Source organism: Pagrus major, chromosome 18 (genome assembly GCF_040436345.1).
Source record: "Pagrus major chromosome 18, Pma_NU_1.0".
Classification (NCBI taxonomy): Eukaryota; Metazoa; Chordata; class Actinopteri; order Spariformes; family Sparidae; genus Pagrus; species Pagrus major.
The window spans coordinates 8,481,690-8,625,868 of NC_133232.1; the positions used below are offsets into that span (position 1 = coordinate 8,481,690).

The following is a 144,179-nucleotide window of genomic DNA, read 5'->3' on the forward strand; positions in this document are numbered from 1 at the left end:
TCACTGGAAACTGTATAAGAGTAGATATCTGTGTGGATGAGAGAGAATCACCCGCAGCACTAATGCAGCACTTCTGCAGGACACATGCATAAAACACGACTTATACCACAGCTGTCGAGGTATTCATATCTGCCAGCTGCACCATCCATTTGCATGCATTCATGTCTGTACACATTAGTAAATTTCTCCACCTAGAGCCATACATAATACTGTTACAAAACACAACATGACGCCTGAGTAGGATAATGAAAACTGATCGCCACTGGAGTCACAACAGGGGGCAGGACATGAGCTAAATTCATCATGGCCCATCCCTCCCTCCCTCACACGCTGTAGTAATATAATAATAGCATGGATACATAAGCTAAGTGTGTCGTCACTGGTGTGTGACGTAATTCCCCATGACGTCAGGGCATGCTGGGAGCTCAAAGGATTGCCGTATATGGTTGGGATGATCAGCGGAGCTTGCAAAGCTCGGCTCTGACGCAGGGATAACCCGTGACTGCAGACAGAGAGAGAGAGCGAGTGTAGCAGCTGCAGTGCAACCGGTGAGCCTACAGGAAGAGAGCTTTAGCCTCATTCTAGCAGCGATCGGGGGCAGTCGTGACTGCAGAGCTGCCAGCCTGCAAGCCACAGCCGAGAGAGCGATGCAGGACTATTTATAGGACGACTGTGCATGGGTCGGCTGCAGTTTCTAAGCAGAAAAGTCACTTGACTCGGCTTTCTTGCCCCAGCAATGCATTCGTCAGCATTTTATGACGCAGACTTGTATGTTTTGTATTTAGATCACACATCCCGTCAGCAGGGTCACCTACATTTCAGGTAGTGATGCAAGTGTCAGACGTGCAGCACTCAAACAGACATAATAAGAGCTGCAACATGGGTTACAGAGGTATATCATTTCAAAGAATACCATGGTATAGTCTTGGTATACCACTTTTATCATGTATATCTGCTTTTCTACAGTATTGAATTCTACCAGATAACTGATTTAAAGAAATATAAAGGACACAATGTTTTGTAAATATAAAAAATAGAGAGATAAAAACAAAATATAAAAGAGCAACATTCAAACCTTTTGAATAGATATTACCCAAATGCTTGTCTGTCCAAGTGGTTTTTTTTTGGGTTTTTTTTTAAAAAGCCTCATAAATTGAGAAACACGTGTCAGATCAGTTGAGTCAATCGGGGATTTGTTGCATAGCGTGGGGTCAAAAACCCATGATATTATGATAGTATTAATGATAATAGTAATAATACCAGAGATCTATCTCATGATGGGACCACACTACCTGCGACAGCCATCAACATGTTCACACTCTGACCCATGACCATTAAGTAGTTATTACTACATTATTACAAAAGTACTCAGTACTAATGGGTCAGACCACTCCCATCTTCTAAATCAGCCTTCATGGTGACCTCAACTACACACCAGTGAAGTTTCGTGATTGTATCCTACAGACTGAAGATGAAAACATTACCAGTCAATGCTGTAGCAGCAGTAAATATACTGTTAATGCTGGTAACACCTTTTATCATACTAGGAAAATCTCCCGCCTTTGCAAGTTTGACCTTTTTTGAAGCTGTATTTAACAAATGTGTGACATTTCCAACACATTCTCCACATACCTAAACCAATGTAGAAGTCGATTACCAGTGACTCCCAAAACAACATGACCAGCTCACCAGCGACAGGCGTACTTGACCTTCATTGTAATTCTGCAGTTTGATTATGTTTAGACAATTAAACTAGTTGGTTAGGTTTAGGCACAACAACTACTTGGTTATAACCTTGCAGGGCAGCTGGATACGCAGGATCACAAGATCATGTGACGCATCAGGTTGACTTGGTTAAGATTAGGAAAACATTGTGGTTTGGGTTAAAATGTTATGTACGTACAGCGTGTTGGTAACAACGTTAACAACGCCTCAAAATAACTCACCGTTCACTTTTGGTTTCACACAGGACACGAACAGCGATCTGCTGGATGAAAGCCCTGTGCTTGTTTCACCTGACTGTCCACCTTGTCCTCCTTTTGTGTGTCTCTTGATACTACTTTACCTGACTTCCTCCTTTGCTGCTGTAATAATTACTATGGCCACTAGAGGGTTGCCTCCTAGCAAGAAACAAATGTGGGTTGAAACAAGGGGTCAGGCATGTCTTCTTACTAAATCACTAACGAGATTAATTGTTATCAAAATCAAAATGAATAAAATTGAAGATCAACAACTATTCATCCAGTTGTTGACGTACAATTTTATGATTTTGACAGTTAACTAAACGCAGAGTAGATTTTTTTTCTGTTTTCAAAGACATGAGGACACCTCGATGTGACCTTTTTCATCACATCTTTTCTCACCTTTCTTCAATACATGCAGAAAAACCATACTGAATCATTTCAGTCGCAGCAGGTGTGATGTATGTGGCTGCTTGGATCAACATGTCTCAGGAGGACAGTTAAGAGGCTTATCCGGCAACTCGCGCAATATGCAGGATCTGTGCAGAAACCAACCGTATCACAAACCGCAACACAATGAATCTGCCTGCATCTGTTCGCTGATATCACAGCAAATACTGCTGGACTGGGAAGCAGTTGTTCTCCATCTCAGGGCCAAAATCCCCTGAGGTGTCAGGGGATGTTTTGGGGTTAATATGATTTATAGCCAGATGTTGTTGTTTTTTTTTTTCCTGAATTACAATTATGATATACAGTATAACCAAAATTAAACCAAGTTGGTGTTTAATATCTTTTCTCTAGGGCTAAAAGATGAATATTAAATAAAATAAAGTATGGCTGTGGTCTTTGGTTGTATGCTATTATTTTGTGTCACAGCAGGTCAGCATCCATTGAGTGTAACAGTTATCAGTGTGTCCCACAAGGTGACCCTTGACCTGATACTAGTCTCTGCAGTGTGTCACGTCTGCTGTCTGGGCTCGGGAGGCAACACTCACTGTGGCTGATAACAAAACCTCATTTCTCATTTATTGCAAGGCACTTTAAAGCATACTTAATTGGTTTTCAGAATGATTCTGAGTTAATCTTACTGATTAAACAGGAAAAAATTGGAGTTCAGTTAAATTTGATGAAACCTGGAGTGTGCAGAATGAAAAACAGGAAAATGTACCAATTTACAACAAATATGAAAATTATACAGCAATTAGGTTGTTTTTATGCACATTTTACTTTGATTGGACTTGTAAATGTTATTCTCCTTCTGTAATCAAGGTTAATCAGTTTGAGACACAGCATTCTCTTAAAGGCACGGTTCACCCAAAAATGAAAATTCAGTCATCATCTCCTCACCCCCATTCTGATGGAAAGTCAGGTGAAGTTTCGTAGTCCACAAAACATTTCTGGAGCTTCACAGCAAAACAGCGTTGCAGGATTCTCCGAAAAACAACTGAAGCAACTGGGGACTTATATTAAAATGTGAACAAACAACTGTCTTCATACAGTTTATATTCCAAGTCTCCAGAAGTCTTCAAAGTAGCTGCTAAGCTAAAGGTGTTGGCACTCACCCCATCTGAAGTTGTTGCTCAATCACCTGTCAAGGGTGTAAATAGCGTCTTTTCAAATCTGTTAGATTTCTGGGATGTCCACCATTTTGGTCGGCTTTTTGGCTGCTTTTAATTTTCAATGGTAAAAATCTACAAAATCTTGTCAAAAGATCCGTGCAATGGGAGCATAAAAGTCGCAGGTTCTGGTGGCAGAGACAGGCAAATTAAAAAGTGTTGGTTGACTTAACACAGAACACAAGATTGATAAAAAATGTCTGCTGAGCTTAGTTAAAAAATAAAAAAAGAAAAAAAAACTATTAAGTCATTTTTTTTTACTTTTTTATTTTTTTTAAGTTTCAAAAACTAAACTATCAGTTTCTGAGATATTAGGAAGGAATGGCTTTAACAAATGAGTAAACAAATGTACTTGAAGCATATTTCCCCAAATACAGGCTCATACGTGAATTTTTGATAATGATCACATCGAATGTAAAACAAAAAATCATTCCCACAAGTCAACATGGGTGACTGAACAGAAGTCATGACGTTAATGGCTGACAGTAGCGTGCCGTCCTGTTGTCAGAGTCATGCTGGGGCTCAGGGGGATGACACTGTGTGTCTAATAACTCTGCACTGCACTGCAGAGCAGCTCTGTTTGCTGCAGTCACGACTGCCCCACAGAAACAACCAAACAGAGGACAGCGGGGCAGGAAACGGCTGACAGGATGATTTCTAACCGTCTGCCTTCTCCTCTGGCTTTGGGCTGCGCGATTAATTACCAAAGTTAAACAAAAAAAATGGTTAATGCTTTACAAACAGCTGTATTAATTGTAATCCTACATTAATAATTAATACCCATACTAAAATAAGAGGTTTATAATGTCAGTATTTATTTAAAGGAGAAGCTAGAGCATCATCATCTGCATCTTCTCAAACAACTAAATTATCTTTACACGAATGTCTACTTGGAATACACGAAGCTTAAATCAGAAGTGGGTGGCGCTTAAACAGGAAGCGGGCATGAATAATTGAAAGTTGTTTTTTTTTAATTCAGAAATTGATATGAGTTGATCAGAAATCACTATATTTATTATGTGTCAGAACACAGCTTCAGAACTGAGCATCAAGTCAATGTTTTTGATCACGAGAGTAATTACAGAACTATTTATTACTTAACTATTTACAGAACAAGTTTAGGATGCATAAACTTCAGTCGGCTACCGAATGAGGATTTTCCTCCATCGTGTTTGCAGATATTGACACATTTATTCTCATACTCGTAAAAAAGTACATTATCTTGTATTGGATACGTGCGAAACCTTGATATATACTCAGTTGGTAGTTGATTAGAGACACCTACCTTAAACTAATGTAGTGTTATCTAGCAGCCTTGCATAAATCCTACCTTCATGAAGGTTACGATTTTCTGTTTATGTTGAAATTGTTTTAGAGAACCTTTTGATTTGTGTTGCGATAGAAGTGAATTATGTTATACTAGCAGGTGGTTTCTAATATTTAGTCTACAGGAATGAAGTCTGCAGGATTATTGTTGGTTTATTCATAACGAGTGAGAGCTGTGTCTGCATTTTCCTAAGTACTTGAAGTGTGTTGATCGTGAGCAGTGAGCTCCACTGAGGCTGTTCCAAAATCTGTTTGTTATATTCATGAACAATCTGTGCCATCTTAGCCAAGAAGCATCTATGCTGAGGTGATCTTGAGGTTTTATCTCAGCCTTTTTTTCTGAAGTTTCAACATTTTTGCAGCTTATCAGGTTTGTTGAAGATATAATATGTAGCATTTCTGCATTAAAATCAATTAGAACTTTGATATATATATTTTTGTCGAGTTTTGTACTGTACATTATCCTAAATGTTTCCAGCTATGTTCTAACCAAGAAGAATTCTGTAATTCTGTTCAAGGTAAGGGTGCATTTCACTTGGTCACCTCTCTCCCTAAATAAAGAGTCAGAGAGTGAGGGAGGAAGTCAGCAAACGCGACTAAACACAACATTAAAATATTGCTTCGCCATAACATTGACGAACACTCTGCCTGATAGGGTAAATAGATTGTTATCAGCAATGTTGGTTTGACAATGAAAACAACAACTCCCATGATCCCACGCTACTTACGTGTTTTGTTTTGTTGCGATTGAGTGGCAGAAATTGCATATTGTGCGTTTAATTGCAAACATTGTCTCATTATGTTAACAGAAAAGGTCATTCAGTCAGCAATATGATTCCCTCAAAACATTTTTGCAGTTGTAAATAAGTTGTACATAAACATAATTTTCTAGGAGACAGGGCTGTAATCTGAGGCATCATCTCTGTATCAAATCTACTTACCATCCATGAAATTGTTTGCTCTAATTTGTATCCTTGCTCCTTGCTTTCTGTCCTCTCAAGGGCTATAAATATAGATTTCCCTGTTCTTCCTTCCTCCTCGTCTCTTTGGGGCTTTGTGAAAGATCAATGTTCCTGTGTGTTTTTGCTGGTTTGGTAGTGACAGGAGACCAGAGACCATCAGTACAGCAGTGCTGGTATAAAGTGATGCCCTGTGCACAGACATCATCAGTGCAGTCACTGACATGTGAATCACAGTTTAGCCAGGCGGAAAATTGCGAACGGCCTGTTAATAGGATGCTCTTTAACCAGGGAAGAATGGAGAACGGGGAGTGTCCATGCCGCTTTATGAATCTCTCCAAAGAATGATTTAGACTCAGCTGTATACAAACACATGTAAACACTCAGGCAGGCACAAGGCGTGACGATCTTCAAACTGTAAGGAGTGCTCTGAGAAACTGACATTTGTTTTTGTGTGTTTGTGTGTGATCCCAGTGAGAGATGATTCATTGCAGCAGCAAGTGCAAACAACATATCACAGAGAAACCCTATGATTTACAACCATAACCATGTACACATAATTATAGAGCGAATGCAAGTGTTTTAAAAGCAGTGCTGACCTATCGCAGACAAAAGAACATATTGTGGGTGGACACAATAAAAAAAAAACACCTGTAGACTGTCACATCGTCTCTACAGTAGCTCTTCAGTCCATAAAAGATGCATCTGTAATATTATGATGATAACTTGGCCAATCATAAGAGATTTCTCACCTTAAGACAGAAGTAGATATGAGTGAAATGTTAGTGCTGCTATCTCCTCAAAACCACTTCATTAATGCTAAGACTGGGCCACAAAATATCACAATATTATTGACTGAATATTGCAATATCGATATTGCAACAATATTGTAGGGATGATTATTGGTGAATTATCGTTAGTAATGTGGATATGATGACTAAATGGGTAAAAGCATGTAAAACATTACAATAGAAAAAACAACAAAGACAACACTTAAGTCATATCATGATATAATAATGTCCAAAATCTGAGACAATATACTGTATAGTCTCATATCATGATAACAATATTGTATCAATATTGCCCAGGCCTACTTAAAAATAACTTGTGTAGGGCCGAAACAAAAGTTTACTGTCCAGGGTACAAGTACACTGAGGATGTGTCACCCAACTGGGCAGGTTTCATCACTGACAGCTCTTTGCAGAGATCGGGCTCACTTTCTGTTTGAGGTACTAAAATTAAGTTTTGAGGACATCATCGTTCCACAGATGTTTGATGTTGTATAAAGAGACGACTGGATTAAACAACTTTTCATCAAAAGCAAAAATAACATTTCAGTCAGTAAACCTAAAATTGAAATTTCTAGTACAGCAGCAGAACAATGTTCTTTTGGCAGCGAGGCTCTCACATCATCACTCCCCACTGATATGTTTAAACTGGGATATTGGGGAGTGACGAGCAAACACATTAAACCCCTGAGCCTAGCCAGAGGCTGCAGGTGAATGCCTAGGTGGGCAGCGGCATTGGCAGGCCAGAGAAAGAGACCATCAAATTGTGAAGGTGTGTTTGGTAGATGACTGTGGAGAGTGAGGCATGTCACATGTGTATATGTGTTGACTATACAGTATATTGTCTCAGATTTTGGGCATTGTTATATCATGATATGACTTAAGGCTGCGTTACGCTAATGTAATTTTCTTAACACACACACTTTCCACACACTTTCTGGTTTGCACTAATTGGACAATTTTTAATACCCATATTTATTATTTATTGTTTGTAAATAAAAATACCAAACTGCTTATACTTACACTGTTCATATTATCATACTATGTCATATTGTAAATACCAAGTTCATATTGTAAATACTATGTACTGTATATACGAGTTAATTCTATTTCTTGTCTCTTATCTCTTATTATATTGTTTATTGTTTATTTTTTTACTTTTTATTATTGTTTAAGTGTGATACTGTCCTTTGGCTGCTGTGACTAAGGAATTTCCCCATTTGCGGGACAAATAAAGGATTTCTGATTCTGATTATGATTATGATTAACTTACCAGATTGTTCTACTTGCTTTTACCCATTTAGTATACACATAAAATGGGCCATAGACAGAACATGGAAAGGTTTTTGAAAGGTGCACTGTTGTTTCTGGTCTTTTCACAGGATTTGTTTATAATAAGAAAAATATAAAATCAGGCCACTCCTCTCCTTTTATACTAACCAAACTAAATGTGTTCGACCCATCTTCATTCAGATAATTCTGGTGCAAAAGCAGTTTTAAAATAAAAACACATTTCCTGCAAGCTTTCTTTGGATGTTTTAAAGCCCAGTCAACAGTGAGCTCTTTAAATTCCAATGCTTCATTTCTTTCTTGTTCAAAAAACCACAACATGCACCAAAAGACTGCTGTTCATTAGGATTTTATTTTTTGGAGGCAAATCAATGAATATATGTACTTTATACAGTATATGAGGAGCACATCTCTACAGTTTCATAATGTAAACAATCTCTGAAGAGAAATGTATTCAGTTTAAAAGGAAGCCATAGTCTTCTGTTTTAAACTATTTACATGAATTAAAATATAATTTATAACATCAGATACTTCCGCTTCTATGAAACTAGATTTTAACAATTCAAAAATACTGAAATGCCTTTGTCTCCACATTCTCAAGACATATGAAATCACACAAAACGGAGAAATAACACCATTTAAAGACATCCAAACTAAGTGGCGTATAAATAAAAAAAAGAAGAAACGCAAAATAAAACCAACATATGTAAAAATATAAAATCTCACTAGCAGTATTTACCTTTTTTGTTTTTACCAAAAACTAAGTTAAAAAAGAAACAAGAAAATCATTTATGTGAATTTGATAGTCATTAGATGTAAATAGACAATAAAATCAATAATAATGAAAAACAACAAAAACAATGTATGCCCTTATGTCAAAAGATTTTCCTCCACCAAAAAAACAAAACAAAACACCCACTCACATTTAGCAGATTTTGACAGTTTGCAGTCCCTACTAAGTGCCTATTTGACATCACTGTTGCCATCAAGTTTGACAGATTACCCATTATTTTCTGTGTATTGTACAACTGTTGATGTTGAAATGTGACACAATCATTTTATGCAGAAGTGGAATCTGAAGCCAGAGTCAGGCTTGTATTGCAAGCACTTCTGTCCTGGTAGGGGCTAAATTTGATGGTGTACTTAGCTGACAGATACATTGTTTTCCAAACTAAAGAAATGGTAAGTGACATAAAAACAAAAGTGTTTTCAGTGGGCCATGGCATTGGAAACATGACATCTATAAAACTGAATCCGACACGGCCGTTGAAAAATATTTTTCGCGAGCCGTCACGAGCCACGCTTTTTATTGTTGAAGTTTTATTTTTTGGTCAACTTGCCTATCAAGTTTTATGGTTTTCTTGCCATTTTCCATTTTTTTAAATGAAGAGTGGAAAGAAAGGTATTGCATTCTGATGAGGGTATTTCCCTTTGGAAGTTTTTTTTTTTTTACTTTTTTTTTTATTATTTGGATTCGTTGTCCATCGACCTAGGACCTAGACCAAAGCGGACAGCGGTATTATTATGTTGAAATGTGTCAACGTGTTCTCAAAACACTGAGGAGAATGGTCAACATCAAAGTTTTCTATAAGAAAGTATATAATTATCTAGATATCTACACAAACACACAAATATATATTCATATATATGTATATACCTTTTTATAATATGGCTATTGAAAAAAGTTTTAATTACGTCAGTAATTATTTAATAATAAACCACATTGGATTGGAAAGGAGTTGAGACAGTAATAATAAAAGCTAGTGGTAGCTTCATTTCCCCACCCCCAATTGATTTTTAAGGCTTGCCATGATGAAAAATGGGGTCGTTTTGATGTCATTCACCTCTACAGCAATGGAGGTACCCTCACAGGCACAGTGGCAGCCATTGTAGAAATCCCATTACATGCTGCGGTCGCAAGATTTTCTCAAACTAGTGGAAGTTTCAGTCTGTCCTCATCAGAAAAACTGCCATATAGGTCAAATGTGAAAGCAACATATTACAACCTATATTACGTTTCTCGTTAGGTGGCGACCTCTAGTGGCCGTAGTAATTATTATGGTAGCAAAAGAAGGAAGTCAGGTGACGGAGTATAAAGAGCGACAGTCTGCATAGGGTGGTGGTTTGGGTGGATCATTGGGCTACACAAGCACAGGACTTTCATTCAGAAGACAGTACATGTCCAAAAGTCAACGATGAGTTATTTTATCTTTGTAACACCCAGCCAAGATAACTGTCTTCCGTCACCAGCAAAGGGAGCAGTTAGATGAAGTCACAATGTTCAGATGGTACAGGGATCAGTGATCGATGACGATGGACGATGCCCTGTTATCTATCTTGGTTTAGTACTGCATTATCTTACAAACATAAAAACTCTCATGCCACTCAGCGAGTTGGACCATTATCTGATTCTGTTACTTTGAATGTAATTTATTTAATCCAAATGCTTCCTATTTGGGATGAAACAAGGGTGCAGCAGTGAAACTGGGACTTCTACAGTGCCTACCTCATCCGTATCAACTAGTCTGAAACTTTAAATGGGTCAAACCAGCAACAACTGTATTTTTTTCTAATCTTTTCCTCCCTCCCACGTTTCATTACCAGAGTCATATATGATTAGTTATTAGCTGTTACTGTTATATATGTAAGTGTTCAGTGCAACTCAGATTTGAACAAACCTGTGCACCATCAAAATGTGGTAATAACATAGTTACGACAGCTTCCTTTCAATGAGAAGAAAATATTGTGAAGGTATTTCACTACTTGGGACGTTATTTGTGCAAGAGTATATTAGTACAATTTGTTTCGTATATGTGTTATGTGTTTACGACACAACTGACCACATTTTTCCTGTAGTTTGTTTTTATGATTTTTTTGTGTTTAACAGCAGTCTACATACAGTACAGTATAGCCTATTGAATCCGCAGCTCAAAGATTGCCCATGTTGCCGTTCCACAACCAACCACACACTGTACATTATTACCTCGGTTTTTCGGAAAGGCTGTGTTAAAGATAAGATTATTATGTATTGCATTTCAAATTGCTTTTTAAGAAAACAGGAAAAAAAACATTAAAAAATATTTAGTCATTTCATAAACAGCAAAGAAATAGAACCTTCTAGTGTGATAGTCTAAAGGGATACTTGGATCTTTTTTGTCTTTCTCTTACAACAGTGTTGGACTTTAGCGTGAAGTCATTTCAACTTAATTTTTTCCCTTAATTTCCTCCCTGTACTGAACAAACATGAACTCATTGGAGCAAAAATCGACCTGACCATCTCCTGTCTGATTAGCAATCATCTGTGACCCGCCACCTTTTAAAAAAACACACAATACATTTTATGTTTACAACGAGGCATAGTGCTATGTACACATTTTATATTCATATATTATAATATATTTTCTTTTTTAATATGTAAACCAGCACATTCTCTCACTTTTTAGTAGTATACATACTAAGCACAAATACTCATTCAGTTGTTTGCGATTAGGTTTGTTGAAATTTCTACTTTTTTTTTTTTCCTTTTTAAAAGTTGACACCTTGTTTCTCAATCAGTATGTATAGCACTAAATTGTTTTTGTTAGATTTGGACATCAGTGAGCCTGGAGAAGATGCATTGCTCCAGGCCACTTCACTCGCTGTTATTTTTTTAACACTGAATAAGGCGCCTTTGTACTTAGTGTGCGTTCCTAATAAAGTCAAAGGAGAATCGAGTGATGTAAACATTCAATTTTTTGTGTGTGTTACCAAGGAGTTGATTAGATAGAGAAACGACAAGGAAGAGGTTGAGGAAAGAGGGATTATCTGCTAAAAAGCAGGGTTTGGGTAAGACCTGGAGACTAGGCCTCGAACCCACCGAGAGACAGAAAGCGATAGAGTTAAAGTTAGCAAGAGAGTCGGGCTGCATTTTATTGAAACTCCTGGGAAAGGAGGGGAGGAACAGGTAAATCGGTAGGAATGGTGAGTCCCTGGAGGAAACAAGAAAATGAGGGCAGGGGGGAAGGGATTGGGAATCTTCCCCTCCAAGCGCCCTCAAGGACCAACCAGCCACCAAGCCACCGTTCAACCCCTCCCGTCCCCTCCTAACCGACCTGCAAGCGTCAGCAGTGTCCGACTCAAACACGAGACAAAGACAAAACACTCAGTTACACAAGGACACAAGATCGAGACTCCAAGAAACGGACACGCTTAAAACCGTTAGGAGGCAAGCGAAGGAAAGGGTTAGAGAGAGCGAGAGTGACAGAGAGAGAGAGAGAGAGAGAGAGAGAGAGAGAGATTATTCCCCCAATGAGGGGCTTAGTGGTAGAAGGAGTCATAGTATAAAAAAAAAAATCAAACACAAACCCCAAAACTACCCATAACCACCCATCAGCTGGGGAAACCCTCACACAGAGAACATTTCTGACAACAAAACAAAAACATATAGGGATGGATGTGAGGTAGAGATGCTCAGCTGATACAGTACCTCCCAAACAAGAAATAAGATTCTCGTCCGAAACTTATCATTACTTTCAAGCCCACCCCTCGCTCCTTCCCTGGCTGTGTTGCAGGTGGCGGTGTGGTGCCACCAGATTGGCAGGCTTGGAGGCTCTCTCCCTTTTTCACGGCGGGTGCTACTGGCTGCGTCAGGGAATGTAAATTAGGCACCACCCGGACTGCACTTCAAGCCAGAATCAGTCACATGCAGTCAGCCGGGTGACTAAGCAAGTCTACCTTTTTTAAAAAAAGCACCAAAAAGCTCCACAATCTTTGGGCAAGCAGAAATGGGGAAAACACAATAGATTCAGATACATTCAGATTCTTGAATACATTCCATTTGAACCGGCAGATTCATCTTCTAGAAATGGCAATACTTCCATGGGTGGACTACGGGGAGCAAATTGGCCTTTTTTGTACTTTGAAACCCAACGTCAAGCTAACCCAACACCAATCACTCATCGCACAATGAAATAAAGATTCATGGGCAATCCAAATAGCTGAATATTCCACTTACAGGACTTTCGCACTGTAACAACTGATGGACTTTATGTGAAAGAAGATCGGACTGGACAAGGTGCGGATCTGATGAATTCATACTGAGCTCAATACTGAAAGTGCCAATGGCTACCAACTTTATTTCCCCATTTTCTTCCTGCTTGCTGCAGTCCAAATGTAAACAGTAACTGTTGCATTGGCTGTGGCATTCGGGGGTGTCGTTAGGCTGCAGCCTTTATTGGACACATGTTCAGTGGGACCCTATGAGAGATGCATCAAGACCCTGCACGATGTGGAGAAAATTCACCCGGGATAAACATGTAGCCCAAACATTTTTGTTTGTATACATGGACAATCCATTGTCTGAATGGAAAGGTTAAAGCTACATTTATTTTTTTCAATAGATATAACAATAAGTAAGTGTTCAATAACAGTGGTCCTCTATATTTTGGAATATATTTCAAGGATGCTTTGAACCATACAGTCAATATTTTTTGAAATTAAGTGACACTTGAAACTTCTTGTGACCAATAGGGATTTTGAAAAAGTGGATCTCAACTGGGATCCTATTTAAGCTTATTCTGAAGCCAGTGCACAACATGTACGTACACAAAATTGAAGTGCTTTTCCAATAAATGCTTTAATTTGGAAGCTATTTTGAGGTGAAATTTCTCCTTGGACCAAGTCAGTGTCTTGACGTATTAACGCCTATCAAACAGAGCCTGCAGCAGCCAGTAGCAGAAGCCAGAATAGTCAGCATGGCAGAGTTAGAGATTAGAGTCAAAAGGGGGAAAGTGGAGGACAGCGGAGACATTTACCTCCTTACAGTGCATAGATCAAATCAAGGAAGCACTACAATTACAAAAAAGAAAAAAACATGATTTTTTTCTTCTTCATTTTAGATTTGTAAACTTTATCAGTCATCAAATGATTACGTTAAATGTTTTTTATATACTCTTTGTCCATAACGCACACACAATAGATTTTTAAAATTTATAACATCCACAATTTTTCGCTAAAACAAAGCAGGTTTTTTTTTTTTTTTCTGGTTATACAACCGCACAACTTCATGGCAAACATAGCTTGCAGGTTCACCACCTGTAACCGGAAAGAGGGAGGTTTTTTTCTTTTTTTCTTACAAAACAAACAGAACAAAGAACACGCACACGCAGAAACACACACCACGACGACCAACGCAACGCAGGAATAGCAAGGATTTGCTACAGAGGTCTCTCATGCCCGCTCTCCCAAGGCGGGGCGATGATGTCACCAACACAGACAGCTTTGTTATTGTTGTTCAGCAGACAGCTGTATCATTAATCGTTTGTAGTTGTTGTACCATTGCTGTTAAAAGTCCTACTTCCTCCATTGTCCGTTCACTCCTTTAAACTCCCAGTGGCGTCCTCGTTTTTAAGCAGTATCCTCCGGTGAAAGAAACTTAAAAAACAAGGTCCTTATCGTTACTTTATTCCAATGGTAAAAATGTAAACATTTTGCGAGGTTGCCTTGTGTGGAGGTACTGAGAGGCCTGTCTGAGGGCAGAGCCGTGTAGTCGGAGGCTTGTTGCTGCAGTTTACTAAGGCTGGCCAGTCAGGGGCACTGTGCTGTCAGCGGTGCAGGGACTTCTGGGCCTCCTTCAGCAGTGTGTCAAAGTCCAGTGCATCGTACTTGCTCTTGACGGGGCCCGGACCTGCCTCATCTACAGGACAGAACACAAAAAAATACAAGTCAAATTGCAGATCTTTGTAGAGAATATTCCCTCTTAGTTTCTCTGGAGTACAATTTACTCAAGGGTCCAATTTGTAAGAAAGTTTTACGAGTCTCATTGCCAACTCGTCAAATACTGATGCTTTGGGATAGTAGGTCGGGTCGGCCGCCATCCCAATGCAGGCAGATCATACAAGTTTATTATTTTGGCCTTTTCTAACTCTGTCAGTGTGTGTATGTTCATTACCAAGATCTATGTAGCGTTTCCTTGTCAGCCTCCTCAGGCCCGCAGGTCCATTCTGGAAAACAGTCTCCCGTTCTCTCCAGTGTCTTTGAACCCCAGGCTGGCGGATCTTTATCACGCCACAGCGCTCCCTACAGACACACAGGTAGAGACACACACAGATGCATTAAAATATTGACAGTTTAGCTTTGAGGCAATGATGAAGGTACATACTGGCACCATGAGATATGGAGAAATTCATAGTATTATAATTATATTATACTTATATTTTAAACCTCTATCAATTTAAAAGAACAAATGTCTAAAATAAGTGAAAAGACAAATGTTAGGGTTTGTTTACAACAAACAGAGGACAGAGAGCACCTTTATTAACTTTTTAAAGTCATATTTAATTAACCCATTCCAACTATTTAGGAGCAGTGGCCAACAACAGTGCAAAGCCCAGGGACCAACTCCTGTTCTGAGGTCAGTCCCTTGGTCAAGGACAATAGTCTGAGTATTCCTTGTGTCTATTATTTTTGATTTTTTTTGTTATGGTGTACAGAACCCAACGCACCTGGGGACTGCTGTTAGTGCTAGACAGTAAGCACTCAGTGGTTATCTATATTTCAGTATTGGGTTTAAAAGGTGTAATTTGTAAGAAATGGCCAGAATTCCAAGGTAGCTCCAAAACTATAGGGGGCATAATCACAAATTGCTGCTCAGTATACTCCACGTTGGGACAGAATCTCAAAGGCTCAAACTGCTGCAATAGTTATTACAATAGTACAACTAGGCCTGACTTTGTATTTCAGGTGAGAGATAGTAGATTTAAGGATTCTGTTTTAGAAAGTTTATCATTTTCAGTTCTGTAGAAGACCTTTAAAAAGATGAACTCGATGAACATACTTTACCAAGCCCAGGAACCTTACAAGCACTAACGTCTCAATTTAGTATGAATTAATGACATTATTGGCATTATTCTTCCATTATTGGCATTATTCTTCCATCTGAATATAAAGTCATGCACACAAACTGCAACTCATAGTGAAAAAACTCCCCAAAAAACAGGTTAACTGTATCTTCAAAAAAGTTCCCATCCAGTATCTCCTCTCTTCAGATCAAAGGAATCCGGATCAGGACACTTACTCGTTGCAGATGATGACTTTGCAGTCCTCTGCTTTGCCGAAAACCTGGAAGCGTTTCCTCAGCATGTTCTGGGTCACGCTGGTTGGCAGGTTGTGGATGTAAAACACCTGGCAGTTGTCCTGGCAACAGGGAAACCATGGCAACAGTCAGGACAAAGGACAATATGGAATACAGATAGATGTGGGAACTGAAGCAGGAAGGCTGAGTGTCGGGCCGCAATACTGTCTTCATTTACATGTAGCATATTATTCTGATCTTGCAGCTGCAGTATGCATCTGACGAAACATCATATCCTTGTTTTTCATCTACGATTACATGTACAATTAGATTATCTTTGGGGGGGGGGGGGTTGTTAGGGCATGGACCATTTGCCTTAGAGGTATATTTAAAAGTCGGGACTGCCAGTGAACTCAGGGTATCGGGGTGGAGTTTGCACCCCATGACAGTATGCAGAAGAACTATAGGACGTGAACGTTCTTTGTACCTCATCAGACTTGGCTTTGTTCCTCTGCTTGTCGTCGGGACAGATCTCCGAGTTCTCACTAAGAGAGGACGAGGAAGAAAAGGGGAAAGAGAGAGAGAGAGAGAGAGGATGGTAAGTGAGATAAGGACGGACACAAGGTGAAACTAAAATGTCAGACATGAGGAAACAGGTGAAACTGCGGCAAAAAAAGAAGACTTTCTCCCTCTGACTGCAGTACGGCAAGGCTCTGTTCATTTCTTACATTACCTTCACTTTTCTCTGTCACTGTCCTCTGTGTACAGAAGTAATATGACCACTGACCTTCTTCTGTGTGAGACAGTCAAGTAACTGTAACTTACAGGGATAGAAATGAGTACTGACCTTATACTAACAGTGCAGTCTGTGATTAAAATGTTTACATGAGTTGTTTATAGAACGATTACAGTCTTATGGATTATGGTGAAGTGATTTATATGCATGCATCTGCCTCTACTCTTAAGCCCTTGGATGTTGTCTATCACTCTGCTCTTAGGTTTATGACCAGTGATATTTATAACACTCATCATTGCATCCTGTATAAATAGAACTCGGGCGGTCTTTTCTGTTTGAGAGATGTGATAGGTATTTATTTGTGTTTGTCTACAAGGCCCTTATTGGGAAGTTGCCATCTTATATCACATCTTCGCTGTGTGTCCTCTGGACCATACCAGACTCAGTCCGATGACCAGATTTCACAACATGTTCTTGAGTTTGTACTGAGCCGTACTGTTTCTATAGAGGAATCTCACACTATAATATCCCTTCATTCAAATTTTGCAAGAACACTGTGCTTCTGGCCATTCTTTTTTACAGCTACACAAGAGTAGATTCAGACTGTAGAGTCTGTGTTGCGAAGCAGTTGGTTTGCCGTATGTGGTACAATATGCTCAGATAACTATACTTAAGAGTCACCCTTGGATACAATAAATGTCCTTTGAAGAATGAAGAATTGTTCTTTCTTTCCCTTTCTCTCTGAGTTTCATACTGTGTTCTACTCTGTGTTCTCTCTGCCACATTCTCTCTGTCCGCTGTCTCTATCTGAACCCTGCATTTCACTGTTAATCTAATCTCCTCGACCCACATCTTCTCACACTCATTGTCTCTCTGTCTCACCTGGAGTCTGTCTTGCTGGCGGGGGAGTCGGGACACAGGTGGAGGATAGGCGAGGGTGAGCGAGATGCAGACGAGCGATCCGCCTCTTCCTCTGAGACTGGGGGCGTGGCGGCTGCCGACTGGCAGTCCGACAGCGGCGATGATATCACCGCTGTCAGTGTCTGCTTCTCAAGCGGTTCTGCGACTTCTGACACCAGCAGCCGTTCTCCGCCGTCCTTGCCTTTTCCATCCAATACCTGATCTTCGGCTGTTTTTGGTGTTAGTGTGCCAACTCCGTCGCTCCCTCCTTGCGCCTGCAAGATGGCACCGAGCATGGCAGCGCTACGCTTGCGACTCTCCCCGAGGCTGAGCGCACAGTAGTCGTGGTCGCCAAAGCTGCAGTGGGTGTCACTCTCACCAGCCTGGCCCATGCGCCGCAGTTGGGCATACAGCTCCGTCTGCTCTGGAAGCTTCCGCTGGTGGTGGCCACGGCTCAGCCAGGATGAGCCCTTTGTGGCAACATTGGTGTTTGAAGCAAGGTGAACAGACTCGCTGCCACCTCCTCCACCATCGCCACTGCTGCCACCACCTGTGACTTCACTGCCCTTTCCTCCCTCTGCCGGTTTGAAGAGCTCATCCTCCACTGGTTTGTGGGGTGGGGTGGTGGGAGGGGTGAGACCTGAGGGGGGAGGGAAGAGATACTCGCATGAGCAGGATACACACTGCGCCAGCCAAGGAACAGTCCAACAAATAACCAAAACCTGAAAGTTTTACAGCAGATGTAATGTGTTAATATTGAGAGCCAAGCTAGCTGTTTCTCCCCTTCCTCAGTCTTTATGCTAAGCTAAGCTAATCAGCAAAAATACAAAATGGCCAGCTGTTGAATTCATACTCCAAACAAATAGCGGGCAACATATCACCAAAGTAACCACTAACTGTAGCTGCCATTAGCCAGTTAGCTGAATCAGCCATAAGCTGGCAGTCCTATTAGCTGACTCTGACTAGGAGCTTAGAGCGCCAGGTAAGTGTTGGACCACAGGAGCTTTGGACCACCAGTCAGAGACATTTTGAGGCTTACAGCGGGGAGAACCAGCAGGGAATGATGGCATGTAGCGTCACCAGAATGGGCTGAAACGGAGCCAAGAGAATGGCCAACAGAACTGGGGTTACGACAGGGTTAGCCCTGGGATGACAGGTCCCAAACCCAGCAAGAAAAGCACTGTAGTGTTGTTGGATTGAGGACAGACTGGAGGCTACTATGACTCACTATCACCTCATAAGGTCCAAGGTGGTATTACGAGATGGGACAGGCTTGAGCTATCTGGTTAGCATGCTACCTTCAGTAGTATCTCTGCAACACAATATATACAGTAGATATCTTTGACATGAAGTCCAAACTGCTATTGTTTGACAATCTGTTAATAAGAGTTATTTTTGAACTTTTTAAATTAACTTACATAATGCTCCTTTGAGACACTTTCAGCGTCTCCAGCTCAAATAGGAATCTCTAACAATGTTGATGCACAACTTCCTGTTACTTCCAATCCCAAACAAAATGAGATTTGGTCCCACTATCTCTGTCCCTTAAGATTGTATCTTTTAGAGCTGTAACCTGCTGACATCGATGTACAGTGTATCCCAACAAACAACTGAGTGAACGTGAGCTGTGTTTACCTGCTGTTCCACACAGATCCACACTGAGCGTTTGCTCAAAAGGCTTGGTGCTGTACTGGGACTCTCTGGTGGTGAAGAGACAACAGAAATCAAAGGGGGGAGAGAGAGAGAAATTTAAGATTGTTGTGTCATGTTGGAATCTGTTGTATTTTTCACATCCAAGTCCACATGAATCCAATAACAGCCTTAAAAGGCTCTCAGTAAAACCCTAAAGTAAAAACAGCACAGTTTCAGCTGATGTCTGCTGAATTTGAATTATGCTTCTCCCTGTAAATGCTACTGGCATTTCTCGGCGCTCCTCATTTCTTATCACAACAACCATATGTACTCCGCTGTCCTCTCCCCTATTCTTCTTCTGCTTTCTATTTCTGGCTGTCTATTTCTCTTTCTCCAGTTGCCATGAAAGGCAGGAACAGTGCCGAGTGGATTGGCTTCAGGCGGGGATATTACTTACCCTCCACAGAGAACAGGAGAGTAAAATAAAAAAAAGAAACAAATTTTTTTGTCTTTTTGGTGAGCGCTTCAGAAGACAGATTCATTTAGAGGATGGACTGATGCCAGGGGTTTGTACAGGAAAATCATTCGGCTTTCTGACTGGTTGTAACTGGAGAAGTTCCAGGGTTTGAGGCTGAATGGGTGGGGAGGTTAATTTGGAAAAGTAAGAGCAGTGAGGGCACTCTGTCTGGCACAGATTAAAATCTGAGCAAGCCAGCCAAGGGTCCCGATTCATTAGGGATGCTGGAATAAAACTGCTGAATTTGGGCTCGGTTTATCTTGTTACAAGTTCAGAATATTATGCAGTCTTATAAGATTATACATGACATGACTGCAAACCCTGCTTGCTGATATGCATTAAAAATGGATCCAGGCTCTCCTTTTGAAGCATGACGACAGTTTGGTAATTTTGTTCATGTTCTTACTCCCTTGGAACTCTTTAGGTGAGACATCTAGGATCTCGTGTGGTCTAGATATTGCTGTCAAAGTTATAGTGTATTCACTGTAACAATGTATTTTGGTGTTGTGTTGTATTTGTCATTCAGTAACTGCTCTGCTACAGTTAGCAACAAATCTCCAAGCCAAACACTTCATTGTTGAAGTGAAACTGTATTAATAATGGACTAGTGCCAGATTGTGAAGTATTAGATTATAGTATTGAGATAATAAAGTAAAATACCCAAATAGGATCAAATCAATTAGTGCAGAATTTTACAAATTACAGCAAAGGTGATTAACGCAGTAAGTTGCATGTTTACAGGTATTAGATTAGTATAGCTGAAACAATCCTCAGCTCATTCAAGAATTCTGTCTCTCGCTCAGTACTCATAAATAAATGATTCCCATTTTGTTAAATGCTTTATCAACGTGGAACAATAACTACCATTGAATTTGGAATTTACATCAGACTCTAATTTGAAAAAAAACGCCCAGCCATGCTATACTCTGTCAGGCATTGTAAATACAAGTCTTGGGACAATACAGTAATTTTGTATATTCTGCATCAGAAAACCAAATTAAACAATACTGATGCTGCGTTTTTGTCTCAGTCTTCAATTGAAATTATTTGAAATTTCACTATGTAGCATTAAACACAACTGAAAGAGCAGTAGGAGAACGAGACAAAAAGGCATTCATTAATTGATGCTTTTGCAACATTAAGTACTCTGCTACTGCAGGCTAGATACTGCATGAAAAATGAAGGAGTAGTTTTATAAAGCTATGACTGTATGATGAAACACAGCAGGTACTTTGTATAGAGATACTCACCCGGTGGACTTGGGGTTGAGAGGCAGACAGAGGCAGGCTCGCTTTTCTGCAATCAGAAAAAAAGGCAACCATTACATTACAGCTCAGAATATCTGTGTCTGTGATTTTTCCCTTCGTAAGAATGAGTATGAAAGTGTGTTTGTGTCCTGGGCTATATTCACACTGCAACAGAGTGTCTCAACTGGTATTTCTCACCTTTTCTGTGACTCAGATCTTAATAATCAGTGTGATCAGCAGTCACATTTCCTAGGACATTCTTTCAGCTGTGGTCTGAATCTCATGGATTACGTTTTTAATCTAATGGTGAGACATAAGAGTTTCAATATGTGGGACTTATATTACAATGCTCACATCTCCAAGGACAGTCAGTCAATCCTACGACGGTGTTGGCACAGAGGATGACAAGACAAAAATGGATAGAAAGCCAAACAATGGATCCAACTTTCATAGTTTATATGAGATTGTGTGTTCCCTAAGTTTGTTGAAGACTTAGGTGCATGTATTTGGCAAGCGGTTTGGGGTTCCTCCCTAAAGAGCAATTTCACATAATTTTGGACCCTTTCTGTGCAGCAGAAGTTGGAAAAGCTTGAAGATAACAACACCCAAGGACCTGAAAGACTTCAACTTGCTATGGAAGTCCACTGGACACCATATGTGAACATAATATCTGGTAAAAGTCATTTAGTTATTAGGTAGTACCCCAAATGGCTTGGGTGCAGCACCTAAGCCTTTTAAAAAACCCTATGAGATATGGATCACAATTAGTCAGATATTAGCAGCTATAAATGGAGAATAAAAACCTGTGCTATGACTGTAGCCTGCTACTTTTCTATCCATCTCACCATTGTGGCAGCAGGGTTTGGTCGGCTCTGTTGCACCGCGGCTCCCGTCACCCAACATTAGATGCTCCGGCTGTGTCTCAGTTGTGGTTCCCCCTCCTGCTTGGGTTGGCAGGAGTTTGACCCCTGCTCGTTCCTCCTTCTCCTCCTTGTCCTTCCATTCTCCTTCCCTTGCCCGTCCAGGCCGCAGCCTTTTGGCGAAGCGGCTGGGGAAGGAGGCAAGACGTCGAGAGCGCCGTACTGAAAAGGAGCCGCCATCCTCTGCTGTCTCCTCCAGGCTTTGAGACACCTCAGAGGACAAGGAGTTTCTCCTCTCAGGGGAGGAAGTGTCTTTACGAAGCTCCAGTTTAGGGGTGGTGGAGCTGGGGGAGTGGGCTGGGGCTGATTTAGCCAGGGCAGAAGGAGCAGATACTCCTCCTTTGTTGGGGCTGTGGGTGTGGGAGTAGGGAGGGCTGTGCAGTCTGTAAGGCTTGCTCACATCGAAAGAGCTGCTCTGCTGCAGGAGCTCACGGAGAAGGGAGTTGGCCTTCATCTCCCTTCGCCTTGCAAAGGGAAGCCTCCTCGGGGCACTGTTGCCTGCCCCTGTCAAGCCTCCACTAGTCCCAGGAGTAGCCACCAAGACAACTCTGCTATGAGAGTTTGTGGCAGTCAGGCGGGGGGCTTCAGGTCTGGCCCGAGACCTCTGGAGGTCACGGTCCTTACGCTCCCAGCCCTGCTGCTTGCGTGTGGGCAGGCAGTAGGTGTGCATGTATGTGATCAGCTCCACCACTGAGTGGAGTTCTTTCTCTGAGCTGAACTGAGGCTTGACTGGCTCAGTGGGAACAGCAGCCACAACTGTCACACCCTCCACCTCGCTGCTGGAAGACTCCTCCTCTTCTTCCTCGCCTTCCTCCTCTTCATCCTCCGACTCACTGTCCTCGTCTTCTTCCTCTTCGTCCTCCTCTGTGTCTGGAGCCGGGGCATCCTCCGAGTCCTGGGCGGTGGTGAGGTGGCGGTGGAGCTCGGTGCACAGGCGGCCTGCTGGACGCACTGCTCGGGGCTTCCGCTCCAGAGGGAGGTCACTCTGAGGGTGGAGACACACAAACACCACCAGTGAGAAACTTAATCCTCAAACTGTTTGTAGATTGCAGTCTAAATGTTTTTGCTCCAGTCTTACAATTGCGGTCACTTACAACACAAATGAGTCTTATTAGAAAAATGTTCCACGGCATCAGTCTTTCTCCTTCCTGGTTTGGCAGTCTAAACAACCTCTAATGCTGGTATTGACAATAAGGAAAAACTGAAACCATAGTTCAGCTAAAGTGAACCAAATGAACAGATTAAAGGATAAATAAAAAGGTTTGAATTTGTGAAGGGAGGGCAAATGGAGATGATCTAGACATGTAATCCTGATCTCATTTAATTTGTCTGTGAACTAGAGTACAGACTACAAGACCTTAATGTTACAATATTCCAAGGTATGACCTTTCTGGTCAGTTCCTCTGCCAGTCATTTTGATCAGTACCCAAACATTAGACCACGCTTAAGATAATCCCCGCCAGGTCCCCATCAAATAAATGCTCAGGAATAGCTCAAGGCACCGACCTGGCCACCAAATTCCCCAGATCCCAACCTGATCGAGCATCAATGGGACATGCCGGAAAAGGTCTGCAACCCTTAAGGGATCTGCCGCCAATGTCCTGGTGCCAGATACCCCCAGAAGTCCTGCGTTCATGCTTTGATGGGTCAGAGCCAAGTCTGACCACTGTTGGGCCTCCATGGCTCGGACTTCTTCCAGCACATCCACCCACTGATGCGCAATCTGATTAGGATGTGGGGAATCAGGGAATGCCGTTGCAATGAGGGGTTGTACTTGATCAGTAACGGTGTTTTGGTGGGTTGTGCTTGTCAACAAACATCCACATGAATACAAGGGCTCAGGGTTTCCCAGCACAACATTGCATTTTAACTGGATGACCAGTGGTGCTCACCTGCTAGTCCTTTTAATGTGGCTGATCGGTGTAAGTATGTATGTAAGGCTAGTTGTCTGGTGTTTTTACCCATTGTCACAAAAAAAATACATGGATTTTTTAAAATATGTGGATTGCTTTAAAATATGTCCATACAAGTTATTTTAAAACTAAAAGACTTATATTGTTGTTATATTATTATCCAATGTTATCTAAATAATGTCCCCTAGAGGCATATTAGTGTTTTTGTAATTTAAAAAAAATCATTAATGTTGAATTGTTGTCAAATATTTTTGCACACTTTCCCTAAACCAGCCTTATACATTAATATTTGATTTTGTCCACATTCAAGAATGCCTTTTAATCCATCCAAGCTCAATGTCAACCTTAGAAAAAGCCTTCTGTATTTTACTTGATGGGACACTTAACCTGACATTTACTAATGATGTTTTAGAGTTCTTTTTTTTTTTTAATCTTCTATCAAACTCTGCTGTAGCTGTGCTGGAAATATCTCATCACACTGTCTACAGTTGTTCAAGGGAACAAGAAAAATGAACAACCTAACAACAGACTCATGAACGCATGCGTGTATCTTCAATTTCCTGCCCTGGATACAGGAACACTGAGCACACAGCAGTAAATTCTCCTTCCGACTTTGTGAGGGATGATTCAGTGTGCAGCTGGGATGAAATGGCCGATTCTATATTACTCATACAGAGTGAAGAGAGAGAGAGAGAGACTATGATTCACTGTTGCCCTCTTGCCCTGTCAGTCAATACTCCGCCATCTGCCACAGCAAAGCTACACTACTCTAAAACTAAAGCTCAAACACACAGACACACAGACACACACACACTCCCAGCATCAGTGAGGTTAGGAGGGTGTGTGATGTATACAGGCTTGGCTTATCCCGGCACTGCATCCAGTGGATATTCTGTATCTTCCTTGCTTGAGACAGAGTAGAAGGCTGTGGGAAGGCACACCGTGCTTTGTGCTTTTACAAGATAAATGACTGGTATTGTAATCGATGACCACTTGAAGCACAATGCTAGCAGCTATGCAATTACTGCTAAGTCATACAGCAGTAGCCATTGTAAATGCCCTCTCTTCCCCAACACCACATCTATCACAAGCAGCAGCCTGAAGGTCTCTGCAAGCTTGAAGGCTTGATGAGTTTTTCATCTAAAATGAGATATCTGTCATTTGAAAATTAAAAACTGTTGCTGCCTAGACTTTGGAAAGTTTGCCTTTTTCTTTCTGTCCCTGTCACAAGGAGGGTTTAAACAATACAAATGCTTAAAAGCCAGTTTTTATACTTTAAATATGACTAAAGCTTTTCATAACCTGAAGTGCCAGATGGTTTGACATAACCATATGGAGAGGAGAAACTGGAGACTGTTTGTTGGAAAAGGACAGGCACTTGTTTGGACGATCCATCCATCTATCCCCATCTATCACAGGTCGACTTCAACCAATCAGATCAACAGTAGAAGAACGCTACCACCAGCTGAGCCAGTTGGAAAATCAAACTCTTACAGAATGTCTATGTTAACCTCTTGAGGTGCCGCCATTGTGGTTTTCAAACAAACTTCTCACCTCTCTTGCTTGTCGTCACACCTACATCAAGCCCGTAGCTGCTGTCTCTAGCTGCCAGTAGTTTCAAAGGATGCTGATTGGTTGAAACCCTTCGAGTTCGGCCACAAGTGCATAGCTTGAGGCCTGGCTAGATGGACTTGATCCCACAAATCCTGCTGACTCCTGAAGTAAAGTTTTTCAGTTGTTCCACGACAATTTATCCTTGTTAAGGTTAAAAAAAGCCAAAAATGTACCTTGATACCAAACCTCTTCCTAGGAAGCCATCGTGATTGAATCGCTGGAGGTGGGACTGATGATGTCAGTGCCTTTTTACAGAATTCATATAAGCATTTTCTTATCAGGGAACCTATAAAGTGTTTGGTTGGTTAAGTTGAGGCAACTATAACTACTTGGTTAAAGTTTAGGAAAGATTGCGGTCATAGTTTAAAGAAATCAACATTGACTGTTGGCAGGAAACGGGACTCAAACTGTGGGCTCTGGTGTCAAAGTCAGACCATCCATCGTCATGACATCACTCTACCTCCACTTTGGTTATGAGAGAGAACAGTCTCTCAGAGTTGACTCGTCAGGGAAACATTACAGATCATTTCAAACTTCTGAACAACCTATTACTGTAACTTTTCTCACATTGAATGTCTGAATGATTCATGATCAAATGCTGAAATCTCTGATGTATTGTTCCGACTCTGACCTGCAAGACACCTGCTCGACAACTTCTGCACAACAGCAGCGATGCTGGCTGTAGGCCCCGCTCGCAACAGTGAATTACTTCTGCCTTAACTCGCCACCTCTGAGGGGAAGCGATTGGAAAAATCCAATTTTGTTATCTCGCCAGACTTCAGAAGACACAGGGAATGAGGCGTTAACTGGTGAATACAGAGATGTGAGTCTGTAACAGAACAGACTGCTTCAGTTCTACTTTACAGCCTGAGAAAGACTGAACAAGCCTGGAGGTTTATTGGAGGATGAATAAGTGAAGAGAGAATTTCAAAATGCATCAAATCACATTAAACTATCACTGTAAACCAGGTTTTTACAGCAAATGGTGTCTCACCTTGACCAGTGGTCTGACCGGCCGTAGGTGCAGGCTTCTGTTACTATAGCGATGACCGTGGACTCTGTCTTTGTGTGCGTCGATGCCCGTGGGCACGTTGGGAGGAGTCAGCAGCAGCTTCTTCAGCTAGTGAGGAAGAAGATGGGAGGAATCGGTTAGTGTGCACTTTGCAAATTAGCATCCAGCATATTTTGTACAGTGGTGGGATGTGCTTTTGTTTTTGTACTTTTGAGGATCGAATGTTTCCACATGGATAGATAGTTGGAAATCTTTTTCGAGCCCTTGCTCTGTTAAAATGATATTCAGGTCTTGAAGATACATCTTTGGTAAAACATTACAACTTCTTACACATTTTATTCAGAATACAAAAAAAGGTTTTGTCATGGGATGAAAGTGTCCAACATTTGGCTCCTTCGGCCTTTCACTCCAATTTTTAATCTATATTCTGTCGGCTGTTAACTCCCGTCAGATGGATGTTTGTACAAGGGAATAATGTGCAGAAAAGGCCACGGGGTTACGATACTGTACATTTATCACATCCCTAAAGCTGACAGCTACATGGCACATGCACGTTTCCCATTAAAGAGCTGGATTCGACCATTTCTCTCTCGATAATAATGGAGAATATGACCTCCGCTCCTCCCTTTCTCCCCCATCCCACCAGTCTTGTCTTTTTATCAATCCCCATATGGTCTTTTTCTCATCCCTCCTGATTTCTTTTGTCTCTTTCCTCCTCTGCTGCCCCTTCTTCCAACTCATCCTCTCCATCTTTCTTTTCTTCCCCTTTTTCTCTTCCACTCATCTCATCATTCCATCTTTTTCTCTATTTTCATCCATAAATCTTTGCTAACATCCCCTCTGACTTGCCATTCCCTTCCCATTTTTCATCTTCATCTAAACCTGTGTGCTCTCACATCAAATCTGCCCTCTCCATCAATCCCCTTCACGCATCCATCCTTCTTTCCGAACACTCCTTCCTTCAGATCAAACAGGAAGCCACAGAGAGTAAAACGGAACAACCCCCCTCCCGAGTCCTTCCCTGGGTATTACCTTTCAAATGGATATTAACACAACCGCTCCTAATTCTCTACTATCATTTCATTGCGTTTTTGTTTTTTTTCATCTGTCTATTCATCCATTCATTCCAGTGCCTAGCTTCATGACAGGGCTATCAGCTGATATAAATCAGCTTAGGGAGAAAATCCCCCACTAAGCTGTGTAGCGTTTGCTCCAGGAGAAGACGATGTGGAAAATACAGATGTGATGGGAATGAGGATTGGAGCAGTCGGATATGCAGGTCTTTTCCAAACGATTTACAGCGAAGAGCCCAGCACGAGGAGGGTTCAGTTAACACAACACACCCTCTGGCAGCCATGTTGGAGGTCCTCATCTCTTGGGAGTCAGTGACTATGAGGGGAAAATTATAAATTCTTTGCTGATTTGTGTTTGTTGAAGTAAGACTAGCAAAGTGGGAGAAGTTCCAGTATTTCAGGTGTTCTTTCATTTTCTTGAGGAGACTGACAGTTCAACAGCACAAGTACAACAACAGCAACAGCACTTTTTTCTGAAAGTCAAAGTTACTGACTGTGTATATTAATATGTAAAGAGGGACAACTATGTGTACTAAGTTGCATTTCAATATTAAAAAGCCAAAGTAGACACCTGAAAAATCAGTAGTTTGGATCACTTCAGTTTCAGATTGAATTCCAGCCCTTTCTCTTGACAAAATGTGTAATACACACTCAAATACACTCAAGGACAGTGTGTGAGTGTCAAACGTGAAAAGTACACACATTTATGATGGTAAAGTACCAGCAGACGGTCACACTGACGATAAGTAATGGATGCAAGTAGCTAATATATTTAGAACTATCCACCATACCCACCTAACAGAAAAATCATGATTTCTCAGAAACAAAGATGCAATATTCCAGACTGATGGCCACAACATAAACCTATCATGTGATTCAATTATCCAGAGGACATCTGTGTTTCTATGCTGCGAATCCATCAGAATATTAAGGAACGAAAACTTTGGGAAATTACAAAGAAAAGTACTTTTGAAACAGGAGTCAGTCAGAAACAAGTATTTTCCGTTAGCTAGCTAGTATCTACTCAGCTAATGCTTACCTTCTTTTAAACATCAAACTTAAGCGCAAGCTAACCTTGCTAGTACTAGCTAAGTTATCAGCATGTTGATTTAGGACATTAGCTGCTGGCTAGTTAGAAGGATCAACATTTTAGGCTACACGAAATACAAAACAGGAGCACTTTATGTTCATTTTCATTTTTGTTTTAATTTATCTCATCAGACCTTTCACCTGAATTAAACTTGTGAAACACTAAAAATAAAACTGTATGTACATCCAGCTTCCTTGTTATATATTTAGCCTTTAGCTTTGCCATTTAATCATCCACTGGACCTCAGTGATGGCACCATACCAGCTATAAATATACATCAAACCTGCTGACCCACCCCTAGTTCACTTTATATGGGGAACCATATATCTAAGAAGGGCTTTTAGTACCACTTTATGGGCTTTTAGGGTTGTCATACATCTTTATGAGAAAGTAATGGAAACCTTTATAGAGAGAAAATTCTGAGGCATAAAGCTTAAAAAGATGCTACTCTGAAAATATACAACAGATTATTATTTATAGTGGTGGTTGTTTGCCATAAAGCTGCAGATCATTGTCCAGGGGTCATAGTTAAATCACATTTTACTTACGGCACTATCATTGTTTATTACTGTAAATACTTTTAATGAGAACAACATTAGCTGGCTGTTACCAAAGAATACTATCTGGGTCAAATGACTGACAGGACGATCGCCTGCATCACTAATGGGGACACGGCGGCCCTTTGTGGGCGAGCCAACTTGGCTCACAGCGTGCGATGATGCTCCTCTGAGAGAGTCCCATTGAGGGAAGTAAAGAGGAGACTGAAGGTTTGTGTCTGTTTGAAACGCTGAAAGCAGCATTCGGGCCCCTCAAACACTCTCTACTCTTCTCCGCTATACTCTACTCTACTCTGGACGCCTTCCAGAGCTCCACCGGGAGCATCAATGGAGGCCTTGTTCTGTGGTGGGACACACACACACACACACGCACACACACAAACACACTCACAAACACACTAGAAAAAGCGCCGGTGCAGTTGCAATCACACATAAACAGAGGGACATAGCTACACACAAATAAAAGACAAATGCAAACACATCAATGGAGAAACATAAACACATGGGACTTCATTTATGAAAATGTTAGTGTTGACATTCTGTGTGCTTACGTTTGATTCATAAAAAAAAGTCTTGGTTAAGCAGGTTCTAAGAATCCCATTTGTAACTTAAGCTCTTGTGATCTATAAATCTAAAAACAACTTAATTAAATATAATGAAGCACAAATGAGGGTTTGATCAGGCATAGTCATGGACCAAAAGAGAAGCTCAAAGTTTTAGGAAGCTGAGGTCACAGCGATGGTAGAGGACACATAAACCAGGCAACACGTGTTATTCGGTGGGAGTATGTCGCTGCTACAGTGAACAAGCTGGGGAAGAACGACAGAATTGTGGCTGATATTAAAAAGAAATAGTCTGACCTTAAAGAAACAATTCACCCAAAAAATGACAATGTTGCCACAATCTACTCAACCCCATTTCGGTGGAAAGTTGAGTGAAGTTTTGTAGATGGGGACATGTTTTAAAATAACTGAAAAAGCAAAAAATACATGTGGCTTCACACAGCTTGGCCGGTGTAATCAAAGTCTCCAGAAGCGCACGGATACCAAATTGATTTAAAAATACTTTTTTTCACTCACAACACAAGGTCGGGTGAAAATAATATCTTCATTAAACAAGTCCCCATCTACTTCTGGTGTTCAAGAAAATGCTGCAAAGCTATTTTATTGTGAAGCTTCAGAAATGTTTGGACTACGAAACTTCGCCCGGCTTTCTGTCAGCATGGGGGGAAAAAGATAATGACTGGATTTTCATTTTTGCATGAAATGTTCATATTTTAGATCACAAGTTGGTTTTATAAATGAGGTCCACGAACAGAGACACACACAGAGCATGTGAACACACATGGTGATGTGAAAAAACCCAGTGAGGGAGTAAATTCACTAAAACATGGACTGATAAGTGTGAATCAAAGAGGAGGCATGTGTAAACTAAACAGGTGATCAGCACATGAAATACTACATGTGTAAACAGGAGGAGATGGACGGCGCCCATGTATCTCCACTTTTCATATATGTTTAAGTCTTAAACTTTGGTCTGTTTGCCAACATTATTGGCTTATGAAGTATCTTAAAACCATCTGAACTACCTCAAAGAAATAGTGAACACTTGGAGACACATGATTTTGACTCAGACGATCAAGACAACTAAGCACAAGGCAGGCGGTTTTAGTGTGAACTGTGAAATGGTTGAGATTGATCATAATTATATTTTAGATGTCTGCAAGTGTGTTTTGATGAGCTGTAATTACAGTGTGACAAATCTCAACAACAATCCAGTCTGCAGTTATAGTTCGACTAATAAAAACAACAATTCAAGATGCAGATGGGTGACAAAGGAAAGCCGTAATTAAATTAGCAGAGCATGTAATACAGACACTTAAATCGAGGCCTCAGTGTTTCCTACGTTTTAGGGCTTATGTTGGTTTTCCTTTATTATTTCACCCATCTGTATTTCCGAAACACATTATAACTTGTCTTATTTCCTATAATATATAACTTTTCTGATATATTTTCTGATATCTATATATAATCAGGTTCATTTATATATCTATATGTTTTAATTAAGTTGTAAATCTGCTCTAATATACATTTACATGCCAGTGTGGGTTTATAATATATTAATTAAATTACACACAAATCAATAATAAAGAATGTTAGTGGATTTATGACTAGTTAATATGTTTCATTAAAAAAGACGAGTCATAAATAAATTGCATCTTTAATGTGAATCCAATCAAGCTAATAAAATTTCAAACAGGTTGACAGACAGTCACATGAACAGACACACATCCTGCGGTATCACGTCTCACCAGTAGAGGGCAGCGCCACACTCAGGCCTGAACACATGAGTGACATCAGTCATGTGACGGTAAACTACTCAACTGATAGAAATAGGGGCCGAAGCACATACACAGAGACACACGCACATCTGGCAGCTTCAGTAGAGTAAACAGCATAATGTCATTACACCAGGCTTTTCTGTGTGACTGGATGTGAATGTCAGGTTGCTATTTTTTGCAAATGATAGTTTAAGTAGTGGAAACAGAGCGAGGATGCAGGATGATATGATTTATATTCAGTGAAGTGGAATATTCGGCATCTGTCGGGGGGGCTACAGTCAGTCCTGGAGTAAAGTAAATCTAAAATAAATCTTCAAGAAGTCAGTTTATAGGAATGAGGAAGAAATATTTTAAAATGTTGTCTTAGTAGATCTTTTTTTCTTGGGCAAACGGTAAAATACCAGACTGGAAAACATTAATTAACGGAAAGAGAAAGAAAAACACCAGGTCATGGAAGAGCTCTGATATAAATATAGGTGCATGTAGTGGTGTAAACACTAATTTACACTGGGAAATGTTTGGTATTACTCCAGCTAAGTGGCTGCTACAGGTGAATCGTAATAGCATAGCAGCACAGGCTTCTCATAACTTCCATAGAAACTCTGAAAAACTCTGAGGCTTGACTTGTCTTCCTAGTCACAACCTTGCTGCCTTGAGGTGCACCAGGATGATGCCCCAGGGGAAAATATTTCAGAAGCTATGGAGGCAACAACACAGATAGAGGTAGAGACTGTAGTAGCAGTCTGGCAGCAGCAGTAGTAAAAAGTTGTAGCGCTGTGTGGTTGTGTGACACAAACAGGGACCTGTGTGTATGTGAGGAGACTTTTGGAAAAGTGTGTTATCTTGCCAGCTGTCAGAGGAATGAAGCAGCAACCAAGTGACTGAGTGGTGCGTGTCTGGGGATAGAAAAGACTTTTTCAGCTCTGCTGTTACAGTATTTAAGGAAAAACAAGCTGGAATGACAAGTGCAGTACAGGTGGAGGATAAAACATCAGGGGTTGCTGCTACGGCTGCAGCTGAGGATTATTTTTTTAAATTGCAGATTAAACTGTTGATTATTTTCTTCAATTAATACAAGTTGGTTGATAAAATGTCCAAAAGTTGTGACATTTTTTTATCAGTGCTTCCAAAGTCTAAGATAACGTCTGCAAATGTCTTGTTTTTTTCCACAACCCGAAGATATTACTGTCACAGAGGAGTGAAGAAACCAGAAAATATTCACATCTAAGAAGCTGGAGTCAAAGAAGTTTGACTTTTTTCTTTAAAGAATGACTCAAACTGATAATTCGATTATCAAAATAGTTGTTAGTAGTAGTAAATCTAACCGATCACTGGATTAATCATTGCAGCTCTAGTTACTGCAGCAATAAAATGCAGGATACATAATTGGTATTGGCTATTATTCTGTAACATGCAGAGCACGAACAGTCTAAGCTGAGCGCAAGCTAAAAGTTAATGAGCAACAGTAAAAATCTCTTATCTAAAAACAGAAACTTCTCTTCCAGGACAAAACTGCATCAAGGTCGTCCATGTAAGCAGCTTATACAACTCATATCTACGTTTATTCTTAGGCTGCAACCTCCTATTGGCCATAGTATATAAGGGGAGCCACGAAGGACATCAGGAGACATAGTATACGAGCAGATAATTCCACACAAGAACGGGGTTCTCGGTTGGGACATACAGGCACATAACTTTAACTCAGGAGACGGCTGTTAGTGTCCTGTGCTAAACCAAAAGTCACCACTGAGTTCTTTTAACTAAGGAAACATACGGCACATACAGAACATATGTTTTAAGACACTAACGTAGCTTATTTGAACCCAAACTGCAATCTTTTCCTAAAACTAACCAGACTGTGACTGTTTCACAACCACGTGACGAAAGGGGGCCAGTTGGTTTTGCCTGTTGCTGGTTCTGTCCAACTATCATATGGCGTAGTTTTTGTGCCATGGTGGGACCCGTCTTATATCTTATGTTGGGGGTCATTGACGATCGGCCTATTCAGTCATTTAGTTGTATGAGGACGAGTTGTAAATCTAGCACCCATCTGTCCCTAAACCTCACATCATTACCTCTTAATTTATTCTCTCAGTATCAATCTGCTTCCTGTTCTTTTCAGGTCTCCTGCACTTAATCCTTTTAATGGTAATGAAACTGATATTGAGGATGTTGTTTGCACTTAAAGTCATTGGTGCCATGTCAGAAAGTTCCAAGACTGAGACACCAAGCTGACAGACGATGTAAGCATGATGGAGGAGGTTTCTACAATGACGTACACTGTAGTGAGGTCCTTCTCAGTATAAAACAGTAACTATCCAACAGAACCTACCACTTCTCATTCGACCTTCACTGTCTGGGAGACTGAGAGAACTGGCAGGCGTATCTGATTAACCAGCCTACGTTCATTCTTACTTTGACAGAGGTTGACTGATAACCAAGGAGTCTTCAAGGTGAAACAAGTGCAGGCAGTCATGTGTTGGGCGACTGTGTTTCACAACACAACAGTGAAGACGATGGAATCTGGTGGCTTGACCTCGCAGTATCACTGACTTATTGTTTTGGAATAAACAATACCTCCATGACCGTCAACAGCAACAAAACCAGTTCTGTCTCACTGCGTCCTGTTTGTTGATACTATCCCAGCATAGTTTTAGCCACGCGCTAGTGGATATCTCTGTGAGGCTTGCCATTTTTTGGCCTCCTCAGCTTCCAAACTATCCTTATTCCTGTACTGAACCATCTGAGGTCATTACAGTCATCATCATTTCCACCAATTTGGAAAGAATGCCCCTTCCTCTGGTCATTTGTCTCTCTGATGCCAGTCAGATCCTGTAATGCTACCAACAGTGGTACTGCAGTCTTAAATAAACATATCAGTAAAAACATGACACACGATGCTAGCTCTTCACGCCTCGTTTCCACACAGTGTTGTTCCGTGTCCATGATAACAGACCCCCAGTGTTAAATGCAAGGAAATGCATCTTTGTAATACGCCACTGCAAACATGAGAGAGAAACTCATGTTCCCAGTTTTTATATGCTCAAAGACAAGAACAGGATGAATAATGCATGGGGACAAGTGTGTAAGGAGGTTGGCCTGCAAGGTGTTTGCCAGTTTTGTGAAATATTTTGTTAAAAGACATATGAACTACAGTGCGGCTCGGGGTGCATTTTCCTGTCCGAACCTGAGAGAGTAGTTACCAAGCCTTACCCCAACTGCCAGGCATTCTGTTTTCTGCATCCAAACCCGACTGAAGTCCAACACAGTTAATTTGGGAGCGTGCCTATGTTCCCACAGCCCTATGTAATGATTGTGATTGTGATGATTTCTGCTGCTGCTGATCAAAATAAAATTACTCATTCATTCATTTACTATAAAGTGCTTCCAAAAAATCTTGTGGGAGGATAGGGCTTAAATTGAAGGGAAATGTAGGAACACAAGACCTAATTTTGAAAATGTCCTAGAAATGTGGGAACATAGGGCTGTGGGAACATAGGGATGACCCCGTTAATTTAAGCTAAAGCTCTGAGTTGTCAAATAAAGACCAAACCCCAGCACTCAACAGGACATGTAGCCCCAACACAGACAATAGGTCTCTCACTCATTATCACTTATCACTATATCACTTTATAGTTCATTAATTTATTTTTACACTATATTTTCACGAATAGAACTTGAAAGCATCATGTCAGTTGATGTGTGAACCTGGACATCATTTCTAAATTTTTGTCTGAACCCAGCCAGAACAGGTATCCATGCTCTAATATTAACCACTAAAGTTATGCATGCACTGTGTTACATAGCTAGCATGCTAACAATGTTAGCTACTGAGGGCTGTCGAACTTCTCACATAGAAAAAAATTATATATAGAGCTGCATTACATTCCGTCTGTTAGCTAATCAGTTTATGCTAACTTCCTGAGGCACACAGTGCATACGGTCTGTCCGACATCCGCAGCAGAGGTCCAAATTTTGAGTTAGCATGGCTATTTTTCTGGAACCTGAAGATCCTCCGTTTGACTTGTATTCAATTTTAAACCCCAAACCAGACTTGAGTAAAGCAGTTTCTTTTTGCTTTTATCCTTTTTCACTACTTTGTGATCATTATCAGTTTTGTTCAAGCTTTAAAAGCTGGTCCTGTTGTTAGTTTACTTCCTGTTGCTAAACAGCCAACCTTTCATTGCGGAGCTTCACAAACCTCCTCTGAGTTCACTGACAGACTTGTTTTATAGTACGACTCGGTGTGTAATTGCAAATAGGAAGGCAGCGCAGCTCGGCGAATATTTACGCTGTAGGTATTCAGCCATCCGGCATGACTCAAGGCCGCCAAACAATAGTATCTTTGTAGACTGCCACTAAATCAGAGCGCGGAAGAAAACCCTGTAAGCAGCCCCATTTGCTGTGAAATTTAAGTCAAATTAAGGAAGCGGGTTGGATTCATCTTGACAAGTGCAATAAGGCTGCATTACAGCAGTAATCATAAGTCGTTTATTGCAGTGAAATAGCTTCCTGCTTCAATTAAGCTCCAGAGCCGAGCGCACGCCTGCATTCTTCTGACAGCAGAGTGAACCGAGGAGAAAGTAGGGCACAATATTCACTGTAAAGGGATATGGCAATTTGTTGTTGAGATGGAGGTTTAGTGTTTTTTAGGGGTGACGCGGTTCAGGTGCAGGCAGAGGCTGATAACAGGAGGGGAGCAGGGGAAAGAGAGAAAAACAAGGTTCGTTCCTAGAAGTCTGGTTCGGGGAATGATGGAGGGGCCCAGAGAAAAATAGAGAGGCATCCAGCAGCACTGTGTGAAAAGAGATGGGGGGGGGGCTGGGGTTCAAGACAAGCAAACACATAAACCAGAGCACGTGCTGGAAGACCACACACACATGGTTGGATTACTAAACATGTGAGGACTATAGCTACTTTTACCCCCGATTCTAAAACCTAAACTTGATCCAGTAAAACATACAGTCTTATTTTCATAGTTTTGGTCACCTTTTCTATAAACTATGATAGTATTTTACTCAGCAAACTAAAGGCTGGAAAAACAGTAGATATGCGCCGTCAAAATGTTAAAATCCTCATTAATTTATCCGTCATAGGTCCGGTTCCAGATAGGAAGGTGTCTGGGTCCTATTACTGATCTCATGGTGGCGGGAGATGGACGGCAGGTTAACAAGGGGGACTCTTCCTGGTCTTTTGCTAACAAGGGGGATGGCGTCCACCATGAGGGCTTTTTCCTTCTTTGTTTTCAAAACGTCCCATTGTTATATAATTGGTTTGATTTTAAGTTTAAGAAAAATACTCTAATGTAAGCCTACTGCTACTTAAAACTACAAGCTATTCAGTACTGACCTTGACTTTATTCTAATCATTGCACAAATCCAAATCTAATTTCTGTACAAACTCCTTGAATATGTATTTGTTTTCTGTCCTCAGTCTAAAGGATTTTAGCCGTCCTTTCTATTCTCTTAAGGACACGTGGTCCTTAGATATACAGCAATACAACACACATCGGACCGGACTGGATGAAAGGTCGCTGTGTGCCTCAGCTCCCCTCTGTTTTCCTGGAGTTAAAGGCAGACTTTGAACCTTGCGGGCCAATAAGAGGAACATCAAGGTTAGCAAACGCGACACAGATTGAGATACTGGGGAGAAAGAGACGGGAGAGCATGGGAAAGGAGAGGCACAGTGTGGCGGGCGTGAGAGGAGGGAGCGGATGGTGTTTGAAGCGTGTATGAAAGGCTTAACTTCAACAGGCGGCGGTTGTTTGAGCTGCGAGAGACTTTTTGAATCACAGACCAGTGATGAAAAAGAAACATGAGAGTATTTGAGGTGAATATAAAGTTCTAAAACGAGGGTAAATGTTCCGATATTGGTTTCAAATGTGAAGTCAGGGACCCTCAGGGGGAGACTGGATTGAGTGTTTTGATCAGAGGTCTCTCCATGTAATGTTATGTCAATTACACTGTCCTACAGCAAAGGTGGAAAAAAGGAAAAACGGGAAGTATAAAGGTGTTCTTACAAGAGATGGGTCCTCTGTCTCGGCCCCCAGGGACTGACTGAAGTCCTCGGTTGCAAGAGGGAGGTTGTCTTCTTCTTCCTCTTCCTGATCAGGCTCCTCCCCCAGGGCGGGGAAGACGGAGAGCCCACCCACTTCGGCATCCACCATGCCATCCAAACTGTCCGTGAGAGCCGCGAGCAGAGCCGCATTCTCCTCTTCTATCTGGAGGGAGTCGAGCACAGTGAGAACATGGGTGAGATACAGCGTGATAATACAGGCCTTGCAAACTCACAAACCATTAAAGGAACAGTTCATCCAAAAGTTAAAAATCAGTCATTACCTACTCGAACCCCATGTCGATGGAAAGTCGGCACATTTCTGGAGCTTAATTACAGAACAGCCTTGCAGCACTCTTTTGAACAACTGAAGTAGATCAGGACTTGTTTTATAAAGTAAAAAACAACCCAATTAACAAAAAACAAATGGCTCCATAAACAGCTCGTCAGGCATATAACGAGTCTCAGGAAGCCTTGAGATCCCAAATGGATTTGTAAAGACTAATTATACCGTCAACACGCGGAGGAGCTGGTGCAGCCACTTCAGATGGGGTGAATGCTAATGCTTTTCGCTAAAGCAGCTAAAGTGAAGATTTCAGTTTTAGAAATCCATTTTGGATCTCAAGGCTTCAGGAGACTTGGATTACGCTGAATTAACTGTACGGAGCCATTTCATGTTTTTTTTGGTTGTTTTCTTTATGTTTAAGTCCCCACCAAATTCAGTTGTTTAAGGGGATTCTGAAGCGATGTTTTGCTGTGAAGCTCCAGAAATGTTTTGTGGACTTCGAAACTTCACCTGACTTTCTCTGGACATAGGGCTGAGGAGATAATGACTGGATTTTCATTTGTGGGTGAACTGTTCCTTCAAGCCAACATGAACAGGAAGTCCTGAATGTATCCTTGTCATCTTCTATTTTTAATTAGTTTCCTAAATTTCCCAGAATGTAGAAACACTTCAGGAAGCAGCGTCACGTTTTTGTTCTCCGCTGTTACATTTAGGATGAGACATAAATTGCAGGAGACTTTCCAAGGAAGAAAAGCAGAAAGTCACTTTACTTATAAACCAAACTACCTGAGGCTGCATTGCATTCTGGTCTTTTTCCTGTGAGTCCTCCATTGTATGACTGTTGTCGTAATAGCAGCTTTTGAAAGAGGCCCTCTCGATTACTTGTTCACATGTGCAGTTGAAAGGAAGTTGGAACATAACTGAAACATTCAATGCTATCAAATGTTTTTGGAGAAAATATTTTAATTGATGTAATATTGTCTGATTTTGGCCTGAAGAAAAACCACGAGGCGGCTAATTGGACCCCCAAAGGAACATAAATCAATAATAAGCTTTTCCACCTGCTTTATTTTCAGGGAACACCTCCCACTTGGCTAGAAACAAGACTTGCACACTAGATACAAACAAGCTTTTGTGATGGAAAAAGAAAATCAACAATTATATTTTCCTAAACCTTGTGTAACCGCACCCTACAATCCACAGAAATGAAACAACCGCCACATTTGAGTCACATCATCTTGAGTCATTAAGACGGTCGGAAAATAACTCTGAGATTTTTATATACTGCTTTAATGGGAATTGTTGTCCACAGCAGATGCAGCAAAAATGTCTTCTGGAAGCTGTGTCTCATTGCTGAATCACTCCTTGAATCCCCCTCGCTTCTTTCTTCCTCCTCCATTCCCTCTAAGTCCAGTCATGCTCTTATTTATTAACATGCTCAGGATGATGCAACCCTGATCTTTAACCTCATTAGAAAGAACTATACATTGGCTATTGACCAGTTGGCCCTTTCTACCTCTCATATGATGTAACTCTAAACAGTCTACATGCTTTTTTTCCACAATTTTCAAGCATGAAAATCACATTTACAGATAATCAGCAGAAAATATTGTTTATCTGTAATTTCAGTCCAAAATGTGTTCTTTTTCCATCCATCCTGTTACATCCACACAGGGGTTGTTTACTGTTACAGAGCTGCCATCTTGCTGAGAGCAGTGTCTGGTGGAGAGGTGATAGCATGGCTGGCCTACGGGAAGCCACCGAGCTCCATTCATCTGTCTCTTGCTTTTATCATCCAGCTCTATCTGTTCCCGGCTGCCAAACTATTTATTATTAAATTTATTCTCTCGGGCTTCGCTGCCTCTCTTTCTGCTGCAATTTAGAGTTAGAAGTTCTCTGCAGGATGTCAAAAACAGTCGTCATAAATCAGCAGAATCACAATTAAAGTTGTGATGTGATATTTTACTGACACTTACAGTTGTCTTTGGGTTACATGAGTGTCTTTTTTGCCTAGCTTACTCACGTTTCCACATTGTGCAACATCACTAGAGGGTTTAAATCTAACTTCTGATACACGTTTTAAAATCACGTAATTTGATTTTTTCAAACCAAGACGTTCTTTCCATTTTGTATTTCCTGTGTCTCCATCTGTCTCAGTGGATATTTCATAATCAGAAAGACTTTATCAGCATTACTAGTATGTTTGTACACTCGAAAGCACTCACTGATATTACCTGACTATGCTAATTGGATTAGACGGATATTAATAAAATTTCCTAGATTAAAATAAGATTCCACAGTGAGTGGGGAAGAAACAGAGACGGCAAAAGAAAGTTGCACAAATGACAGAAGTCAGCACAACGTTTAATTCACTTGGCAATATAGATGCAGCATTATTATAATCATTCAAATAATAATATATGATTATCCTAACCTTTCTCACTCTATCCATGTCACTGTCTACAGTCTCCAAGGTTAAATGACGCTCTGCCACACACAAACACCGATCAATCCCGCCCGACATGGGATTAGATTCCGATACGCTGCTGTAAATAAGTGGCATATTGACGGACAGGAGAGAGACAGAGACACCGGGGGCTTCATCCGTCTGCTTATCACTCTATTCATTATGTGTGTTTATAACCGAACGCTGTCCCACCGTCTGCTCTGCTGTATTAGTCTGATCAATAGAGTATTGGCTAAAATATAATATGCTGGAGCGGGGGTGGGTGTCGGGGGCTGGTGGGTGGCAGCAGAGATATGGAAATCTGAGAAAATATATCCCTTGTTCTTTTTAAAGTTGATGCAGGTGGCATAGGGGAAGGTATGAAAAAGTAAATTTACATTTACAATCTATAAAATGATTTCCTATACACGGCTACAATTAGTTATGGAGTGAGCAAAATAAACAGAAAGTTCAAGAAAGGAATGAGAGAAACATTCTGAAGTCAGAACCGAGAGAAAATTTGTGAAAAGAAGAAAAATAAGAAGAGAGAGACGCAGTAAGAGAGGTATATTATATGGCTGAGAGACGCAAAAAGGAACGTCAGATAAAATGTATGGGACAAAGAAGCTGTGAGACTAAATAAAGTAAAAAATGAGAGGGTAACACAGAGTGAAAATCTACAGACAGACCAATGTGAGAATGGAGGAGAGAGGAAGGAAAGGAAATAGTGTTTTGCTGTCTTCTCTCTTGTCTTGTTGTTGCGTCTGTCTCATAAAGATTTTCTTGTCAATACCAATATCTCTTACAGTTAATGTAGTACTTGTAGTCAACTGTGTCATAAAGTTTTGTGTCGACAGCAGGAAGACAAACAGTCATTCAGACGTCGGCTAATGGGGATCGAAATAAGAATAAAAACCTTAAGAGACACAGAGTCAGGGAGTACAGACAGAGACAGTCTGTGTTTACTTCACCTGCATTCCCATCATGCCTTGCCCGTCTTCATTTAACCAATACTCTGCGATGCATCGCAGCATCAGAGCAATTTCCACCAGCAGAGTTGCATTACATAGCCGATGATCTGGACATAAATGCTACTTTATCTCTTTGTTGCCGTCTTTTATTCTCGAGATGCACTCAATTTAGCCTCTGTAATGGGACCAAGAGACATCGCTGGGGCTGGAAACCTATAGACAATCAATGATCCAAGGTTGGCTTTCATATAGAGAAAAACAAGAAGGGTATTCCCTGAATTCATCCAGCAAGGGCACCTGATACCGGAGCCACAGGGCTTTTGTTGGCACTGCAGAAGCCTTGGGATGATCCAAACTAATGGACTGCTTCCACCTTCATGATACACAATGATACAATGTAACAGGGTATTACTGTATCAAAGCGTCCTCTGAGACATGCTGAGAAACTTATCTTGTAGCCGCACCCTATATTTCTTTACTTTGTTGGAAAGGCAATGCAAAACATAAATAAATCTAAACAAACAACAGATTCAGGCTAATCATACACTGGTTGGTTACACTGGGAATTTGGCCTCACATGTTGGAGAAGCCTTTGCTAGAGCAGTTACTTTCTCTGAACACCACACAATGGAGGAATGTTCGGCCATCACATCTTCCTGTTCAGACTCTGCATCTCATGTTCAAATCTGTTGAAGGCCAACTGAAAAAACAAGATTTCTCTGGAACATTATGTTCAGAAATAAAAAGCTTTCACAAAGCAAGCCACCCACATCTCATCCATAACCTTAACCTAAGATGAAGAACAGAAATTCATTTGCATCTCTGGGGGGCTGTAATTTGTTACCGACTAACCCTGAACATTACATCACAAATTATTTTTAAGCATATATTAACTTTTGAAAGATGCAAGACGATCATTATATTATTGCTGAATCACTGTTGTTGTGTTCAGGGCTCCAGCTGAATGTTGTTTTCAAAATCAAATCGGATTTGAGAACTTTACAGTTAAAGTACGGCTTCAGGGTGCCAACGATGTGGATTATCCTTAAACCTGAAGCAATCTGGACTTGAATTTGTTAACGAAGGGGATTCTTTTCTTCTGCAAGTGCTTGTTTGTGCATTTAACATTGCATTTGTACTTCTAACACCTTTTCATGAACTTCTAAGTGAACCAGAGGCACCAGATTTCAGTCAATCCACTGATAAGTCTTATTACTATGAGTCTATTCCTTTAAAAACATACGAGAGCCATATATGCATATGGTATATTTCTGATGGATGTTGATGGCGGCCTGTGGCTGACTTGATAGAATGCATCATTTGCACAGTATAACTGAACTGTATTTTGGTGAAGAAGCCCCACCTCAAAGAGCTCATCTGCTGTACTGTAGTGGATGGAGGCCGGTGATGCGTCCGCCGGCTGATCGTTGCACCACTGTAGCTCGCTGAGACAGTTGACGCTGTCGAAGTCACTGGTGTCCAGCTGGGAGAGGTCGATGTCCGGGAAGTCAGTGTCCAAACGGTCCGAACACACCTCCTCCTCCCCATACTGAAGACGGAAAAAGAGAGGGAAAGGTCACGTTAGTTAAACATTGAGATTAAAGCAAAATTCCCTGGCGGTTTGTCTTTTTTGAGATGCTACAAAAGTGCATGAGTCAAAGCTGGAGGTGCCGATCACAGCTGGAAAGATCCTTGGTGAGAAATGAACAAGGCTGTTTGCGTCACTCGTGTCTGCTGCTTTGCTCTCTTCTGCGATCACAAAGGAAATTATGTTTTCTCTGCAACCATTGCTCTGTGAAGCACAAGCTACCAAACATGGGAAATAATTCTGTTCCCTCTATGAGACTGCAAAAGTTTGTATTTTCTGTGAAGATCACTGCTCAGCGCAGCACCGCCATTGTTAGAAGTAGGGGTTCAGTTCCCATTGGGCCACGCTTTCTAAAATATGTATGCAGTTGGAGTACTGTGAGGCACTTTGGCTAAAAGCCTCCATCATCTGGCATATACTGTATATTATTACACTGTTCACTGTTGGAGTCACAAGGAGCTCTCATCAACAGCCCCTCATCTCTCAACAGCTACTCATTACAGATAATGAGACTTTCATGTCAGAGGAGGTTCGACACTGAAACCAATAGAGGCATCTGTCCCAGCACAATGCAGGATTAGTCAGAATATATGTCACATACACCAGCGGCACTTATCTGCAAGTGTCTCCATGCATTTATCCTGCACATCTCCCTGTGGCTCACAACAAAGTGCAAACGTGACCCAAGAGGTCCTCAGGTGATTAGTTCCCCTTCGTTGGTTGGGGGAGTGTTAATCAGTGAAATGAGCTGCTCTATTAAGTCTGTGGACTTGGTCTGTGGTCACGGTGGCACATGGTTGGTCAATCTTCAATCTATTTTCTGTGTTTCTTACAAATCCCAAGAATCATGTGAACCATGTACAGTTTCCTAAAAAGTAAATAATTTGCTCCGTGCACATAGAATGGTAAACACAATCCAATGGAGATTTATTCATTCACAGATTAAGATTTAAAGCTACAGAAGAACTGAAATGCCTCCTATAAACCTTATCAAGGACTTCAGAACCCCTTTGTGAAAGTCCCTTGTAGAACCCCTTCAACCCCCTTAACATCCCTTGCACCCTGCCATCCCCCTCACAAATCCATGAAATATTGCCATGATTCCGTAATACCCCTTCAGAAACTTCAAGAATTGTCATTGTACCATAAAACCTCTAGAAACTTCATCAAGAATCTTTGAAACCCTCACAAGGACCCCTGGACTGCCTGCAAAGAAACCTCAAACCTGTATATCCTGAATACTCTCGCTCAACCTGTTCAACTGTATTCAACTCTTACGAAGAACACCCCAAAACCCATCATTGACCATCCTTGGATCTGGCACTCCTTCTGGGAACCTCCCCAAAAAAAGCCCGAAACCCCCTCAAGAACCAATAAACTCTCCCAGACTCCTTTAACGGATCACCTGGCCCCTTAAAAGAAACCTGAAACCCCCCAATGACCCCTGAAAGAAAGACCAAATGAATGACCCCTTAAGATGTATGGATTTCCCTCAAGTAACTGTATAGCCACCTTAAGACACCCTGAGACCAAGGATCCTCAAATTGCTCTTACCGACACATGGAAACTTCTTGAAATCATCCTCAAGATCTCTTCAAACAAAAAAACCCTGAAACCCTTGCAAGAGCCCCTCTTTGTGATCTACTCAACTGATGTTCAAGTCACCACGTGGTCTGCAGTCACAACACATGGCTGAGATTCAGACAGAAACACGAGCCACGTCATTGAGAGGGTAGAAAAAAAGAACAGCAGGAAGTGTGCGTACATGATTCATTGTGAAGGGAAGTGACTGCGGTCTCTTGGGGGAGGAGAATGAAGGAGGAAGAAGGAGAAAACTTTTAAGGAAGGAGGAAAAGTATGAGGAGGAGGACAGACAGGAGAACAGGAGGTAACGAGGGGAAAGAAAGCTGGTAAACTGGATTTTTTACAAGCATTGCAGGTTCCACAGCAGAGCAAAAGATCAATGTCCTATTGTCTGTATGATGAGGAAGCTTTTTACTGGTCTTTGTTTCATTCACGTACATACCCACACGCTCACACAATAACTTTCCCATTCATCTCAATGGGCGAGCAGACAGGGTCGACCAGTTTCACCAAGCATCTTTCAAACTGAATCAAACGGACGTTTTTCATTTACTATCAGGTTTCCTCAGCAGTAATCTCATCTCCATATGACTGAATATAAACTGCATATCGACTCTCTTGTATTTTGTCCTGAACCCTGTGAGTCAATAGTCCGCCCCAGGGCAAGAAATAACTTTATTCAGTGTTACAGTGATAAGAATATTACAAGCACAAGTGGTATTGATGTAAAGCTTCTAGTTATACTGTGACAAGGTTTTGCCCCGACAGTGTTGCAGCCTTTGCCAACAAATAAACCTTAACAAGTGAGCTACTAAAATGTCTTTTTTCAATGTATGTCCCACAGAAACCTTTTAACATTTTAAATTGTGTTCTATGAAAAATAGGTGCCTAAAAAAGTGACAGTTCAGTCGGTAAGTCTGGAAATGTGATAAAATCATTCTTATTTACTAGGCAGTTGTTCTGGCGTGGCCTAGCTAGCTAATAATATTGTTGCTTACTAGATGCAGCGAACATTGACGATTTCACAATCAAAAAAGTCATTGACTGTATTAGGTATTAACATATTTTAATGTATTTATTTTTATCAGTTTGTTCAATTTGTTTAATGTTAAATTGGATCAGCAACAGCTAGCAGTTAGTTAGCTAGTGGTAAACGACCACATAACGTAACGTTAAAACAATTAATAGCTGACGATGTCTGGAAATATACTAAAGTTACTCAATTATTGAACTAAAAGTTCACATGTAAACAAGATTACTCACCATATTTTCATCATTTTGTTCAATCTATTTTTTTTTATGCTAAGTTGGATCAGCAGCAGCTAGTGGTTAGCTAGTCAAAGCTCTTTTTTATCTGTAAATTCAGACTGCAGAGGGTCTTAGACATATGCAGTATGAAAACAGTATGTTACACTTTCAACAGTCAAACAACATGCATTTAATATCATATCATTTAGCTAATGAAGCCTAAAAAAATAAACGAGAGAAGCATTCATGTTGATATACTGTCTCTGATAATCCTGCTCTGTCCTCTTCCCCCCTCCTATCGTGACTAATCATCAGAAACCGTTTCACAAACGCTGTTGACAGAATTTACATTTCCCCAAAACTAATCGACAAATAGTTTATATATAAATGATGAATTTACAGTCAGAGTAATCATTTCCGCTTCTAAACAGCATAATCATCTGTCACTCGCTTCTCTTCTCTTCCTGAAGTTCTTGTCCGGTTAGTGTGTTTTAATTTGAGTGTTTGTTCATACTTTTCAATTACGCTTACTTTTATCTTTCATTTCAGGAAAAAACAACTATATTTTTCTTATCATTTCAACATATTTTAAATGTATCTGTCATTGTCTAGTCACAATATTTTTAATTTATTTCCTATACTTCATAATCACCAGTGATGTCTGCAGAGCTTTTTTCCACTGACCTTCATTGCTCTACACACTCCGGTGCACACATCTACACACACACACACACACACACACACACACGTTCCACTTCCCATCATCCAGAAAACTGGCTTCAGTTTTTAAGAAAAAACTCAGCCTATCTTATCGTGTTGTATTCATGATCACGGCTCGTAGCGCTTTGATCTACAACCTCATACAACTCAGAGTACAAATGTTCCCGCTCTGCCTCACAGAGTGTGTGTGTGTGTGTGTGTGTGTGTGTTTATTTGTTCAGTATGAAGAGTGTTTATTTGGGTCAAGGAATGGATAGCATGAGCTGATATCATTTATGGTTTCATAAATTACAGAGCAGAATTACACAGTAGAGCGGAGCAGACACGATCAAAGAGCCAATCAGCAAAGTGGAGAGGAGAAGAGAGGATGGAGTGATGGGAGGAGAGGAGAGGAGTGTAAAGAAGGGGGGGTGAAGGGATAAGGAAAGACAAAAGGAAGGAGGAGAAGGAGTTGTAGGAGAAGAAAGGAAAGGAAAGGAAAGAAAGGGGTAAGGAAAAGACGGAGAGGGAGAAAAAGAGAGATGTGGGTCAGAAGAGAGAGAATAAAAGAGCGATAGAGGAGGAGCGATGGGGAGAAGGATGGAGAGAGCAGTCGTGACTTGATAGAGAAGAAGAAGAAGGGAAGATGGGAGGAGAAGAGAGATGAGAGGGGAGAGGATGCCCTCTATAAGACCCTCCCACTGCTTCCTCTCCCTCCAGTCACTGATGCAGGTGTGTGTTTTCACCTAATGTGTGTGTGTGTGACTGTGTGTGTGTATGACTGTGTGTGTGTATGTGTGTGTGTGTGTGTGTTAGTTAACATGCAGCTCACATCCCCCTCACGTGCGCCTGACTCATCCCCCTTCACCACTCGTTCGCTCAGCACATCCTTCCTTTCCTCTTTCCTCTTTCATCTCGTTCTCTTCTTCTCTGCTCTCTTCCTTCACGTTACCTCCTTGACTCCTTTCCTCTTTCCTTCACCTGTTCCCTTCCTTTCACAATCTCTTCCCCCCTTTTCTTTCTTGCTTTATTTTCTTTCTTCCACCCATCTTCTTCCTCGTTTCCTCCTCTCCTGATATGAACTCGAACCCTTCCGCACTCCTTCTCGTTGTTTCCTCCCACCATTTTCCTCCTTTCATTCTTTCTTGTTATCTTCCTTTCCCTCTAATCTCTTTTTTCCTTTTACCTCATACACCTTTCTCCTCTGAATCCTTCCTCTCCTCTTCTATCCTTACCTAGAATCTTCCCTCCTCCTTTTCTCATCCTCTCCTCACCTTCTCTCTGCTCTCTAGCATCATCTTCTCTCCTCTTCTTTTCTTTCTCCTTTGCTGCCCTTCATCTTTCTCTTTCAGCTCTCCCCTTCTTCTTCCCTGCTCATCCATCTTCTGTTCCCTCCTTGTCTCTCCTCTGTTCTCGAGTCCTTCTCCCTCGTCTCCTGCTCGGCTTCCCTCTTCTCCTCTGTTTTCTCTTCCCTTCTTCTTTCCTCCATCCTTCTCTCTCTCCTCCTCATAAACTCAGAGGACAGGCTGATTGATTTCTTTGTTTCCTCTTAGCCCCTCTCTCCCTCCTTCTCTCCATCGCAGCCGTCAATCAATGAAAACATCCTTGGGCATGACACCCATGTTTCCAACTGGTACACACAAATAACACATGTACACATGTCGCACTTAAACGGGTAAACTGGACACATACACGCAGCGGAGCGCGAGCAGCATGCACACAAGCCACACACGTCACGTGATGTCATCCTCGTCACATTCACGTGCCAAAGCGGTAATCTGCTGCCTTATATGACGCTCTGCTGGTGTCTCCTGCTCTCTGTCACACACACATACACGTCACACGCTAACACACACTCAAAACAATGGGACATCCCACGCATACAACAACACATATGTGGCGCTCGTTTGAACATCCTCTCCGCAGCAGCAGAAGACGATAGGCGGCCGGGGAATGCGCTGACTCTGACTAATGATGAAGCCCCTGACAGCTACACAACATGACTCAAGATGCCGGGAGGAGGAAGCAGACGACGAGCAGCGCTTTTTTCTCTGCTCCGCTCTTATTCCCTTTTACTAGCAGTTCTGTGATTTACACGATGGCTGAACATGTTGCATCTAATGTCCGAGAACAGTCACCTCTGACCTCACACATGCTCCCTACTGGTTACTCGTAAGGCAGGTGAGCTCAGAGACAGACATGGATACTCCACTGGAAATCTTACAAAGAAAAACCAAACATATCAAAACTTGTCACGACTGGAAACTTTTGTGAATCCAAGATCTGCAAAAAAAAAAACAACTTTTTGGAGAAACCTTTCAAGCCTACAGCTGGTGTTTGCCGCTTCAAAAAGATGTTTAGTCATGTCTTCTTTTAAATGTGACTGAATAAGACCAAGATCTTCCAGAGGAGGTGGCACAAGGCAGTACAGCTTAACAGCAAATCCAGCTTACTGCACAATAGACCATATTCACACGGGGGCCGTTTTCCTCTGACGTCACGCTCGGGGTGGAAAGCTTGAATATCGTACTGCTGTGACAAATTATCATTTCACCGCTTCCTGATGACTTACTGAAAAGACTATAGTTAAAAATCTGGAGGAACATCAGCCATTTTTCAGCCATATTTCAAGGTAAAACAACATATTCGATGACTCATTAGCTTTCGTTAGACAACAGCTAATGTTGGCATTCAACCACTTCCTAGCTAACATTACTTACATTAACATTAAGTGAAACACACTGGGTGTAATCACAGTAATATTATCTAGGAAGTGCTTGAACGCTAACCGTAGCAAATGGGTTATCAATTATGTTGTTTTACCTTGAAATATGGCCCAGTGTCCTTCAGATTGTCACTATCCATCATCTTTTTGCAGTTGCTGATCAATCTGAAAGCAGTGACATGATGATGATTTGATTCCCTACGTTTTATATGACTGGCAGCCTGGAACACATCATTATTACAGCATTTGAACTTCCCACCCTGAACATGATGTCAGAGGAAAATGGCCGCCATGTGAATATGGTCTATGGAGTGCTAAGATTAGCAGGGAAACAGCAAGTCCAGAAACAACCAAGCGACTGAATTTGAGGGGGACACCATCCCCCTTGTTAGCCAAAATGACCACAACACATCCCCCTGAGGTCACTGATTGGTTGACCGCGGGCCCGTCACGGACCCAGATGCCTTCCTCATTCGTACACAGCGTTTCTATTCCACGCAACGTGGTTTCTGTCGGCACTCGCAGCCCAAGAGACTCACAGACCCATTGCATGCGTTGTTAACCATCTCACATGATGCTACTCAGTCAATCAAATCAGTCTACTCCAAGAAACATTGCTTTATCACAACTATTAAATATAAACAAAACGCCAACTCTCTGTATGTCTTTCACACAACTGCAAAAAGATACTTGACAAGGAAACATAAAGGTTGTTCTTGGGTTTGTACAGGGCCAACGCTGTCATTTTTCTGGCGAGGACAGTTTCTTTGTACAGTTGGAAAAGCTGATAAAGCTTTACAGTTCATCCTTCTTTCAGAGCTGAAGCGCCCTCCCACTCTGGGTCACACACGGTTCATTACACGATTAGCCCAGTAAAGCAGTGAAACAGCCCAGAGATGAGGAGTCAGCCTATACCTACATTTGCATGTTTGAATCCATAAAAAAAACTCTCAATGAGTTTAAAAGAAGCTGACTCCGACTCCCTGAACATTCCCTACTGAGGTGGCCTTAAGCTACGAAAAGAGTTTGAAATCAAGAAGTCTGAGGTATGAATATAAATCAGTTTTCTTTTGTTTGTTTTTTGCTGAAGAACACCAAAGTGCTCAGTCACCCTTCCCTGGGAAAAAAATAAATGTGTTATGCTTACTAAGAGGGAAATAAAGAGGAAAGGAAGTGGCTTATTCTTCCTGTTTGAATACACTATAATGGCAGTGGCATAACACAATAGCATCTCAGCAATGAACACATCACTCAATGTGTCTCTGTCTGAAATCTTTTATGGCTTAAATGGAGCATTAGAATGGGCAGATTAGGCAAATGGGCATGAAATTAATGGAGAATCCAGACACCTTTGAAGTGACTGAAAGGGCACACTTGAGGGGAAATTGGAATAAGTTCATTTTGAGTTTAAGGGGTTTATAAACAGAGGCAAATATGATGGAATTATATACAGTAATACAAGAATGATGCTGAAACAGAGCAGAATAAATGCTAACGAACTGAGGAATTTACAGTATTTACATCTACAATTTGTGCTGATGTGATGCAAAACTTCGTCCTGACTTATGACCTTTGGGAACCTATAATATCAGCTTGCTAGTGTGTGTTTGTGGAGGGCATCACAGTGTGATAATAGCAGTAATGGGGGGAATGGGGTGTAAGAAAAAATGAAGTGTGGCGACTTCCATTTGTGGTTAATCTCTGCCTTAGTAACAACAGTGAAAACCTACTGGCTCGTTCAGTCATAAAAAGCCTGCCGGGACAATCGCGCATTAAAACCTGCGCTATTTATAGCAGGCCTGCACGTGGGAGAGCTATCTGGGCTAAAACGAGCAAGTGGATATGGAAAGGCCAGCGAGAGACTGCCGCGGTGCTCTAGCATGTGGATGTGCTGGACTGCATCCTTCACTTCTATCTTTACACACACGACACATTCTTTCAAGGGTTATCTCCTGTATGGCTTCTAAGCTTCATGTCTTTCCAGTGCTTTTCTATGAATAGCATGTTAGGATTTTACTTACACAAGAACTTCCTTGAAGGTTGGAATAGTCTCACTGGTTGAGTTAAGTGTTTGGGGTTGGAGTTAAAGAGCCACTTTTCTTGGACAAAAAGCTAAAAATATGAAGCTCTGGAACTGAAGAAACACTACATACTACTGAACATACAAGCTAGTTAGCTTAGCATAAAAGTTCAAGCTATTGATTAAGTTGCTAACTGACATGAAATGATAACACCATGTCCCAATTCCATTTCACATATATAATTGTAAATAGTTTGTACTATAGATGACAAAAAGAAATCAACATATTATACTTTATACTAGTGCGAGGCAAATATAGCAATATATCATCGTTTTGATATGAGACACGTATGCACACTGCTGCAGAACATTTGTTCAGGGGAAAAAATATTTGCACGGACATCGATGTCAGCGGATTTCAGTTAACTTTCGGTTTTTGTCTCACAACATCCAATACTGTATGACAAACGCCACAACGACAACCTCAACAACCGAGTCGAGGACGATATATAGCTAGAGAACGCCCAGCAGCTGGGACACAATGATGCTAATGTAGCTGATACACACTTGATTACAAGGGTTGTATGTCGTTCACGGGAAGAGGCTTTTGGGGTCCAGAGGGAAGTTATTGGGCCTCATTCACCAATAAACAGAAATGACATAATCTGATCGTGAAGTGTACTTATTAACATCTCCGCAAACAGGGGGCATAGGGACGAAAGTGGAACGCGACACCACAGATAATTCGCACCGGACCCAGTGTGCATAGTAGATTTTCCATATTGCTACACCAACAGCTTTGTGTTTGTGATGTTCGTGATGTTCGTGATCTCGTTGTTTAGTCCAAACTAAATAAAAACTCATAAACAAACACATAAACCAGCAGTGACATGGTTCTGATAATAATGTGAAACTTTATTGATCCATACAGAGAAATCAAAGGCCTGGCTGTTGCTTTCCTGGCAGCTCTACAGGAGGCCCTTTGTAATGTTATGTAAGGTCAGTCACAAGCTCGGTCATGTGCCGCTGAGTCCTCGCCAGTGTTCTGGACTGTCCAAACTTCCCTTTAGAGACACACATACTCGATCCCGCACACACACAGACACAGATACACCACCACCACCTCCACCACCATACAAGGTCAAGCTCTCTCAACCCTCGGCTGTAGATCACAGGAGGGTGAAGGCGAAGAAGACCGTAAGTCTCCACTTGAATATGAGAGATGATTTCTCAGGTTTAGTGAGTATATCCACTACCGTGTTACATGAATAATTAGATCTGACCCTGTAAGGCTTTGGTTCCACTAGTTTTAAACTGCTAAAGCACTGGATCAAGAGGTTTTAGAAAAGGTTGCAACAAAGGATGTAGATGTTGCAGAAGGCCCTTTTATTTATTGCAGGATTGTACTTTAACTCATTTCTCAAGAGGAAAAAAAATCTAATTTTGCTCCTTTTTCATGCATCAGAGGTGGCAAGCTACTGTCCGCTACTGTCCGGCACAGAGTTAAATTCTGTTATTGACCTTTATAGACATGACAGAGGTTCATAACTGAACAGAACAGATATATTTTTCATTTGATTTACTCAATCGGTTGATCTATTTGAGCTTTTTGAATAAATTCTTCCATTTCAAAAGCTCCAAAATGTCATTTCTCTTTTGAAAAAGCTGCTTTGAAGCTTTCCTAACCTGACAAGAGGAAAATTCCGAACACTTTGCTGCAATAGTATTAAAATCTCACATTTGACTGAGCATTAATCCCAATCGCTCCTGCTAACAATTTACAGACAAGAGGAAGAGTCTTTTCCAGTCATTAGTACTACAGATTACATTTTGTTCCATGTAATTAGAAATCAAAGTGATATACTGTATTTCAGTATACTTGATCTGCAAGAATTGAAACTTTCTCCAATATCTAAACCAGGATTTGAACCTTAAATGATCCAAACTGACGCCTTGAAGCTGTCTTCGAGGAACAGTGTCATACAGAAAATGGGGAGGGGGTACATGTGAAGGTTAAGTGACAGACCAGAGCCCATATAGCTGAAAAATGGTGATGAGAGGAGCCGGATGGAGAATTGTAATCACTTTCCAGCCTCGTACATTGAAGTGACATGGAAGATATAAGGCGGACTGCCAGGCTGGGGACTCTGTTAAGTGTCCCACTGCCTTAACTCTCACTTTCTTGTAGGTCACTTTGACAGGAAGTGGTTTATAAATGACACCTCAGATGTCCCAGCAGCACTGTGTTAACGTATCCACTCATGACCCCCGTAAATGAGGAAACCCTGTATGTGAACATCGAGTAATGATAATTGAGACTATATTAACAGATTTTATTTTCCCTTTGCAATCCAGACAAGTCTTGATCTTTTTAATGCTCCATCTTTAGGGCAAAGCGTTAATTGCTGTAGTGTTTCAGAACTGCATTTCCCAGAGTACAGCTGTCAGACGCTGTGAGTGATCTCATCTTCGGGTGTCTGTTTCAGCGGATGATTTCTTCTTCGTTTCAAAACTTTGAATCCATCCTGTGCACGAGCACTTTATTTCCTGGAAACAACTAATTTTAAAAAAGAAAATACGAACATCTTATGACTGGAATTATGTTGTGACCTTCTGAGGGGCCCCTTTTTCTTCAGGTTGACAACCAATGCTTCATCATGACATGAGGCATCGCCTGTGGCTCAGTAAGTAATTTGTTGACAGGTAATGAGAAGGGAAAGCTGCACGATTTAAACTTCCCAACTCATTTTTCTCCTCTGCTGCCAACACAGAAGGGATGTGCTTAATTACTGCGAACAAAAAGGATGCCCCCTCCATCCGCGGCCCCCCTCCATATTTAATAAGGGCCACAAAAAGCCAATTATGTGCTGTTTGATTATTGAGGTACAAAGTCACACAATTAAAACTCACAAGGGTACGGACGGCAGCTAGATTAGGTTGCAGATCAATGGGAATCATTATCTCACGCTGTTTAATCTTTATTTATCCAGAGAAGCTTGACTGAGCACCACAATGTGTTTTTGCAGCGGCAACCTGCTTTACATTCACAAAGTTAACACGTTTTCACAGCGGGAGCAGCTCAGTACAAACGCTGTCGTCTGCTGCAGCTTGTTTCCTTCCTCCAAAACAAGATTCAAACCTGCGACCTCACGACCTCATAGCTGTACTACAGTCCAGAGCTGCAACTAGTGTTTCCGTCATGATCGATTCAATCTCTTAAGTTATTTTTATGTATAATCAATTAGCTGAATAATCATTTGGTGCATAAAATGTTAGACAACTGTGACAAATACGCAGTTACTAGAGCTCACATGACATCTTTAATGAGCTTTCTTTTCCATCCAACACTGCCAGAACTAGAGCTGTAACTAACGTTTCATTTTAACAATTCTTAATAAATCCAGAGTCTTCAAATTGCTTTTTTTACCTAAAGAAATGCAGCAAGTTGTTTCATTTAAGAAGCTGAAACCAGCAGATGTTCGACCTTTTTGCTTTAAAAAATGACTGAAACCATTATTTGATTGTCAACATAGGTGGCAACTAATTTTCTATCGATCAACTAATCGATGATATTTAACTAACGATAATATAGAAAAGAGAAAAGCAGCCATTCCTCACATCTGAAAAGTAACACCAAGAGGATATTTGGCTTTATTTCTTTAAAAAACTATCATCAAAACTAGTAGTAGTATAGTGAGCAGCAGTTAGCGACCGTCAACAGGTGGCCAATTCTTACATATTAAACCTTTTTAATACAGTGCAAAATTCAAAGTTCTCATTTGAGATATTCAGGTATCGACCACGGATGAGTCGACCCTCCCTGTGGATTTAATTTTGAATCCTCCAGGTACACACAAGTTAGGCATCACAGCCGCTTGTCTATGGACTCGCTTTGGTTAGAACCAATTTCCATCACGAGCCTGAAGTTAGAGACAGCAGAGGAAAATGTTGGGCCACAAAGAGTGACAAAGAGAAAATGAAGACTTCTCCTAAATGAAAGATGTTTCTGACAAACCAGTGGGTCGGTCGGATGCTCAGAGACTCACAGAGACAGAAAGTTTGTCACTGCGCTCCCTCTGGAGTTTCTCTTTTCTCAGGACGAATGGAAGATGAATGAGTGAGGAAAAAAATAAATGGAACAGAAAGGAGACATTACCCAGAATGCAAATCTGATTCTTTCATTCAGACGCTGCACTTAAATTCAGACAGATCAGTGTGTGTGTGAGTGTGTGTGTGTGTCTATATTTAGCTCTTATCCTGGTCTCATGACCAGTTCTTCCACGAGCTGCCGGTGACTTGAGGAGCTGCTGCCAGACACAGATGACCTCTCACACACACTCACACATACATGTCTTAAAGCTTGATGATGCAAGTAAATGCAGATTATTATGGAATTAATCAGAAGTGTGCATGCATGTGTGTGTGTTTGTTTGTGTGTGTGAGACCTTGACCTGCAGTGTTGCTACCACAGGACAGACAGTGATTTATGTGACTGTAGGCCTTTGTCTCTCTCTCTCACACACACACAGCAGCTATAATGAATGAAAGATTAAATTGGCAGCCAGTGTTTCTTATTACATGCCTCAGTAAGGAGAATGAGTGTGTGTGAGTGAGAAATAGTTTGTAATAGTATTACATCTGCCAAACATTTAAAGGAACAGTCTGTCTAATTTTCCTCTTAAACTCATTTAGTTCATTTCCTTTGACTCTGTGAACGACCAGTGGGCGACTGAGCGTGCAGTCAGTCAGTAAGTCATGAGGTCAAATTACGTGTGTGTGTGTGTGTGTTTGTGTGTGTTTGTGAATTTGCTGTGATGAGCACGAATGAGGCCAATTGAGAAGGAAGTGGGACGCTGCTAAAAAACCAGAGTACTGGCTGTTCCCATCACTGATGCTCCAGGATATGTCTGTGTGTATGTGTGTGTGTGTGTGTGTGTGTGTGTGTGTGTGTGTGTGTGTGTGTGTGTGTGTGTGTGTGTGTGTGTGTGTGTGTGTGTGTGTTCCAAGGGACTATGCGTCTTCATGAAGTGCAGCAGGGTAATATAACTGACTCTTGCCCTGCTTAGATGCCCTTCAGTAAAACACTGAGACCCCAGCAGTGTTAGCAGCTGTCTGGTGAATGTTCTTACGCCAATCAAATTGTGAACAACCTAAAATAACTTTCTTAGCTTCACAACTCTGCACCTACTTAGTACGCTCATTTAAATGCGGTGCCAGAAGATTAGAGTCTGTATTCTCGGCTTCTTTTTGCATGTTATCAGTGACAAGTTCTTCATAAAGGTGGGCTTGTTGGTGCAGCTGGTAACTAGAACTTTATGGGAAGCGACAATAACTTCCTAACTAGCAACCTAAATGCTGAAAACAACAAGTTACCCTAACCTGGTCACTAATGGTCACTAGTTCCCCCCAAAATTATTTTGCAGGGGGGACCTTTGCTGCATCCAAGGTTTATAGCCGCCCAAGATGGTTGTGATTGGTTTCAAGAAATACGAACAAGCACACAGAACATAGTGTTTTTATCCCTGGAGGTCTGACTGTGTGAGATTATCTTCCGCCAGGTAGCAGGAAAGCCTATCATTACGATCAGCCTAACCACAAACCTGTGAGTCACATCTGACTTGTGGCATTCTGTCATGCTATAGTCTTTCTGTCAAGATCATGTTAGGATTTTATTTTGGTGTTCATCACACACGAGCTGTCATTTTGCTGCTTGTGCATTGGAATGACATAAACAAACAAGGTTAAAGTTGAAGCTGACTGAACTTGGAGCACAGCGGAAAAGCATAAATTCAGAGCGTTGAGAAAAGCGAGGGGAATCACCTCCTTCATACTTATTTTGTTGTTTTCATGGATCTTTTTTGGAGATTTCTCATCTCATCTAAATTCTCTCCAGCTGTGAGAAGCTTCTTCATTTCCATAGTGCATTGCATTTTGGGAGAATAGTGTCGAATGGTAAATGGACTTGCATTCATATAGCGCTTTTCTAGTCCACCGCTTTACAACACTTGTCACGTCCACCCATTCACACACAAACTCATACGACGATGGCGAGGTGCCGACCTGCTCATCAGGAGCGATACAGCCTTTCCTATTCAAAGCGTCCCACGACATGTCCACGTTCAGCCATTCACACACACTCACGCACCCATGGAACAGCCAGCGGGAGCAATTTGGGGTTCAGTTTCTTGGCCAAGGATCGAATCACCGACGGGCTGATCAGTAGACGACCTGCTTGACCTCCTACAGCCAGGCTAAATTTCTGGCATACTCAAAAACTGACTGTGTTCGTGCAGTCAGTCTGGTTTGATTATATCTTGTTTTGTCACCTTTCCAGTCTGATCACACCATGTCCTCAAAACGCACACATCAAATGAAATTAAATGAATGAAATTCTGCCACTGATCATGTGTCACAGCTTCACTGTCCTTTCATGTGCGCTACAGCTGCAATAATAGTTAATCCAGGAACTTCATCACTAATCTGAGTCTGTGCAAGAATTTAACTGCTCTTACTACATGTGAGGGATTAAACGTAATCCAATTAAGCATTTGTGACAAATTTAGGAACGTTTCTCTTCAAGTTTGCTCTTCATATTCCTCTCCAGAGCAAGGACTACTGTGCTGACCTTTGGCCTTTGACCTCATTACTGTCAGCTGCTTACAATGTTTGAAAAAAGACAGTAAGAACTGATGAAAAGAGACAGATAGATTGCATATTGACTCACTGGTGAACACACACATCTACATACCGTTTGTTCTTTCTCTCTATAACACACACACACACACACACACACACACACACACAATCTCACATCATCAAAGGCTCTCTTCCTCTCGCTCGGTCTCAGACACACACACACCGACACGCTTGCTTCCTTCGTATCTTTATCCCTATATCACACACACACACACACACACACACACACACACACACACACACACACACACACACACACACACACACACACACACACACACACACACAGTCTCCAAATGATTTCTGGCCTTCAGTCAATACAACAAATGTTATTGAGTGCTGCTGATGCCGCTTCCAGTCTCAACTCAAAAACACTCCAGAGTTCAATCAAACGCTCATTCTCTTGCTCTTGTTTCTGTCCGACAATCTACCGCTGCCTATAAAAGGTGAAACCCTCCAAGGCTTGTACAACAACAGGGTCGAGTAATAAGAAAAGTTCCAGTTTGAGTCTTTTTAAAGTTCCCACAATGTCAAAATCGATGTTTGTGTTTTTGTTGGTTTTATCACATATGTCTTGCCCTTTTTCTCATCTTTACGCCAGTATCAGGCCCAGTGACGGCAAAAAGACATTCTGTAGTTGATATTTTAGAGTGAACCATGGACGATCACAGAGGACAGAATTAGTACTTGTAAACAAAACAACTGAAACTGGATCATATTTTATGGAGAGAGTATCTTCTGATGCTTCACCTAAACGCTGGACAGCTAGCTTTACCTGTTACTAAAGTTGCTGCTAACCAGCAGCCTCCCAATGAACACCTTTGGACCGTGGCTGTATGCGGCCTCTGAAAGTGTTGATGGAGGCCAGTTACAGTAAAGAGGTGATTTATGGAGTTGGAGCTGGTGGACAGATGCCTGTAGCTTTGTTACTAGAGTAAGCGCTAACTGCTGCTAATGTGGCTGCCATGAGGTAGTTCGCTCGGTTAGCAGTCCTATTAGCATGCTGAATGCACATTCAAAGCTACTGTAAACACAAATCAATATCTGCCTCATGTCCCTCCTTATCTGCCTGTTGCACAGGAAACACATAACTGTGCCGAAGCTAGTAGTGCTCCGTGCCGTTTCATTGGAACTTTCCCAGTTTCAATTCAAGTTCTGTTCAATTTCAAGACAGAAAACCTTTGGTTTGGACCTGCCGTACAAAGCTTTCTCTGATTTAACCAAACAAAAGTGTCTCAGGCCAAAACCAGGGTTTATTTGCATCTTTATCATTATGTTCTGGATTTCATTTGAACAAAATTGTAAATTATATGCAGCAAACTTTAAAAGGACAAAACGTTGGCACATCAGTGATTTTTCAGTCTTTGCCTCTTTTGGCCCAAAAGCTTCCCAGAAGAGGAGAGAACAAGGCACTAATGCTCTAATAACTTTCATAATGACCCTCATCAATATTGCTAATGACTCCCGAAAAAAAATCCCATAAACTAAAGCCAGTGCCTCCCTTTGAACCGTAAACCTGAAAACTGGAAAGGGTTGCATCATTGACGATGTCTTGGAAATCATGGTTTAATATTAAAAATATAGCGTGATCTCCGACAGAGTCACTGTCTTTGGTTAATTCAAGGTTCCTACGGGTCACTGACGGTTTGGAATCCAGTCCGTCTACGGCTCTTCCTTCCTGCTGGGAGATCCGTTACACTGATCTCACCTCCAGCCAACCTCTGTCACTCTGCAACATAATCTGGCTCTATCCCTCCCTCCTCCTCCTCCGCCATCCCTCCATCACACCATCCCTCGGCTAGAAGGAAGCGCAGAAGCTAAATCTGGAAGCAGCAGCGCAGGTGAACCCTCGCCTGTCCCCGGCATGTAAGAGGCTAATGACGGAGGGATGGAAATACTCACATTAAGCCAAACAGACTGTACTCCAGTGAACAGGCTGATTAAACTGCAGCACAGCGCTCTGCGGTATGTGTGTGAGGTGTGTTTGCTTGTGTTATCTTTTCTATATCTGTTGCTTTATCTCCTAAATTCAGCAAGGACTCTGGTAAATTACCTCGGCTGCACACAGATGCATCTGATCGGTCCAACTGATACATACATAACAGGCAGGACCCCGCCCACTCCACACCGCTTGTCACTAAGCACCCCGCTTAATTGTTGTCAGATTAGCAGTCAAGGCTAAATCGGACTGTTCCACTGGCCGATGGATAAAGCGGCAGCCAATCAAGAGCGTTAGAAGGGCAACGCAGCAGCTCAGTGAAACAAGAGAGGGGTGGGTGGGCGAAAGATGCTGCGCTGGGAAGCACGAGTGGAGGGTAAATGTGGAGAGATACCAAAAATATTGTAAGGTTGTAAGCTGAAAAGTCAACACCAGAATTTTCCTGAAATATTCATTACCTTTGATTAAATTCAAACTCACAAACATAAGTTCTTGAAAAATAGATTTTGTTTGATTGCCTTGAAATAGCTTATTCCATCTGAACCCTTGTTAAAGTTCATCGTTATTGGGGTTTTTTTCTAATTTCGAGAGGCAAAATGCAGTTTTTTTTTTATGCAAGCTCATTTCTGCCAATTTGATATTAAATAAAAATCATATAAGTCAATATAATGAGAAATGTCCTTATTTTAAGAAAGTTTCTCATTATTTTCAAATACATACTCATTATTTCAAGTAGATTTTTACTATATCGACTTCAAGGACACTTTTTTTCTCACCACACTGGCAGAAATCTTATAAATATTTCTTTATTTAACATAACGGGAAAGTAAAAACACAAACATGTGTGTCTGCTACATAAAATCAGGCTCATTTTGTTTAGAATTTCTTCTTTTTTCCTGTGAATTAGAACATAATTGTACCTTTTACCTACTTTAATTAAAACACTGTGCTGACTCTGTGGTTTAGCCTGTCACAGCCAGGTAACAGGAAGCTAACAGCTACATCCATCAACTTGCTGCACAACAAGTACGGAAGATTTACCAGTAAACAGACAGATGCCAGATAAAAGCATGTCTGCCACTGTGGCGTGTCCACGTCCGAGCGAACATACATTATACACGGAGACGTAGATGTCAACGCAGAGGGCTGTAATGGATTGATAGATCGAGTGCAGGGGTTTGTGGTGCGGCTCGAGTCCGAGTGCTGTGGAATTAGATATTGGGATGGCCGGACACCTGAGACCGGAACATGGTCGACACTGAGGGTTAAAGCCTGTTTAGTGGCAATTTAATCAACCAAGGTCTCTCTCAGGGAATATGGAAAGTGGTTACCAGTGCTTAAAGAGATTGCAGAAGTCCACATGTTGGAGGAGTGATGACAAAGGACACAGAGGACATTTTGATGTGGAATAGATGTTGATACGACAGCGTGCACTGGAGGAAGATGTTGAATTTGGCACCGCCACCATTACACCATATTTTATCATCACATCTTCCGTCTGCCTGTTGACTTATCAGTCACCTTCTTTCTCTGGTTTAGTTCTATGTGACGCAAACCCAACAGCTCGACTCAAAGTGAAACTGATTCAATCCTCTTAAACTCTGAGTGTCTCTGTAAACACTCCCAGCCTTCCTTCTCTTTTTCCACCCAGCGGCCCTTTTTTTTTTTTTTCTTTCCATTCTGCTCTCACGCTGAAGTGTCTCCCTGGATGAACCTGGCTGGCAGGGCCTCCACGTCGTCTCAGCTACCTCCACCGCTCTTATTTCTGAGCTCTGAATCGGCTTTCCCCCTCCGATCATATTACCCAGCTACCTGCAGAGTCCAGGCGGCAGCTCTTGGCTCCTTTAAGCCCACCGTTATCTCTCGTCTTCATCCCCCCTCCGTCATCATCCTCACCCGTTCTGTCACTCACAGTTTCTCTTCCGGTCCTCAAGGATGTTGATGTTCACAGTTTTGACTTTGGCTCTGAAAAGTTCAATAACAATAACACCTGGTTGTACAATGATAACTTCAACCTTTGGGGAATACGTGAAGAGTTGGATGACAAGAACAATCTGTCTCTTCAAGATGAAACTGAAGCCAACAACTAATTAGCTTAGTTTAGCAGAAAGACTTGAGACAGGGGGAAACAGCTAAGGTGGCTCTGTCTAACGAAAAGAATCCGCCTACCAGCACCTTTCAATCCAACAAATTAACTTGCTATATCTCGTTTTTTAAATCCACACAAAAACCGAGGTGTTCTGTCCATGGGTCTACTTATTCTATGAGCTCTTTGGTGGGTCCTGACCCCTGACTGCTGTTTTTAAAATTTTAAAAAAACCAGGGATCGATGAAGCTAACACAAAGCTTAGAGGCCTCTTGCTTTTCTATGTGCAGAGCCTTTCCTCTGCTGCTTCAGGACTGAATCCATCACTGTGAGGTCAGCGTATCTGATGGCATTCTCAATAGCTTCGTTAGCAATTAACAGCACACGCTGAGCCCGGCTAGCCGGCAGATTGGATTGGCTAGCTGTCCAAAACTAAACACTCAACTGCAGCTTCAGTTTTAAATATATCATCCATCATTTCCTCTTCTATCCTCCCTCCTCGCATCTTCACCTCTCCGTTCTCTTTCTCATTTGCTGCACCCTTCTTTAATTCCTTCTTTTTTGTACTCCTTTTGTAGTTTCTACATTTCCCTTCTGACTTGTTTCAACCTTTACTTACAGTTGTACCTATCCTTGCCTCTTAGAAAAACCTTTCTTACTTTCTTGCTGTTTCCTCTCTCTTCTTCCCTCCACACATTTAACCTACTTTTTCTATTTTTTTTTCATCCCGACTACACTGCCATTCTACAAATCTCCTTTTTTTCGTTGCAGTAAAGACAACCATGTGACCTGTAATTAATGCATGTGAGTCCTATAATGTAATAAACACACCGGACATCATTAGGAGGCAACAATTAGGAATACCCACAAACCCATGCAGAGTCTTGCTTCTCATTTTCCTCCCCCCTCCATCTTTCTCCTCCTTTACCTCCTGTCACATGCCATGGACGGTCAAAGGCATGACACTCATTATTCCCTACAAATTGCTCTTCATTTAAACATCTACGAGGAGGCTTTTGCATCCTGAACATTTGATTTTTGGGACATTTTGACATAAAAATCGTCAGATTTTTGGTAATCGGCACTAAACACTGCCTAATTGAGACTTCCTGTAATGTGTAAATGATCGCTCCTCCAATAATCCATATCTATTAAACCCTCCGCTCCACCTCCATCTCCATCTCTCTACTTCATCCACCATCCACCCCTCCATTCCTCCTCTCAACTAGTAATCTATCCTTTCAGGCAGGCAGCGTTTGTAAAGCTCTTAACAGGATTGGAGAAAATCAGAGTGAACCTTATCACAGAGGTCAGGTCAAAGGTCAGCAGAAGGGTTAATGATGGTGTGTGGAGGATATTAGTTTACTAACATAGAAAGATTTTCTCTGAGCACTGAGGTGTTAATGTTCTTGAAGCTAAACACACACAAACATTTAGAGGCACCTTTTCCTGACCCTCGTCACAACTCTGCGATCAATCGCGTCACATTGCACTCATTTTAAAAACTGCAAATCCACCAGTTCACCTGACCTTAATTTAGCAGCGACAGGTCGGCCAATCAGATTACTTCACCTTCATTTAAACTCCTCCGATGGGCAGTTTTGATCCTGATCTCAGCTGCTCGCATTTAATTAGAGACACATCCAGTATTTGTTTACGGTAATTTGTTAAAATGTATTAAATTAGCTGTTGTGCAATTTGCAGCAAGAAAGAGGAGTCACAGCATAAATCATCTATATTTTGTTGTTGTTTTTCAGCGGTTCAATTAAAATCAAATTAAACTCCAGAAATTTAATTTTGGAACTTTTCTATAATCATTCAGCGTAGCTTCTCGTCTACTTTGGATTCTGTTTTCGGCTCCGCTGCACTGACCCTGGACCAGCCTGCTGTCTGCTGATGCTGTGTCGTCCTTCCCGCTTCCTGACGACGCTGTTTGCAAAATAAAAGGACGATGCAGCAGCAACACGAGCGCTTTCTGCTTATTGTGACGAAAGGACAGCTGAGGCTCTGTAACGTCAGAAAACACAGAGCTGCAGAGAAAAGGAGGAGGCAAGGACACTGTGGGGAAATACGATCCTCCGGCTCTGTAACACGATACCACTGAGTCACCAGCGGCAGCGGGCCTTAATCAATTATCAAGAGTCAAATTAGATAATGCCTCCGTGTCTGGGACGACCGGAGCATATGCAAAACTCCCATGAGGTGTTTTTATTGTGGACTGATATCGTGGAAAAGGTGGTAAAACACAACACCACTTCATCATAAGGTTCCTCTAAGGAACCACATCCCAGACACCACCGCTGAAATATCAGAGACAGAGAGGTGGAGTTCCGATGGAGGAAGCAAAAGAAGAGGAGGGAAATGAGCAACCCCATCTAGTAAGCTAATGAGCTGAGAAGTTGCCCTCCACGGGCATGCTGTCTCCTTTATTTTTGTCTCGTAGCATCCCAACAGGACTGTGATATCAGAGGTGATACTTTTGTAGTTCTATATTCTGTGTTGAACCTCAGTACTTTTTTGGTTATGACTGACATTCGGCCGTAGCACCGAGTACTAGCTATCAGTACATGTCTGGTCAAATTTGTAGTCGCCTTTCATTCCAAATATTTAAAATATGACAAGTTTGTTTTATTTTCTTATAGTTTTATATTTATTTATTATGTTGATGGAATAAATGAAAAGAAGAAGTGGCGGGAGGGATGAGGAATGAAGTAGGAGAGCAGAAAACAAAGGAAGTAAGGAAGGACAATGGCCAAGTTGGCAAGTCGTTCCACTCAGCAGGCCATAAAAGAGAGGACAAATAAAGTCTGAAGGAGAATTTTAAAAAGAGAAGCTCCTTGTGTGTCGGTCTTTTCATCCACCAGTCAGTCAATCAATCAATCAATCAATCAATCAATCGCCTTAAAAAACAAATCAATCAACCAATCAGTTCCTGACAAGGTCAACCTTGAGATCAGCACAACCACATGGCTGAAGCAGATGGATCAGACTCGATAAAGTGAACACTCGAACTCTGAAACTTTGATTCTCTCCCTCTCTCTCCCTCTCTCTCTCTCTCTCTCTCTCTCTCTCTCTCAGGTCGGAGCTGCTCGCTAGCGCAGCCCAAACAGAAGCATAAACCTGATGAAAACCTTAGCGCACACAGCTAATTACATGCCTAATCACATCCTGTTTGCACTCACAGAAAAACATAAACAAACCTTTGTTTGTGTGTGTGTGTGTGTGTGTGTGTGTGTGTTTGTGCGTGTCAGCTGCTTGACAAATAGCAGCTGATTGCGATTTCTCCGCTGGTTGCAGCCTGCAGATTATAGTGTAGCGCTGCATCGTGAAGATTGGTCACCGGACAAACTGACTTCTCATTACTGAGTGGTAATGTGATGCCTAGCTTGCGGACAGACACACACACACACACACAAGCAAAGTTAAAAAGTGAAAAAAGTAGTTAAGCGACACAAAAAGAACGACAAAAAACGAAAGCAACACACACTGTCCTGCTCATATACACTTTGTACAACAAATAAACACAGATACACGGGTTAACTCTGGTGTCCCCCGAGCACATGAGAAGGCATCATCATGAAGACACGCATGCAAACACACACACACACACACAAACTCACTATCAGTGATCCAAAGAGCCCATTTGTGTAAATCCTATAGTCTCAATTCAATTGTAATGGGCTGTGTTCCCCTACAGCAGGGTGGGCCTAGCTGGCTGTAACTAATAGAAAAATCTTATCACAGCTCGGCAACACACACACACACACACACACACTCACACAGACACACACACACTTCTCAAGGTCGATTTCTAGGAAATGTGTAGATAAGCGCAGCTCAGCATGTGAACTGTGGGGTCGGGGGGTTGAGGAGGAGAAAAACAAATATAGATAGAGGTAGTTAAAGCAGCGAGCATCTGATATCAGCTCATCGACGCAAAATTAATTATGACACATTTGTTTAATTCCTGTAAACAAAAAGAGACCACGGTGGACGGATACAATGGGAAACCTTTATCTTTCTCACACCAGCATCAATCAAATCATGAATGCATCTCCCATTAACCTCACTGTCCCTTTCGTAAAGCATCATATATGTTCCGAGTGACCATTGACTCCCTCCTGAAACACTGAAAGTTTCAACTCTGTTTGCTGTGAAAGAAAAAACTCCTTCTTTCTGTTTTGTAATTCAAAGCAACTCAGCAAATGTCTTTCTATTCTCTGTAACTAGGACTTTTTTAAAATAGTAATTACAGTCTATTAGTACCTCAACTAGGTAAGTTTCACAATATTACACACTTATTATTATCAGTTACATTTATCCTTCAAGATGCAAATTGTGAGACTTTTAGTTGAAAACACAAAAATAAGTAGAATTTAAACAGTTTTGACTCTATGATGTCTATGTATTTAGTTGCAGAGATACCAACTGAAGTTAGCATGCTAACCAATTAGCCCTGGCCCAAAAAGAACCAATAAATGGATATGAAAACAGTCATTAGCTGAAACATATGTATGAATGTAATATAGTGTCGCACTGTCAGGTGGAATAAAGACACACCTGTGTGTACGCTGCTGCTTAGTCCAGCTGACAGCTGTCACACACACACACACACCTGCATATGCATGACTGCAGAACACTTGCATTTTCCCAGGACATTAAAAATACACACACACACACACACGCACGAAACACACACACTCACACCACAGGGGTTAGCAAGTCAGTCAGCACTTTGGTATCCTTTACACTGAGACAATGACAGTAGGTGTCTAATGTTACTGCAGCTTGGATAACACACACCTGTTCCTACGTGAACACACACACACACACACACACACACAAACACACACACATTGCAAGAGCACTGCGACCCAAGGAGAAAAATTGAGAGAGGCATATAAACTCTTTGTCTCGACCTCACAATGAGGTGGCACAGCTACAGCTGTGCGTGTGTGTGTGTGAGTGTGCACGTGATGCAGGTACTGTATCCAGGCAGACTAAGCACTTATATCACAGTGACGTATCTAAATGGCCTGGTCTCACACACACACACACACACACACACACACACACACACACACACACAGAAGGGCTGATTTATGGCCTTTCTGTATCGCGACCACTCTATTAGCGCGAACAGTGACGAGTTTCATTACTGAGGACACAGATGAAGGAAGGACAGAAGACTGAGGGAAAGAAGGGATGAAATAAGAAGGGAAAAAGCAAAGAGAAGGAGTGAAGAGTCTGAGATAAAAAGAGAAGAATAGGAGGGAAAGGGAGAAGGGAGGTAGAGAGAGAAGAAGAAGAGAGGGAAAGAGAGCGACACGATGAGGTGAGGGTTTATAAAGGAGGGAAAATGGGAGATGAAGGAGTAAGTAAGAAAGATGAGAGGGATACAAAGAGAAAAATTTGGGGAGGAAGAGAGAAGAAGTACACGTAAAAATGAAAAAGAGAGAAAGAGGTCATAAAATGAAAAGGATGTACAGATGGAGAGAAGAGGAGAAGCAGGTAAAAGGTGACAGACCAGACCTCGGTCACCTGATCCGATGGCTCATGTAGCAGATGCATCACGACTAAGTGTGTGTGTTTGTGTGTGTGCGTCCTGTCTTGTCTCATTCTCATGCAGCGCGCGGTGTGTCTGCAAACTCACCCTCCTTCCTCCCTGTCACTCCTTCTCTTCATCCCCTCCCTCATCCTCTCCATCCTGTCCTCTTTCTTTTAAACACTCATTCTTTCGTTTCATTTTTTCCCCTCGCTCCTTCTCTTCTCTTCGCTCTTTAACCCTCTCCACTGGCTGTTTATCTCCCTCTTCACTCCTCCTCACATCCCTTCTTTTCTTCCCTCACGCTGCAGAGCAGAGAGGTGAAGCCGAGCATCACGACACACCTCTCTCCTACCCTTCCCCCCATCCACGAGTCCCTGCAGCCATCGCTTTATCCATCCGTCCAGTCACGACTCCTTAATGGTGCGAGGAGGTGGAATGACAGAAGAGGGAGATGGGGGGGGAGATGGAGGGAAAGGAAGGATGAGATCAAAGGAGAAAAAAGAGACAAACCTAGACAAGTCATGCAAAATGTTTTTGTTTTTTTCCCACTTTCCTTAAAGCACCTGAGTGCAACTTCAGGCAGGTTTCAGAAACAGCTTTCCATCGCATCACCACACAACAATAAGTCTGACAGAAATAAAGGAGGACGTGTTGCTCACTGTGATGGATTACCTTTTACAGGCAAGTTTCAAGTCTACGTTGGTTTTGATTCTGTGCTGAAATGAATGGAAACTAATGGCTGCCTGGAAGGCAAGAAAATCTCATTCATCAATCTAAAGAAACCTCTGGTCGGCTACAGAAAATGGTTGAGATGAGCTGTGTTTAACACACTCCAAGGGTTTCCAAACTTCTGAAACTTTGAAACATTTCAACAGTTTAAAAGGTGCAATATGTAGAAACTGGCCACCTGTCAAATTTATACTGAAAGCAGAGAGGGCAGCATATTCTCAGAGTAACTGCAGCTAACTGCTGCTAATTGTAGCTGGTGTTAACCAGTTAGCTCAGTTAGCCGTGCAACTTGTGGTCCAAACTGGGAGTCTGAGGACCAGGGGATTGTTGGTGTTCACACCCAAGCACAGGAGCTGGGGCTAGCTGGTTAGCATGCTAACTTCAGTAGATATCTCTGTAACACAACACATAGACATAATAATGTCTAAACTGTTGTTTCTTCACAGTCTGTTGATACTTAGTAGATTTTTAAATGCTTTAAACTAAAATTCCTATATATTACCACTTTAAGGCACAAAACTGGACGAGTAAGAGCTCATGTGTCCTTTGGGCAGCATCATTCACTACAGGACAAAATGACCCGGCCAGTAATAGCACCATGTTATTGTACGTGTCCACAAGATCCGTCACTTCCGTGCTTTCCCTTTATTGTCTACGCTCTAGGCTACTTTATGCAAATCAAGACCATAGAGAGTGACTCATCGCCTCTGGAAAACTCCTGAAAAACTATAAAGACTAAGCACTGTGGAGTCAAATGAAGACAGATCGACAAGAATGTCTCTCAGGCATGAACATAGGAAATATATTGTAATATTTACAATAGACCCGTATTTACAAACCCTGCCCTGCCTCTCTCACGTCTTTACTCCACATTTTTGACACAAACATAAAGTGATTAAGTGACTATTCCTTGATATTTTCTTGTCGGTCACTGCCCATACTACAGATGTTATCTTTCCTGTAGCTATTAGTAGGAAATGTTAATGTGAAAATAGCAGCTCTGGAAAGACTCAGCTCGCAAATTGTAGCTGGGGAAGATGTCCTGATGTGACGTCAGAAACCAGAATCGCAGTATGCAGCTAAATCGAGCCAGAAACCTAAATCACATCCCTGATAGCTGTTTTAGGAGGTATTTTTCCCTTAAAAGATCCCATAAAACTATATTATTACCTCATTAATATGAGGTAATTCCTCCTGAAATCGATTGCTTGAGTCGAACATTAGAGGGGATCAATCTTAAGAGTAACCCAATGGAAGAAATGTTATTTTGGATGACCGGTTGTACAATTTGTGGTGAGTTCATACTGTAGTTACCACAGGTTCGTCTGAAGATGTGTGGATTTCCAGGAATTTCTATTGATTATCCAATCCAGTCTAAAGAAGGATCATGATGCACAGTTGAAAGGTCAGTGTGCAGCTAATGAGAGAGAGAGAGGTTAGATGAAACAGAGAGAGAGAGAAACAGAGAGAGAGAGCATGTGTCTGTATGTCTCTGTTCTAAATATAGAGTCCAGCAATCTGACAAGTTCATTTAAAAACATCAATACAGCAAAGGAGAGATCCAGATAGGGAATGTAATGTATCGACAAGAATGAATGTAATCTCTCATTTTACGTACTTTGCTTTCACGCCACACACTCAGCTATGACAACAACCTCGTATGTCCATCACAGGCTGCTTTTGGTCTCCAAAGCTCTAAATCAGCCACTGCTGGAGGAGACGGAGGATGATTTAGGACCACCGATTTCTCATGTTTGGTCAACTTGTGTGAGGCAGCTCAAAACCAACGCTGAAGAAAAGCCTCACGACCAGAGATGCTGTTGTCTTAACCAGTCACTCACAGGACCTTTACTCTGTCTCTCCTCTGTATCTCTCTCTTCCTCCGAGTCTAAATATGGAAGTTATTTTTGCACCCCTAGTCGTCATCTCTCTCCGCTCTTCATTCCTCCTCAGAGGAACGCTCCGATGCAAAGAGACGCACAGACTTAAGCACGACTTTGACCGTTACTTCTCTCTTAAAATGCATCCATCATCTTATCTTGCTGCTTTTTACTCTCACACAAACACACGAACACACTCATACACACTCTCATGGACAGGTGGAAAGGCATGAAGAAGGAAGGAAGGAAGGAGGTGAGAGGTTGTAGCTCGGACACTCCTCTGGATCAAAGGTCATTAAAGAGGGTCAGAGGACGGCAGTCATCCAATCCAATGCCTTTCTAGCCAACCTTCGAAGGTGTGTGTGTGTGTGTGTGTGTGTGTGTGTGTGTGTGTGTGTGTGCGCGTGTGTGAGACAGTTTTGGGGTATCACTGTACCCTAACGCCGCTCCTCAAGAGGCAGTGGGAAACGCTGGGGGTTCGGAAGGGGGGGTAGGTTTGTTTTGAAACTCTAGCGTGGCCTGGAGCAGTGGGGATCTGACCTTTACACAGTGTGGCTGTGATAGTGTGTGTGTGTGCGCGTGAGTGTGTGTGTGTGTGTGTGTGTGTGTGTGTGTGTGTGTTAAGGTTGAAAGGACACAGTAAGAAACAGCTGTTCCAAGTTGCACGCACACGCACACAAAGATTTCCAACAGACACACACTATTTCTGTCTCACAAATACACACCAGCGGAGATGGCGCTGGCTGCTAGCATGGCTTTGACGGTGGTCTTTTCTCAGACACACACACACGAACACACACACACACTTACACACAAGTAAAAATAGGCCTCAGGGTTGCTGTGCTTGTCTCCCATTGACTCCCATTCATTTTGATGCAGTGGGCCACCTGTCCAGCACCAGAAAGGTCACAGGTTTGATTCCAACAGCTGCCATGCTCGGGGGCAAAAGAATAAACCCTTCCAGCTGAACACAAAAACATTCGACTTTTGACAAAAACACACTAACTTATCATTTCAACACACATACATGTACACAAAACAGTAAAACGCACATTTTCCAGAATGAACAAAAATACAAATTTCAAACACACAAGCACACATAAGCCTATACGTACAATTTAACAAAATGCTTTCCATAGATCCCCCCCCTCCCACACACACACACACACACACCATTTGGCCCAGAAGAGATGGTATTACAGTAAAAATGAGCGCAGCTGTCACGCACGCTCGGCCACGTTGACACGCAGCAGCGATTACAGCTGTGGACACACAGCTGATTCTGCTGCTGCTGCATGTTAAAAGACATTATACAACCAGAATCTGCTCTTCTATACTGCTAAGACAATAATCCACAACTTTTTAATGCATTTATACATCCTGTAATGCACATTAGTGCCTCTATAGTATATCCGGATGTGGTGTTGATGTCGTGTGGTGTTGGTCTTTTCCAGGAAAAAACAGTCGATTGAAGAGGAGGGGATGTTAATGAAAGCAGGAAGATTAATCCATCCATTTTATTCTCTCCCTGTGACTCTATAGAGAGAAACTTCTTGTAAATCAGACTCACAATGACTTAAAATATAAATATTCTCCTCAAAGTTTCCCTAATGCAGCAGCTGACCTGACGTGAACAACCTGTGTCATGACTCTCAACCTTTCCCCGAAAAACACCCAAGAATACCGGTGTGATCTGAGCTGACCCCTGCCTGTGGATCCCTCCTACTTTAACAGCCAGCTAAACTAAGATCAAAGTCGGTGTTCACACGGCCTCATGTGTCCCCCTAACTCAAACTGTGTGGCTTTTCTCACACAGGCAGCTTTATCCAGGGATCACGAGGGACTGGCAGCAAAATAGATATTTTGGAGGGGATGTTTTGGCAATCTGCCCAACATAAGACCTGGTGGAATCACTGTGGATCTTTTTTTTTTAAATCCTGGAGTGAAAGCTTTGTGCGCTTGATTCCAGGCTATTAAAAAATGTGGTATCAGGTGCACGTAGCAAAGGTAAGGTCCTATTATACAGAAGAAAAGTCCCTGACAAAGAACTAGAGGCATATCTTCAGATGTACAAAAGATCAAATTGCTTTTTTTTTGCACCCAAAAAGGTGGAAATGGGAAAATAAAACATAAAAAAAGGCCTCCTCTAGTGCAGGTATGTCAGAGTAAAGATAAGCCGTGAGTTTCTGTCTCCACTAGTTGATCCCAGCAGCATTTCTTTTTTATTTGCAAATTGCAATATTGAAAACCATTAAGGCTGTTGGTATTTTTAATTAAATGTCTACAAATTGAACTGTTTCCCAGCCCAGGGAGCTACCGGCTGATAATGAGGTTAAATTGCACATTTATAATTGGAAAAAACACAAGAGTTCGTCATCAGCCATTTTTAAAAATGCAATAAAGTATATTTGTCCTCTGAGCTGCTTGTAGGCATCATCAATTACCATCATCTTTCTATCTGTATCTCTGCCTGGTGTCTCCCTGGTACTGTATTAACTTCTAATAAATAGGCAATAAAAGGCTTATAAGTCCCAGTGCCCTACATTTCTAACTGCACTGAGCCAGCTCTGTGAGTCAGATCCTAACACAGTGTGCGTGCTCTCTGCTTATATCTGTTATTTCATCTGATGGTAATGGCCAAGCCTTAAAAAGTTGTCCTGTTCATTTTGACAGCTTATTCCTCTCACACACTTACACACACAGACACAATAACCCTTCTTTGAAATTCCCAGCAGCAGCAGCAGCAGCACAGAGCGGTGTAATCAGTTTTGCAGTAAATACACAGCAGTAGAAGGAACAGCAATAGGTTTTTAATGGGACACAGTGAGCGGAGTCTAACACAACCGACAGCACTATAAAACATTACAGGCAGTCAGCGGCAACTACACACCCCACCTCTGACTCTCCTACACTTACAATCTTTCAGATTTATTTTCCAGGGGAGGTAGCTGAGCAGGAGAACTCTCCGTACTGTCAGACTGAGGGTCACTTAGGGGAGGATGCCTTCAAAAACATCTATTAATCCTCTGTGTTTGTTTTAAGAAAAAAAAATTGCATGCACGCATCCAACAGCTAGAAAACTATACTGTATTTGTATCTGACGTTTCAGATTTGTTCCATATAAACTGCTTTCACTCTGCAATTCTGTCTACTGGAGACGAAATCTCCCAGGAAAATGAAGGCTGACTGGAGATCAAGTCAGGCTGGCCGCCTGGCACCATCCCGTCTCCATTGTAGACTCAACAAATGAACAAACTCGTGTTTTGTCTTGCTATTATTTGAAAAATGGAAAGCAAACCGGTTGTCTTTGCGCCAGTGGAAACACAAGGGGGAGGTTGCCTGTTTACACCTTATGGAGCTGGAGCTAAAAGTTGACAGCATATAGACTCGAGTCCTGGAGTCTTGTCATTACCAAGTGTCTGCTCCCCGCCAAGAAAAAGTTACTGCACCCAACTCCCTGCAAAACTAAACATTTCCACACTTCAGAGGTGCTGGTAGGCAACCTTTCAGCTTTTACCTTGGGTAGTGTTGGGCTAACTTTTACCTCATCTACCTTATTGCTAAAATAAGCTAATGGCCTGCTGACTCCATACCTAATGCACAAACATGAGAGTGCCACTGATTTTCTCATCTAAAACTTGGGGGTTAAAACTGAATAAACACACTCCCTAAAACATTAAACTATTCCTTAAAAAATATATTATCATATATCATTTATTAATACAAAAATCGTCAGTATAGTGAACAAACCGTCACATTCTTGGTTTTTTTTAGTTGTAATCATGGTCAAATTAGTAGAAAAATCTACTCAAAACTCCACTTACAGCACAAAAAAGAAGAGGGTGCTGACCGGACCAAAACAGAGCCAATGCTTTCAGAGTTTGGTTGAAAGTGATGAAAAATTGATGTATAAAAAAACCCCATTACTTCCAGTACACAAAGACCTTCAGCTCATGCACAAGCCTTCCAACATGAAGCTTTTTTAGGGAAAACAGGACGAGACAATGTCTTAACAGAAGTCTCATCTCCTCTTACACAAAAGACATAATTCTTAAGTGTTCAAGTGTCCATGAAGAGGCACAAACACTGGCTGCTTACTGGATAACAGTGTCAGCTTAGTGTCTTTTGATGTAATAGAGGCAAACACTGGCAAATATAAAATGACCGATTGCAAACAAACCAAAGTATTTGAGAATAACTCGAGTCTGATCCACAAAATCCACAGTGCTCCACAGTGTGCTCAATCAATGCACCCTAGAGTCTGAATCAGACGCCCATCTCTTCTCAGACTGTGTGTGTTGAATTTTGGATCCACTCCTCTCTCTCAGAGTTCAACTTTTTCATCCATCATGGCTTTCTTTTTTATCGTTGCCACATCTTCTAAACGCATCATCAGCGGCGGATTGTTTATCAGACGCACTCAGGCGTTAGGAGTTTGAATACGAGAGCCCATCTTGCCATTAAGTGTGTGTTTCCACAGCCGGACCCCTCACAGTACACACACACACGGACCCACGCATTGATATTTCTCCCGCCAGAGTTTGATTGTTTTTGATGCAGCGTTCAAAAAACATAGTTTTCAATCAGAAACACTTTGATTTTCTATCAGAAAAAGCAATTGCATTCGCCGGCAGCTTTTGTGTTTCAGCCGGTTTTATTACTGTCATTGTGTGTGTGCGTGTGTGTGTGGTTGATAGTGTGAGTCAGCGATGTTCCCTGCTGTCTCAGAGGAAGCAGAACAGAGGAGATACTACACACACACGCACACACAAATCATAGGCGCACTCATGGAAACCAAAGGGGATGGGGGCATCTGCAGACACACATTTCATACATGAACATAACAGAATCCATAGACACACACATTAACACACAGAGACATTTACAAGGGAAGTGCGTGTATACTCACGTTGTGGGGACCCGCATTCCTTATTGGGACAAAATGTCCCCATAAAGTAACTAAATACATTTTGGGATGAAGAATTAAAATTTAGGTTACGTTTAGGTTAAGGGTGAAGGTCAGGCAAGTAGTGGTTATGGTCAGTCTACGTAATGTCCCCAAAAGTGGTGCTAACACGACTGTGTGTGTGTGTGTGTGTGTGTGTGTGTGTGTGTGTGTGTGTGTGTGTGTGTGTGTACTGACTCATCTCATCAGTATCTTGCTAATGTGGAGACAGACGGCTGGGCCATCTGCTCACAAGGCAACCGCACACCAGCAACTTTTTTCAAGCAACGTCCCCCCCGGCAACATTGCTCTCAGCGAGCAGCGTGATTGGCTGATAGAAGTTCAGATTAAACAGACTGAGGAAACACACTGATATGGAACATTTTGTTCTGTTTTTTTTTGTGAACAGACATAATACCCTTCAGCCTGTAGCTATGTCGGGATGATCTTCAGCCTGGTTGTGTCTACATGGCTAAATAAGGCTTACTTACTAGACTGGTTCCAGCTAAAGGCAACTACTCAGGCTAAACAGGGCTAATCTTTAGCCTGGTTTTGACTACAGGGCTTCAAAAGGCTACGCAAAGGTTAGATGTACAGCCTTATAGGGCTATATGGGGCTTAACGTGTGTCTGGTTGCTACTACAAGGCTAATAAGTGCTGAAAAAGGCTTCCTGGTTTTAGACGACAGGGCCAAACACACACAGCCATCAGACCACAAGCTAGAGTGACACCTTGTTAATAAACTAGTTTATAATTTTTCCACTGGTTTATTGTGATTTTAAACAATCGCAGCTATCGTTATGACATAAGTAGAGAAAGAGAACTCAAACTGTGCTGACCAACGTCCTCTAACCGAAATGATCGACGATACAAATCTGAGTTGGCAAAGCGCAACAAAAGAAAGAAAAGCCTCATTATTGATGACGAGAAAACAACATCTGTTCCAATTATTGGCAGAATCACTTCTGTGCAGTGCACCATGCCCCCTCAACATCCCAGAATGCATCTGCCAGTCAATACAGAGGGATTAGAGCATGTCTGGGTGAGGTGGGAGATTTGCAGCTTAAAGATGCAGCAAAAAAGGGGTGAAAAGGGCATTAAGGTTGTAGGAGTGTGTCTCTGAGGGGGGCGGGGGGGAAGGGTGCACGATGGAATTGTAAAATACTGTTGGAAATCCAAGGTTGCACTTATTGGCGCACCGAGGTCATCATGGGTGAGCGGGTGAATTAGCGCTACACACCATGTGAGTGCAAACGAGCAAAAAACCTCCAAGTTTGTTGAACTGGATTTTGTAACTTCAGCTGAGGGACACGAGGCCTCTCAATCGCTTAAGAAATAAGATAAAATTAGACTTATGAAACTCTGACAAACCTTTTAACTACAACACTGAGTGGAGAAAAGTTCATATTCTGGGGAGGCAAGACTCCATTCAGCAGCAGATCTTTCTGAAATGAGGGTAAGTCGGGATCTAGTCTGTTAACAAAAGGACATTTTTACATGATTGGCGCACTACTGCCGTCAAATGATGATTCTACCAGCAAGACACCTATTTGGGAAAAACTCAATACACAACAATACAACCTTGAACAGACTGTGTAAAGAGGCTAAGGATGGTTTCTTTTAGATCTGGATGTGTCAATAAACCCAGCTAGGAAAAACATTAGAGGGTTGACAAAGGTGTCAGAAACACAAGTTTTCTGTCTGATGGAAAGAGACCCACAGTGACAAAAAGGTACAATGTGTAATATTTTTTCTGGCAGTGTTATGTAAACACACACACAAACACACACACGCACACACATAATTAACAAAGCTCCAAAAATACAACTCAAAGCCATCCAGCTCAGCCGCTTCACACACTCCTCCAGTCAACTAACAGCATTATTCTGACAAATAACCTGTAATTCCCACTGCTGGCCGGAAGCCAACACAAACCTTCGCCTCTCTCCATCCACACACACTCACACACCCACACACACTCACACACTCTCACAGACTGTTTAATTATGGTATTTCAGACAGCTAAAGCGGAAATGTCTATTGTCTGATTACTAATTTGGCTCCATTTTCAGGATATAAAACAACCAGATGAACTGTAAGCAGCAGGGAAAGTCTAAATGTTTTTTCAGGCAAAAAAAATTAACCAAGTAAGAAAAATGACCCGTTTAGAGGAACTGAAGAATTTCATAAAGATTCTGTTAGGACTGTAATCATTTTCTTGGATGTTTCATTTTTCCATATTCATCTAAAAGCCCAGTTCCTCCTCCTCTGTTCTGTCTGGCCTCAATTTTCTAATTTATTTATCAAACAATTTAATAGCAAGTCTGTCTGTACAAGCAGCAACAACAATAAGAGTTTGGATCGCAATCAACATTTCATTAACCTGAGCAGGACCGGCGTTACCATGGAAACTTCACCGTATCCCTGCTGGACTGTTGGCTGTGACTCAGTTTTTTTACCTTAAGTAGCTACTTGAGACGGTCCCAGCATCATTATCACCTCGCACAATGCTCAGGTAAGAACAAATTAACATCTCAGGAGAAAGCTTACAAACACACTGAAGTAACAGGAGAAGCATCATTTCAACTGCCACTACATCTGATCTACTGTGTGTGTGTGTGTGTGTGTGTGTGTGTGTGTGTGTGTGTGTGTGTGTGAGTGTGTGTGTGTGTGTGTACGTGCGTGCGTGCGTGCGTGCGTGTGTGCGTGCGTGCGTGCGTGTGTGTGTGAAAGAAAGAGAGTCACGCCCAGCGGTTTAATAGTATCAGGTTATTGTCAAAAGTCTGTGTTTCAAAGTTCAGTCTAACCCAAAACTTATCACATACAGCTTCCATCCTTCAAACCGACTTAGGACCTGCTAAACAACATAAATCAACTGTTACAAAAACAGCTCCTGTATAACTGAAAGAGTTCATTTACTGCTTGAAAAAATTAGCCCGACTTAGGTTTGAAAAGTCAATCGTCTCGTCTCGTCTGTCTGTCAATCAAACATGCAGCAGGATCACCTTACTTTTATCCAAAAGGGGGAAACGATGCCACCAATATCCAAAAATGAATGGATAAAGTGAATGGAGCTAAGCTCTACTTTCCTCGGTTCTTCATTGGCCCTGACAGCCTTTGCGCCCCAGTTACACCATTGATGTTTATGCTGAGGGTCAATAGCTCAGATCAAACGAAAGCAGAGCTGAAACAGCATCATTATCATCATTTATGTTCGAGTTGGGCCGATGGACAATGGCTGACAGTCATCCACTTCTGAGCCCTGTACCATCGTAACACTGATTTAAAAGGCACCCCGCAAGAGAGCACAAAAAAGTACTGTGTCCCTTCAGAGTTCCCGTAGGCAGGAGTTGTTTGTGACACGTGGGAGAGAAAATGAGCAGAAGTTTGTTGCTGCTTGGTGCACTAACGTTACATCTTAATTACTCATGACACTCGTTTACATTGGTGCCAGCAGTGTTGCAGTTCTGTGGGACGCTTCAGTTTGTTTCTTTCAATCATGCCATTGTTGTTTTTTTCTTTTCTTCTAGCTTCCTGACTATAGTTAGCTGGCTAACTTTGTTTCAAGATTCTGAGGCTGAACACAGATTAGTTAGGATTATGTGTTGCAGAGACGAAGCTAATATGTAAGACACTCGCCAGGCAGGGATGTAAAACTGATCTGACTCCCTTCACCGGTGAAATAAAATAAAGGAAACAGGATGTGAATATGGAAAACAAGGGAGGATAGGAGAAGAAAAAGGAAGATGGTCAAGAAGAAAGGATAAAGGCGAGGAAAGGAAGCAAGAAGTGAAGGATGGACAGATGATTCGGGAAAATTCAGTAATTAACAAAGAAGCAAAGTAAGGAGAGGACCTGACAATTAATCTCACTACTGTAACATAATCTCTCGCTCACACGCTTTGGCATGTTTGTAAACCTTGCCTGCCCAAACTCACCTGGGTTACCTGTGATCAAGCGTCTCTCCAGCCTTGACACATACGCAGAGTTGCTAGGCAACAAACAAGCAGGTAAAGGGTTGTCTTTAACGCCCCTGCCAACACACACACTTTCATTGCGAAACACACAGTGACATTTCTTGGGTTTACTACACCATACTGGCTGCTTCCCTTGCCTCCTGCATCTCCTTGGAGACGATCGGCATTGCAGAATTGGCCCACACACACACACACACACACACATACGCAGGAACAGACACACACACTCACACTCGCATAAACTCTATTAATTATCTCTCCTCTCATTCAAATCTGTGAATCGTCTCTATTTCAGCAGCCAAAGTGGTGAAAAAGGAAAAGGAGAGGAAGACATTGGCAGGCTGCGTCGTCCTCAAACGACCCGCGACACACACTGAGGCGCACACCCATGCGTGAACATACACACACATGATCACACCTCGGGCACCCACATGGGGACACGTGAAAGAGAGACAGAAAGAGAGGCAGAGAAGCCAACTGGTCAACAAAAAAGCAAAGCGAACTCGGTTAACATTCAAATGCACTGAGGCAGACTTTCACAACTACTGCTCCCTCTAAAGAAGTAAATGCATCAAGTGAGGCATTGTGTGTCCACTTCCACCCATTCTCCCCTCTTTCCTCTCATTCTTTCTCCTCTTACTCTTCTTTTTCCTTAACTATCACTTCCTCCTCTTTATTTCATCTATTTTCTTCTTTTGCATCCCTTGTCCTCCATCTCTCTCCCCTAAAACCTTTGCTATCTCTCACCGTTCGTCTCCTTCACTCCTCTTTAACTTCCTGTCATCTTTGCCGTTTGCCTTTTCTTCAGTGTTTTCACGCCGTCCAATCAGCAGAAGAAATCTTGGCAAACTTGCATTTCTGCAAAAACACTGATGTTGAAACTTTACATTTACGCTGCATCTTCAGGTGTCTTTAGGTTCACTTTTAAATGTGATCTTGTTATACCACTGTGCTTCTGGTCTGGTTAGGTTCAGGCACAGAAGCCACTTGGTTGGGTTTAGGAAAATGATCATGTTTTGGCTTGAAGTACCTGTCCTGTTTGCCACAAATATGGTTGGAGGTGCCCCAACTTCCTGTCAATATCCATTAATTGTCAGTTCTAATGTGGTGTCATGTTTATAAATGTTGAACAAATCAAATGTTTGCAGGAACATTGAGTGTCAACATTTTATCCTGGCAACTGAGCTGTCTTACTTCATCTTCTCTCCCTCTTGTTTTACCCCTTAGTATTTTCCTCCCCCTACTATTCTTCCTTCATAAGGGGTCAGTATACTCCATCAGATGTGTTTGTTAGATGGTTGAATAGCTCCTGAAACCTCCCTCCACACCTCTCTCACATCAAATTAAGGAGTGGCCGTGTCTGACCGTTTCTGTAGCTTTCCAAATCCGACAATCCGACATTCACTTTCTTGGTCAGCTGTGTGGAGGTGAGAAAGACGCCAGGGTTTGAACTTCTCTCTCAACTCTCTGTCTTCATTCTTAACACGACTATTTCTGTCCCTTTTCACGGGAACAGCTGAGTACAACACTATGAATGTCTTCAAGGAGAGACTGCCTGATAACGTGCACCATTATCCACAATTCCAAACGACGTTGCTCTTGCTTTCTTCTCTCCTCTCACCTCCTTCCCTGCCCTCTCCACTTTGCTCCCATTTCCTCCTCTGCCCCCCTTTCCTTGAGTCACCCCGTCTCCTCCTTGTCCCTCCCTCTCCGTCCATATCTGCTGATATGCAGCAGTCATGAAGGTCACCCGGCTGCTCGCCTGAAGGACACGCGGTGGTGTCAGATGCAGCATATGCTGCTATGCAGTACAACATGTGAGATTGTAGCATGGAAACAGTGCAGCTATAAATATAGCATGCAGTCGGCTCCCTCTGCTCTCAGTAGTGCTGCCTGCAGTACCTGTAAGTGTAAAAGTAGCAGACTGAAGAAACAGAACTACACAAGACATGTCAGAGAATTATTGGATCCAGCTTAAGGCTGAGCAACCTCTCCCCTCTCTGTCTCTCTTTTATTTATAACCTGACTTGACATCAGTAGAGAAGCAGCTAGTTATCCTCACCTGTATGGCTTCTGGAGGCCAACCTTGAAACCAACATTAAAGCTGCACAGAGCATTATAGATTTTTTTCCACTAATGTTGAACACTTGTCAAGCTGCAAATGGTGTGTTTTTCTATCTCGTGATGTAGCAGAGAGGACTGCTTCATATCAGGTAACAGATCAACAAGAAGATAAATTCAATTTGTCCAAATTAAATTCAGTGTCAGGTACGGTCATCCTGCTGCCCACAGGAGCTCATAAATTAAAATTTGGGAAGCAAGTCTAAAATATGTTTTCATCTGTTGCCATCGAGTGCTTTGTGAAGGCTGGATAGATCATTTATTACTCGTGGTTTTAGTAAAAGCCAACACAAAGCAGTCAAACTGGTTAGAGTGAGCATTTTATACGCCACTTGCCCATGTGATCTAATGGGACTTCTGCTAATCGAGGCTAAAATTATTCAAGCACTTCCCTGTTAACACAATTTGGACTCACTAATGTGTGAAGTTGATTAGTTTAGCTCCAAATGTGACCATGTTCATGCCAAGTGTTCAGTGATTTTCACAGATATTTTTTTTTTCCTTTTGTGAGTTTTGTGACACTTCTAAACCACCTTCAGACTCTCATGAGCCATTACATTTAATGTATATTTATCAATTACAATTTTATGAGTTATGTTGCTCAATATCTAACACGATCGGCCTGAAAACTTGCAAAAGCTTATTCACTCGCTCTTAAGTTTGCCTTGCTTTCTTGGAACACCATGCTTTTTCATTTACTTTCATCATCAGTGTTTCCTCAGTTCAATGGAGCTATTCATGGAATTCTGTTCGGGATAGATCTAAAATAAGGATTACTTGCACAATTACTGCAGTTTAAACAACTGCTGTGCTGTGTGTTGTCTGGGAGATATTTTATTGCTTAAATCTGATTTATTTCCAGACCAGTTGCCAGAATAAAATGACGGCAGTTAACATTTCTGCAAACCTAGGGTATGTTGAAATTCGTACCATACTGACATTTCTCTGCGTTAAACCATGGCTATACTCAAGGTTTCTAAGAGGGCAGTACATGTAACTCAGAAGTGGATTTGCAGAGACTGGATCACATGTATCCAAAGCACAACCAAGCAGACCCAAAGTGACCACTTAGTTGTCTGAGAGTTAGAAAAGCAACTTCATCACAGATACAGAAAATACTCCAATCAGCAAATCCTGTCAAACGAAGGCTGTCTTGTGGTCTCAGAGGATGAGACAGTTTCACTTCTAAGGAGAGGAAACTGGCACCTATAGGCGAGAAGGCTGCCAAGCCAGAGACCACTGTTCAAGACTGTGTTTCAACATTTGTAAGCCTATTCCTGATCCTAAACAAGTGTTTTTTGTCACTAAGCATAACATTACATAAGCACAACATAAAATTGCAATTTGAACCTAAAGAAATGTGACATCTCAACTGCAAACATTTATTTTGGCGATTGGGTTGTTTCAGATATTTCATACATTTGTTAGCATGAAAACATCAGTCAGAATACATAAACTTGCTTGTCGTTTCAAAAGAGTAGCTCACTGTCGCACTGCTGTGTTTTAAGCACCTGATTTAGCTCAACTTGTGGAAGATGCTCGATGTTTTCAGTCAAGTGAGGCAGTTTCCAAGCATGTGGTTATTTCAACCAAATGCACATCATGTGCTTTCTAGCTTTTATCTGAAACCATTTTCACTGAGGCTCTATTTTTTTACTGAGGTCTGATGGCTGAGAATGTGTTTCTCTTCCCCAGGGCTCAGAACGCTGTGCTTGGCCCAGATAGACACGAGGCTAACCTACAGTAACAGCCCAGTGGGGTGCTATGATACCAGTAATATAGACTGACAATAAAAACCCTTAATGTCAAGTGCAGCAAATTATCTGACAATAAAAGTCTATATTAAGGGTGTCTTTGTTGCAGGGGGAAAAAAACTTGTTTCAAGCAGTTTGTACTGTGCAACTTTGCATTTTTAAATGACAAAAACAAGTATGTGCAATCTCATGAATATGAAGAGAAATAAATCGCAACACATTTATAATCGGCTGAACTTTTGACTCATTATAATTCACTGACCTCATCAGCCAATAAAATGTTGAAATTGCATCAAAAACTCTGAAGACAACAATACAACTGATGTGATTTTCATGCAAAAAAAAAAAAAAGTCTCTGAGAGTGATGAATGGCAGTTGTTCCAGCTCAACATCACCTGAAGGTAAAATGAAACAAATCCAGTTACATAAGAAATGCACTGCATAATGACTGGACAAAATGTAAACTAGATGTAGAGAGCATTAAATGGGCTGTAACTCTAAATGACAGCAATAAGATCCAATTTCGGTCGAGCCCATTTTAATCAGACGTTTAAGCTGCTGCTCTTATGCAGAATGCAGCGACAGAATGAGCTTGAGTTTCTGAGATCAACAACAACATTACAACGTGTGTGGTTTGAAGCACCCTGACACTTCTCTCCTGATTTCTCACAGCCTTAAAACAACCTCTGACTCCGCTGACAAACTCAGCGTGAAAAGACCATAAGTAGCCGATATGGTGGCCTGACATTGTGGCCAATCAGAGACACTGGCCTCTGCTGCAGCGACAACACACACCAGCAGGTTGCTCAATATGGACTTTCGAGTCGAAGGGTGACGGGTGCTGCAGAGGTCGAGTGGGCGTCGAGTAAAACACGAATGACTGAAACAACTTTGAGCCGGAGGAAAATATCGCAAGAGTTTGACCGCTTTCACTTTTCTTCGAGCACCTTTAATCCAGTTTCATCACAAGAGCACTTTGTCCTCTGGCACAGGCCTCACACACACGCACGCATGCACGCACACACGCACACACGCACGCGCGCACACACACACACACACACACACAAACACACGCACACACAGCACAAATGATCAGACGTGACCTCACAAGCATGCAAATGACAGAAGCTTTTTAGGCACGTTCTCTAACGCATCATGTGCTCCCACGCCAAAATAGAACAGGTTATTTCCGTTGTATGCACACTTATACACACACACACACACACACACACACAGACACACAGATATAAACATGTTCTGCGTGTTTGCTTTTATGTTCGTATACAAGTGTGTGTGTCTGTGTGTGTGTGCGTGTGTGCAGAGAGGTGATAGCAGATGCAGCCCTTGCTCTGCAGCCTGTCCTATCCATCACTGTCAGGAGCGCCAGGTGGACACACACACACAGAGACACATACATATACCCAGGAGAGCCTACACAAGCCGTCACATGCATACAGAAACGCAAGGAAAGGGGAAAAATAAAAGCATGACTAGGCATTAACATGTCTACTTACAGAGACTTTTGCTGCTGAGCCAGTTGCATGCGACACAAACTGAGGTCAAGAGCACTGAAGCTATGAAGGCATGCGTGACCACAACATACAGACTGTAAAAAGCCTTGACCTTTGACCTCTTTTAACCCTTCTTAGAAACAGGCAAGGTGACTAAAACGGCGATATTTATGGCTGCAGGACAAGATGACCTATTCTACTCCCACTCATAAAAGCCCACTGGACCATCATGTACTGCTGCAGGTATGAAGCAGTTGGTAAGCAAGCACCTTGCTAAAGGGCACATCAGTCAGCCCTGATGACACACTTCTAATGCACTTGTCTACTCAGATGTAGACGATTGGGATGACTGCGGGAGGTCCGCTGGTAATTTTAGAAGAACACTGGCAGCTCTGGCTAAGGATTTTTTCCAGGGCAAACTAGCGCTGTATTCTTGGCTAACCATACTGTGGAAAGGGTTAGCCCCACTGGGATCAAGAATGACATTTTTCAAAAGGAAAATGATGCAGACAAAAAACAAACTCAAAGAAAATAACAAAATATAAATAACCTACATTGGACAAAACTTCAAACATGAACGTAAAAACATAAGAAATCGCAGTAAAAACCTTGAAATGAATCCACTCAAACATGGAACTCAGTCAAGGGGAAACTTATTTTAGTTTTGGCCCCACTTAGCTTCATCACATGAACTGGTATTTGAGTCCTTATAGGGATAGCAGACATTTCCATGACTCGTTCTATAACAAGCTACATGAATATCCACATGTAGTACATGCATCAAGATAATAGACTCTGATCTTTTTATTTATTTAAGCCATTTATAGTGGTGTCATGATTCTCCAAATCCATGATTCGATTTGACATTTTAAATTTTAAGCTCAAGTTTGGATTCAACTTGTGACTGTCGGCCATGTCATTGTTTGACTATCGCATCTGGATTTTTGAAGATCAACAGATCACTGGTTTTATGCCCTGACGACTGTCATTTACATTTTCAAATGCTTATCTTTATCCTGGTGGCTTTTAGCAGGATAGGGTAAGCCAAGTTCAAATCATATTCACCAAAAGTAAGGAGTCCAGAGATCAACAAAAAATACCAGCCTTCAGGGATTCAACAATGAACAGCAAAAGATAGAAATTCAGTTACAAAGTTCCATTTCTCAAAACTGTACCGAGCAAATCCTCTTCCCAAACAGATCAATAAAGGATCTCTGAAAAGGAAAATAAACCCAACATCTCCACGCTGTCTGAGTCAGTTGAACCTCTTCATTCACACAACTGACAAGTGTCTAGAAGTGCAGCTGCATGGCTGTTGTTTTGCTCTGTAGATGCATTTTGGATGAATGATTGCAAGTGCATTGTTCAGGAAATTTAGCACTGCTGACTCAACTCTTGTTGTGTCAGTTAAATGCTTTTAATGTCAAACTGCAGCAGTGGGTTTGCATTAGCAGTAAATCAACACAGCGCTCTACAGACAGTCAGCGTCTTTTCTCTCTCAATATTTCCGGTGTTGTTACGACCTTCTTGGTCAGTAGGAAAACTTTGGCAACCCTAAGCTAAGGATGGAGGGGAAAATAATTGGATAATCACCGTTCCTGCTTTTGATTTTGATGACTGAAATTGACAGGTTCATTTCAATAAATTTTCAATTTACAGTCAAAATCCTGACACCTCTAGTTATAAAAATAATCCTGATACAAAGCATGGTAGAGTTCAGCTGACAGGGTGCTCAGCTAGCTAACAAACCAGCTATCACTGATTAAACATCTGTCTGATCAATTATAGCCACAGTCACAACAACCAGCTGTCCACAGAGCAACTACAGGTCCTCTAATATGGTGGTTATGTGGTGAAGTATGTGTGGATGGAGGTCACACCTGTGCAGTCAGACTTACATGACGAAGGCTAATGTTAGACTGAGCTGTAAGCAGCTCTGTGCTTAGCATGTTAAATTACAGGCCAGAGTGAGACCTCAAAGAACACACACACACACACACACACACACACACACACACACACACACACACACACACACACACACACAGTTGATGCACGTGGCAACATACACAGAGAGCCATACATGCTGGCAGTCAGCGACGTATCAAGTGCTGCTATGATCAGGTATCAGACCTCCTGCATCTTCTATGATGAGAGGAGTGTGTCTTCAACATACACACACTCACACAACCCTGCATCAAGTGAGGGATCTGCTTTTGTATCAGCAGACCCCACCCCTCCCCTCTCCGCCTCAGTCCCCTACATAGTCACCTCTCAGCACCTGCAACCTGTCACCGCCTCACACACACACACAAACACACACACACACACATAAATATACAAGGACAACCAGTCGACGTGCACGCATCATCATGCACAGACACACAATCACTTGAACATGCACGCTCACACAGATGCCTTGTCACACAATCACTCACACACGTGGAGGCAGTGGAGGGTGGCCAGTGCAATCAGGAACTCTGTCCTTGAGCGGAGTGAGGGATGCCGGGGTGCCACATCACCGCAGAGGCAGCTAGCACACACATACACACACACACACACACGACATGCACAGACAGAGCGATAAACCACAGTAGGTCTATGCATTACACACACATACACAGTCACACACCCATACACACACACACACACACACACACACACGTACAGCTTATTAGAAAAGCTGGAAAGTTATGTTGAACACAGACTTGAATAGAGGACAAATTTATATTTTCTGCATGTGTGTCATCTTAATATTCTCCTCCAACTCTGTGACATTTTAGGTTGTTTCCTTACAGCTTTAAGGAATATAGCTGACCCCCCCCCCCTGTAACCTTTTCCCCTTCTCTCTCTCAATTTCCTTCTTTTTCTGTATCTTCATCGTTTCCACCCTCACAGTTTTCAATTAAACTCAAGAGACGCTTCATCATCTCACTTGATCCTCCCTCTACCTCTCTCCTCTCTTTGCCCTTTTAAACTATTTTTTTACTTCTCTAACTCCATGTCCATCTTTACACTCATGGTTTACTGACTCTTTTCCTCTTTCATATTGATTTTTTTTTTATTTGATGCTTCTAAGCATGTTATCTTTTTATGCCATCCCCAGATGTTGCTTTTAGCTTTGTGTATGTAAGGGGTCTATAAAGGGTAACTCCACCAATCAAAGTGTGTTTACAGGTAGGGGAGTATTACTGCATATGGGAAAAAAATATATATAAAGCCTTTCGAGGTTCCAGAGGAAGCAGCGTGTAATCTGATAAATTGCCTCTAGTGATATCACTCAGTGGCTGAGTTGCATTGTGGGTAATGTAGGCGGTAGGTTTCAAAATGCATGGAGTAAAAAAGGTGATATCGCTGGTTTTGCTGTATCCATTTTGATCATTTGAGGTCAACATATTACATATATATAGTATCTTAACAACATTGTTATAGGAGTGCAATGCCAGACCAGTGCCTACATTACCCACAATCCAAGTTACCTTTTAAAAATAACATGTTTCTTCATTTCTTTGTCATTTTTCACCAATTTAGCACTGAAATGAGTCTTTGATTTCAATCTGTGCTGGACAAACGAGGTCTGAGAAAAAGTTTTAAAAGATTTGAGATTAGCATTAGCATAATAAGGAATACACCACAGAGTCAGAACCTGCTGTAAACCTATTGATGATCATTGAGGGAAGGAGGAAGGAAGTCAGAAAGGTCTCAAAATCAGAAGCAGTGTGTCCGTTGACTCCCATTGGACACAGACTGCCCACTACATTATACCTGCAGCAGTCATGACATTAGCAGACTAGGCTGCTTAGTCAAATGTGAGGAGATAACCAGGGCTTAGTGGCTTAACACACACAGAATTAGTCCAGTACAACCAGTTGCACTGTTGGAAGTTCCTGACCAACACACTGTGTACAAACAGCTAACAAATACATTTACTTTTACCACACATTTTGTCATAATGGCTCATTTCCCTTTTGGAAGGTGCTGTTTTCTAAAGTTTCTAAACACTTTAGTCTTTTTATTGCTACAGCAGCGAGAAAAGACACATTTCTCTAATCTCACAGATGGTTAAATGTATGAGATTTGCCTCCAAAGCACATCAAAAGTCTGCCGAACACACACAATCACATTCATACACAAAAAACAGCACACTATTAAAAGAAAGCTTAAAGCGAGAGGAGAGGAGAGGAGAGGAGAGGAGAGGAGAGGAGAGGAGAGGAGAGGAGAGGAGAGGAGAGGAGAGGAGAGGAGAGGAGAGGAGAGGAAACAAGGAGATAGCACTGAAAGACAAAGGGGAGAATAGTATTGGAGAGGAGGAGAGAGGTAAGAGGATGGAGGATATCAAGGACAGGAGGACAGGTGGAGACAAACAGAAGAGAAAAGGGGAGGAGATGAAACAAGAGGAGGAAATGTGGACACACAACCAAACAAACACTTTTAATGTCGTCCACCCCTGGAGTAACAAGAATCACAGTGTGTGGGACTTCTGACAGCGAACTCTGTGTTTGTGTGTGTGTGTTCTTGTGTGTGTGGCCTCCCTGTTGGACTGCAATGCACGTGACAGAGAGACTCATGCAGCAGCAGAGCCATATTAGGTAGAAAAGAAAGAGAGAGAAACAAAGACAGAGAGACACAGACTTTGTACTACAACCTCTGACCTCCCGGTTTATCTCTAAATACAGCTCCGCAGAAAGTGAACCTGCTTCTGAAGTGTGTGCGCGTGTTTTTGCGTGGGAGTTTGCGTGTGTGCGTGTGTCGCTGCAGCTGTGCCAACTACAAAAAACAGAATATGTGTCGTGTGTTTGGAAGTGTGTGTTCCTCATCAGATGTGAAGCCGCGCGGGCTTTGAACTTCCCAGCTGTCCCATCAAAAGATCTGCTTCCTCACTACATCACACTCTCTCTCTTACTCTCTCTCTCACACACACACACACACACACACACACACACAACACATGCGCTTTTATTTTGCCATTATGTTCAGGCTGGCCCACAAAAACACACTGAAACACACACACACACGATAAGACAGAACATGCTAAATGCTATGTGTATACAAACAGCACAGGAGCACACAGGGACACACACCCACACACACAAACACAATGTCCTCTTTTGTTTTGCCATTATGGCTCAGTTTGTCCACACACAACATACTGCAAACACACACACACACACACACACACATAGTGTAGTGTTTTGCTTTTGGGGACATTTTTATAAACTTAAGGCTGATGTATGGTTGTATGGTACGCCGCCACCTACGCAAGCGGCCTATACCGTTGCGAGCATTTATACATGTGGGCTGGCGTGTCTGCATTGCTGGCGGTGGTGATACAGTGGTACTCCAGTGAACACACAGACCTCTTCGGCTCGCAGCTGTGTCTGTGGCCTAGGCAGAGTGGACAGGCCGGGTGTCGTAGAGAAGGCTGCCCCTCCATACACACCAAGCTTGGATGCAGGTCTTGGCATCCCGCCCTTCAGAGATCTCTCTGACCCAGAGACACTGCAGCATTGAAAAGCTCCGGAAGGAGAGCAACAGCCGACTGGTCAGGATCCACTGCAACAGCCGAAGAGGTCGGTTTTTACTGGGGAAACTACAGCTCACAAAAGATCCCAAATCCCAAAGATGTTCAGTGTACAATGGCATAAAGTATAATCTTTACATTAAAAAAATGACATTTTTGCCTAATAAAGTAACTAACTGATTATCATTACTATTTCAGCATTGATATAATATAATATATACATATAATACTCAATTGTCAGTTATATTCATGCAGAGAAACATGTTCAAAGAGCCTGAAAAAGAAAAGATGTTTTTCTCTTCTCTCTCAGCTAGCAGCTGCTTTTGTAAATGTCCCTCGCTGTCACCATGTCTGCAGCAAATCTTTCACCTGGCAGGCTGGAACTGGCCTTCACACGTGCACACACATACACATCCACACACACACGCTGGACAAAGCTCAGGTAGCCGGTTAGCTCTGAAAATGTCGCAGTAAATAACACACAGGGTGGGACAGACAGCTGATGTGAGACCTTGTGTGTTAGTGTGTGTGTGACCATGTTTATAGTGGCAGAACGACCTTCACGCCACCACCTCATTCTATTACTATACTTCCCTCAATCCCCCTTCTTTTATACACACACATGCACACAAAACCAAATGCACTGTTGGGATGTGTGTGTGAGTTTTATGCGTGTCCTGCCCTTAAAGTGTGCGTGCCAGCAGCAACAGCTAAGGTTCAAAGGGAAACGGTGTAGCAACTGTTCAGACACACACACACCACACCTCGCTCGAGGAAACACACACTCCAAGATAAAAAGGGATGAATTATGGACGCACACGCTGTCACTCTGTGAATTTGCAAATTTGTGGGTGTTTGACGAGCTGTAAAGTGTGTGAGTACTTGTGTGTGTGTGCGAGTGTCTGTGTGCTTATGTTGCGTGTAGGACGTTCTTATGCAAGCGTTAGTCATCTCACCAGTCTTGACATTTCTTTCCATACGAGAGGAAACAGGCAGATTTGCTTCCAGTCAATCACCAACCGAGCAGGATTACCACACAACCACATACAGTAGTGAAGTATTACTACAGTACCACTGAGTGACATTGCTGTATTTTGTTATAAACTGCAGGATTTAAGATTTGAGGTACAGAGTCATGTTACTGATGGCAGCTCAAGCCTTGTTACCCCTGGCAACCTATAGAGGCTTTTGTTGCTAATCTTTGAGCAGCCATAACTGACTTTACCACCAAATCCAGTGTAGAATTGCTTGCTTTGAGAAACATAATAACACAGTTCAAATCGTTTTGACTTGTGATGCTTTCAAAAAGATCAATGTCTATCTCATCCTGCCTTCATAACTTAAGTCGAGGACTTTTCCTTCCTGAGATTGTCCAATTAAGACGTCGGATTATGGTTCAAAAAATGTTCCAAAATGGATGTCGTGCCAAGGTCCAGATGCAACCTGCCATCAGCTTCCTGGATTTCCTAACAAAGTCAAATTATGAACTACCATAGACGGGCTTATTCAGCTACTCTGCTAAAGTTGATGTACACAGTGCATTCAGCAGCGATATTTGCTTGGGTTTGTATAGCAGAAGTATCTTTTGCCTTCTTTTCTGTTAGATGTCCCCTTTGACCGACATTATTGTAATATTTTAATCTTCGGATCAGATCTTTCCCACCCAGAAACTCACAAATTTACCACTCAGCTCTGCTTAAATTGAGTCAGAAACAATCAGCACTTTATGGCCACTATTTAAGAGCTATGGACCTCCAAAATGGCTGCCAGGAGGGGCATTACATCACTTAAGAGCTCTCTGTCCCTCTGTTATACACCTCTGCATGCTAAAACATCCAGACGACAGCAACCCTAAAAAGCATCGGGCTTTTAAACAGTTCCTGATGTAAAGCTGTGGGGTGGCATCAGCACATCTCTGCACACGATATACTGTTGGTGCCAGGACATCTAAAAAAATCTGTATTGGCGGTGTGTCTTCCTGTTGCGCTGGTGGCCACCATATAAGAACACAACCAGAGTGTTAGGAAGCACAGAAAGCTCTAGAAAGCTTTTCTCCGCTGGTTTCCGAGGTGTTCAGCGCCTCATTCAGCTGCTGGCAACAGGGCTAATGAACCGGACCAAGGCCGCTATTCTACTGGGACCAGGACATGCACACACACACACCAACGCACACACACACAGGGTGATCATTCAGTCTTCCTAGTAGGCGGTCCACTACATCACCAGACAATATGGCAGTAACACCACCCAAACACACATAAAAGCCACAAAAGAGAGAAAGTGGGCCTGACTCTGACCTGGGTATCAAATAGCATTACCCAGTGTTCTGACACAGGGCCAAACAGGTCATTCCAACTAGCATGATTTGTACTTTAGGGCCAGTGGGGGCCAACCAAGGCTCAATCCTATTTCCAATTTTTACCCCTGCCCCTCGTTCAAGTGCCCCCTTGCACCTCAGAACAGAGTAACAAGGGATAGTGGTTGAAATCTCCCCCTATGAAGCGGGACAACCCCTCAAGACTGTCATACGTCATCAGTTGTTGTCAATGGCATTTATGTAAACAGACGGGACCGGACATGGGGGCAGGCCCAAAACTCACTCATTTAACTACATTTAGATGGAGCAGCAACCTGGACTATACAAGTCTTCTCTTTACAGTGATTTCCTCTGCAGAGCCAAGCAACTAACCACGTTGTACGGAGTCTGTGTTATTAACCAGGCTAACCAGGGTTGGTCAGGCCGCCTTATTTAAAATACTTAAAGAACACTCTGAGGCTAATTAAGTCTGGCTTGCAAGACTGGAGCATCCAAGGCCATACGGGCCAAGGGGAAAGCCACTAACTGGTCTTCATGTCTCCTGATTAAATGGAGCTACCCGATGCCTACTCATTAGCATGAATATCAACTTCATGGCTATAAAGTGCTTGTCAACACATGCTCATTGACCTGCTTTGCTCTGCAGGAGAAGAAACGGCTTTGCAGAGCTGCTCTTCACTCTGCTATGCACTAAAATGGCCAAAACAGGCTTTCATGGCTCACCAATTAGCCTAGCTTAAATTGCAGGGCAAACCAAGGCCATAAATGGCTACTTTTCATCCTGGACGTCCACTACAGGGTGAATTGTTGCTTTTCTAAGGCTTACTGATTAGCTCGGTTTCCACTAGTGCACTAACCAGAGTTATTCCTTTCAATCCTTAGCATAACATTGTGTTTTTACTGTGTGATGAATACCTTCATTTTCACCAGAGAAGCTGGTGCAAAGTTAACTTGATAATGCTTGTGACACTCCAATATATTTTACATTCCTGCTTCAATTCCTAGAAAGGCGAAAATACATGCAGCTGATAGCAATAAGACCAAAGGTCAGAGGTCTTTCCCTTTCTATTTTCCAGATAGACTCTTTCAGCATCTGCTTTCCTCTCTCCAAATAATGGGACTCTTTCTTACCTCACTATCTCTTTCACCCACTCTCCTCACCTGTCTGTCTCTTTTGTCTACTTTCTCTCTTCCTCCCTCAATCGTCTTCCTCCTGAAATCACCTGCAGAGGAATCGATAAGCTATCAGACCATGAAAACTCCCAGACTCCCTCTCTCTCTCTCCCTGTATTTCATGCTGTGTCAATTGACTATCAGCCTGCCTCTGACAGTGTTTGTGCTTCTCATCCTGTCAGTGTGTGTGTGTGTGTGTGTGTGTGTGTGTGTGTGTGTGTGTGTGTGTGTGTGTGTGCCGTCAAACTGAATCCCAGATGTGATTGACAAAACATCAATCACTCACTTATGGTAGCTTGTGCTTGTCACTGTGTGTGTGTTTGTGGGAGTGTGTGTTGCCCCGGTGAGCTGCTATCTCAAACCAGACAGCTCTAAACTATTGGTAGAACGATATTTACGTGAAATGCAGCGAGAGGGAGAGAGAGAGAGAGCAATGCTGACATCAAAGAGAAAGAAAATGAATCTGCGAGAGAGAGAGAGAGAAAAGAGTGAAAGGAATGAATACAGTAAATGGAGAGGAAGAGAGAAAAGCGGGGGAAAGAGAGACTTTGCCAGGGCACAAAATGGGAGAGAGAGCAAATGAAAAGTGAAAAGAGCGAGCGAAATAAAGAGAGGGAGAGAGTTGAAACGAGGTCAGGCGGTGCTGAGAAAAGCACAAAGACGAGCAGAGCTGAGGGAAAAGCATGAAGCATGAGAGAGACACACAGAAGAGGTGTGTGTGTGTGTGTGTGTGTGTGTGTGTGTGTGTGTGTGCGCGCGCACAGTGAAAGATACTGAAAGGTGTGCAGTGATAGGAAAGAGAGGTGTGTCGGGCGAGACAGACAGAGAAAGGCTAGGGGCTTCAACACGCTGCACACAGCACGTACACACAAACACACACACACACACACACACAATACGCACTCAGTGCTGCTGTGATTGGCAGCTGGGTTTCTGAATGTGGTGGTGTGTCTGTGTTGTAGAGGAAAAACACTGATGCTGCTATCAACTAACACCGACAACTAACCAGCAGAGGTGGAAGAAGAGCTCAGATCATAAACTTAAGTAAAAGTAGTAAAAAAACAATGTAGATACTCTGTTACACCTTAATATCATGCATTCAAGTTTTTGCTTAAAAAAAGTGCAAAAGCATTTGCATCAAAATATGTTTAAAGTAACAAGTAACAAGTAAAAGTGCTCATTATATGTTATTGATCATGTTTTATCTTTATAATATTACATTTTAATGTATTTGTTGATTATCTTTAATAATATTAAACTAAATCTGCAAAGTAACGCATTTTCAGATAAGTGTAGTGGAGTATCTGCCTCTGAATTGTAGTGAAGAGTAGAAGTGTAAAGTAGCAGAAAATGGAAATACTCAAGTAGTCTACAGCTAGAGTACAGCACTTGAGTATCTGATCCACTACCACTGCCAATCAGTAACTTATAGTAGCTATACAACAAGTAGTTCCAATCAAGCAATCCGATTGGTCAACAAGACAGTTAGAACGTGATGAAACCAGCACGACGGCACACAAAGCTTATCACTACAGATATTACTTCACCATTTCCATGTGAATCTGTGATCTGTTCATGAAAATAGATTATTATCTTTTATTACTTCAGTAGATATATTAGTTTCAACAAAACTGAGCTAGCAAGGCAGATTTATGTTAATATGTGTGGTATTTATTGTGTTTGGGATCCCATGACCTCGCTGAATGCTGAAAAAGCATTAGTGAGCTTAAGTTGGCTGGCTGACTCAACAGGGGCCACAAATCATCTCTGTTACTAAGTTTGTCCTGAAGGTTGGCCTACTTACTGAAGTGGTCAACTGCTTAATTACAAAAGAGTTTAGTGACGTGACTGTAAAGCTCACATTCTTGTGTAATATTGCTCTATTAGCGGTAGAAGTAGTAAAAGTAAGTTCATTGTACTACTAGTACGTTGTAGTTGTATATAAAGCGTCAAACATCAGTACTTTATTACCAACTCAAATGTGTCCGCAGCATCAGAAAGCTGGCATTGAATGCTTTGTCAGATTCTCAGTCTTTTTGTCATTCCTCTTCTTTAATTCAAATAATATATTTGCTGTTTGTATTACTCAGAGCAGGGTGTCGATATCTTCTAATATTACCCAGCCCTGGTCAGTGAGCCCTCATGACTGTATTAATGCTATTTCAGAGGCTTTTTCTACCCAGGCGAGAACGAAAAACGAAGGAGAAAATCTGTGCTAATATTTATTTTATGCATCGAGATGACACAGTTCATCTTCATGCATCAGCACAAATCTCTGCTCCAGCAGCTGCCACACACACACCAGTTTTTGTAAACTCACGAAGAACTGTGGTTATTAATGCAGTGAAACCACATGAAGAAGAGTTCCTACAGCGAGGTGACAAGAAAAACCAGGACAAGATGATCCGGTCTGCAGCGTTCAGACGCTCGACTGTTCAGCTGTCGAGGCGCACGTTTAACATTCAGTGACCAGCAGGAGGAGGAGACACACACATTTACGCTCACTCACACACACCCAAACATTTACCCATGTAAACACATTCATAACTACACTTATAAAACAAACACCTCTCTCTCACACCAGCCTATGGAAGAGGCCTGTGGATGCACACTTGTTCAAACACATACTCATACAGACACACTCACCATGAAAGAATTTGGCTTATTACCCATATTGCATCATAGTAGTGACATTCCTCCTGTCAACAGCACCCCCGTCTTGGTGTGTGTGAGAGGGAAACAAGGAAGAGAGAGAGGAGGAGTGACACACCACAGCATGGGTGTGTCAATATTTTTACGGAGTACAATCAACAAGACACCACTCGTTTTTGATCCGTTGATGTGAGCAGGATATCCACTGCCTACAGACAGACAGACTGAGGGTGTGAAAGAGCAAGTACAAACAATTGCAGTAAGTCAGAGTGATTTGAAACCATTTCCTCATTAACCTGAACCCGATGCTCCCTGCGGGCAGGTCTCAATTTTGTGATTACGCCAATTAATGCAAGTTGTTGCATCAATCTCTGCAGCATCCGACAGAGCTTCAGATCAACAGAGCGCAGGGGAACTTTGACGAGTGTGACACATTCTCACATGAAATGGTTTCTTCACACTCCGGAACATTATGCAGAAACAGACAACATGAACTAGCAAGATGATAAATACGTGAAGACAAAATCAGCTGCTGAAATAAAGCATTTTTGATCGCAATAATCAGAGGAAATCCACAATAACTGCAAGAAGAAATGACTTGAACTGAGAAAATGAATGTGTTGATAATGCAAAGGTGTCCTATAGTGCAAGTTATCTGCAGATATGGTAGAGAGATGTAGATGAAGTTGGTGATGCTGCGTCGTTAATGTAGGAGGGTTCAACTCTCAGCACTGCCTACAGGCGTGCTAACGTTAGCTGCGGCTGCTGCAGGGAACCTGGCATCAAATTCAGTAGACTCTTTGGGTTTTAGATATATTTTATACACTAAAACAGTACGTGAGCATTGCCCTGACTCACTGTGATCTTGCAGGGGTGACGTCTCTCTCTCTATAACGTTACTTAAAAGATGTTCTCTTAATTACCAAAACTTGGCACCGATTGACTGAACATAAATCGGTACCCTGCAGTATCGATGTAAATCAGTCAGCATCCTTAAAAGTACTGAGTCCGGTACCCAACCCTAATTATTACAGTAAACGTATCAGGGCTAAGTGGCAATTTATTAATTAACTGTTTAATGACTTTCAGTGATGTGATCAACTTTTGTTATTTCACTCCAAGGAAGTTGTGATTTAAACAAAATTTCATGTGGACCTTGTGTTTAAATCAGGTTTAAGGGTAATTCTTATGTGATTTGTGACACAGTTGTGTGACATATATCAATATTACACAACTACATCAACTAGCCAAAATGGTTATCATCAGAGAAAAGCATGTAATTGTTGTCGCTGAGCCTTTGGTGTATTACAAAGCACCCAGGTAGCAGGTCTCCACTCTTCATGCATGATATGAATGCGTTGCTGTAAATATGTATGTGCAGCATTATTCATGTGCGTGTAGTTTATGTGTGTAATGCCATATCACCGTAGCACTGAGTACTGTGGTCACGCAAGCCTTGGGAAGTAGGTCAATGAGCGAGAGAGAGTGAGAGTGAGAGAGAGAGAGAGAGAGAGAGTGATGAATGAGAGAGAGGAGAGGGAGAGAAAATCATGACGGGATATAAAGTGGAGAAGAAGAAATAAGAACACATGCAACGGCAGCGTGGTGAAGTGACAGTGGAAAGTTACCAAGTACAGACAAGGATGTGTCTTTACTGGGAATATATACACACACACGCCATATATGGCATGAATGCTAATGTGTGTGTGTGTGTGTGTGTGTGTGTGTGTGTGTGTGTGTAGTAAACATGCGTGTGCCAGTGTGTTTGTATATGCATCCCAAAGGACATTAGTGGCCTCACCCACCTCTCTCACTCTTTCTGCTACATGCAGGTAGAAGCCTGCTGCTTGCTTTCAACCCACACGCGTGACTCACACACTGACACACTCAAACATACACACACACACACACACACACACACCTCTAAACTTTCCATCACTAAGCCCTGCCGAGCCGCCTGAGCCCATCACTGCAAGCCAACTCCACCCTAATGTGTTTATCATTATGAATTATCAGTGAAATTACATCGCGTTATCTGGAGACTACATCACAATATCGAGGTTATTACATTTTGGACTCCCACAGAAAGGCAATTTATTAAGTTCTGATGAGTTATTACATTAGTCGGCAGTTACTAAGTTACTGCTTGTAATTCATAAGCTCTTTTATTTTGTAGGATGGAGATAGGATCAGCGTCGGTGGCTCCAGCTGTGATTGAGCACGATCTAAAGCCACACAGAGGTCTTATAGTAATTATGACTGAACCAGAGGTCACGCACAGGTCGTAATGTGGCGATGTGACAGAGCACATCTGTGCCAAGAGACCTATTTATAACACACACTCCCTGCTGGAGCACACACACAAATGAGCAAGCACACACACATTAATGCACCTTTCATCTGAGGAAGCAACAGAATCTAAAAATAACAACAAATGGCTATTAAAGCAGAGTAATGGACGAGGAGAGATGGTTAGTGTGTGTGTGTCTAAGTTTGTGTGTGCTGCAGCATTGAACCATATCAAATAACTCTGTACTGAATGTGATAGGCTGTGTTTCTAGATAACTGAAATGACCGGTCGCCCAAGTGTGTGTTTGCGTTTATGTGTAAAAGTGCAAGTTCACACCGGTCTGTGCTTGCCTCCCCCTGGCACCTGGTTGCCACGGCTATATGCCATGCAGGCATGTGCGTGTGTGTGTGTGCGTGTGTGCGCCCTCTTCTCCTCATGTTCCCTAGCGCCATGCCATGGAAATTTCCTTTAACCTTTTCTCTCATTTACACTAGTGCCCTTGAAATCTCACATACACACACACACACACACGCACACAGGGGAGTGTTCAGTAGTGTAGTCTACAGTTTAGAGATAAAAACCAACCGTCGTTTTGTTGAACCTATAAACAGTTGGTCTCCAACTCAGTCACATGACGATTAGTACAACTACTACTACCACTGTGTGGCACAGTGGTACAGAACTACCGCTATTACTACTGCTGCTATGGCCGCCTTAAAAACAACTACTGCTGCTGATGGCACATTACTAGCTTACTACTGCCGCTACTTCTACTACAGCTACTACGACAGCTGCCATCACTGCCTTCCTTCGATTAGTAATCAGTATCTCTAGCTTTGATACCACCACCAACACATAGGGATGGGAGTTGAGAAGCAATTCCAAAGTGTCCAATCCATCAGAATCGTTTGCCTCCATGCTTATCAGTTCCTTTTATCAATGCCAACATTGATGAGTGGACAGTTGGTATCGCATAACAATGATGTCAAACTCATGTTTGCTGAAGGAGTCGTGCTGGAGACAAAGAAAACCAAAAGGATTGGTGTACAAATGTTCTCATTTTATCCTTTTTCGTGTAATGATGGGGGTTTTGAAAACATATAGAACAGATAGCAGATGTAAGAGGGGAATAGGCACCAAACAGTATCTCTAGTATTGATACTACTACAAAAGCACCAATGGTAGTACTACTATAGATTCAACAGTTTCTCCCACTGATCTGATTGCATTTGTTACTGCTGCTACTGCAATAACTCTTCCTGGTCTCATTTTTGTAACCATTACTGCTGATGCAGTATTTCTTCAAGCCCAGCAGAGGAACAGTTTAGAAACTCTGCACTGCCCACGAACGCACCGTGTAATCCCTAACCTTGTGCAGCATGAGTCGTAATCACATTCAATAATCCTGCTGGACCAGTGGATTATTGGGAGGGAACAGACATACCGGTATATACATTTTTGTTTGGCAGACACACAGTATGTGCGTGCGTATCAATGTGTGTCATTTCTCCGGTCCAGCGGGCTATAGTGTTGGTGTTGGAGGAGTGATGATGTGTTTGTGCAGCTGGGCGTGTGCCAATCCACGGTCCAGACATCTTTACAACTCGATCTGTCTGGCGACTAAGTCGGGACGAGCCCCAGCCAAAACACTGGCAAAACGTCAAGGAGAGAGAGAGTGAAAGACCGACGCTGTGGGCTGTGACGGAGCCCAAACCAATATCGGAGCAGCGTTTAAACCTCCATCGCTCTCACAACTCTCATTCATCTCTCCCGTGTTTTATTACAGTGTGGCACAGCGTCAAAGTCTCAATTTTAACAACAGCAGGAAGCGTCAAAGTCCAATTTTTTTAACTGTAGTGGACAATGAACAAACCCTACTTTTAACAGCTTTGGATAACATTAAATCTTTGTTGTTAAAGCTTTAAAATAAAACTTGTTTTAAAAGAATTTAAACATTTCTGCCTTCATAAAGTCATCCCTCAAAACACAGTTTAAAAAGAGTTGAAAGGCATCAGAACTACAATAAATTTGAGTTATTTTAATTACATTATAGTTGTTGAATAGTTATATAATTCCCTTTTAGAAGTCAAGTATCACTGCTGCTATACACTGTGCAATCCCAAGATTGTGAACATCCAGTCCCACCCACTTTGTTTATCTCCTAAATGCTTCAAATGCCACTTCGTGTACAGATGTGGAGATATGGATAACATCAGGCTCTGTACGACACTGACATGTCGCTGTGGTATCAGCATCCCTCTCATCTCATCTGCCTCTCATCTAGTCAGATTTTAGAAAGAGACACGGCCCTCGGTGCACTCTTTCTGCCTTAAAATAAGACATTTCCCTGGTGGCTGCCCCCGTGATAAATCAGGTAACTGAGGAGGAGAGCTTTAAAGAAATAGGGCAGCCAGCTAGCTCGGCGACTGCTGGGCCTCCACATGCCTCCCTACAAAGCCCTGAGCTGCTGGGTGAGATTGGATTCCCTCTCCTTCAACCCTTTCCTATCTCCCTCAGGTGGTGTACCAAGCTATGGTGTGTGTGAGCGTGCGTGTGTGTATGTGCGGAGAATGACAAACAGCCCCACGCTCATGTTGACACTATCAATATAGCAACAGGGTCCCTGTGATGAATACAAATTGCAAGTAAAGGTTAGCTAAGGACAGGTGGATACATGTACACACACATCTGCACATAGACACGAGTGGCAACATGCGTGCTCGGATAAAAAAGGAAGAAGGCCGAGACGTGAGGACCAATTCAGATGAGGGATGTATGTATGCATCAAATCCCTGTGGGGAACACATGAAATATATACTCACAACCATCCTGTATCTCTACATGCCATCCTACATGCATAAAATAATGGATAATGTTAACACGAGGCCAGTTTATTCATCTTCTGAAGCAAAAACTTAAGACAATACATACATCCAATGTTGATTTTCGAAGTAAAGACAACCTCAATGGCAATATCTATACAGAGACACTACTAAAGCATAAAAAATGTACTGATTAGAAGACAAACAGCATGTTGAGGTAGAAGAAAAGACAAGACAATATGGCCAGATCATCATGTTAGAGGGCTGCAGATCTTTCCTCTATTGGGATTATCCACTTGGCAGAATGAATGTTTTTTTTATCTGATTGCGATTAAATAAATTAAACTGAAATGTTGTTGCTTTGGCTCTTCGAGCGTCGTCTGCTCCAGGATTTTAAACCAGACCAACATGACGGCTAATTTGGAAAACTTTCTCTCATATTAATTCGTTTTAACTCCACAATGGTGAGTTTTCATAGTTTTTAGGCAAATAAGGAGCGGCAGTCTCTCAAAATGCAACACTACCAGAATGCATTGCATGGCTGCTTACACAGACAATGAATGGGAAGTGTGGAAATGGATCCTGTGGACACATACCATGAGACGTCCAAATAAAAAACATGTTCGACAACCTTGCGAGACATGGAGTAATGCAGCATGCAATCTGCAAAGTAACTAGTAATTCAAGTAATCACATAAATGTAGTAAGTAAATACAATATCTTAATCCAAAATGTAGTTGAGTAAAGTACAAAATGGAAATACTCAAGTAAAGTACAAGCAACCCTTAAAATAAACTGCTGGGGGGGCCTTTGGAGAGCATCTTGTCCAGGACACAAGCAAGACAATCGGTGGCCCAGACTAAGCACTTTAAAATTGTACTTGAGTAAAATGTACTTAGTTACATCCCAACGCTGCCAGAAACCAATCACCACTCCTATGCTGGAATAATACCCGCTTTGTCTGTGTTATCAGTTAGTTTGTGGTCATTTGATTAAACCAGCTGTAAATGGGATATGTTCCCTGCGAGCACTAACACAATGAGGGTGTTAAAACTGGATTTTGACACAAGAAAGGGCCACAGAAACAGATAATAATACAGGACCAGCCTTATTTTGTATTCTCCTCGATCGAAACACTTCTGCAAAATCCAACAAGGGTTCCAACTAATGATTATTTTCTAGCCATTTCCAAAACCAATAAAAATTCTTGGTTTAAATACAACAGCAGTGAGCACAATCATTTATCCAAATGACGGGGGCAAGATGCTGGACCTGTTCACCGCCAGTGAGTCGCAAAGGTTAAATAGTATGTAAACGATGATTTAACAGTAAATAACCAAAACGGTAACTTCCGTGTGGTCTGCTGAGTGTCTGAATGTGGCATAAAGATAAGAGCCATAAAAAGAGGAGAAGGAAGAAGCTATGATGAGAGGTGATAACAGTGAATCACAGCTTTGACTGTAAAGTATATAATCTGTTTTAAATCTATAGCCTAGAGAGCAAGAGAGAGAGAGAGAGAGAGAGAGGGGAATGAGATGGAGGAGAAATTTACATCCTCACATCCCACTCTGGTTTGAGTCACAGAGAGGATGGCAACAACCTGGAACACGGCGACCAACCGAATTGATTTTCATATAAATTAAGATGGCGAAAGTCAGATGATGAATACCTAATAGGACTCTCGCTCAATGTTCTCCCTTTTGCTGCTGAATTTTCTCCCCATCTTATCTGTTCTCTCTGCCTCTCTGTGTAATACACGCAATGAAGCCATTGTGCGTGTTGGACACTTTGCACGGTTGAGCGCTGCTCCACCTCAGGGGAAGACGAACTGTTTGGAAGATCCTGCCGCGTGCATGCAAGATAGGATGCAAACTGGATTTAGGGATTCTGCTGCAGTTCCCAGTCAATAAAGAGCTGTCCTGTCCCTGTCCTGATCTGAGAGCACTTTCTTTTGCTGACACTGTGACCTCTGACTCTTCCTGTTCCCTTGTGCTGCAGGCGTAAATTCACTCTGGAGAGCTGGAGTCGGATTAGTCAGTAAAATCTCACATTAAATGTTGAGAAGTGGTAAAATAACTAGCTTTTTTCATTTCAGATTTAAAATCACTTGATTAAAAATTTGCTTTGGTAGATTCTATGATGGAAATCAGGCCACAAAACAAGACTGTACGATCTCTGTAGGTCTAAATGAGGTCAAAGAGAAGCAGGAACAAGGCTCAGGTGTAGCCTCTTGCAAGTGGAAACCAATCTGTATTGTGTAAACCAATAAGTATTGTGCAGTTGTGTTTGGCTCTAAACCACGCTGGTCAGCAAGCCTTTACTAGCCTTGCTTAGCCCTGTGCTAGGAACGGGGCTGAAGGTAAGTGCTGCTGGAGCCTTACTGTGCTCTGTGGGGGAGACTGAATGTAAAGATGATTAAAAGAGAAGATGTAATTGACAAATTATCATGATGGAAATCAATGTATGGATCGTAGAGATGATAATGTCCCACAATCTGTAGCAAGAACTTAATGAATCTGGATCATATCTTTAGTTGCTCTCTATCCTATATGTGAGCTGCACAATTAATCATATTAAAATTTCAATTTGGATTCATATCTCCATCTCGTACGCAATCTCGGTGAAATGGATTCCACCATATTCGCATTAGCAGGGGTATCTGATGCATGAAATCAAGAGCGTTTAATTACTCCTGAGTTAAATCAACAAATGAAAAGACAAGCTGTACACAAGGAGGAAACAGTGTGGACAGTAGACTCTGGTTTGAAGCAAAGATAATTTTCTCTTTTGTTCAGAGCTTTTTATACGGCAGGAAACGTATGACAATCAGAGGAACATATTTTGTGAGCTGTGTTATGCTGTATAGTTGCTGCATGACCTGATATTTCTGGGGATGATGAAGCTAACAAGGCTGCGAAACTTCAAACTATGAAACAGTTTTCAGCCGACTGCGCTAAGTTTAATAACAGCAGCCTTACGCATTACATGAGCACACCAGAAAAGATCAGATTACAGAAGCACTATTTTTTTATGAAAATTGTTTTCCTCTATAGTGAGAGATGATTGCAATCTCAAGTCTGAGAGAGAAAATCATTCTTATTTAATCCAGAATCATGCAGCCCTAATGTGAGTCACAGTGTGTGTAGCTGCGGCCTGTAATGCCAAGCAGGCCTGAGTGAGCAGCTGATGAATCACCACGCAATTAATTATTGAGAGACCCCTCACCTGCCTCTGCTAGCATGTTAGCTAGCAACAGCACACTCCAACATGTGACACACATGCAGTTTATCATTTTTGCTTACAGGCACACACACACTCACGCAAACCCTGTGGGGGGGGGGGTCAGCGTTTAAGCCGGATGCCTGATGAACCTCAGAGGGATTTGGGAGGAAGCAGCCATATTCCCAGCGCCCGCTATGACGCACACACACTCACACACACACACACACGATGATCAACCACACATGAACAGAGATAACTACACTAACACAAACACACCTTGGTGCAGCACCACAGTAACCACCAGTGATCATCCAGGCTCCCACAGCGCTGGCTTTGGAAACATTACTCAGACCAGAGTCAATTTTAGTGGCAACCACAGAGCCAAGCTTTTTCCCTTTCATTGATTTAATACTACAATTCTTAGAACAGAGGACATGCAATGACACAACATGTATGCTGTAAATCCACCGGATGCAGACAGACAACCATGCAGCATTAAAAAAAAAAAATCCTCCTCAGGTTTTCAAATTATGGAGAGGAGAACACTTCTTGAGTTCCAAATTGAATATTTGACACTAGCCACTAACAAGCTACCCACTTTAAGTGCTGACCAGATGCATTATAGGAAGAAAGCTCACAAGTTTATTTTCCAAACAAATTCAAGGAAGGGAACACTGTGATTGCAACTGATTTGAGACCGCCAAGTCTGATTGTAACAGTAAACTGTACTCAGAGCAATAAATCTAAAATATGGGTGTTACGAAATACATAAAGCTCATATTTTATTTATGAAACAAACAAAGAAGCTTCTGTCTCCAGCTGTATGACTGGACTTATTGAGAGGTTGTTGCACAGTGCAGTTGGTCTCCCAGACCTATTTCAATGCTAATCATTGACGGGGTGTTTAGAGCCGGTCTGGGTCCATCCAGGGGATTGACTCTGGGAAGATCAGGCCGACTTAACGTCAGTTGCCACATCCTGCTGTAACAGGACACAACCAGCCACAGGGCATATGCTAGTAAAATATTAGCCGCGGCTCGTCAGTTATTCTGCTCTGCCCCTCATTGTGCCAGTTAAGCAACTTTGCTCTTGAAGGAGAAAGTCACATGCAAATTCAAGCACACAAGGACATATTTACCTCTAAGACTAGAATACAATACAACAATCATATTCATATGAGTAAACTGTGCTTTGAATCCACGTGTGACTTTTTTTTTGTCAACTGAAGTTTTGTTCAGGTCTAGAGGTCAAGTTCTTGGGTAAAAATAGTTGTAGTAGTTTCCTTACAGGGACCATAAAAGTTTTATGTGCATCCAAGTTATCCCGCTCCACTATTCTACTGTGAAAACTGTTGTCAACATCTAAAAAAAAAAAAAAAAAGTCCAAATGGTTGATGAATTCTGGGATGTAAAGCCACTGCATCACTTGCTTTCTATTCAAAATTAATCCAGACTTTCAACTGCAGCTCTGCACAGCCATTAAATTAACACTTAACTGGAGGGCTGTGATAAAGAAAAACACCAAGAAGAGAAAACAGTCCCAGCCTCAGAGAGTAATAAGATGTGAGTTGGAGGTTGAAATAGATTGGTAATTGAAAAACTTTGGGAATATTTTTCAAGAACACGTTGTTCCAAGACATCAACAAATATCTCACTGCTTCCATGTTTGTCTCCTCTGGTGCCCCAAGATGCATGTTGCTATATCAAGTAGACTAATCAAGATAAAACACATCTCTTAAGTGTTTAAAACGTTAATTGCATCGCTGAAACGATGCCTCCAATGTACCAAATGGAAAACCTAATAAAGCTTAAAGCCATTACTGTGCTGCTGGGTAGCCCTATAGAGCCTCATACTGTCAGTCAGCACTTTATCCTATAACCACGATGCCTCTATATGTGTGCTCGCCCTCCCACACAACAGGCCCTCAGCTCTCGTCCTCGGCTATCACATGATCCTATCCAATTTCGGATCGGAAGTCACACGGTCCCCTACAGACCGCACTCGGTTTGATAGCTGTACATGGTATATAAACCTCCCTTCTATATTTGGTCCTCGAGCAGACCGGCGCGTCACTTTCTTGATGTAGACCAATAAATCCGATTTAAATTGGACACTGACAGAGAAGAGTGAAGGATCCAGACAGCCAGGTAGACGGGCAGGCAGACAGACAGGTGTATAAATAACAAGGCTTTGAAGTTCCACCTGAGAGTGATGGATACAGGTGTTATTGGCAGGGACTGGGATTTGTACCGTGCCAGGGACAGACGGATAGACAGACTCTCTCCGCTATATTTTATCTCTCTCCTTCTCCGTCCACTGATTTGAGCTTTTTGTTATAAAACCCCTCCGTCTTCTTTTAGCTTTTTATCAGTCATTCTTCGTTTTATCCTCATTCCTGTGTCATTATCTTCCTCACTCTTTCTTCCCTGTCTATCTGAGTCGTGATGTGCAGCACTGCAGTGCAATGTGTTCAGCTTGCAGCCTTGCAGTGACTCACCTGTCCCTTCTGTCACTGTGTGCTGGACACACACACTTGAGCTCATGAGCATCACTATAAAAATGCGCTAAAACACACACATTACAGCTCGTTCTGCAGTTACATTTTTAGATGACAGCAGCATTAATATTTCAGGGCTGTATCTGATGCTGTTCTGTTGAGTGAATCACAGTGAGAGTAGTATAGATCACCAATACTGCAACCTACAGTGAGCAGGTCAAAGTTCAGGCGGTCAAGGCATTGTGTCAATCGATAGAACAGGGGCTGCTGTACTGTTTAGTATGCCAGGAAAAGATTTAAAAGTGCCTTTGTTACTGAGAAAATGCAAAACAAAATCAATTAGACAGCAGCATTTTGCCATTTTTAACTTACATATGGACATTTTTAGAAATCAGGACCATTCCAGTTTCCAAAAATTGTCTGCAACAGGTTCAAATTTTAATTGATTCCATGTGCAATAAATCCACTTCAGACATAGCTGTTGTCCTAAAATGTTTAATAACTCTCGAACCACTAATCCTATCCATATGCTTTCAAAACTCATGTAAAGCGGAGTTTCTTGGCTTTTGAGTGGTATCACGTGTCTTGTTTGGCCATTCGGGGGCTCCATGGTGAATGTGATTACACCATCAGGGAAACCCACGTAGTTTCATGTCCAACGGTTAATATATGTCTCTGAAAAAAGTCACTTTTCCTTCAGTAGCCTCTGTTATGATTTAATAACCTTTCTATTAACTCTAAACTTTTTTGGACACGTCTACATGATCAGAAATGAAATAAAGGATTACACCTGTTTTTAACTGAAAAATGCAGAGGATAATATTTGAATACATGGCTGTAACTTGTTTAGAAAAGGTCAGATGTCGACAAAAATTCATATGGAAGTCTCAAACATCCAAGTACATTTTTTTTACATACAAGACTAAACTTCTTGTGGTTCTGTCCGAGTTCACAGTACAAAAAACACCACATTTTAACTGGCATTTTTCAAAATATTCTGGTAAATTCATCCATTCAGACAAAGCGAATGTGAAATGGGACTTTAAATGAGCCAGACTGAAACTCAAGGTTGTCCTGAATCAAATGCTGTATGGCACTTGATGCTGATTGCTTGAATAGGGCGGAAAAAAAACAAGATAAATGCAGGAAAGTCACAACTCAAAGTCACTGATTGTTGAATGTAACACAAACTGCCTCTGAAATACAGGAAGATAGAAACAGGAACGATCGAGTTTGAATGAGAAACAGACATGAAAGGCAGAAATCAGAGCAACCATGTGGACTGTATGTAAGTGTAAGAGAGAGCGAGAGAGGTAGAGACTGTATGACAGAGAGGGAGGGCAGTCACATGTTAGGAGGAGGAGGAGGAGGAAGAGGGGGGAGGAACTGCCTGTCATTCGTCTACGTCACAGTAACGCCTCCCGCCCTCCCTCCCTCCCTCCCTCCCTCCCTCCACTACGACTCACATGACTGCAGCAGCCCTGTTCTGTAACTCCAGTCACGAGGATAGAGTAGTTTTACAATAACCAGCCGGCAGGGGCGAGTGGCATAGAGACACACTGAAAGGGAGAGAGAGAGAGAAAGCCAGCAGCCAGCCCTAATAACCCTGTGTAAATATTAACATGCTAATGCTGCGTTTGTAGAAGAGATAACCTTATCGGGCTACACATGAAGAAAGAACTGAAGCAGTGATAAAATGTACAGTGGTGTTTTTTCTCCCCCTGTTCCTTATACACTCAAGTGGTAATCTATCTTTCTCCCTCTGTGTCACTCAAGGACTTTGCAGCAATCGAGCATTACAAGGAAATAGAACAGCATGCATGTCACTCTGGGAATGCATACAGTTTGCTCCTGTCGTTTACCTTTAGGTGGATGTTTAAATCATCTTGCTGCACACCGTCTGACAGTATCATTTATATTCTATGTGAGCTTGTTGCAAGCTGTATGATGTTTACGCTGAGAACAATAGTCGAAACAAAGATTTTTATGGCTGCATCATTCCATCAAATGAAAAATGTCTGTGTTATTTCACTTTTACTAGGGATTGACTGATGTGGTTTTTTCAGGGCCGATATAATCAAGGAGGCCATAACTGATATTTGAGACAGATACACATTTGTGGTAATCTTGGTGTCAAAATGTAGGATAAAAACAGTGATGGAATGTAACTAATTTTATTCAAGTACAGTTTACTTGATTATTTCTCCTACCTCATACTTTATTTATTATGGGGGGTGCGCTGAGATGCTTTTCTCAGCATTCACACAGTTACACATTCACACCTGGAAGCTGCCCTGTACAACCACAGTCTGATCTGTTGGCCACTGAGCACTGGAGCAGTCGGGGGTTAAGGGCCCTGCTCAAGGGCACCTCAGTGGTGGTAAAGAGGGTGGGGCACCCAGATTTATCCTGCCGGTCCGGGGTGTTGAACCGGTGATCCCTTCCTTCTCTTACCTTTGGGCTACCACTGCCCCCCGTTCAGTGTTGACTGGCTGTTACTTGTGACATGTAACCAATCAGATGGTGTTGTGGGTGGGACAGTGAGTGAGAGAACAGAGTGGTGAGTATGGACTGAGAGGATGCTGCATCAAAGCCAAAGTAGTTCATTTTTAAAATTGATTTTATTCTTATTGGACACAAAAAATGCAGATACCGATATCGACAATCGCAAAAAAAATATGCTGAGTATCTGCCCCAATGATTAGCCAGGCTGATAATCGTCCTATCCCTGACTTTAACATCACATTTCTTCAGAAATCAGCCTGACAACAGACACATTATGGGATTTTATATGAGGTTATGATGAGAATATTACCATGAGGAATTTTGTGGCAATACCATGAAACAAACTAATACCAAAAAGTATAATAAAGTGGGAATACAATAAGTTCCTTTATGTTTATTCGTGGTATGTTGCGGTTGAATGATGTCAAAGGACAAGATGAATGCCACTATCTTGATATATTACACTGTGGTATGACTAGAATGTGTCATCATAGTGTGAGCTCGTTTATTAAGGAATGTTTTTGGAGCATTTGGTGCATTTACTTCCTGTGTGTGTGCGTGCGTGTGTGCGCGCGCGCGTGTGTGATGTGGAAGCACATGTCACTGCTGCACGATATAAATAGCCCACAGTCTCTCTGGGTCCCACCACACACTGAATTAACCTGCTTAAGCTGTCAATCAGCTGTGACAGATGCCCCCCTCCGAACACGCACGCGCACACACACACCCTCCGATGACCGCGCAACCGGAGCCGTAACAATCACCACGACGCAATCTTACGTCACACTGTGATGCAGTAACACCGGGGTCCTGTATTGCGATGACGTACAGTGTTATGGTCTTACGTGCACGGTAATGATTACCGTGCGTGTTTCAGAAGCGCAGTCTGCAGCCAAGAGGGAGACGGGGATTAGAATTAGAATTTTTCACCAAATCCCGTTCGGAAATCCGCAATTTCCTGTTTTCTCCCATGCACGCAAGAAAATGCATATCAAACCATAGAATGTAGGAGCTACTTCTCATAAATAATTTCTCCTGGAAAGTTCGGCATGCATTTTACGTGCAAAGCATCACACCATTTCGATGAAATCTCAATTTCTATAATGGGTAAACACCACTCTCTACCGCCCTCCGCGGGGTACTTTGGTAGGAGATTACTCTGGGATTAACTGGAGAGCCAGTTCTAAAAGTTTCCATATTGTTTTAATAAGTGCTTCTTAGTGTGTTGGGTGTGTGCCGAATTCAATTAAAGATCCTATCCGTTCATTGAAAATAAATAATTCAGGTTTTAGGTGATGCATGATTGCTCATGAGCAAGGAATCCTTGAATTGCAGAGATTCCCTAATGCAGTTTGGCGTCTCGGCGCTTTCTTGAAATTCCGTGCAAAAATCACTTCCCTGCCACCCCACAGCAACACCGAGGGTTGACAAACTATCATCCCTTCGGCCATTCAGGCCAAGGATGCGATGTTTTCCATTCGCCAAATCAAACAACCGTGTGAACCAGACAAACGTTTTGTAACCGCTGCCTAACGATTACGCAAACGATTATGAAAACGCAAAACTGCACCAACTTTCTCAGCTGACTGAGACCCGCTGTCTCCTCTCCAATCATTTGCCTTTGCAGAACATCGTCTGTTAAATTGAGCAATTAAGATGATATTACAGGAATCGTCGATGGGAGTTGCACAACTTTGAAGCGCACCGAGCTTCAGCCTTGCAGATATCCAGCACAGAGATCCCCGGTTAAGCTCACCGTGCTGTGGCAAGCAGCTTATAATGGAGTGGATAAATAACATTACACAGCACTGATGTATTGCAGAGCTTCCGCAAACAGACTCATTAAAGTCACACGTATTAAACATCCGCTTCGATTCTACGAGAGAAATACATAAAACAATGACATCCAACCGGCCGAGTAATGCATCAGCAAAAGGACACACAAGTGTGTCTTTTCTCTGCACAACTTTTAAAACCACGCAGTCCTGAAGCCGGTGGATTACTATCATAATGTCACAATATCATAATAGTCCTCAGGCTAAGTCCATGCGTTCAAAGGCGCACCACGTGTCCAAGTCTCCAGCACTGAAATTAAAACTTCCCTCAAGATTGCGTCAAAAGTTTCCAAAGCGCCCCTCTGCATACCAAATAATCCTCCCGGAGCAGCAACACACCGGCTGCTCTCCGCTTCCAGCACCGACACTAATAAATATATTCGTTTTAATCCGTCAGATTCCCTCACTGCCCATGGCTGATGACATTTCCTCCAAAAAACACGTGAAAGCCAGACGTCAAGACATAGTAGACATTCACACATACACACATGCACGCAGACCGAGACACCGGGTCGCGCTGAGCCATGGAGATGCTGCTGACAAGCCGGGCGAGAGCCTCGCATCAGCCGGGCATTGCGTGCGCCACGGCCGGCGACGCGCCCAGACGCCCCCCGGTGTGGATAGCCCAAGGTTCCGTGTATCCAAAGAGGCCGGGGTCTTACCTGGCTGCCGGAGTTTTCTGTCAGGTAACTGAAGACAAAGGACGAGAGTTCCTCATCTAATAGTGGAGCGCAGTCCGCCATCTTCTAGTGAATGAGGAGCCGTGGAGTCAGAGAGCGGAGTATAGGAGGAGGAGGAGCAGCAGTGGGGGAAGGTTGCCTGCAGGGGGCGCATCTGTTTACACACAGAAACAAACCGGGACATAAAAAGACACGCGGTTCTCCAAAGTGGGGTCTGGGGACCTCCAGGGGTCAATACAGAGACTCCTGGGGGTCTCATAAGGAAATGAGGATTAATTAAATTTGATAGGGATTGGATTAAAGGAACATTACTGCCACTAAAGGATAGATAGATAGATAGATAGATAGATAGATAGATAGATAGATAGATAGATAGATAGATAGATAGATAGATAGATTTTAAAGGGACATTTACAAGATATTTAAGAGATAAAAATAAACCAGAACTGATGTGAGTTTTCTGATATTTTAGGATTAAATATGCAATTCATTCTGCCGAACATGCTCTAATGTGCTCAAATGTCCGGGACAGACATCTGAACTGGATTAAACACCTAAATGTGTATTTTGGACATGCTATGGGGGTAAAACAGCGCCAAAGGCTTGAAACTGAGTGCAAACGGTACATGAAAAAATGGTGTTTTCACCTGTCCTGTCTCCCCTTAAATCATGATTTTGCATCCATTTTATTTTTTTGTTGTTGTCGTATCCATGACGTCATGAAAAAAGAGCCATTTTGAGAGAAAATCACCAATCTATTGTAGCCTCAGTGTTGTTTACATCCATGTAAGGACTTTCGGATCCTTTGCGGGCCAAGAAAGCAACGCAGCACATCTCCCCACCACGTATCATCCTGTAGCTCACATTGAAAAAATTCGAGCAAAGGCTACATTTCGGGTCATGTTGCCGTCTGATGACTGAATTCATAGGCAGCGCCTGAAGTGGAAAAAAAAATAAATGTTGGTTCTTCCCTTATTTGCTCAAAGTGGCCACGCCCCCAGGAAGAGCGGCAGGCTTTGAAGCCAGTTTTTATAGCGGCCAAATGTAATTACATCGTAAGAAGCATCTGTAAAACGGTGGATATATTTATTGTCACAACCCTCACAAAATGACTCGTTTTACCGTCAGAATTTGATCCATTTGGTCCAATAACATTTGTGAAGTCTAGAAGAGTCGAACGATTAAATCATTTTATACCCATTCAAGTTAGTTGGGTGCTAAAACCGGAAGTTAGCCGGCTCAGTCAGCAGAAGTCTCTAGTCTCTATTTTCATACCAGGCAAATCGAGGTTTACTGGCTTCACACACCTCTGAGCAGCTTTCATAGTTGAACGGGGCTCGGTCTCCAACACTGTGTCCAGATTTTAATGAAACGTCCTTGACAGTGGCCCACAGAGCTGCCACTGGGACAGTCAGACAGGCCACCAGGAGCACCAGGGAAATCCTGTCTTTACTTTCAGTGTGTCAAACAAATAAAGCACCTCAAGCACCGACAGAGAAAAGCAGGCAAGCAAGAATGAAAACGTAAGTGTCACGTATTGCCCCCTGGTTATTATGAATCAAGAGAACCTGATATAAAGCATCTTGTGAGACATGTGAGAAAAAGTCAGAGTAAAATGTGCCAGTGTCTGTACAATGTGTTGGTGAGTACTGGGCCATTACAAGCACTGTTCACAGGTGTATAGTCCTCTCTCCACATCTGTGGATTTAATGGTAATAAAATGTTGTTCTCTCGTTGGAAGCTGTTTTTAACCAGAGCAACTTCAGTAATTATCACAAAGTCAGGACTCACTTTATATGCTTGAAAATTCCTGTTGAGCCACTCTGCCTTTGTTTTGGGAAGTCAGCTCAGACATGAGTGTTAGCTGTTGCCGGGCAACTACAAAACCAACTTCTGTCAATCATTTAGCCAGCAGAGTTGATGCCATTACAACACTGATGCTGTTTTCTTAATTTTATTTTATTGGGTTTCTGTTGGAGACGCAGCCCGGACAGTCACAGCCACTAATGTAAAACTTGTATATTTTGGAAATGAAGGCCTGAGAAAAAGGTGCTGTGATTTACAGTGTTTTTTTTTTCCCCAAATCGAAACAGTTTTTTCACTACTGGCTGCTCATGGTGCTTCTATAAATGTCATAAAACCTGAAAGCAGACAAATGTATGTGCAAGTAGCTGCAGCAGTTGCAACATGTTTACACCGGGTGTTTGGATTATTTCATTGCTGCCTGTCTGGTTTAAATAAAACATTTGATTTACACAGAAACATTTTGACTATAACAATAACTTTATTTGATCAGTTTCATGTCAGCGAGTCATGCAGTTTGCAAGAAAACTGCTGCATTTGAGAGTAAGAGTGAGTGAGCAGACAGTCGGTGTGTCAGCATCACATCACGTATCAATCAGGATAACACACTTGAAGATATGTTATATCTGAATGGGGCCATACAGTTTGGTATTTATTTTATGTGGCACTATTAAAATATTCTTAAAAATGAATTCCAGAATATCACAATATTACATCACGCACACAGATTATTCCGTGATGCAATCTAGACTTTCAACCTAATGTAAGATTTTATGACAACTTAATGGCACTCTGTGCTGTTACGTTGCATTATGAGTTTCCACAGGCAGCTGATTTAAACCAAAAGGAAAGTCGAGCATTAGGACAAACACACTAACAGAAACTGATGATTGTAAAGTTATCACTGCATTGCAGCACAGAGGTTCTCTGCCTGTATGTGTGTGAGTCAGGAAAAGGTTAACTGTCTGAGGCAGGTGATGGTCATAACAGCTTTGCAATGCCTTCAGAAGGCTGCCTGACAACGCTGACCTTAACACTATGTGTGTATGTGTGTGTGTGTGTGTGTGTGTGTACCCTTGTACTTCTATCTTTGTCAGGACCAATGCGTTGTAAAACTTGAGAGGACAGTTTTTGGAACATTTTCTTCCCTTCTTATTTCAATGTTCTGTCTAATTTTTGTAGTTTCGATCATCAGTCCTCTCTGGAAACAAAGGTGAAAAGTAATTTCCAAAACTGTTTGTTGAAAACACAACACACACAGTCTACAGACCAACATCCACATTGACCTGTACAGTACTTCTAATACTACTTGGTGTTCCTGTGTAATGAACAACCCCATTGCAGAATTAACGTGTGTAATTAACCTTTCAAACTACGGTTATGCTGTAACTGCACATTTGTTCGTGTTGCAAATTTCTGTTTCTTTAGGATCTATTTTTAATTGTATCTTATGACAACACTGTTCTAATGCTCTGGTTAGGTTTAGGCACAGAAAACACTTGGTTAGGGTTAGGAAAACATTGTGTTTTCGCTTAAATTACTTATTTTTGTCACCACAAATGCGGCTGGAATTGCAAAATCTTGCCTGTAATTCCAGCAACATCCCCAGTGCCTCCAGATATGAAAGTCAGGTAATCAACATGTATTGTGGAAATATCAATATGTTACGTAGCATCTGACACATACGACTGTGAACCTATCCGTGGTTTGGAGAAACATTAACTGTCAACGGTCTATTCTGATAACTGGGCTGGTGTTCAAAGACTGTTACCGAAACTTTAGGCGCACTCAAGCTCAGTTTTACCTCCAAATAGATCTAAATATCCAAATAGATTTAAATATTTTTGGCTAAAGTTTTGACTTGTTTGCAACCACTTGTTTCTTGCCTTGTCAGACGTCATTTTAACTTTAAAATCAAGAGAAACACACTAATTATTCTTTGTTAATGAGGTACTGGGTAGTGTTAGGAATATAACTTTGATGGTTGAGCTTCAGATTAAGAGCTAAGGCGGACATTTTTGTAGATGAAGGTCCTCACAAGTATAGAAATACTAGTAATGTGAGTATGTTTTTTGCATATTTCTGTTCAAAGAGGAAGTGTTTATGAGAAACCAAGAGAGAAAAAAAAGGAAATGTCGGTGCATATATTTATACTGTCTGTGTGTCTGTGTCATTTAATAATGGAGACCTCATCCTCCCCTTCCTCTTGATGACTGCATTCATTAAAGATTTACATTTTCAGGTATCAGCAGCTCTAATTAAAAAGCATCACTGTGGATCCCTTCTTGTTTTTATACCTGTCACACTGTAGCAATCAAAAGGTACATGAAATAACCGTTAAGCCTCATGAGTCAAGCCTGATCATAAAGTATCTTAAACCACACCTAGATCTCCTAGTCAAATATAAATGTACAATACAGGAAATAATCCCTCCCTTAGACTCTTAAACACTGCTGAGAAACAGCTATTGAATAGAGATTTCTAAGTATCCCTGTCTTGATTTAGTTGTCTGCTGTTTGTTGTCATTGCATGAAGAACTGAGGAGTCAAATGTTATTCAATGTCCAGATTTTTCCAACAGTTAATCTGAAGTTTGACTGCACAACATGTTATCAGAGGTTAACAGCTGATCTTTGGATCATTCCCTCAGAATCAAAGATACATTTTTGCCATTCCTCACCAATATTTAACGATCACACAGAGAGAAGTCACTCGTAGACAAAGCATAGTAATCAAATCCTACAACATGCAGCAGCAGGAAATAGACCAGAATGCAATGCAGTTTCAACGCAGATTTTGTTATGAGTAAATGTCTTCTGGTGGCTGTTGTGCAACCCAACACACACTGTAAATCCAACCACTAATGTCAGTTATTTCTCAATCATTACACAATACACAACATATCATATTACTTTTGTCTTGTACCTTCAAAATACTGCAAATCATGCCAACTCAGCATGACATTGGTGTTCAATGAGTTAGGGTCTCTGTTGCTTGAACATTTGACAAGTTTTCGTGACAATTTTTTAACTAATTTTTTGTTTCATATCTCAGAAGTTCACCAACTTGATGGAAGTGCAACAAGAATAATGAAAGGACTCTGCATGGTGTATTGGATAAATATCTGCTTTAAACCACAGAGACCATCCTACCACAACTCTTTTTAATCTATTTAGCGATATACAACATGTACAGTAAGATGTAACTAAATACATTTACTCAAGTACTGCACTTAAGGACATTTTTGAGGTTCTTGTACTTTACTTCAATGTTTCCATTTTCAGCTACTTTTAACTTCTACTCCATTACATTTTAGAGGCAAATTTTGTACTTTTTACTCCACTACAATTATTTGATAACTTACTAGTTACTAGTTATTTGCATTATTTGCATTAATTTTATCAGCAATTGAAAAATAAACATTGATTCTGTTAAAAAAACAAATCTGATAATTGACCCCAAGAATGCAATATATAACAACATATGTATAATTTAGTTTTGACTTGTTCTTTTCATACTTCAGTACATTTATTGACAGAAAATTAGTTTTTGATACATAGAACTTTAATTAGTTTTGAAACATACAGGTATATTTTATATTCGATACTAGGATGTCTGAACTTGATCGAGTCTGACAGAGTAGTAACCAAGCCTGATCCACACTCGAGAGGCATGCTGAGTTTGTTTTATCCTGTCATGCAGAGTCCCACATGAATGTTTCCCGCCTGGAAAGTAACAGAAGACTCTGTGTTGCATTTGACTAACACATAAACAACAAATCCCAGCACTTATACACAATATGTAGCCCCAAGACAGACAGTCAGTCCATCATTCATAATCAGTTATCATTTATTATCATGTATCACTTATTTTTACACTATTGTTTTTATTTTTTTTCACTATATTTTCACTGAGTAACCTAACAGCACCTTGATATGACTGAACTCCACCTAATCCCAGATATCATTTCTACATTATTGTCAGAACCTGGCCCACAGGTCCTGACAGGTCCCAAACAGGTTTGGGTCGGATGTATCACATTAATATTTGTTGTGTAAGTGATAACCTTTTATTCGTTTAATTATTTACTTATTTGTTTGCACAGTAGATCAAAGAAGCAGAAACACAGCAACGAAAGAGGTGAAGCAAATTGTGCAGTTGAGACTTAGAAAACCTCTCGAGGCCAATAGAAAGAAACTCTCCTCCATACACGAGTCAAGTAATTCACACAAATAAGCAAAAACAAGCAACCATAGGATCAAAAAACAAGCATAAGGTATGCAACATGAAACAGAAAAAACATACAATTATGTAAAATTATGCCTGGAACTGAAATAGTTACATGTTGTACGAGTCATAAACAGCAGTGTTACCATAATTCACCACCCTGCTCTGTTTGCATGCTGTCTGGTCGGTGGTGGACTCAGAAGAAGCAGCCAACATTACTGGAATGCTAACAAACTGTTCCGAGTTGGGTTCCAGTGATGTTCTCTTCTTATGTTACTTCATTTTATATTTACATTTTAGGCATTCAGCCAGCCCTTTGGTCCAGAAGGACTGCCAGCAAGGTCAGCAGCGGAATAACCTTCTTAATGGTCAGTGTCCCAGGAAACTAATAGGTTAAAGGTCAGAGGGGAGATGAGTGTTGATGAGAGTATTGATGAAGAAAGACTTAACCTAACAGAACAAGAAGAGGAGTTTGCTTTTTATAATATACACTCTGAACTAAGTTGTCTTTTAAGAATACTAACTCCTTTGGGAAACATCTCCCAATCACAAACAACTCTGTGCTCTTTTTATATTTAGTTATCTCTGTGTAAAAACAATAAAAAATAAAAGAAGAAAGAGAAGAAACACAAAATGTGCCACAGAGACGGGGAAAATGCCGCGGGGGGCTTACAAAACAAATATCTCAACCCAAAAGAAAAGTCCACTCAAGATGACAAACAGGCTATAAGCTGCAGAAAGGGAGGCAGCGTTAGTGGCTCAGTATATCACACTGAGCTGCAGCAGACCAACACTAACACTAAAAACAATCCACGTCTCTAAACTGTAAGCTGAGATGTGTGTCTTAGCAACATCCAGACCATCCAGGTTGACATTTCAATAATGTTTAGTCCTCAGGGCGCGGTCAACCCGTCCACACAGAAGGCGGTGATCTAAAGTCAGACCGCTTCTGAGTGAGGCCGGTATGTGTCAGGTGGTCTTAGGGACAAGTACAGTATATCATCGAAGTGGACATTCCACTCATGTTCCAGGTTACATCCTCAGCTTACCTCCCCGCTTTCATTTGTGCTCATCAACAAATAACTCTGCTGTGAACAGTGAGCTTCTGAACTCTGCCCACATGCAACAGTCAGGATGACCTCAGATTACTTCAGGAATAATTGGACATTCCAGCGTTCGCGGCTTCCCACTTATGGTGATTTAGCAAAAAGAACTGTTTCATCTAATTGTCTTTTTTCCAATTAAAATACTTGATTACTTGTAATGTTAGCAAAGTACATTTCTACAAATCCCAGATATTTTGAGTCTTTATGTTGCAACATTTCAACGACGTCTTGTTAAAAACACCCAGTGGTTTCACACTTAAATATTGAAACGCAGGCTTAAACAGTGGTCTGTAGTTTTGCCACCTTCTTTCCTAGCTGTAACACCACCACAATCCCCTCTACCTCCTGCCATGTAAACAAGGTCTTATACATGTAATGTAGTGTAGAAATGACACGTACCAGTTTTAATGTTTCTTTGGTTTGCAGAATCTGCTTCATGACTGATCAATGTTTTTTTAAAGAGATGCAGCAGGTCAAATTCATTCATCATTCCTATGATCACAAAGATTTTGTCCCCTTTGAATCATGGATGAGCTCAGCCAGTGCTAGCAAGTCTATATATTATTATGAGATACTGTATCTTTCTTGCAAAGTAGAGTTTTCCAAAGTGGGTCACTGGGGGAGCTCACTGAATGTCAAAATTAGAGGGAGTTCACCTTCTAAAGAGCACGATGTAATGTCATGTAAATGCCATTGCACTATGGCCGAGTTCTCACTCACAGTACACTTTCAAAGTGCCACTGTTGGTTGAAAACTGCACTTGAACTTTTATATTTTCTTCAAGCTGGACAGGTTGAATATGGTCCAAACCTTCTTGTGACAACAGATCAATACAATACAATACAATAAACTATTATTGGAAACCATCTGGAAGGCTTGTGCTGCTTCCAATAATTTAAAAAAAGCTGTCTTGAATGAGATGGAAACGGAGTGGCGAGCTGTGACACAACAGAAAATATCTTGCGGCAATAAAAATGAACCTCAACAACCTGGAGGCAGAGCTGCTGTGATGTTGAGTTTTACTAACATGAACCGAAACTGTTGCAGCCTGCTTACACCTCGCTAACATTTGCCAGTAGTTTAGCTAAAAAGACGCATCCACATACCTTTCTTTGTGCGTTTTGGAGTGACGGATAAAGTGGTGGTCGTGTCACTGATCAAGCTGCAGACCTTGTATACCTCTGCTCTTTTTCTATTACTATCATTGACAACATAATCCTTGAGGCCAATTTTTTTTATTTTTGGACTAGCCCCCTCGTGTCTTGGCCTCTGCTGGTCTGCTGGTCCAGGCAGGTTGCCAGGTTTGTGCCTTTTGCACTAGAAGTCATCCATTCATGTTTCAAAAGCCAAACATAACTCAATATCTAAAGGTCAAATCCTTTCAAGACAACTGTCTCAAGTCTCAAGGTATGACCGAGTCAAAGTCAAGTCGAGGCGTTTATCCATGTTAGTCAGGTCTCCAGTCCTTAAATTTGCCGCGCGAGTCTCACTTGAGTCTTGTCATGTGACTTGAGTCCCCCATTCTGGTAGTTACTATCGATTTAAGACATCTGATAAGCTTATGAAATATGATGCATTTCTTTGTAACCGGACCAAATACATGAACTACAAGCAACATTAAAATTCTGAATAACGTGTCAAATGGTAAGCAGACTCTATTCACATGAAGGATCAATTTGATTTTCACTATTGAGTACATTGTGTGTTTTGTATGTTTTTTTTAATGTTGTTTTATGTCTTTAACAGTAAAATTTTAAATACAGGTAAATTCTTCCATTGTCTTATTGCAAAATATGTCATTACTTACAGTAAATAAAGGATGCAGGTACTTCTAAGCTTGAATAGGACAGACAGGCAGTCTGTCAGAAAGCCAAACAGTCAGCCAGCCAGACACACTAACGACAGTCAGCCATGCTACCACTGAGCCAGCAGAGCAGCTTCAGAGTGGAGCCAATGAAACACATTTTACTGTGAAATAGGCTAATAAAATATGTGATGTGTGCACCAGTGTAACACTTACAGTATTAAATATTTCCATTAAGACCTAATAAATCACAGTAAACAGTACTAATGACTCTACAGTCACAGACATTTGTGACACTGTAATCGAGCTTTGATTATTAGAAGATGAACTGATGTGAATGACACCTCTGAGGGAGAATGTCAGAAATGTAAATAGAAATCCAGATATGGAAATTTGGGGGGAAGTTTTGGGCAGATATTCAAATCAGAAGAAGAATATCAAGCAAAGGGCAGTTTCCTCTTGTGATTATGTGTTGAGGACTTCCATTTTAAACAGTATTGATGCAAAAACCAACATTAGCTGGCAGACTGCCTCTCCCTGTGTTATATTTAGCGATGGGGTCCTTAAAATGAATCACTTTACATTTCTCATCCTTAAAGGCATCTTTCGGAGGACGTTACTGAATCAACAGCGCTCTGATTTATGGCAGTGTTTAATTCAAGGCAGTGGGGATCATTGACATGTAACTGGGGAATTTCATTACTTGGTTGGCCAATCTGGTGAAAGGCTGCAGGAAAAATTCTGTGCAGAGTGAATCTGAGTGATACAGGTATTAATTCATGCTGTGTGGTGTGTTCACTTGTGCTTACGCTTGTTCAGCAATTTCCTTACTCACAGTCGCTTCGTCACTCAATCATTCTTTGGCTTGTTGGTTTCACTCAGGCAGTCACTCCGCCAGCTGGCTGACCTTGACCTTTGCACTACTTAGCTTAGCGTATCATGTGTGTTTGTCCACTCATATTCGTGCATCCATTGGATTGGAGCTATGCTGCGTATGTGTGGACCACACTTTACTTAGATACTTATCACACCAATCGGATACAACATCAAAACCACTGACAGGTAGAGTGAATAACATCATTTTAATACAATGCAATGCTCTACTGCGAAGCCTTCTCATTCAACCTTTATTTAAATCTCGAAAAATCATTGAGGGCAAGCCCTCATTTTCAATGATGTCGAGAGCACAAAAAAAAAAACGGAATAGGTGCAAAAATGTGATAACAAACAGAAACAACGAACATAAACACAGAGCGAATAAACAGAATGGGTACATAAATGTGATAACCTTGGGTCCTTGCATTCATGTGGATGCCACTTGACATGCACAACCCCTCCAAACACCATTGCAGACCAAGTACACCCCCTCATGGACCCCCCAGCAGGACAATGCGCCCTGACACACTGCAAAAACTGCTTAGGAATGGCCTTGGAGCTCCCAACCTGCAACCCACAGGATTCAAAGTAACCATTGCCCAGGTCCTGGTACCAGACACCACAGAACACCTGCAAAGGTCCTGTGTCCGTGCCTTGATGGGTCAGAGAAAAGTCTGATCCATGATTGGCCCTCCATCAGACCTGATAATACTAAGGCATTTAAATCAAAGACTTGTATGGGTAGAAGGAACAGATGAAGTTAAAACCAGGGTTTAATAAAAGCTTTCTTACTTGCTCTGCCTTTTTCTAAGACCAAATTTTCAACTTTAAGAGCACTTTAAGGTTCCCTGATTTACTGGGTTTGAAGGTTTCGAGCACTTTGCCTCTGCAGTCCTTCACACATCAAAAAAGGAGACTACTTACTTACTTACTTTAACCGCTGTAGAGTCAATGAGGTATCTCTTTAACATTTACTTGTTGATACAGATGTTTTTTCCAAAGCTCCATGGTGTATGAAGACGCTTCGTGTTACACTGTAGGCAGCTGCCTGCAGGCTTCTCATGTGTATATCCGTGATATAATTTACAAGATGATCTGGAGTGAAAGCCAAGTCCTCTCTTCCAAGTTACATCACAACCTAAGATGCTTATGAAGGGTCTGACACTGTAAATAGCTTTTATCGGGTATGTCCTCACACAGTGACCTATCAAAGACTGTTGGCTTATTGATAACTCACTGTGTGATTGTTGGTATTTATATCAGCATGTCTGTCTGTGTTCACACTCCTTGCAGTTGAAGTGATTTAAATGGTGAAGATGTGGATGCTGCTGCAGATGGATGGATGAGGCATCATACGTAGACACCTGTTGTAAAAACAAACCAAAAACAAAACCTGCAGCAGGATCTATTGAGCCGGCATGTACAAGCTCTCCGTCATTATAGTCCTTGGATCGCTAACATGTATTTATTTCACTAACTAACAGGTGGTGAAATTAAAAAAAAGAAGCCTAGTTGCATGGAAAACCCAAAAGCAATCAACACATGACTTGATCGTAGTGTACTTTTTAACTCTTTGTTCTCCTGCATCCTTTTTTCTTGCCATCTACTGTGAACATCCTTTAAGTTCAAAACCAGGACTGTCTGAGTTGTAGTTTTTAAAAATAAGGCTAAGCACATCTCATCGCTTTGACCATGAATGTCTTTTTTGGCTCAAGGTCACAGTTAGGAAATCAGAAGGTTGAAATGGAGCCCTCACCTTGATTCAACAGTTTGTGTCCCAGATCTAATTAATTTAGTTCCGGCCTGTGATCTTACATGGCACTTTGATTTGATGAGAGAGCACATTCAAATAATTGTTTTCTTGTGTGTGAGGAAGATATGTGTGTGCGTGTGTGTGTGTGTGTGTGTGTGTGGTGACAGCTGACAACAATTTAATTTGGGTCCATTAACCAAACATTGTTTCTAAAAATTGAATCGACTGCACAATTCTCTGTCATACGTAATCTAATTCAAGGCTGAGGAAACACAGTTAAGTGAAAAACCTACAACCTCTCTTGAAAGAAATCAAGTTTTGTGACAGACATTAGTTTTTTTTGTAAATATTTGCAGCACATGAGTGTACTGCTGCCTTCACCTGCTGTTGTATGCACACTTGGTGGACAACTGCAGCCCTGCAGAGTGAAACATACAACCAGGGAAATGGCCATTTAATTGGTAATTGAATTGCAATGATGTGGTGCTGAGGAGATGTAGAACATGATAACATGGCATGTTACGATGGCGGCCGTACATAGAGGAAGCAGTGGCAAATGAATCAATTATAGCTTCAATTACATTGCTGATGTGCATTTCCTTATATTCATACTGCTGCTGCAGCAAGACGCTCTGAGCCGGTTCAGCTCTGAGTAACTGTAAAGGTTACTGGTTCAATTCATTTTACATGAATGCTCAAAATAAATGAAATGCCATAAGTCTTTGAAAATGTATATTAGGGTTGGGCGGTATCAAAATTTTCATACCGTGATACCTTCTCCACATTTTACCGGGGTATACGGTAATATATACCCCCCCCCCCCCCCCCCCCCCACCCCCCACCCCCGCAACTCGAAAATCATTTGTTGTTGGTAACTCAATATTATAAAAGCTATGACTTAATATATGTATTCAAAAAACATTATGCTTTCAAAATTAAATAAGTGTTCAATACAAAAACCTCAAAACAGCAGCACCACACTGTTGTGTTTTTACCTTCCTTTTTTTCACCTCAGAATGTTTTTTTTTTTTTTAAAATAGCCGATCCTATTCGAATTTATAATCTTCCAATTTAGAGCTACAATTTTAAATAAACGAACACAAATAACATAGGCCTACACTTTGATTAAATAAGCTTTAATTTATTTCCCCAAACCGCAAGGAGCGAATAAAAGAGCGATGCGGCTCCGGAGCTGCGGTTGCCATAAAAATGCCGGCTTGCGCTTATATGTTCAGAAACAGAATAACAAGCATTATATAGGGCTAAGAATATTGAAAAATAACAACAATCCATGTATAACATTAACAACTTTTATTAACAAATATTTAAAAAGTGCAAATGCAGCAGTGAATAAAATATCAAATAGTATAACGGGCTTAAATCCACTTACAGTGCAGTAAGACACAACACGGACCTATCATCCAGCAGCCTACTTATTGGCCGATCAAATAATAAAAAAGTAACAATAATAACACAGGCAGAATGAAAATTTACAAGGTATCCTGACACTGCAATGGGTGCAGTGTTTGGTTTAGCCTATTTTTAGAACCTATGAAAAAATAAATTAATAGCACAGCTCTGCTCTAGGCTACGTATTAAATAAAAACAGAACAATAAATAACAAGGCATAACCGAAAATGGGAACAATCCTGAGAATGGGAAATGCTGCTTTTTGGTTTATTTTAGTAGTGTACCTTCAGTTTGAAAAGTTAAAAGTCCACTGTTGTCGCAGAACACGCTAGCCTACTCCCTGAAAATGGAAAAAACTAACTATAGCAGCATCCTATGCTCCGAGTCCACATCAAGGTTTTTCGCCAGAAAAACCAACATGTTAACTTTCTCCGGCTTCAGCTGGGCACGCAGCGGATTTACTACATGACCCGCGGTGCTGAAAAGACGCTCTGACGGAGAGCTTGTCGCACAAATACACAAGTATTTACGGGCTACCCTCGACATCAAAGGGAACCGCTTCGCTCCGTCACTTTTCCACCAAAGAAGCGGATTTTCATCTCCCTGAACTGGTTCGCGACAATAAGCAATTGTTTCTGCTCCTGCTCGCTCCTCTTGGGTGCCGACTGGACCTGCCGACGCAACAGCTTTTCTCTGAAGGAGGCTACCCAGTGTCATCTTTTTTTTTGGTGGTCTGGGTTGCACTTCCCGCTCCTCCACTCTGCTGGACACTGGGTCTGCTGCTGCCTGGCCCTCCAGTGCCACCATCTCTGCCTCTAACGCGGCTCTTGTTTCAGCCAACGCGGAGTCGTCATCCTCACATCCCCCGCGGTATCGAGGGTCAAGAAAGGTGCATTTGCGCATCAATTTGCGCACTGAATCGCTCTCATTTTTTTTTATTGACGGTAATGAAAATGATACCGTTGCTATTTTTGGATACCGTGGTATACCTTATTACCTTATTACCGCCCAACCCTATGTAATGTAAAAAATATGATATGAGCTAATATATACTACATGTATATATTACATGTATATGTGCTATTACAGTTTACAGGAGAGTAACAACTAACAATGCTTTATTAAGCAGAGTAAAGTAAATTTCAACATTGCAATACATAAACACTCGACGACAGAAGTCACCTCTGTGGATCACTGCTACAGTCAGATTGATAAACAGGAGTGAAGATAAATCCACTTTTTACTCTCAAAGGTTAAACAGTCATCTCAGAGCTTTCCTCCTGTCGGTAAACAGCTTCAGATCAGAGAAAAATTGTTGTTTATTCCTTCAGAAGTTCTGGCTCTGCACCCAACTCTCTCCTCAAGAGCTGGCTGACTCTGAGCAGCTCCAGCCGGCTGTTGAGAGACCCCATAGCAGCAGAAATACTTATTGTACATTTAATGGTATCTAGTTTTGGTGAGTTCAGGCACTGAGGCAAATGGCGGGCTTCAGAGGTTCATAATTAGACTTGAAAATGATCAAGTCGGATTTATTTTTTAGAATATACAGCAAACCATATTTTCAACTCAAGAAGCTAAAATGTAACAGCTTTCTGCAGCACCTGAAGGCAGCATTAAAACAAGAAACACTGGTCTGACCTTCAGTCCTAAGCCACAAGCCACTCCTCTCTCTCTGTTTACATCCCTGCAGTCCATAATTCATTCACATCAGCTGCAGACTGAGCTGTTCACACATGTAGTTTCTCTCTCATAATACCTCTTTTCAGTTACGCGTCATCAGTAAAGCATGCTGCTAGAAACCATTATGACTGAAACAAAAATAGAAAAATATCCCATCTTGAGAAGCTGCCCTCTGCTGCTTGAATTCTCTCCTCTGATTGGTTAATAAGGGGTAATTCTCAGGGCAAGAATTAGTTCACTTTGCCCAAGGCTCCATTCACATTCATACATGCAGAATAATATACTGTATATATGGAGAATAAATACACCCACACGTGCACACAAAGCCTGGGGTAGAACCCTCATGTGCTGACTTGACAGTAGACACACATTCACACAGCCCACATTCTTCAAGGGTAAAACACATGAAGAAGAACATACAGTATGACGTACAGTGGAGGCCGTATGTTGTGCCAACACATTAGCTGAAGGGGAGAGGAAGAGCTTGGGCTTAACTCACTTTAAAAAAGCCAAATCAACCAATCATTGATGCAAGGCTATAGTCTTAGAATGTATCTATGAAGGGGTTTATTGAAGTCAAGATCACATTGCAAAACAGATTCCTGACTGTGGTCTTTAATCATCTATGAGTCAGTCTGTAGTTACCATACGGTGACCTTTTATATTTTCACATAATTTTGATGCAGAAACACGACAGCTCATCCTCTTCAGAAAAACAAATGCAGGTGAATGACATCACCTGCCAGTGCAGGATGTGAGGCACATGGAACTCTTTGCATGTTTGTATCTGTTTGAGGGTTCAACCACGCACAAGTCTTTGCTATTGGTTGTAGCTGTAAACTCAACACAAAGCCAAGGTGCGAATTTGCTTTGTCACCAGATTCAAATGTTTTTTCACCCGCCCCCTTTTGCTCACACATAATAGAAGTGAACAGGATGCAAATATTTGCCACTGTAAATTTCGATCTTGTTTGACCATGACTTTAACCTGGCATCGTCTCAGTTAATTTTGATTTCCACTGGGTGTTATCAACAAGCTCAGCTCAAAATACCTCTCAACACGATTTGAAAGACCTACATCCAAGCAGAGCAACAAAATGTGTGATGTATGGCTGAGTGACATGTGCAAGTTGAGGCATTTCTTAGTTCTTAATCCACTGGCCCAGTCACATATTTTCTCAGATGGCTGTAGCCATTGAGTCAACCATAGGGGGGATGGGTGTGTGGTTCAGTGCCATGGCATAGCAGTATTTTTGAAATGTATATTTTTTATCACTATAATTTACATTTTGAGCATATTTGAAGATCTCAAATACCCTTGATTCATATTTAATCAGCACTGTATAGTTTAACAATTTGATCAGAGTTTAATGAGCCTGGTCATACTGCAAGCTATTGGATAGACCTACAACAAATAAAAACAGCGAAACATGTGACGTGTGACTTTTCTTGACTGGTGACGCCTCTCTGTCAGCTACCATATTAAACCCACCCCATATTAGATAAATAGCTATGAATGGTCCGACACAAGCCAGGTCAGGTGAAAATCTGTACAGGGAACAGGGGAGGGACAGACGTATCTGCCAGAGCAAATATGACTTTAGCCTGGCAGATTTGTCTGGTTCCCAGGATACATCAGTACAACTTACTGTACATAAACCTCTAGAGAAACACCAATGACTAATCAGGAGAAGGGTGGTAAGAGAGAAACGGTGTTTTTCCCATGTACTCATTAGGTAGATGGTTGTAGTGACAAGGCCAATGAGGACACCAGAAAGAATACATAGACACATATTTATCTGTACGGTGTTGGGCTTAAAAAACAGTTTTGAAATTATTTAAGCCTATGTCAAACAACACTGCCACACCCATATGTACATTTAAAGAGCTACTGGTTGCTGTAAATGTTCTTACTGTTCATAGTAGAGATCCACTTCAGTGTGAGCAAAGGTGTGATAAATCCAGATCCATACACACAAATATGATTGTAGTTAGGAAGCAGCAATGAAATGCAGTGATGTATCATATTCACTTATGATGGAAACGAGCAATCTTTCCCTTTTTTTTTAGAAAAAAAATCAATGTACCTAAATTCTGTGCACTACTAAACTACCAAGAATTCCTGTGTTTTGATACCTCAGCTGAAACGGAGGTCATTATTCCATTGCCGAGCTCAACCCCTCTCTCCCTCTGTCTCTCTCTGCTAACACAATCTTCTACCTCGTCTCATTAAATGTTCCATTCATGTTTTCATCCTCTCTCTCTTCCCACATTCCCCTCTCTCGTCCCATTGGATGTTGTTCCCTCACACTAAACAGCAGCGATAATGATGCAGTTGAATTTACACCAAAACAACATTATATTCCCATTACAGTATGTAACTGCAGCGATCCGTTAATACCTACAGGACGGAGGAAGTGCTCTCTCTGCTGTTTGCATCCACAGACAAGGGTACTAATGAGAGCTTCATCTTATATCTGTGTTTTAAAAGATCAGAGACAAAGAATCACTGACAGAGACAGCATTCAGACCATCATGGGACACTAACACTATCATCAAAACCCTGCAGAATAAATTGTCTTCTCCATGTTAAATCCTGTGTTGCATCAGTATCACCTTCCGTAAACAACCAATATCTTATTGATCGATTGAACAATAAAAATGCCATCAGTCAAGCTTTAATAAACAGCTAATATCACCCTCATATATTAACATCTCATAAAGCTGTCAGGAGACATTACACAGTGTGGCACGAAGCGCACAGACAGACATCATCCCCTATTGATGTATGTTATAGGAGGCCATGTCTTGTTTGTAGTTATCAATCAGGGCCGTGACCTATTTCATAGACGGGTCATGTGTTCATTGATCAGCAGGGAGGGAGGGAGCACGTCCAGCGCCGGCTTTGTCGAAGCAGGCGGTCAATAGACACGCTGTTCTGTGGAGACTGTGGCGAGCTGAGCTTCGTTAAAACTGTTGCTGTTTGAAATGTTTATGTTGGCGAGCTCTGAGTGCTAATTTGTGAGTCAAAGTTCATCAAAAGTCTACATGAGAGCTCCTCGTACATTTGCTTCGCCTCAATGAACGAATCCACTGAAATGAATTGATTTTCTCTGTTAGTAGTTGTGTGAAAGGGTTTTTATATCAGAAAATCTGAAACGTCCTGTTATATTATCCCCGTCACAACCACTGACAGGTCTACTTCTCTATTTTTAGTCTTTTTTTTTTATGTTCTGTTTTCATGCCGTATCATTGAGGTACTGTCTACACGTATAAATGGATGTTTTTCTAAGCATATCTTGTTTTAAGAAACTCTGACCACCTCGTTTTACAATTTTTTCTTATATCTTTGTCCACACGAGAACACAAAAATGATCCCGAATGCTCAAACAAGAGTACTGGGCCTGAGGTAGGCATAAAGGGCTCTTCCAGTTTCTCTATTTCGTGCCTCCTTGTCTCCTCTCTCCTCCATCCTCAAAAGATCCCAGCACTCCATCTTGAAGGATGTCTCAAATCCCAAAATGCATCTGAAGGAGAGAGGAGAGAGGAGGCTTGCTGGAGTAGCTACAGTAGAGTGATGATGCACAGTTGTATCCTATGAAGTCTTTTTCTGCACTCAGGACATAATAGAGGAGTGTAACACAGCTGGAATATACCAACCATGCTCCTTCTCCTCCTCCTTCATAGATATTTATGTGTATCTATGTATATTTCCCATACCATATATATATTGCACTGTATATCTGTAAATATTTGGAGTGGTCATTGAACACTTGAGATTGTCTACTTTATTATTTTATTTTATTGTCTACTTTACTATTTTATTTATATCTTTATCCTTATCTCTTGTTTCCATTCATGCTATATTTCTATTTCTACTTTGCATGGAGCATCTGGAACAAAAACAATTTTTTCCCCCCGGGGATTAATAAAGTATTCTGATTCTGATTCTGATTCTGTATTCATAAGTTGTATTTATTATTTCAGATGATCTAACCTTCTGCTCTTCACCACTTTGTAAGGCGTCGTTTTAACAGCCTTCCTGGATGACATTTCCCCTTATTATGATTCAAGTCACATTGTGCCACGTTGAGAGCTGAATTAAAAGTGAATATATCAGTTGTCATGAACAATCATCTGACATACAGCATGACAAAACAATGGACAGGTGATGCAGCTGTGCCACACATCATATTTTGCTTTAAAACGAGGCTGCAAAGCGCTGATGTCGCATTTTGTTAAATGTCTGTTTCTTCGACTTGTCTTTCCTCGCTTTCTCTGCTCGCATCTCAGTTGGGAAGGAACCATAATTTACACTCACTAGATCTAGGATCAGCATCAGATTGTACTCACTCATAGATGCCAGCCACCTAAATACACCTGATTTTCACTTTTCATGAAGATCCATGCATTAATCCCTGAGAAATGAATGAACAATGTTGAAAAATGCCATGTCTTGCACTGTTGATGATTCGTGGATCTGTTCCTGATCCATCCAGCTCAGCATGGAAAGTCTTATTCTGGGTTTACTCTGGGCTGGGCTCCATCCAAGTTTTGTGGAAATCTGTTCAGTAGTTTTTGTGTAATCCTGCTGACAAACCAGTATATCAGATTGTCTCGTTTTCCAGCATTCGTGATTCTTGACCTGCGTGTTTTACCCCTTTTGCCTGATTCCTGAACTTCTTATTTCCCTGCCTGCCCCTCCTCAGATTTGTTTGCCACTTCTGACCTTTGCCTGGCTGTTACCAGTAAACTGGACTTTCCAGTTTTGTCTTGTCACTGTCTGCTTCTGTATTGTGCTTTTGGGTTCTAGCCTGCCACTCATCCAGAGACATTACAACAGTTTGTACAGAGTAGACTCACCCTGCTCAACTCCAGACCAGGAGATACCACCAACACAACAAACCTCAAGAAACTACCACTGTCTTCCTCACTTCCTCCTCCTCATCATCATCCACCATCCTCTGCTCCTCGTCTTCACTTCAGACCTCCTCCTCTCTTCTCTTCCTCCTTCACACCTTCTTCATTAAAATCTCATCTTCAGTCACCTTTTCTGCCCTCCCTCCTCCACTCCTCCCCTCCCTAACACCTTCACCTCTGCCTCCTTTCCTTTCATCTTTTTTCTGTTTTCCTCTTCAGCCTCTTCCTCTCCTCCTTTACACACTCCTATATTACAATCTCTCTTTCACCCCCTCTACCTTATCCACCTCTCCCTCCTACAGCCTTCCATCAGAACCTCCTTTTCCTCTTTTCTTTCTCTTGCCACATTTTCCCCTCATCATTCTTCTTCCTTCGATATTCATCTCTCTTACTCCACTCCTCTCCAACCTTCTTTGCCTCAATCATCATTACCACCATCCTCATTTTCTTTATTATATCACTCTCCCCATGTCTCACACACACCAACACACACACACACACACACAGGTGAGAAACTGAACCGCAAACGTGCAGCGCTTTCAAGTGTCCTCATTTATATGCTGTTTCACTGAGGACATTGTAATTCCCGATAAAGAGAGTTCCTTCACGGTATCTGCAAATTCAACAACTTCCACTGCAGACTCTTCTTTCTAATCACCTTTTGTACTCTCGTCGTCTGACACTTGCTATTACCAATGATATAGCTCAGGGGCAAGAGCTCAAGAGTGAAAACTTCTTTCCACAAGTTAGAAGTCACTGCACTCAAGACCTAAAACTGAACACAGGTTTGAAATGATCAAAAATGGCAAAACAATTAATCCTGTGGATACTGTTAATGAAAGGCTGCTGTTTGAGACAGCATGTCATCATTTGCAAGCCTGAAACCACTGGATAGTTATTATGAGACCACTTTTAGAGATGGTGTCTCAACATTTGTAAGCATGAAACCACTGAATGTTTTTAACGAGGGACCATGGTTTGAGATGGCATTTGCACATTTGAATGCCTGAACCACTGGATATATTTTAATGAGAGACCAGTGTTTGAGACTGCATTTTAACATTTTTTATGCTTGATTTTTTTATGCCTGCAATTTAACATATGTAAGCGTGAAACCAGTGGATATTTTTAATGTAGGGAGATTTTCCAGCCATGTCTGTGGCAACAAAACTGGATATTTTTTCTACGGAAAATCGGATCAACAGGACATACCAAATGTAAAATTTCAGAAAATACCCATGGTTTGCAGAAAGGTAGATTACCAACATTTTGGTGATTGGGTTGTGTTTATGCTAAATCATGGCCAAAATATATTATTATAGCAAAATAGAGTTTGCTTCCATAGACAGTATTTGGATCCATGAATTCAAAGTCATTTTTCTTATAACTGTACTGAAGCAAAATGCTCTGCCTCAAGAGGTTGTGTTTTTTCCAGACTATATTTAGTCCAGCACATAACTAGTGACCTATGAAACATTGTAAACGTCAGTCAATGAAGAAAAATACCCTGCAACCATACAGTTTGGAGCCGCTACAGCTGGCTGTGAGTGTACTGATGTTTGTAAATGTTACTCACTTGACTATCCTTCAATTCAAGTTCAAAACATTAAAAATGACCAGATCTGGGAGTTCAGTTGTCATGCACCAGCAGCGATGAAACATCCCACTGTCTCTATATTTACTCTCATACGCTCTATCTTTAGGCCAGCATTTTTCAAGCCTCCCTGAGCAGAATGGCAGATCTTGGATCACCGGGCTTGCTTCCCTGATTGTCTCATTTTAAGCGACCTGGGAGATAAAAGCTGACTGCAGAACAGCTCTTCACATGTAAAAGCCATCCTAAAAAATTACACGATTCCCATAACCTTGCTGCTAGATTTCCATTGAGAGGAACCAAAAGTGTTTGCCGTGAAAACTGGGACACAGGAGTGCACTCCTCCTCTTCCAAATCTAAACAGGAGAGAGAGAGGGTTGGTGCATCAGCCTGCATGCTAACAACTACACTGTAGATGTTATGCAGTAATAATACATATGCAAGCAAAGATTAAGACTTTGTTTATTTGGAGGCTTTCATTCAGGAGATTTTGCAGCACTATGATTGGTGTGAATAAGCCTCAGTATCAGCTTCAAACACATCACAGTTTTTTTTCTACAAAATGTTCAGCCTGTTCTGCCAAAGTTAGACTTAAAGACTTTGCATCATCAATTGGTCATTGATTGTGATGTACAACCTTTTCTAAGACGTACGGAAAAGATGCGAGGGGAGAAGTATTGTTGGAGGAATTTCCCCCGTCACCTGAAGCTTTTCTGTTTCTCTTGGCGATGGTATGGCTGGATCAGCTGTCAGCCAGCGTCTCTTGCGAGCTTAGAGTTTGCATTTGCTCATAAAACAATCTGCAACATCAGCCTTTTGTCCGTCTTATGGATTCCTCGCAAGCTCATCACAGCCAGCTCTTCACAGAGACTCAAGGATCACTCTGAAGTGAGACCTGGAGAACAGATTTGAGCACTTAGAAACAACAGTCTCTGGTAGCTTAGCATTAGCTGGAAGCCAAACCCATCACAAACATCCTCAGACACAGAGAACCATTCAAGTGTAACCACCGACAGATTCAGCAGCCATTGTCAGAGTCACAGATGTGCAAGGTGCATCTAGGTTAAGAAACCCTGTATGATACATGAATAACAGATGTGCAAGCCTGTAGAGCTTTTAGGATCCATGCACAGATTACAATAATGTATTTGGTCTTTTAAATTGGGGCAGTGAATGTTTGTGCATATTGTGACCATCATTGCGTCCAAACCCAAGAAACTAAGGCAATACTCATGTAATGTGAGGTTTTAAGTGTCTCTTAAACCTACAGCACATCCTAAATCTAGTTCCCATGATCCCAGATTAGTTCAGAAATGAGTATAGCTTCTCAAATCTAATGGACTCCTAAGTCATTAAAAGCAAAACCGAAGCAGTCCTAAAAGTGGTAATGACTTTGTTACTGGGTCTAGAGACGCAGCTGTTGTGATCTAAACCCATGTCTCCCCCAAGAGATCAGGTTCCACAGTGGTTAAGGATTGGCTCACCTTAACAGGCTGGCTAACTCGTAACGTATGCAGACAGTGCTGGGCATATGGGGTATTTTTGTGTAGTGGCGCAGTCCTTGTATACAGTCATACAGTGTCAATATTCTATTAAATTAAAGTACGGTATACAGGAAATGACTCTAGCTGGCTTCCACTTTGGGATCTTGATCACCTGTTGGCATTTAATAAGCAGCTGGTGGTTGCGTACTGTAGTCTGTAGGTGTTAATTTACCCACATTATGTCTGAAACTACAGTCCCAAAAACAAAAGGTCACCGTATTGTTTGGTGTGTGACTCATACAACCTCATGTACATGTGCTGCAGGTGAAGCTACTAAAAAAATTATTCTACTGCACATCAGCTCCACGAACGGTCCACATACGCACATGCACTACTTTATTAAATTATATGCCCGAGCCACTGTGTATTATATTGTCCTTTAACACTTAGCTACTCAAACTGTTGGCAACTCCAAGCTAGTCTTAGACACAGCAGTGTGTGGGAGGGCAAGGACTCCTTATATACTGTGACCTTGGTGTACTTTGGCTTATTTACAAGAAGGATATGATGAAGTTTCAACTCCAGGAAGAATTATTGATCATTCTGCAACATGTCCATATGTTCCCCTGTATCTTTGCTCTCGCTATAAATTAATATCGGTTCACTTCAGGAGAAACACATCAGATTTACGGCAGTGAATTATGGACGAGTAAATGAATTGAATGTGTCAGCGGTGAGATTCTAACCCATGGCTCGACTCAGAGACCAGAAGCCCTGTTTTATGCAAATGGTTTAACACTGAGCCCGCTGCTGTAAATCAAAGGCTGTCTACACTGATGTCAACAGGGCATCTTCACTGCCGACTCAGTCACAGCTAACACCCTCTAGCAGTTTTTATTTCTTAAAGGCAATAATTAGTCCAGTCCGATGGGTGATTTTCCTTTAATAAGGTCTCTTAGTCAATAAAATAAGCCTCATTCTTCTACATCTGGAGGGTATTGTGGTGGCATGATACGTGGGCGAGAAGACATTTGTCAGTGTGAGAGTACTGGATGTTTTTAACAAGACGTCAGGGCAGTTTTCAGTCGTGTTTGTGGGAACAAAACCACATTTTTAAGCTAAAAAAAGATCTTTTCCTAACCCTAACAAAGAGTTTTTGTGCCTAAACCTAACCAGAGCACAAGCACAGCACTTTAACGACATAAAATTAAAAAACTGAACTCTTGTAACAATTTCAAAATATCCGTGGTTTTCAGAAAGGTACATTGCCAACATTAAGTCTGGTGATGGGTTGTAGTGCACCATACTGATACATACACTTTATATCTGTTGCTCCATTTTAAGGCAAAGGTGGGTATGACTGGTAGTTGTCTGAGACCAATTCAAACATTAACACTTTCCTTTTTTTGCAATTGCAAAACTAGTTTGAAAAATGCGTTTTTAACTTTTTTTGTATTTCAAGAGACTTCCTTGGTAAATATAAAATAAAAGCTAAAAAAAAAATTAGAATTTCTTAATACTACATGAATTAATAGGGATTCTTCATTGCCTTTGAAACCTTTGGTATGTGAGCGATGGGATAAAAGCGCTCTTAACTCTGCAGGACTCATCATCTGTGTTGAGGCTTATGGTGTTTCCCCTAGAGGAATGTTTACATTCAACATCATGATTAGACTGAACAGACACATCTGTCAGCCTACACACACACACACACAAACTCATATACTACCACTCCATCCACTTGTTACGTCATGTTCGCTCACATAACACATAAACATTGTGTAGTAAATCAATCGTACGTGTGTGTATTGATCAACCCAGATTGGTCAGACATGTCCAAACAGTATGGATGTAAACACACACACACACACACACACACACACACACACACACACACACACACACACACACACACTTTGTCTTCTATCATCACAATGACAACTAAATGCCTAACCCTTTAAACCTTAGTCTTAACCTTCAAACGGCCCTCTGAAGTTGTTTACGTCCTCACCATATATGAAGTATGCACGCACGCACGCACGCACGCACGCACGCACGCACACACACACACACACAATATGTGTTGAAATATGTATTCATCCATACACAGATGCATTATGAATGAAACAAACACACAAACACGCTCAGGTGAACAAACACTAAACGACACAGATGTAAACATGGACACAAATGCATCTGTCCATTCACAGACACTCTCCTTTGCGTGCACAGACACAACTAAAGCTCCTCAGATCATCCGTGAAAAAATACCTGCATTTGTCTGCCTATGTCTCTCGCCCTCTCTCACTCTCTCTCTCTGCCTCCATCTGCCACACACTGACACTGAGGCTTAGCACGCATTGTGTTTAACCTAGTCATCCTAGTGTGTATGGGTGTGTGTGAGCTTTTCATCCATGACTAAACACACGGCAGGAAGAGAGACAGATGGAAACCGAGAGATGGAAATATTTATCCAGATTTAAAGGAATAATGAGAATAGAGAGAGACAGATAAACATGTCAGGAAGTGAGTGATTAAAGAGCAATGTTTACATTCATTACATCACAATCATGAACAGTTATTCCTGTCATTTAAATAACATGATTGAGCAGATGGTACCAGAACATTTTTATGTGTTTTGCAACAGCATGTACATAATATCAATCCAACAGGCCGTGCTTTGTATCTTATTACAGACTCAATGTTGCCCTCAGTAATCTAGACCACTGTTATGTTCCCCAATGCAAAACTAGTGAGCCATGCTGAGCTTTGATTGTGGCTGTCTTGCAAACTCGGCTTAATTATTACGCAGAAGATCCCATGTGATTGGTTTAACACACAGTAGCTTTGTGTATACTTTTCCTCAGACAATCAAAGGATATTTAAGAATGATGAAAAGAGAAAGAAATCAAGGTTTGAGTTAAAAAAAAACAGACAAAAAAAAAAACGCTCCTCACAGGAAGCAAACCCCTGACTCCCTTGTGAGGTTTCTGGGAGTGACTCAACCATCTATTACAACCTTAATCCTTGTTCTTTGTTTACTGGTACTTACATACTTATGTATGTAACTTCACTTGCCTAATTATAGTATTAATATACTTATTTTAACCAAAACAATGATCATTTCCTGAATCTAACCAAGTCATTCTGGAGTCTGAATTTAACCAAACTGCAGCCGTTTATGCTCTTAAAGGTGGGGTGAGCGATTCTTGAGTGATCTATCAAGGGCATGCTGTCAATCAATCTCAAATATCTTGAACTAGGGATCTTAGAAATGCACAGTGTGCAGGAGCACGCATGCAAAGTGTGCAGGACCTTTTAACATACAAGGAACTTAAAGAAACAGGTAATGTAAGCATGACAATTCAGTCATTATCCACACACCCTCATACCGATTAGTCAGGTGAAGTATTCATAGTCAACAAAACATTTCTGGAGCTTAACACCAAAACAGCGCTGTAGCATTCTCCAACAAACCTGAGTACCTGCAGACGAGTTTCAAAACGCAAAAAGAAAACTGGGGAAAAACATAAAATAGTTTGGATGCCCAAACTCATTTGGAAAGATGTTATTTACACCCTTTTATAAGCCCAAATCTTCACTGTAGCTGCTAAGATATAAAGCAGGTTTTTTTAGTTTTGTTTTCTTACATTTTTTGATCTCCAGCTACTTCAGTTGTTCAGGATTAAATCCTTCACTGTTTTGCTGCGAAGTTCCAGAAATGTTTTATTGACTACAAACCATTTTGATACCTGCCTTTCCATCAGCATGGAGGTGAGGAGATAACGACAGACATGTCATGTTTGCGTTAACTGTTTCTTTAAGTTCACTGTATGTTCACAGCTCCTGCACACTTATACATGATCACAGTTACTTTAACTGATTAAGACTTGTGTGCAGCACGGCGTGGGACTGTACAAACTGCATGATTGTCGTCTTTCTGGCTCTGCTGTTTGCTATGTCGCACCTGTTATCTTTCTGACATGAGTCTGGTGACCTCATGTAACATTCAGCATAGCTTTGCCCACGTTAGCCCAATTAGCAAAAGTAACTGAAAAAACAGATGTTTGTTTGAAGTGGAGCTTCAAGTAATAATTAATTTTCTATATTAATCTGATTAGAAGCTTGGTCTATAAAACGTAAAGAAAATTGTGTAAAATAGTCGAAGTTAGTGTCCAAAAATATTTGGTTTGTTGGTCTAGACAAAGATTAAGAAAATCAGGAAATTGATTGGATTGAATTTGGATTAATTTTGTTTCAGCTCTCGTTTCCTGGGCTTTTGACCCTTTTAAATCCCATTATGTTGCACGCAGGAAAATCATTAGAAATTCATCCTGCACAGCCAAAACCCATTCAAAACCACAGAGGAGGATTGTGTCTGGGGGTGAACAGACATGGCCAATAAAGTTGATTCTGATTCTGACATCCATCCAGATAAAGATGGATGAGAGACAAAGAGAGAGAGAGAGATTTTTTATATTATCTATGTATTCTTTTTTCTGTAATCCTTTGCTTTGGCAATATTGTAACACACAGTCATGCCAATAAAGCCTGTTGAATTGAATTGAAAAAATTGAGTGAGGAAGAGAGAGAGAGAGAGAGAGAGAGAGAGAGAGAGGTAGAGGCAGATAAGCAGTGTGATACAGAGGCGCTGCGTCCTGATTGGCTGAGAGGACCTCTTGTATCTGAGTGGAAGGAGCGAGAGCGAAGGAGAAAGAGCGAGAAAGAGAGAGAGAGAGTTGACACTGCCAGCCAACACGTGCTGCTCTGTCACATGACTCTCTCTCTCTCTCTGTGTCACTCTGTTTGTTTCCATGCTCGCTTGCTCTCGCTCTGCTGATGCTTTGGTCTTTCTCTTGCTCTGTCTCTTTCTTTCAGTCTCTGCTCTGCTCTCCTTCTTTGCTCTTTCTCTCTTTATCGTTGTCTCTATCTGTGACCGCTCTCTGTTACTCTCTTCCCATTCATCCTTACCTCTCTCCTCACTCACTCCCACCCTTTATATTTCTCTCTCTCTGTCACCCACTCTCTCCTTCCTCTTCATCGTTCTTTTCCTCTTCATCTTTAGCTTCTCAGCCCCTTTCTCCCCACAGCTATGCATCCATCCCTCGTCGTTTTATCTATCCTCTTTCCTCAAGTGTCTTCTCTTTCTCTCTCTTCACTTTCTCTGTTTTTAATGGTCTGTCTCTAATTTAATGGACTTCATTAGCATTCTTCAGAGCACTTACAAATAAAACAACAAATGTAAATCAAAGAAATACTTTAATGAGAATGCAGGCATTGTCTTGCATCAAATGCAACCTTGAATTTCCAAATCTCGTTAATGCAAATTTCAAATTAAAAATTTGCTTCATCGACATCACTCAAAGTTTACAACACCTATCTTTGCTCTTCATTTTTTAACAGTATTTCCATCCCCCACTCTTTTTTCCCTTCTCTTTTCCTGTTCATCTTTCTCTCCCTTCCTCCCTCCCTCTCCTGCACTCTCAGTGTCACTCATCCAGGTTCAGCTCTTCAATCTGGTTGGCAGCTCAGTTTGTTGAGCCTCTCCACTGTGGCCCTGCAGACGAACCAAGCGCTCCTCGCTGCCAGCCCACTTGCAGAGATATAAACACGCGTTTAGTGTATGCAGGCACACATACACACATACACACATCATACTGTGAAGGCAGAAAGAGGGGGGGTGGGGGGTGGGGGTGCAAGAGGCCATTGCTATTACCATTTTACACCAAATTTAGTGTGTATATGTGGGTAAACCTGCTAAAAATAGGCGATTGACTTCTCTCCCACTTTTTTTCCCTGGTGTGTCGTGTTCGACATCACAAACGCACCAGAAAAGAGGGAACAGTAGAAAGCATCAGATCATAGTGTACCTCATGAGAATACATCCAGAATATGGAGTGAGACATCTCGCTTCTTTCTCATCTCTGTTGAGAGTCGCACATGCACAGTACCGATCAGGCAGGTGGTATGGATCTAGTACTTCAGTCTCTCTGTCAAACTCACCGTTGACTGAACAATGTTTAACAGCTACTTGAACCGAGAAAGAGGGAAAAGTATTCAAGCGCCAGTGTCCAATGTCTTGACCCTTGACCCTTGAAAAGGGCAGAAATAGTGTGTCCACTCAGGTGTCATGGTCCCATTACGGCCAATTGGAGCTGGAGCCGATAAACACCCATAACTACTGCAGAGCAATTCGAAATGGGGAATGAATGCTGATTGTACCCATTCCCATTGCAGACAAAAGCCAGATGTTACTGGGGTTATTTTTGTCCAGATACACAAATCATTTTCTGGCTCAAGAAAAAAATAAACATTTCCCAAGCTGCCTTTAATTTCTAAATCACACAAGGAAGTCTTGTTATCATGGGCAAACTCATCCGCGTGACCCTAGATGGACTCAAGAAGGAAGAACTCTTAAAAAGAAAAGTTGTATTACTGACTTCATGATTTGGTTCTGATGCAAATCCAGTCCTCCAAGGTCAAAAAACATAGTAATTACACACTAATTAACCATCAATTATCCCAATTTTCTTTGCACAATCATTGTCACACACTGATGCTGAATGTTGGTGTAGACATAAACCAAGTGGGGAATTGTTCTTTCAAGTGCAGATAAAATTCCTGAGAAGCATAGGCTGAATTAGCTGCTTTATGTGTCTCTGCATGAAAAGCATATACCGCACTGAAGTGATTCTATATATGGTAAGCAGTAGGGCAGGGTCAAGGGGCATGGGTTCTATTTAAAGGATGACCAAATGTCCCTCCTTACTTCAGCACAGTGACCCAGTCAGGGTTCATTCTCAACCTCCTGAAAAACAAGTCGGCAACATTATGATGTCGGCAAGATCATAAAAAAAAACTGTCAAGGTCGAGGAGGGGAAGAGGAGGGACAGGTGTGATGATAGGAGACAGAGAAGAAGAGAGAAATGGAGCAAATGAGCCAAAAACAAACACTTGGAAAGGCAGAAATTGGATTGAACCTCCAGCAGAGACAGAGAGGTGCAGCCATGGACTGAGAAAACACTCTGTGAGGAAGAGTCGTCAGAGAGGGTGATTCTGAAATAATGTGTTTACAGGCTGTGACCTGGGACTGAAAAAGATGATTTATTTTAATATAAACAGGTGTCTTATATTAAAGTCAATACAAACCATGTAACAACAAAGATGGTGCAGGATTTCTCCCTCGCTCACAGATTGTTCTCCTTTTCAGCAGTTGTGGGCTCAATGCTGCCACTGGTGGTGGGATGTTCCTGCACCAATCACAATGGTTGTACACAATAGCCAGTAGGTAATGTGAGGAGGGATGGGGGGGGGGGGGCCCTTCCCGCTTGTCAGTAAAATGCTCAAGAATAGGTGGACCACTGTCCAGGTCCAGAGCCAAACACCAATCCTATTCAGACCTGGACCACACTAAGGGGAAGTAGCCTCAAAGTCTGTCTGTCTGTGAGTGTGGCCATTGAGATTGGGCCATACCCACTCTAATCTGAAGTGAGGGCACAGGAAATGAAATATTAGGTTAGAAATTAGAAATTAAAATGTTCTGGATGTTTGCTTGAGGAAATTTTCTCCAACCGGACCACTTTGAGTTATATTGTTTATCAGTCTCGTCTTGGATCTAAGTCTCTAGCAGGGGTGATGATCTGCTGGTACACATGTAATGTGAAATGTGGTAACATGTATTGTAGAAATGTTGATATGATACGTATGACACGCACAAATTTGAATGTATTTGTGTTTTGCAGAAAAATACAAATGGCATAATTTTTCTCTGGGGACTGGGCTGTGCTGAACAAACAAATTCTTCATTAAGTTGATAGACCTTGTGATGACGTGTTTTCTCCCTGAGATGATGGATTTTATTTTCTACTCCTATGATAATCCTCCTATGATCTTTAATCAAGTGAAAAACTTGACAAGGGGTTTATGACGGCCACAAAGGGTCACAACTCACAAGCTTAATTTTCAGGGTCACAAAATAAAAAAATGAAAAAAGCTAAAAATCACAGGATTAATAGTTGCTGTGCAGAATAAATAAGTAAGGGGGCAGCAAGGTTGGTTTTGTATTTATGCATGAGGAAAACCTCTAAGACGGTCCACACCTCTACTCAAATCAATCCATGACACCACTGAGGGCGTACTTTGCATGAATTATTCGGCCTTTGATGCTGGTGTGTAGGACATAGACGCACTCTGTCACAGACAAACTAAGAGTAAAGAACATCCTCTGAGATATTAGCTCTTTAGTCAACACAACACGCCCTGCGGCAGGTGGACAGCAGCGGTACTGATCCATATTCTGCTGTTTGCTTTGTCACGGCTGTCAGGGGGGAGGGACGTGAGCTGAATCGTGCTGCTTGTCCCGAGCCCACAAGGAATATTGATTGGAGTGTAAACACATGCATGCCTCCACGCACACACACATGCATAGACGTAGAAAACAGGCACAAAAAAGCTGGAGATGAGTGAAAAGTGTGGACAGATTTATAGGTAATAGATGGACAGAGAGGCTGCAGGGGCATGTGGGAGAAGTTGATGTTTGTATTCAATTCTTTTCAGCTCAAAAACATTTAAACAGTAAATCCTTTATAGAAAGGTGAGCTCACAGAGAATCCAAATGCATTTCACCTTATTGACTCACTCACATCCCCTGATTACCTGCAGCTATAAAAGCCACAAAATCATGCATTCTGCATTCATCACCAGTCCTTTATTGAATGTACTTTAATACAAAGGAATCCAGAGAGGACACAGACACAGAAAAACAATATTTGCGGTTGCTAAAAAGCGCATTATTGCTTTAAAGTCTGTAAATCCAGTTTAAAAAGTTGCACTTGTTTCTTAAATAGACATTTTTCTAACCTTGAAGTTCTTAACGGGACTTTGGCTGATTTCTTTTTAAATTACCTACTTACCTCCATTACTTATCCAGGGTTCTGGAAAGGTCCAAAGTGGAGTGGAGTCTTGTAAAAAGTTGTCTCTTTAAACCAACTCTCATTAGCTGTTACCAAGCTTTTTAAATCCAGGACCCAATTTTGAGTAAATCTATTGCCACCCTGAGAACTTAAACTAGGTCTACGCTCATTAAAGCAGCCTCATTAAAACATCTTATTACTCTTATTACTTTCATTATAGCTCTGCTGTGGTTAGGTGGCCCAGTGATTCTATCAGGCTCTGTGAGCGAGGCATGAACACTCACAGAATTCGAGACTCAATTCAACATTAAGCTTAAAAACCTCTGATGTAATTATATCTGACCAGCTGTTATGACCAAGCAGCCAAAATCCTGTTGCAGTAGACTTTTTCTGTGAATGTACCTTCCCTTCAGTTTACCTCGTAGGACTGATCTGTGATGAACGTGGCTCCTTCTCTTAAATTTAGGTTAATGTAAGTACACAACTGAGCAAAATACATAAGAAAGGTCTGATCACTTTTAGATCATTTAAGGCATGCAAATTCTCTAATGTGTGTCTGAGAGTGTAATTTTAACATTTAAATTCTTGAAAAGGCACATATTCCAAAAAATACAGAATTGCTGCTGTCTCCTACTTCACTGTAAAGTCATAAATGCACATAAGTGACGTTACTTACATTATGTGAGTGACGTACTTAAATGACATTGTTATGTGACACAGTTACATCACTTACCAGGACGAAGTGATT

General features: G+C 41.6%; 1 protein-coding gene across 1 annotated transcript; it reads right to left on the minus strand.

Moving 5' to 3' along the window:
* Window positions 1–13,894: 13,894 nt before the first annotated feature.
* On the minus strand, window positions 13,895–111,953 carry ppargc1b (peroxisome proliferator-activated receptor gamma, coactivator 1 beta). The gene is made up of 12 exons (XM_073486935.1): window positions 111,846–111,953; window positions 42,663–42,848; window positions 37,562–37,762; window positions 26,464–26,589; window positions 21,868–22,927; window positions 21,026–21,071; window positions 19,262–19,326; window positions 17,609–18,266; window positions 16,478–16,535; window positions 15,994–16,112; window positions 14,869–14,996; window positions 13,895–14,613 (listed from the first exon to the last, which is right to left on the minus strand). The coding sequence occupies exons 1-12, from the start codon at window positions 111,924–111,926 to the stop codon at window positions 14,522–14,524; spliced, it is 2,820 nt and encodes a 939-aa protein (XP_073343036.1). The 5' UTR covers window positions 111,927–111,953; the 3' UTR covers window positions 13,895–14,521.
* Between the last annotated feature and the right edge of the window lie 32,226 nt (window positions 111,954–144,179).

Excerpts from the sequence above, each read along its gene's own strand:
- ppargc1b (XM_073486935.1), bottom strand. The coding sequence starts at position 111,926 with ATGGCGGACTGCGCTCCACTATTAGATGAGGAACTCTCGTCCTTTGTC. Across the intron at positions 21,072-21,867 it reads CAAACCCTGCTGCCACAATG|AAAAGCGAGCCTGCCTCTGT; the intron begins GTGAGATGGATA and ends TTCTGATTGCAG. Across the intron at positions 16,536-17,608 it reads GCCAGCAAGACAGACTCCAG|TGAGAACTCGGAGATCTGTC; the intron begins GTGAGACAGAGA and ends GTCCTCTCTTAG.